The sequence below is a fragment of the Mus musculus genome, chromosome 6 (assembly GCF_000001635.26).
Source record: "Mus musculus strain C57BL/6J chromosome 6, GRCm38.p6 C57BL/6J".
NCBI classification, from domain to species: domain Eukaryota; kingdom Metazoa; phylum Chordata; class Mammalia; order Rodentia; family Muridae; genus Mus; species Mus musculus.
Genome location: NC_000072.6, coordinates 125,424,222 through 125,566,290, shown reverse-complemented (window position 1 = coordinate 125,566,290; position 142,069 = coordinate 125,424,222). Strand labels below are relative to the sequence as shown.

The window sequence follows — 142,069 nt, the reverse complement described above, 5'->3', positions numbered from 1 at the left end:
ACAGCCCACAGGTCTTGTTGAAGTGTCTGTCTGACATCAGGACTTGGAAGTTGCCATTGCCATCGATTCTGGCCGCAAAGCCAAAGGTCTCACTGGAGAGCTTATAGTACCCAGCCTCGCGTTCTAGGTAGAGTCCTTGGGAGGCGTAGGGCATGGAGATGCTGGAGGGCAAAGGGCAAAATCATTCAGCTGCTGGTGCAATTTTCAGATCTCCCCAGCCTCCCGACCCCAAGCCCACATTACAGGCTTCAGACAGTGAAGCACAGTGGTCAAGGTTCTGGACCAGCGCTGCAGAGACCTGGCCTCTGGGGACCCAGTTTCTACGCTTAAATTATGATGGAATGAAAAATGTGAGAGAAAGACTCCAGGGTCCTTTGCCATGGGACACCTGAGCTTCTGACTTACCTTTGGTCACCCTGCGTTACGGTGCCATTGGCAAACAAATGGATGTCAAAAAACTCCCCAAGATACACAGACAGGCTCATTCTCTTGCCATCTTGGAAGTTCCCTAAAAAGAAAAAGAGAAAAAAAAAAAGGTTCCGTCCAAAACTAATACATCTTTTCCCGAGTGTCTGTAATCTCCATGGAAGTCTACTCCTGAAAGACCCAACAGAAAAGCAACCAAGACCCCTGAAAACCCTCGACTCCCTCATCTTACTCTTTGTAAGTACTAAGGGCTGATGCATAGCCCTCAGTGGACTGAGGCACAGGCATGGCCGTGTCCTTCTGGAAGCTTATCATCTTGGTGTAGAAATAAGGCTCATGCTGTCTGAGCACAGATAGAAGTAGAGTGAGCTGTAGGTACCCAGCTTTACCACACAGTGTTGTCACCGTAGGAGAATCCAAGGCAGAATCTATGTGCCGTTTGTTTTTAAAATGGAGACTTGAGTCCCACTGTTTAACTGCACATGGTTTCCCGTGAGAAATTTAAAGGGAACTGTAAATGGAAATCAATAAATTACTGATATCTCTATTAGTGACATTTGTATGGCCAAACACCACACAAACACCTGGGAAAATGCTCTCTGCCAATGGCCTGGCTGTGAGGGCCAAACACAGGCATTTTTCACAGTTCTCTGAAAGTTTAGCAATGCAAAATTAATCTGTAAGAAACACACAGAGTCTGGGCTGTTGGTGTTTAACAGACTGTGTAGGAGATAAAGGAAAGGGAGGGGTCAGCGGAGAAGCTGAGTCTGGAGACCAGGGAACAGAGAAACTGGAGGATGTAAGAAGGGAAGCCAGTGGAGACCACTCAACCGTGGGCCTCAGGGAGCCTGAGAGAACCTGGAGATCAGGTGGAAGAAATGGGTAAATCGACCTTTGTCTTCTCCTAGAGGGCTGGAGGTGTGGCCTGGAGCGCCTCAACAAAACAGTGGCAAGGAAGCGTGTGGTGCCACGCCCACAGAAGACTGGACCATTGGTGTGAGTTGTTACCACCACAGTCAGGACCACGGAGGAAGTGAGCCTCTGTACCCCTGAAGTTGCCACCCTCTGAAGAGCCTCGTAGCAACACAGGCAGGATAAAATAGAGATGCCAAACTGACTAGACAAAACACAAAGGGCCATCAGTTTGGACCGAGCTTCTGCACCAAGCTCAACAGACCAAACCAAACTGTTAGCAAGCAGGTAACGCGGGATGTGCATCCGACCTCCTGAGAAAACAGGAGAGAGCTATTGAGATGGCTCACCAGGTAAAAAGCTTTGTTTGCTGCCAACCAGGACAACCTGAGGTGGAGCCCCAAAACCCATGCACGTGGGGGAAGAAAAAAAACTGACTCCCACAAGTAATCCTCTTACCTCCACATATGCGTGTGGCACACACGTGCACGTGGCACAGCTATGCATGTGGCACGCACAGGCACATGTGAGTAAATAAATAAACACATAAATTAATGAAGCAAGAGATGGAGAAGGAAGAAGGAAAGGAAGGACAGAGGGACAGAGGGAGGGAGGAGAGAAGATATTCCTAAATAGCCAGTAGCTGCTTTAATGTCCACAGGAAATCAACTGAATGCGGCTCATCACTGAGTTCCATGTCTCGGCCGTCTCAGTCTGGGGACCCACCCTCCTCCACGGGGCGCACACAGTTTTACAGAATGATTCTAGAATAGCAAATAACACCAGCCCCAACCTCCCAATTGTCCTTATTCAGCCATGTCCCACAGGTCTGAGCTGCAGGGCTGGTCTGCTCTGCACTTTTACTCAGAATATACTTTTTAAGATTCTTTTCTATAATTACATGTATGTGTTCAAGGCTTAGGGGTGGCAAGTGTTCTGCAAACACAGGAAGGGCAGGATGGGCTCTTGCCTGCTGAGCCACCTCTTCAGCCTGAGACTAGTTCTATAGAGAGTAAGTCTCCAGCCGCAGGCCCGTAGGCGACAGAAAGATACAACAGTCACGTAGCATTTCAGTGTGAGTGCATGGCTATCCTATCACTTAGCTTTTCCACATGCTGGGAAATGGCTGTGTGAAAGTGATTTTTTAAAAGACAACCAGAGCCAGGCTCCAGCGTGCAAACCCTCTCAAGAATTGTCCTGTCCCTAGGCATTTACTGTGGGTCCAGAGCCAAAACCCATCTTAGGTTTGCTTGCCTGAGGCCTGGGCTCCAAACACTGCACACTAACAGGTCCTGCGGTGAGGCCCAGTGAGGACCTGCTCGGCTCCTTCCCTCTCGATGTCCCTGACCTCTATGACCGCCCCCCCCCCCCCAGCTTGTCTCCTCCTCGGTCTGCCCTTCCTTTGCATCCCCAATATTACAGTGAAAGGCAGACAAAGATGCTTTGTTTCTGTTTCCTGGGAAACCTCACCAGGTGCCAAAGGCACCTTCCTCCTGGGAACTTGAAGGGATTCCCTGAAGACCTGCCCTTCTTATAGGCTCCCCCTCCAATGGAGACTTGAGAAAGGGAGCTGGGAACACGAGAGCCAGGGAAACTGTGGCCAGGGGTAGTGCTAAGAGATGCTTAGGCAGCACCCGGGCAGCTAGGGAGGTGCCATTGCCACCCAGATATGGACCAACAAGTCCATTTCTTTCAGAGATGCCATAGAAAGGCCACTGCCACTGCCTAGGAGGCTAGGCTAGCCCAGAATGCAGCAACAACAGAAGAAAATCAAACAAGAAGAACCCCCAAAGCCATGTTGGGAAGCATGAGAGCTTTTGCCCTTCCCAAGAGAAGAATGAAGAATAAGGGAGCACTCCTTGAGGAGGAATGAGGGAACACTCCTTGAGGAGGATTGAGGGAGCACTCCTTGAGGAGAAATGAGGGAGCACTCCTTGAGGAAGAGGACGAGAGGTCAGTTTGATAGACAAAAGAAGCCTGAGGAAAATGGAAACAAAGTCAAGATAAAATGAGGTGTGTGATCCTGAAACTGAGAGAGACTGAAACAGTAAGCTCACAGGTTCTACCCCAGCCTGAGCTGCATAGCATAACTCTGTCTAAAACAAAAGGAAAAGTGGATCAGTTGTTTCAAAGTTACCTTACTTATAGTGTGGCAGGAAAGGAGACAAAGTGACTTTGTATAATAAAAGCTGTGGTAGTGGATCCCCCAGGGGGTGACCCTGAGAGTCACCTGCCCTTCATATTGAATTTTTTTTAATTCTTCTCTCATATATTAGGTCTGACCGCAGTTTCCCCTCCCTCCCTTCCCCCAGTCTCTCCTCAACACCTCTCTTCCTCCCCACCCGAGACCTAGCCCCTGTCCACCTCTCCTGGGAAAAGAGCAGGCCTCCCAGGGACATGAAACAATGTGACATAACAAGCTACACTAAGACCAGGCACATGCTATCATATCAAGGGTGGAAGAGGCAACCCAACAGGAGGAAATGGTCCTAAAAGCAAGCAAAAGAGTCAGGAACAGCCCCTTTCCCACTGTTAGGATTCTCACAGGAATACCAAGCAACTCAGCCCTAACATATATGCAGAGGGCCTAAGTCAGAGCCCTGCAGGCTCTCTGATCTTCGCCCACCCACATCAGTCCCTGGTCTGTTGACTCTGTGGGCCGTGTCTTCATGGTGTCCCTGATCCCTTGGTTGCTCCAATCCTGCCTCCCCCCATCCACAGGACTCCCTGAGATCAGCCAAACACCACAGAACATTTGAAGGACTTGCCTGGGATTCCAGGAAAGACCAGAGTTAAGAAGTCTAGGGGTCAGGTAGCCAAGGAGTGTCAAGGTGGGCCAGATGTAAGAAGGAACAGGTTGGAGCTGGTGGTCCAAGATCTTCACCGACTGTTAGAATTTGGGGTCCTGAAGTGGATAGTTTATGGCAACCAAATCCCATTTCCACTCCAAGACAAGCGGAAATGAACAGTGCAGGGGCCGGGGGAGGCTTAGCATTGTGTCCTTCAGTGAAGGTAGAACTGTGTCGAAGCTGTGAAGCTCCCAATCTCACAAGGTGAGCAGGCTTCAGAGCCATTGGCCACATCGACAGCAGGAGGTGGTTAAAGGACACACTATGAGAGCGAGGAGGGTCTCTGAGACCATCTGAATATGTGGCTCTTAAGTTTAACAGTCAAAACACCCTTTTCTTCATGAGTCAGTACACACACACCCACACACACATACAGAGTTTCTGTTTTCACCCTTACCATATGCCACTCACTCTGAAGTTTTCTGGCATTTGCTGTTCTTTGCAAATGATAGTTACAGCACATGGCTTATAGCTCAGTATGAACAACACTGACCTAAACTGTCTTGTTCCTTCTTCCCTTCCTCCCTCCCTCCCTCCCTCCCTCCCTCCCTCCCTCCCTTCCTTCCTTCCTTCCTTCCTCCCTTCCTTCCTTCCAAGAGACAGCATCTATGTAGCAAAGGCCAGGCTAGAACTAAAGTTCACCTCACTCCTTCAAGCACTTAGATTGTATGCAAACACCACCAGGCCAGGTAAATTGCTATCGTATTACAGTTGAAGAAACTAAGGCTTAAATATATAATCTGATTTCACTATCTGGCCACCATTGTCACTGGAGACTGGACACTTTGCTGTGAGACCCACTACAAACGACAGAATGAGTAACAGCAACTGGGCCCCACCCACTAGATGTCCTAGCCCCACCCACTAGATTCCTGGCCCCACCCACTAGATTCTTGGTCCCACCCATTAGATGTCTGTAGCGCATACCCCAGATATGATCCTCCAAAAGGTACCCAGACACTGCCAGTTATCCTGTGGTGGGGAAACCACTCGGACTAAGGACTATCTGTTTACACTGGTCACTGGGAGCACAGCATGCGGGTTTTCTGATCCCCTAGCTCAAGTGTCTTTTTTGCAACACACAGCTGCCTACCTAGGATCTCTCAGCACAGTGGATTCAACAAACCACTGACACTGAGAGGAACTCTAAAACCCCTCCATTTAACCTGCCTTCTTTCCTTCCTGCAAATACTGTGCAACCATTAGGAAAGCATGCCATTCAAAGTGCCCCCCCAAAAGGGAACCTCGCACGCCTCAAACCTCCAAGGTAGTATAGTATTTCCTAACACTGCTGGGCAAGGAAGGGCTGGGTGTCCACCCAAGAAGGAAAACAGGCCAGTCAATTCTCCCTAGGCTCCCAGCTGGCCTCAAACTCACTGTACAAGATGCTCAGAAAGTAGCGAGCCACCAACCCTCACCCCATTGGTGGGAGCAGGAGGCATCCTGCCCCATCAGAAGCATACAGGGAACTTGAATCAGGATGGGGGGGGGGTCGTTCTCAGACATCTTGTACTGTGGAAATGACTGAGCGGGCTTCTGGTTACTTATGGCTCTCCTTGGACTGATCTGGGAGCCAGATCTTGTGGCCATGACTTAGGAAGAGAAGGACCTACAGAGCAGGAGAAATGGGGACTCCCCAGTCTCTCTGTGGCCCCTGTGCTGACTGTGGAAAGACATGAAACTTTGGCTTGGGCCCCCAGTCACAAGAGGGCTTCCCTTGGCGTTAGGTAGGCTTACGTGCACAGACAGAAACACTTTACCCAGGATATGAGCAAGGCCCACAAACACCCAGACAGGAAGGTTTAGAATCAAGGAAACAGGATGTCTCTGGAGAACAATTGAGTGCAAGGTAATCCTAGGCCTACACACGAAACCCAGGGTCCGAAGCCTAGGGTCCTTCCCCTGACCCAGGGCTCTGGTCCCCTCCCCATCGCCACTCCAGCCTGCCTCCCACACACCACTAATATCAACAGGAAAAATAACCATCAGGTCTGTCTGATGTCACAGTAAGATTGGGATGGAAATGCAATCAATCTATAGCAAGGCACGTATACTCTAGAACTGATTCTGATCAATGGCTTCCAGAAAACTGACTCCTGACAAGAGCAAGTTGTCATGAGAAAAGGACCACAAACCACTGGAGAATCGACAGGGATATCTGGAAACACATGGTCCCTCCTTGGATCCCAAAGTGCCCCCTGGGTACTGAAACCAGGAAGAGTGACCCATGAGGCTGGGTCTCTGCTACAGCCCTGTGTGGTGGCAGAAGGGAGTTACCTTCAGTGAAAGAGAACCTGACCTTGACAGAGCACACTGAGGCCCAGCAGTGTGTGACTCTTTAACGAGCAAATTCAATAACAGGACATCCTAGTGTGACCCGGGTGCTTCTGAGACTTAGTTTGCACAAAGGGTCACGTTTTCAAAGAGCTGACCTCACCTGAGCCTCACATGCCTAAATCATAAAGACCAGGAGGCTAAGGAGGCTGTTGTTTCTCTGGGGACTCTGATGGGATAGGAATGTGAGTGTATGTCTCCTCCTAAGCTTCCATCTCCTCAGAGTGGCATAGCCTCTGAGTCCTTGGAAATATAAGCCCGTTGGGTAACCCAAGTCGATGAGCCCAGTGCTAACCAGAGCCAAGTAGTCAAAGGGGCTGTGATGGTTAATCTCATAGGACACTAGGGATTGGTGTTATAATCTCATCTCAACGTAATGAGCTCTAGATCCACCTAGAGAAGGAGCCTGTGTAAGGAAGTGTATAGGTTAGGTTGTCCTGTGAGCATGTCTTAGAAGAATTGCCTTGCTTAGGTTAACTGAAACGGGAAGCCCCACCCTAAGAGTGATTGGCAGCCCTTCCTGGACTTGGTCCTGAGCAAAAAGGAGAGAAGGTCTTCTTCACGAGCGTTTGTTGGTCTCCGTTTCTTAACTGTAGATGCTACGTGACCAGCCGTCTCGAGCTCCTGCCGCTGTGTCTTCCCTTGTAACCAGTTGAGAGCCAAAATAAACTGGTCCTTAACTTGCCTTCATCAGGGTATCATGTCCCAGCAACAGAAACATAGACAAGGACCTTCCTGGCGGGGTCATATTACATTCCAGAGGCACCAGCACAGCCTAGAGGGAGGCAGTTTGAATTGCCCTTATGTAGGGAGAAAGAGGGCTTTTTTAAATATGCTGGCTGGGTCCCCAGAGCCCAAGATATGAACTCTATGCCTGGCCCTAAGATTCATTGTGTATTGCTTACTAACCTGTCTGGTAGGATCCACAGGAGAACAAAGCTAAAGCTAAGGCAGACAGATCCCCACCACTAGGGCATCAGTGTCGCCCTCCCTAAATCTGATGCCATAGTATAGAGAGGTGACACTGTTAACCTTGTCGAAATCTTGTACCAAGGCTGGAGAGATGGCTCCGCTGGAAGGAGCATGCGCTGCTTCTCCAGGGATCTGAGCTCAGTTCTTAACACGCACATCAGGTGATTCATAAGTGCCTATAACTGCAAGGGATCCACAGGCGCCAGCATACACATGGCATATATTCACAGACACATACACATAAATAGAAAACCATTTTCAAAAAACAGTACAAAACCCTCTTGTCATTCCTACTCCATTCTGACTCAGCAATGCCCTCAGTCACCAGGTAGGGTGTCTCTACCTCTCCTCCATGATGGTGAGGTAGGAAGAGCTCCAGTTAGAATACACACTGTGGTTACCTGAGTGGCAGGCCTGAGTCCCAGCCTCCCTAGTTGGGGCAGGAGGAGATTCTGCTCTTCTAAACCTCGCCCTAACTATTGCCTCTGTGGGAACCCACAGTCCAGTGTTCAGGATGGTTTCCATAGCTTGTCACATCCCAAAAGTGCCTTTGGTCCATTACAGCTCCTGCCTTGTTACTGTGACCCAGGCTACCAATCCTTCTTCCTGTATAACTGCCTGTGGTGGTTTGAATAGGAATGGCCCCTACAGATCATAGATCTGAATGCTTGGTCATTAGGGATTGGTGCTACATGACAGGGATTAGGAGGCGTGGCCTCGTTCTAGTAAGTGTGGCCTTGTTGGAGAAAATGTGTCACTGGGGTTTCAAATGCTCAAGCCATGCCCAGGCGCTCGTGCTCTCTCTCTCTCTCTCTCTCTCTCTCTCTCTCTCTCTCTCTCTCTCTCTCCTCTCTGCAGAACCAGATGTAAAGCTCTCAGCTCCTTCTCCAACACCACACCTGCCTGTGTGCCACCATGGACTAAGCCTCTAAGACTGTAAGCAGGCCCCAATTAAATGCTTTCCTTTATAAGAGTTGCTGTGGTCATGGTGTCTCTTCACAGCAATAGAACACTGACTAAGACACTGCCCCCTCAGCACCCTCTTGCCAGCACTCGAGTTCTTTCTGACCCTTCTTCAACATCAACTAAGAAAATGTCTCCATAAGATCAAGTCATAGGCGGGCCTAAAACATTTTCCTAATTAGAGATTGATGGGGTGGGGTGGGGTGGGGATGGCTAGCAAATTGTGGGTAGTGCCATCCTTGGGCTGGTGGTCCTCAGTTCTATAAAAAAGCATGCTTAGTAAGAGGAGCAAGCCAGGAAGCAGCATTCCCCCTCCATGGCTTCTACATCAGCTCCTGCCTCAAGGTTCCTGTCCTGACTTCCTTTGATGATAAGCAGTTATGTAAAAGTATATGCTAAATAAGCCCTTTCCTCCCCAAGTTGCTTTGGTCATGCTGTTTCACAGCAACAGTAACCCTAAGAAAAACTCCATGCTTCTCAGCATTCGGTCCCCAGTAAACACCCGTATCAGCAGCTGGGAAATTACTAGACATGAGATTCTTGGTCCCATTCCTGAGCTTCTGGAGTCAGAACTCTGGGGTTAGAACCAAGCAATAGCTGTTTAACTCCCCCTGGGTGATCCTCACACCTGCTGAGGTTGGGGACCGTTGCTCAAGCTTGACCATCATTACAGCCTTAGTCATCTGGATCCTGGCTCCCCGCAATGCACCCCCTCCCTCCCGCCTCTTCCCCTGGCTCATGCTGCCCCCAGTGCGTGGAAAACTTCCCTGTGTTCTCCACCTAACCCAAGCCCCTCACTCAAGACTCCTCAAATGTCACTCACATGAATATTTTCCTTTCATATGGTGGCCCACAACCTTCCCAGTGCAGTGACCCTTTACTACAGTCCCTCCTGTTGTGGTGACCCCCCCAACCATAAAGTATTTTCATTGCTACTTCCTAACTGTAATTTTGCTACTGTTATGAATCGTAATATAAATATTTGTGTTTTCTGATGGTCCTAGGTGATTCCTTGAAAGGGTAGCGCCCCACAGGTTGAGAACCCCTGCTTTAATACAGCATAGTTCCAGGTTTCACGGATCCTTTTCCACTCCTTATTGAGAGACCCCACATAAACAACATAAAACAACGAAAAACAAGATACTGTCCTTGCCCTTGTGGGGCTGCCAGAGAACAGGGAAGATGATGGGAAAGCGACTGATTTGCTAACCGAGGCAGGAGAGCTGGTGGGAGAACAGCCTAAGAAAGTGTCTTAGTTAGCGTTTCTATTGCTGCGATAAAGCACGAGGACCAAAAAGCAAGCTGAGGAGAAAGGTGACTATTTGGCTTACATCTCCATCTCACTGTTCATTGTTGAGCTCAAACAAGGAGGTCTCTGGAGAGGTGCTGCTTACTGGCTGGTACCTCATGGCTTGCTCAGTCTGCTTTCTCATAGAACCCAGGGCCACCGGTCCAGAGATAACACCACCCACAATGGGCTGTGCTATCACTAGCACGTCGCTAATTAATCACTAGCACAGTCAATCACTAATTAAGAAAATGTCCAACAGACTTGCCTACAGCCTGATCTTACAGAAGCATTCTCTCAATTGAGGCTCCCTTCTTTCTGATGACTCTAGCTTGTGTTAAGTTGCCAGAACAAAGAGCATTCCAGAAGCGGGAGGAAGCCAGGAGAGTTGGTCATATCTATTACCCCAACACTCAAAAGGCCAAGGCAGAAGAACCTCCATTTTAGAACCAGTGTGGGTCACGCTGAATGTGAGGAGTGGGGAATCTCACAGCCATGGCCACAGGCAGCTTACAAACAGCTTAACACATGCCTGGGCCCACAGCACGACTAAAGACGGCCTTCTCTGGATACAGTTTCTCATTTGTAAACAAGAATGATTGTGCCTGCATCCCACAGCTGCGGTGAGGATGCGAAGACAACACAGGTGGACTATCAGCTCCTGTCGGTAAGTTAGGAGGTATCCAAGCTCTTAATTCTGAATTCCACGTGTCCCAAAGCTCTTCTACGCCATCTTCTTTCTCTATAATATTGAACTCCTGGGATGTTGCCTGGACCCACAGCAATGGACACAATCAGTAACGTAACACAGATGTCCTCACACCAGACTTTGAGAAGGTGTCACAGAAAGGCTGTTGCCCTAAGGGAAGGTGTCATGGGAAGGCCACCATCTTCAAGGGAAGGTGTCATGGGGAGACCACTGCCCTCCACATTCTCAGAAGTGACCTCGAATCTCAGGTCCTGAGCGTTGGAACCGTCCCCCATCTCAGCTGCCCCTGCTCTGGGATCCTGCCTCGGGTACCCAGGACTCACCGAGAATGGAGAAGGAACGTTTCTGGCAGTCCCCAGCCAGGAGATAACTGCAGCCCCCTGCAAAGCTGTACATGGTCTCATCAAACGTGTTGATGAAGTCGTCCCCAAAGAGGCTGCATCGGGCCGTCGACGGCCTGTCACGGGGCTTTTCTGTGCAGAGGGTCCCTGAAGGAAGAAGCCACGGGTGAGCATAATGGGACCATCATCCCAAAGTTCTCTGACCCCACAGAAGCCAGGCTGCAACAGAATGAAAATAGAAGCAAGGAAGAGCTTTCCATTTTAAGTGAGGCCCCTTGCCTCTGAGCATGACCCCAGACTCATGGTAATAATGGAGAAACAATCTTCCAGGACATAGATTCATCTTAGTGACACGTCCTGCCTTATGCGATGATGCCTGGTATAGAAAACTTAGAGAACACAGAAGAATTCAGAGTATAGAGATGGTAGAGTCATCTGTGCCCCCCACCCCATGGGCAGTAACGAGTTGGTGCTCCCACAGTTGCTTTGTTCATTGCTCTGCTTCACCAGTCAAAGGGCATGGCTGGCATTTCAGTGAGAGAGGTTAAGGTGGGACAAGCAGTGAGGTGACAAGGGGGTGGCCTAGAACCCAGAGAACTGTCCTTGGACTTTGGCTCTGTGTGACTCTCGTGCAGTAGTGTCTCTTCTCTGACCAGCAGTCTCCTCATCTACATTGAGAGATTCAGCCAAATGACCACATGAAAACAAGTGCTGTCTCCAAGACTGGGATGCCGTCTGTCCTGCCCTGTGCTCCCATCACATGGTACAATCCTGTGCTACCAAGTTCCTTCAGATATCCAGTTTAGAGGGGATGTAAATCAGAAACAAGGTTCTGCATAGCTGTCACAGGAGTTGACCAGTGACTCCTAAAGTCACAAGTCTAACACAGATGGAGCACAGGTGAGTTCCAGACACATGTACTGAGCCCTGGAAGGAGGTGTTCCCAGTGTCCTGGGAGAAGGTAAGGAAAGAAAATGTTTTGTACCTACCTGGCCAGGTGAGGGCCAGAACAAGCAGGCAGATCTCATACCTGAAAGGGTTCATCTGCAAAATAAAATAAAATAAAAAGGAAATGAGCTGGTTCTCACCGTCCAGAGAGGTGGCAAGGACAAGCTACCATCAATGCATGTGTCCATTGAGGGAACATTTTCTTAAGCCAATAATAATAATAATAATAATAATAGTAATAATAATAATAGAAGGAGGAGGAGAATGAGACTAAGAATAAGGATTCTCACTGCCCCCCATGCCTCCTTTAAACGTGGAGAACTAGTCCCCAAAACCCTCCCACAGCAGAGCCAGGCTTAAGAGTGACAATCCCAGTGAGCCACACTGCCGAGACCTTCTCCAGACAATGGTACCATGGGGTGGGAAAGTTCTGGTTCTATTCTCCTGCCCTTGATGTTAGCCTAGCATCCCATGACCCCACAGTCCTGCAGCATCTGGAACAAAGGTGCCATTCCACCATCACACATAGCAACCAACTAGGAGAAGGGGCTGGCTTTTGTTGTTGCCATCAGAACCCAGACTCAGAGACCAGTCAAGGCCACCACTGAGAACTTGTTAGTCACCTGCCCTGGACCGTGAGTACCTTTAGAGCAGGGACTGTCCTTCTCACCAACATCCCTGGGACCTGCAAGGATACTCAGCACCCAGGAATGCTCTGTAAATGTTTGCTGAATGGCCTTGACAAGGGGACAGGAATTTAACAGCCCTGGACCTGAGAACATTTCTTTACAATGTGCCTCACCCCACTGCCCACTCAATCCTGGCTGGCTAAGCACACTCACCCACCCCGCGACTCTCAAAGCCCCTGCTGCCACCCCTCTCTTCTGGAGAATGTTACAGGACATACAGAAGGTGCCACCTAGGGCATAGTGGGTACAACCCTTCTTACATAATGCCCATTCAGACGAATGAAGAGGGGTAAATCCAGCCTCTTATGAGTGTGAACCGGACATGGCCAAGACTGGGTCACAAAGCAAGTGTCCCTCTCCACTGCCCTCCCAGCACACAGGTATATCAGGGGCTCCAAGCACATACTCAAGAAGGGAAGGAAGGGACCTACCAATCTCATCTGAATACAATTCTGCCAGGCCAGAAAGCCTCTTCAGAAAGAAAAGCAGGACCCAGCAGCAACAGCAGAGGGACCATAGGATCCAGGTAGCTTTGAATCACTCCTCCAGACAAATCCCTTCTGTTATAGGATCCGCAGCCAGATCCTCAGGGGCAGGGATCAGCCCTGTACCTTCCCCCACCCCTCAGCTAAGCCAGATCTCCATCCAAAACCATCATACCTTGCCCATACAAACAGGGGCTGTATCTCCAAGGTCCCTTGAGGAAACCCAGCCGCTACTCAGTGGTGCCACCTCTCACTCCTAAGCCATTTTCCTGCGCAACTGCTGGATGGATCTGCTCAGACTCTGAGCCGACCTGCTGTCAAGTTGTCCAGGGGCTTCAAAGTCCTCAGAGCCAGGGAGAGAAAACCCAAGCTGTGCCCCAGCCCATTCCTCTGCCTGCAATAGCTCCAAGTTGCCACCACAGAGCCCTGGCCTTCTCTTAATTACCAGCGGGAAACAATGGCAGGAAGCAGTAGTCGAGCCCTTCCAGGCTGATAAGGCTTGAAAAGCCAGGAGGGAGAGCTCCTGGAATCTGCTCCCCAAACACCACCACAGCTCAGTTTGGTCCCCGAGACACCCTGAGTGCCCCTTTAGGCAGCCAGGACCAGGGACAGTAGGTTTCCCATGACAGCCTGGTCCAGGCTAGGAGAGAGAACCAGGCTTACATCAACGTGGCTTCTGGTTCCAATTTCCAGAGGTTTTGAAAAACTCTTCTAACCTAGCCAACTTAGCAGCAAGGTGAGAGGAAGAAGTATGTTAGCACTTCCTGCCCCGTCACCCACAGGTATGAACCGTCCAGGCTAGACCTCACAAAAACCTAGCCTGTTTGTATCTTAGCCAGTGTTTTATGTACATGGTAGCACATGCCTGGAGACAGAGGCAGGAAGGTCTCTATGAGGTTTGAGCCAGCCTGGTCTACTTAGCAAGCTCCAGGACAGCAAGGACTAGAGAGAGAGAGAGAGAGCCTCTCTCAAAACAAACAGCAACAAAAATGAAAGCACTGGTCACAGTCTAAGTCTTTGGGAACTGGGGGAGTGGGGGTGGAAATGATGGTTCCATTCTAATACTCCCCCTTCAAAGACTCACACGTACACACCTGCTCTTTGCTAAGGCATAGAACCCAAGACCTGCACGTGATAAACAATCTTCCACTGAGCTACATCCCCGAGTTCCCACCACACCTCCACGCACACTAGCGTAAATCTGCACACACATACTCTCTCTGCCCCTGCCTCCCAACCTCCTATTCCCAAAAGCCCAGGTCTCAGCCAGATGGGACACACTAATTCCTGTTCAAAAAGAAACCAGGTACAATGTAGGAAAGCGAAGTGAGGCAGGACCTTGTCTGTGGGATTGCCGGCACTCAGCTGGGCAGCCCCCGCAGAGTGTCTAGGAGTGGCCTACTTCACTGCTTCTCACTACACCATTCCGCCAAGCCTCTGAAGAACTGCTATGCCCCCTTCACACACACCTCACACTCTCCCGTTCCCGTTTCCACTGTCTTAGTTAAGGTTTCTATTGCTGCAATGAAACACCATCACCGTGACCAACAAGCACGTTGGGGAGGAAAGTGTTTATTTGGCTTCTGTATCACAGTTTATCACCAAAGGAAGTCAGGACAGGAACAAGACAGAAATGTGGAGGCAGGAACTGATGCAGAGGCCATGGAAGGGTTCTGCATACAGGCTTTCTCACAATGCTTTCTTGCAGGACCACCAGTTCAGCACCATTTCCGATGAGCTGGGCCCTCCCCCATCAACCACTAATTAAGAAAATGTCCTACAGGCTGTACACAGACTCAAATTGTGGAAGCATTTTCTTAATTGAGGTCCCCTCCTCTCAGATGTCTTTAGCTTGTATCAAGTTAAAAACAAACAAACAAACAAACAAAAACAAAAAACCTAGCCAGCACAACCAGCCAGGGTAGGAAGGCCAGTGTTGCCAGGAAAGAAAAAGAATGAAAGAGGCAAGATTAGCCCTTAACATTTCTGTTACCAGAGTCCTTAGGGGCAGAGTCTAGAAGCCTAGTAATCTAGCCTTGGCCACCCATCATCAATGGGCCAAATTAAAAGGCACATGGTAACACAATACAGAGGAAGATTTATTCATGCGGCCACAGAGGGAAGAGAACAAGGAGACCCAGTGACCCCCCCCTCCCCCACCTAAACCATACTTGAAGTACTGACATAAAATTAGGCTTAAACAGAGGGCAGGAGGTGTGTGTGTGTGTGTGTGTGTGTGTGTGTGTAGGCAGTACTGGTCAAGGTGTAGTCTCTCCCCTTATTCCTCTACTTTTTCTTGGCTCCACTCTCCTGAAGAGTTGGTCTTACAAGTTGTTGGAACTATGTAAAATCTATTTCAAAATTCCTCCTCCAGCTTCCCACTTTACCTTCTCCAGCATAAGATCCCTGGGCAAACTCCAGTGTCTTTGGAACTGTCTCAATAGCATGACAACCAAAGGGAGGGGCACAGGCATCTCATCAGGATGTCCTTCCTCCTGGGGCCTGGAGAAATGGCTCAGTGGTTAAGAACACTGGCTGACCGTCCAGGGGACCAGGTTTCACTCCCAGCACCCACATGGTCGTTCATAACTGTCTATTAACTCCAGTTCAGAGGGATCTGACATCCTCTTCTGGCCTTTCAAAATGCTGGAAAAACACAGCACATTTTAAAATACACAGCTGGCCCAGAGTCAAATGAGTGGGACATGGTGGTGCATGCCTTTAATTCCATCCCTCAGGAGTCTGAAGTAGGAGGACCGTGAGTTCAAGACCAACCTTTACTACATAGTGAGACTTGGTCACATAAAAAACAAAAGCAAAAGCAAGCAAAAGTCTAGATGTTGGAAAAGAAATCCAAGAAAATGACTCCAAAGAATAAAAAAATGAAGAACGGTAGGAAGTGTTAGGAGAGAGCATGGAATAAAAGGAGCCAAGGAGAGGCATGAGAGTCAACCCAGGAGTCTACAGACCTCGTGGTCTCTGTGTGTTCACAGCCACAGACCCACCCCGAGCATTTTAGCACAGATAATTATGAGGGTGGGCAGGAAGCTGCAGCTGAGACATGCAAATGTGATATGGAGAAAGGAAAGCCACCAGTAAAAGACTCATATTAAGACAAGCATTGAAAGGGAGGGCTGGAGGAAGAGAGGGATGGAGGGGATGGGAAGGAAAATCGGGGAGGGAAAGCACGGTAGTATGGAAAAAGACTCAGTCTCACAGCTGTGTTATTTCTGCACCTAATGCTGTCAGCTGCTAGCCAGGACTGTTTCCTTAGCCACTCAACAGCCTGCACATAGTCACAGAGATCGGTCTCAGATGAGTTAGGTCTGAGTGCTGTGGAAGAGGGCGTAGTAACTAGTTCCCAGAACTAAGTCATCATTCAGAGTTAGGGCCATCTTCTCTTGCCAGAAAAAGATGAGCTTGCCATCCCCTGCCTTGCTGAATGGACTGCTAAAGAAGGTTCTTCAGGAAGAAGGAAGTTAAACCCAGAGAGAAAATGCTAGAAATAAAAAGCAACAGAGAGGCCTGGCAGTGGTGGCGCATGCCTTTAATCCCAGCACTCGGGAGGCAGAGGCAGGCGGATCTCTGAGTTTGAGGCCAGCCTGGTCTACAGAGTGAGTTCCAGGACAGCCAGGGCTACACAGAGAAACCCTGTCTCAAAAAAAAAAAAAAAAAATCAACAGAGAATTTGGTAGTTATGAGGTAAATGTGAACAGGCAGTGACTTCATAAGACAATAACAGTAATAGTGAGAAATTAAAAAGTTAAAGTAATAAATAAACAGGGGGCTGAGGCAGGAAGATGGGCAATGCTTACGGTACGGTTTCAAGAAAAAGACGTAAAAAGGAGAACAAGGTGGAGCCAGAGAACTAGACAGTAGGCACAAAGGGCAGTGACAATCGCAGAGTATTTTAAGGTTCTCGTATTTGTCAGACTTCAGACAAAAGTGCATGGAAGAATGTGAAGAACAGAGATTAATAAAGCCAGAATTCAGGGCTGGGGTGTAGCTCGGCTAGTAGGGTACTTGCCCTGTGCCCAAAGCTCTAGGTTGGTCCCTGGCCCCATGTGAGACTAGTTGTGGTTGGGTCATGGCCAGTAATCCGGGTACTTAATACAGGAGGTCGAAGCAAGATGGGTTCAAGACCATCCTCTGCTACACAGTGAGTTCAAGGCCAGCCTGGGCTACATGAGACCCTGGCTCAAACAAACAAATTACCAGAGGGTAACATTTATATAAAATCAAAGACTCTGTAAAATAAGGGGCTCACAATAATCTGTAATGCTGTCTTCTGGCCTCCAAGGGCACTGCATGAGCATACTACAGACATACCTGCATACTTACAGAAGACATACTTACATAAAATGAAAAAATTTACTCCTCACAAAGAGAAGACTATGTAATAAAATAAAATTTAAAATGCCTGTATATTCTTACTTGTAAATATGACTATCTGTGGAAAGTGACCACTAATTAGAATACTGGTGACCTCTGGGGAAGGAAAGAGGACAGAGGCTGAAGGGCGAGCCATGGGGCTCTGTCTCTGTATCTGCTTTATGTTTTTAACCATTCAACACTGGAGTAAACGGGGCGTTAGGATGGGCGGAGCTGGCTAAAATGCAGGTGTCTGTGCATTAGCCTCCCTGGGTTTCTATATGGTTGCAATTTTCATTTAAGAAGAAAAATCCTGACGCCAGGTGACTCAGAAGTGTGAGCTTTGCTCCTCCCATGGCAGGGTGACATCCTTCACGGCACACAGTCCCTGCTACAGGGCAACTTCCTTCCCATTCCGTTCCCAGAATCGAAAGGAGCTGCAGAGTCAAAAGCCGCCACAAAAGCTGCTAAGACCTTTAGCACACTTCCTTCAGGATCGGGCCAATGGGCGCTCTCATTACTTTCTTATTATTTGATAATGTATCTAGAAAACAGCAGTATAGTTAGTGTTTTAATAGTCAGTTTCTGTTTTTAAGGGAATATTTTCTAGTATTGCTCATCTAGATTTCTGACTTGAATTTCTTGTTTGTATCTTCAGGTCATTTAGTTACATTGATTGATTGATTGATTGATTGATTGATTGGGTTTAAACCTAGAGCCTCATGCAAAGCCAGCATGCTACCACTGAGCTGTGTCTCCGCCCTCTTCTCCCTTTCTCATTCTGACACATGGTCTCACTACATCGCCCAAGATGGGCATTCAGTCTGTAGCCCAAGCTGGCCTTGAATTTGAAGTCCTCCTGCCTCCGTCTTCCTAGTAACTGAGAGCATTTTCACCTGAGATGCTTGTCTTCCTGTAATATGGGAAAGCTCATGAAAGGCCCAAAATTTTATTCTCTTTTTTCCCCCCTCACATTAATACATGGGTCATTTCCCAGTTCGTTATTCACCTTTAATATTGCTCCATGATGAGTTTATTTGCTTGCTTGTTTGTTCTGTGTCTGGGGACCCATTTGATGTTATTGTCTTAGGGGGCTGAGTAGCTGCTTCAAGATGCAGCAAAGCAAAGATTCAACCGGTGAGTCTCCACCTGTTCCCTCCTCTGGGTTAGATATCGAATTGCTGCTTTGCTCTGGACTGAGGGAGTTTCCAGGGCTAAAACTGGGACAGTTCTCAGCAACTTGGACAGTTGGTCACCTTACCAGTCCCCTAGCCTAACCAGTTTCTTAGACTGCCTTCAAAAGATAGTTCAAACATTTTGAACATTCATCGCCAAATCCACTGTAGGAAGCCTTCATTTACACCTTCATTTACAAGTTAATCAAATGCCCTCTTTTTACATCAAGCAACTATCGTGGGTACCAAGGAAGTGGAAGCCAGACAGAAGCAGCTGCAGCACAAAGTGACCACTGAGGGGGCAGCTGAACAAGACAGGCGCCTCCCTGCTCACGGCTCTCCCTGGCAGTGGGCTCTCTTTCTCTCAGCCCCCAACTCCACAACAGTGCGTTAGGGATGTCTTCGATGCTGTGGCAAAGTACCTGACTAAAGCTACTTTTAAAGATAAAAAGGGCTTTCTTGTAGTCCACAGGTTGAGGGTACAGCCCGTCATGGGCGTGGAAGCACAGCAGCAGGATCTGGAGGCAGCTGGTCACATTGCATCTCAGTCAAAAGCAGAGAGAGATGGATGCTGGTCTCAGTTCACTTTCTCCTTCCCATGCAGCCCAGGCCCCTGGCCTGTAGGATGGTACTTACTCCTACAATGAGGGTAGGCATCCTCACCCCTATTAATCCAATCTAGAAACCATCACAGAAGTGCCCAGAGATTATTTCCACAGTAATTGTAGATCTCAGCAGGTTGGCAATCAGGGTTAACCCTTGGGGCTGGAGGGATGGCTCAGCAGTTAAGAACACTTACCACTCTTAAGAAGAACTGGGTTTTGGTTCCCAGAACCGATATCAGGTGGCTCATAACTGTCTAAAACTTCAGTTCCAGGGTATCCAACATCCTCTTCTGGCCTCTTCTGACCTACACACACATTGCACACATAAACTCATGCACGTTACACACATAAAAACGCATACACATAAATAAAAGATGAATTAATTTTTAAAAAACATTACTCACCATCAAGAGCCGCAGGCATAGTAATTACTCATCGCTAAGATAAACTGTGTGAAAGAAAGAAATAAAGGAGGAGATTCCTTGAGCTCAGGGTTTGAAGGGTCCATCCTTTACCGCAGCAAGGCACAGAGCGATGGTGACTCCCAACAGCAGCAGATCTGTGAGTTGGAGACCAGCCTGCTCGACACAGTAAGTTCCAGGCCAGCCAGTGCTATATAGTGAGATCCTGAAAAGGGGGGGGGGGTTAAATGATTAGCCCAGTCTGTGATATTCCATTATAGTCACACAAAAGCAAGAGCTGGGTTTTGTCCCTTTACAGATGAAGAAGGTGCTGACATACAACCAGGCAATGGCACCATCGTAGAGTCCCAGAGTTATGGAAAGGCAGCTGACCTCACCTCCCTCTGACTACAAGCCTCTCTCCTTTTCCACCCTGTCCTGTCTTTGTGCCACCTTTCACCTTTGTATGCTCCAGTAGAGAGAACCCGTCACTGCAGTTGAGAAGTTGCAGACAAGAAGTCTGCCTAGGGAAGAAAAAAAAAGAAGTCTGCCTAGGGTCCTGCTTCATCCAGCATCTACAACTGTAAATGATAGGATATTTTGTATTCTCTTTTTTCCCCTCCTTCTTTCTTTCTTTCTTTCTTGCTTTCTCTCTTTCTTTCTTTCTTTCTTTCTTTCTTTCTTTCTTTCTTTCTTTCTCTCTTTCTCTCTTTCTTCCTTCCTTCCTTTCTTTCTTTCTTTCTTTCTCTCTTTCTCTCTCTTTCTTTCTTTCTTTCTTTCTTTCTTTCTTTCTTTCTTTCTCTCTTTCTTTCTCTCTTCTCAAGTAGGATCTCACTACATAATCCCATCTGACCTAGAAAGCACTATTAGACTAAGCTGACCTCAAACTCACTGAGATCTGCCTGCCTCTATGCTGGGATCAAAAGTGTGGGCCACCATGCCTGGCCACACTGTCTATTTCTAAACTATACTCAAATTTATTTTTTAACACCCTTGGATGGAATATTTCAATTATTTTGAGGTCTGAACATGTTGCTTAGCACACACACAGCCCTGCTTTCTATCTCCAATATGGAGAGGGAGAGAGAGAGAGAGAGAGAGAGAGAGAGAGAGAGAGAGAGAGAGGGAGAGGAAAGGAAGGGAGGAAGTAAAAAAAAGAAAGGGAGAGAGAATGAGAGAAAGAAAAGGAGGGAGGGTGTAAGGAAAGAAATAAAGAGAAAGGAAGGGCCGGGCGTGGTGGCACACGCCTTTAATCCCAGCACTCGGGAGGCAGAGGCAGGTGGATCTCTGAGTTTGAGGCCAGCCTGGTCTACAAAGTGAGTTCCAGGACAGCCAGGGCTATACAGAGAAACCCTGTCTCGAAAAACCAAAAAAAAAAAAAAAAGAGAGAGAGAGAGAGAGAGAAAGGAAGGGAGGAAGGAAAGAAAGGCAGAAAGAGAAAGAAAGAAGGGGAATGAAAGAAAGAGGAAGAAAGAGGAAAGGGAGGGAGAAAAGAGAGAGGAGAAGGAAGGAAGGAAGGGAAGGAGGGAGGGAAGGAAGGAAGGAAAGAAAGAAAGAAAGAAAGAAAGAAAGAAAGAAAGAAAGAAAGAAAGAAAGAAAGGAAGGAAGGAAGGAAGGAAGGAAGGAAGGAAGGAAGAAAGAGAGAGGGGGAAGGGAGGGAGGGAAGGAGGAAGAGAAGGAGGAAGGAAATAGGAAGCAAAGCCAATGTTCTCTCAGTGTGGGAACTGACCTGAGGACAATTGGGCCCTGTCCTTTAAGAACTTCTAGTCTGCCAGGAGCAACCTGACCTGACCAGGGCAGCTGAACAGCCCCTGAGGCTGCATCCACACCACTGAGAGATTGGCTCTGATGCTCAGAGCACTTGGCACACAGAACAATGTTCTCATCCCGTGTACCACTTTCTTAGGGAAACTCAGTGTGAGAGGCCAGGCCACACGTTTAACAGTGGACAGTTTAAGCCTAGGGATTTAAACGGGTATTTCATACATTACACAGCTGATCTGTTAATATATAAGGAAACCATCCAGGGACCTGAGAGTGTTTCCATGGAGATTGTTGGTTTCCCTGGGATCATACCGCTTTCTGTGTATGGAGCACTGCCCAAAACACTCCAAGCACTGTTGAGCCTACGCTGCCTTGACCTCACACCATGATTTGACAAAGACTCACAAAGTGTTTTATAATAACTTCTGTAGTTTTTATAAACATGCTACGTGCTGATGCCTTGTCTCCAAATTGCACTACCGGTTCCTTGAGAATATGAATGGAGTTTTGCAAACATTCCTGCCTACCTTCCCAGACTATACTTTGCATCCAGATCCAGGGGCAGGGCTCTCAGGAAAAGATAGCATTGAGGCTTAGTCAGGCTTCAGGCTAGAAGTCAGGGGACTGCACACAGCTGGCCAGTCTCCCCACCTTACACTCTGGCTCCCCACGGCAAATGGAGCACTCCTGGGAGGGGAGGGGAGGAGAGCCCTGTAACCCTACAACCTATACCTGCGGCTTCAGACCTTAGAAGGTACTGCATCATGATTTCTAATTTGTCTTTCTCTTTCTTTCTTTTTCTAAATGCAATCAAAGCAATGGCTTCCACTATGCCATTTCTATGCACTTCACTCTTGTTTGCCCCTCTGCTCTTTCTTAAATGAGATCAAAGGTGGTTCACAGGGATCTGTGCAAACAGTGCCAGAGAAACAAAGGAGAGGGGTTCAAGTTTGTGCTCAGTGGTTGAGCATTGCCTTGCATGAAGGAGACTGTGGATGCCATCCCCAGGACCACACAAAGAAAAAGAGAAGAGGATCCAGGTCTCCCCTTTCTTTACCCAGGATGTTTCGTGAGGATCCTTTGGTGTAAGGGGAAACATTTGAATACTTGGGAAGAATGGGTAAAAAATTTATGATTGCAATTAATTTTTATGTGACCATTGTAAAACAGACAAACAAAAAGAAGTGTAGGCAAATAAACATTAGAAAACAATGGAGCCATGGTGTGAGCGCTGATGGTTTAGAATTCAAACAGCCTCCAGCTACAATTCAGTAGCTGACAATTCAGTCACCCTCAGTGGGTGACCTAGGGATGCACTGAAGTTTAACACTGGATAGACGAGAAGAGATTGGGTTCTTGGAACACATAGCAAGAGCAAGCCACATCAATGCTGATACGGAGTCCATAACTTTATGGTAGCTAGGCAAAGAGAAGGGGTAACACAGAGAAAGAGGGAGACCAGGGAAGGTGGAATTTGACACAGAAACAGATACCAAACAGAAAGGCAGTCTGAGATAGGCATGGTGGCTCACACCTGTAATCCCAGCGACTCAGAAGGATTGCAACTTTGAGACCAGTCTGGGCTACATAGTAGTCCTAGGCCAGCCTGGGCAAAAGAATGAGACTCTGCCTCAAAACCACACAGCAGAGAGGAGCCTGATAGGAGCTGCTGTAAAGAACTCCTCAGCATTTATCAACTGAAACTGAGGCACTGTGGTGGGCAGCTGTCTTGAGACAGTCATGACCAGGTTTGCTTCTTTGGGAGACTAAGTCCCTCCATTCTTCTTTACCCTGGAAAGCTCACTGACAGATACATATGATGAACTTGGAGTCAGAGGCACAGAACCAAGTGCAGTTTGCAACAGTGGCTGTAGCCGTTAGCCAAAAGGGGATTGAGAGAGGTGGGGGAGCCGTACCAGTGCTGCAGAGACTGGACTTCAAGAATCCATACCCATGAGTGGTAGGAGGTGTGGGCTTCCACGTGGATCCTGTTTGTTGTCCTCCGTGTGGGTCAGCAGAGAGGCTGCTCAGTTCAGTACTAACTTGAACTCCAGGGTCCACCAAGCTAACAGATCCAGAGGAAACCGCAATTGACATAGCCCTGGTTCCAAGCTACCCGCTAGTAAACAGGCAAACAATGCTCTTGTTGCTCTAGTCCCCGACCACCTTTTACTAACCAACTGGAAAACCCAAGGACAGCAGCAGACGTGCTCAGCAGCCACCGCTGCCGGTGACCCACATCTCCAACAGGACTCTTAACAACACAGGAAAATATCCCAAGAATCAACCAACAAGACTACAAGAAATTCAAGTCCTCTGCACCCCAAAGGAAACTCTCAGCACAGCAAGCAGATCCAAGGAGAGATATGTTAGGCAGCCACATCTCCGACAGGGCGGTGATTCCTAAAACATAAAAGGAATTTCAAAAGTTAACACCAAGAACGTGAAACTGATCATCAAGAAATGGACTAATAATAAAACAAAGATACAGTTCTCAAAAGAAGAAACACAAAGATTTAAAAAAAGATTTTTGTTTTGTTTTGTTTTTAAAGTTGGTCGTCAAAGAGATTCAATTGGGGGCTGGTGAGATGGCTCAGTGGTTAAGAGCGCCGATTGCTCTTCCGAAGGTCCAGAGTTCAAATCCCAGCAACCACATGGTGGCCCACAACCATCCGTAACAAAATCTGATGCCCTCTTCTGGAGTGTCTGAAGACAGCTACAGTGTACTTACATATAATAAATAAATCTTAAAAAGAAAAAAGAAAAAAAAAGAGATTCAATTAAAGCCACTTTGAGAGTCTATCTTAGCCCAGTCAGAATGGCTGTCAGCAAGAAAGCAAAGGCTGGTGAGGCTGTGGGGACTCGGGAGAGGAAGGCGTGGAGATTTAAGTTCTAAGCCAGCCTGGAATACGTATGTAGGCCTTAGCTAAAGAGGAACAAACAGAAGACCTCCATATATTTTGACATTGTAAAAATGACTAAATAGCTTATAGCTCAAAAACTATCCATGAGAGAATTTTTCTGATACTGAAAACCAGATACTGTGAGGATGGAGATACTGCACATTAAACAATGTACAGGGTATGTGGGAGTGCCATAGAGGGCGCCCACTGCTGAGATTAGTTATTACTAAATCTCTGAGATCTTACTAAATCTCTCCCCCTCCCCCTCCCCCTTCCCCTTTCCCTTCCCCTCCCCCTCCCTCTTCCCCTCTCTCTCTCACCTTCCCCTCTTCCTCTCTTTCTCCCTCTCCTCTCCCCCTCCTCTCCCTCTCCCTCCCTCCATCTCTCTATCTCTCCTTCCCACTCCAACTGCCCCTCCCCCTCTCCCTCCCTCCCCTCCCTTCCCCCTCCCCCTTCTCCTCCCTCCTCTCTTTGCAGCTATCACTTGCCAATAGCTCCTCAGCTAGGAATGGGCTTCATACCCACCTCCCTCCTCCAAGCTGGGGTTTTGCCCGACCTAAGCACGCCCAGGACTTGTGCATGCTGTCACAACCACTGTGAATTCATACATGCAACTGCCTGCCATGCTATCAATTAAAAACAGTTTCCTCGCGGTCACCCACAACCTCTGGCTCTTCTCATCCCCTCTTTCATGATAATCCCTGACCCTTGGAGGAAAGGCCTGATATAGATATCTCCTTTATGGCTAAGCACGCCACAGTCTCTTAGCCTCTTCGTGATACCCAGTCATAGACCTCTGTGTTAATCACCATCTACTGCAAGAAGTTTCTCTGATGAGGGTTGAGATATGCATTAATCTCTGGGTAGAGCTATAAGTTATTAGGAGTTGTTTCAATACTATGTCCACTCAGAGGAATGATAGTAGCAGGTCCTCCCCTGGGCCTGTGACCTGTCATTATAGGTCCCATCTCCTAGAATGGCCTTAAACCCAATCATAAAGTATTTAGTTATGCCCGTAATGTTAATGCCACGATTGCACTGGAGAGCTTGGCTTTCCAGGACAGTCGTTACTGTAGCGCTCAGGGTCACAGCTGGGTGAGTCACCATTATTTCTCTCCTCTGGTAGTGAGCTCAGTTCTTCAAGCAGAAAGTGTGTTAAAAATAGCACTGTGGCCTGGGAGTGGTAGAGTGGTTAGCATAAGTGAGGTTTTGTGTTCCATTACTAGCATCATAGACAGACAGACAGACAGACGGGTTGGTTTTTGTTTTGTTTCGTGTTTGGTTAGGGGGAGCATATTTTTTGTTTTGTTTCTGGTTTTGTTTTGGTTTTGGTTTTTTGAGACAAGGTTTCTCTGTGTAGCCTTGGTTGTCCTGGAACTCGCTCTGTACACCAGGCTGGCACAAACGTTATGTGAGTAACCAACCACTCTCTGCTTAGATTCAAAGCCCGTTTGTTCCACACTCGTGCTTCTCCCTCTTAACCAGGCCCAAGTACACGGCCGGCTAAGTCCTGGACCCCAGTGAGGAACCTAATACTAATTAATCTGCTAAATGACACAGAATAAACTGACCTCTAAGTTCTTTATATAATATCCACAGATTACTGCATCTCTCAACCTTCATTAGAGAAGCCTTAAAATATGCCTGTGAGAACCTGTGTGCGCGTGTTCTCAGAAGCCAGAAGATGGTGTTGGATCCCTTGGAGCTGCGATGGCAGATGACTGTGAGTCACCTGACATGTATGCCGGAACCGAACGTGGGACCTCTCGAAGAGCAGCAAGTGCTCAACTGCTGAGTCATCTCTCCAGCCGAGAGAGGCTTCTCCCTGCTGTTACTGTTAGAGACCCGTAACTGCTCAACATGCAGACAGTAAGCTACGATGGAGGACCTCCCTGCCCCTGTGTGGTCACCAGGAGCAGAGGACCTGCCATATCCTTCTCAGTCTTGGGAGTGGCTGCTGGGACAGTGGGTCCCAGCCCACCTGGCTTGTTTCACCTGGCCTCTGAGACTCCAATTTTCTAAGGACCAAACCCAACAAAACACAAAGAATGGAACAGAAACAAACAAACAAAATTCATTAAAAGAAAGGAAGGAAGAAAGAAAGAAAGAAAGAAAGAAAGAAAGAAAGAAAGAAAGGGGAAGGAAGGAAGAAAATTTTACAAAAAAATATTTTGTAACGTTATAAAAAGTAAAAATTTCCAGAGAATTACTATTTACTTAAAAAAAAAAAAGAAAGAAAGAAAGAAAAGGATGGTGGAGGGCTCAGCCCCGAACCAGATGTCCAGATCATATCCCTTCCCCACAAAGCCCAGAGCAGGCAGAAATACCAGAAGAGCCAAGGCAGCGGACATGTATAGTGAAACAGTTGGACAGATATGGCAAAGCCATTGCATACGAACTCACAGTGGATCTGACTATGCACAAGATCAGTCAAGCCAGGCAAAACCCCAGCATAGATGGAGACGGGCTCATAAAGCCCCACCCAAGTCTGAGGAGCTATTGGTACTCATGGCTGCTGAGTACACACGAGTTCATTTCCTGTAGGGAGGTAGCCCCCGGGAGGCCGGCTGTCCACGCTATAGTAATTGGCCCTGTGCCTGTGCACAGACAGGCAGCCCTCAGCAGATTCAGTGGGTTTAAGAACTGAGGACTTGAAATTGGAAGAAATAGGGGAGGGATTGAAGAGGAGGGGCTGAGTTTACTCGTGTCAGAAACATATGTATGTATGTATGTATGTACGTATGTATGTTTGTATGTATGAAATTCTCAAATGATAAAACAACACAATAAAACCCCCTGAATGATTCACCACACATGGCTCGCTATACATTAGGAGTTTTATATTAGAAAGAAATGGATATTATGGAAAATCCTAACAAGATGGACATCTAGATACGTGCTTACAAGAACTAGAGCATCGTAGGCATAGCTGCGTCTGCTCTTAAGCTCCTCCCCTTCCATGTGGCTGCCTTCTCCAGTGACATGGCCTCTATCCTGAACTTGACATCTATTATTTCTTGGCTTTAAAAATGTAGCTTCTGAGCCTGGCAGTGGTGGCAGTGGTGGCAGTGGTGGCGCACGCCTTTAATCCCAGCACTCGGGAGGCAGAGGCAGGCGGATTTCTGAGTTCGAGGTCTACAGAGTGAGTTCCTGGATAGCCAGGGCTATACAGAAAAACCCTGTCTCGAAAAACCAAAAAAAAAAAAAGTAGCTTTATTACCTGTGTTTACGTCCACAACTTTATTATTTTCTTCACTTGTTTTTGAGCATTGTGGACACAGAGCCCCACTTTGTGCATTTATTTTGCTATAAACAAAGCTGTTGTGTGTACCAGGTGCCAGTCTCCAGTGCCAGTGTTTGTCCCAGGGAGGCATGAAACGCACAAGGTTAGGGCATGTAGACAGCTTCACAGGTTCCAACTGGGCTCAAAGTTACTGCAACAGTTTATAGGTCCCGGGGCAGATCATGTGACCATCCCAGGGCAGATCGTGTGACCATCCCAGGGCAGATCATGTGACCATCCCAGGGCAGATCACGTGGTCATATTGATGTATCTCCTCATGAACACTCAATGGTAGCAGACAAACAGCACCGAGCTCCCTGATGCAATGGACCTACTGTGGCCCCCCTTCATTTCCTCAGCACCCCAGAGGCTCTGCCTCTTTCCAGGTGCTTTTATGGATAAATGAATGTTGATCCCGTTTGGTTTTCTTTTCTCTGAAAAAAAATGTTTTTTATCTTTGCTATCTTCTATAAACCCATTTCTAGTTGGGTTATCTTCTTAATGGTTTGTGGGAGTTGTTTATATAATATGGATGTCAGGTCTCTATAGGTTAAGTATTTAACAAATATCTTCCCCTTGTTGGTGTGATATATTATTGCTCCCTCTCCCTCCCTCTCTCCCCCTCTTCCTCTCTCCTTCCTTTCTTCCTTTATTTCATTTTCTATTTTGAACACAAGCTGGCTTCAAACTTGAGACCCTTTTTGCTTCAGCCTCCTATATGTTGGTATGACATGCTGGACTTGGTGGTGGTGGTGGTGTGGTGGTGGTGGTGGCGTGTGCTCACGTGTGTGTGTGTGTGTGTGTGTGTGTGTGTGCGTGTGCTTTTGCATGCATGCCACAACTTACATATAAAAACTAGAGGACTTCTTTATAGATTTGATTCTCTCTTTCCAGTGTCTGGAGCTGTCAGTCCTGTGCTACCCTGTTGTCTCACATGCCTCTGTGTGTCACATACATCAGCTCATTATTAACAGCGAGGGAGTCGCCACTGTGTACTTGCCAGGAGAGGCAGTCAGCTCTGGGACAGAGAACAACAGCCAGGGTAAAACTGGAGCATCCTAACAAGGGGTGTGGGAGTGACTTCACAGATCCTGTTCTGCCAGGATCGTGGCCCGGGAGACTTGAATTATTAATAAAAATTCTAGGAAGCCCCGTGGGTTTTTCAGGAAACTTCATCCAATTAAGGGGAAATAAATTCCAAGTGTGCTTTTAAGCACCATTAGGACTCTTTTTCACTGTGAGAAACCTTCGTATTGATGCACAATATTCAGACAGAAAGTCCTAAGGTCATCAGCTGGTAGTTCAATATCCATCCTCAAGTTCACTGTCCCCAGCATCCAGGTTAAGAGGCAAGCACTACAGCTCTGCAGAGACTCCCTTCTGGTTCCCAGGTCAGGGTCAGCTCCCCTGACTTCCACCAGCTGAGGTTAAGTCCTGCCAGCGTGGTGCTCTGTATACATGGGCTCTGTATTCCTTGAGTCCTCCCTTCAAAGTTACACCTAGTGAGGTTCACTCTCACGCTCATTTGTGATGACAGACCATTTTCACTGCTGTATAGTAAACCAGTGTCTGGTTGGTATAAAGGTCACACCTTACCCTGAGGAGTACGTTCTGAGACCCCCACGGGATGCTTGGCACCAGGGCAAGCCACCTGGCTTTAGAAACCCTGTGGTTTCAGCCTCTATTGTGCACGCGTATATTCCCAGCAACAGGAAGGCTGAGGCAGGACTGAGTTTTAGAGGCCAGCCTGGGCTGTATAGTGAATACCAGGTCAGCCAGAGTTACACAACAAAACCTCGTTTCAAAGAACTTTGTGAAAAATAAATAGATCCTTAAAATAATAAAATACTACTATTCTCTAGACACACATATCTATGATAAAATTTAAGTTATACATACATAACACAGAGAAAGAAACTAACAATAATAAATAGTAATGAAATAGAGAAATCGCAATAATATAATGAGCTTGTTTAAAGCTTAGGAACTGATATTTCTAGAACTTTCTATTAAAGTCTCAACTCCGGTAGACTGCAGAAAACAAACTGGATAAGGAGAAATGACCGACTATATGGCTGTTTGTCTGTCCTACCTTTGAAGGACACCCAGATGGAGCACGCCTAGGTTTGGTGCTCTTGCCAAGGACCCATGTTCAGTTCCCAGCATCCACACTGAGCAGCTCACAACTGCCTATCCCCATGAAGACACACACACAGACACACACACAATTAAGACTAATAGTCCTTGAAGCTGGGGAGATGGCTCAGCAGTTAAGAACACTTGCTGCTTTTCCGTAGGACCTGAGTTTGATGCCCAGCACGCCCACCACCACCACCACCAGGCAGCTCACGGGCACCTGTGACTCCAGTCTCAGGAGCTCTGAAGCTTCTGGCTTCTGCAGGTACCTGCACACGTGTGCATGTGTCCACGTGCACACACCACCCATACACACAACTAAAAAGATCATATACACATATATATGTGTGTGTGTGTGCGTGCGTGTGTGTATATATATACATACATATATATTTATATTTATATTTATATTTATATTTATATTTATATTTATATTTATATTTATATTTATAATGGGCTATTGGTAGCAAAGTTTCCCTCCAGGGAAGCGAAAGTCAACTAAGGCCAAGAGTGAGCTTGTTCTTGTTCCTTAAGTTCACAGGGAGGTGGCTGGGGGTGTAACATGCAATACAAATAGATAAACCTCTTTTAAAAGCAAACTCAAGCGCGCATGCGTGCGTGCGTGCGTGCGTGCGTGCGTGCGTGTGTGTCTGTGTGTGTCTGTGTCTGTGTGTGTGTGTGTGTCTGTGTGTGGTGCATATGGAGTGCCCTTTGTATCCTTTAAGGCATAGTCTTTTGCTGAGTCTGGAGCTAGACCGGCAGCCAGCAAGCCTCAGGGATCTTCAGGCTCTGTTCCACAGAATGCTGGAGGTGGCAGACATGGCCACGCCCCATTTTTTAGGTGGGTTCTGAGATTTGAACTCAGATCCTTATGCGGGTACAGCAAGTGCTGCTACCCACTGAACCATCCTTCCGGTCTCCCTAAATAAATAATATAAAGGCATCAAATACAACTCCAAGCACATTGTGTCACTCCTTTTTTTTTGAGACTACAAGGAAATGACAGTCACTTACCACCTAGAGGTAGAGAACAGATGCATAGAATGTGTGTTTCCAGCAGCTTCTCTCATTTCAAAATTTATTTTTATTTTGTGTGTGTATATGTGTGTGCATGTATGTGTACATGTGTGCTCATGTGTGCGTATGTGCGTGTGTGCAAGACGTGTGCACATATGGAGCATAGGACAATTCTCTGAAACTGGCTCCAGGGATTGAACTCAGGTAACTATGTTAGTGCAGCAGGCGCTTTGCCTGATAAGCCATCTATCTCGTTGCCTCTTTCCTCTTTATTATTTTTTTTTTAATTTATTTAAGGACCAGTTCGAGCATATACTTACACAGGCGTTAGGGTAGGAGGATGTGGCTCTGGCTTCTCAGGAGGCTGCCTGATGTTTATTTCTGACACAGCTGATTTCTCCCTGTTCGTGGCGCTCCTTCGTGTCCGTTCCATCAGAAGTATTTCCCAGCTTTTTAAGAACTGTTCCATAGCATTGTTTTTCATGGCTATGTGAAACTCCACCCTGACTGGATGCCAGAGGACCTTTAACATCCCCAACCAGGACAATTGGGATGCTTATATTTTCTTTTGACAGCCAGAAACAATACTGGCTGCCTATCTTGAATGTAGATCTCAGCCCTAATTGTAAAGGATTTCCTCAAGATAGGCTCCTAGAAGTTGAACTGACTGGCGAATTACATGTTGTCAAATTGCTTTATACAAAGGAGCCTTTAAACCTGTCTATCAGCTGGGACGTAGTGGCACACGCCTTTAATCCCAGCACTCCAGAAGCAGAGACAGGCACATCTTCAAGTTCAAGGCCAGCCTGGTCTATAGAGTGTGTCCCAAGACAACCAAGGCTACACTGTGAAACCTTGTATGGGAAAAACCAAAACCAAACCAACAAATATATATATATAGTTGATAAGACTGAGTAAGACTGTTGTCCCCTTCCCTCTATCAGTAGCATTCACAGACCCAGTCCTGTGAAAGAGATAAAACCTTCAAGTCAATACCGATTTGATTTGCTGTGTGAAGTAATTCAAGTATGTGGTGTCTTCAGCAATAGGTGTGCCCTTGTCTGAGGAGGTGTGTCAGTGGGGGTGGCCTTTGACATTTCTGAAGCCCACACCAGGCCCAGTCTCCCCTCTCCCTCTCCCTCTCCCTCTTCCCCCCCGACCTGCTGCCATGTTTCCTGCTATGATGCCATGACCTTAATCTGTAAGCAAACCTGCAATTAAACACTTCCTTCTCTAAGTTGCATTGGCCACCGTGTCTCTTCACAGCAACAAAATAATAACTAAGATATCAGAGAGTGGACCACATCTCTGGATGGGTCTCTGAAGGCATCTCAAAAAACAAACAAACAAACAAACAAACAAAAAACAAAAAAACAAAAAAAAAACATTAAGCAGAGAAGATAAGCTCAAGTGTGGGGTATCACACCATCGCATAGGTGGGAGATCCCGGCAGAATAGAAGAGAGAGCCTGTGTCACCTGCTAGTGCTAAGGTACTTCCTCTGCCTCCAGCCACCACAACGTTCAACATCATCTCAGTACCCAAGCAGCCCATAGAATGAAACCCTGAGCCAAAATAAAGCCCCACTCCCTTAAGTTGTCTCTGTCAGGTAGTATGTTGCAGCCAGAAAGCTGGACCAGATTCAGGCAAGAGACGATGGTAACTTGGGCCAGGGGAGAAGGGGAGAGTTGACAATCACGGTTGTAGTTTGATGTGAAATAGATCTGACGAGCTAAGATATGATGAAGATTTTTCTCTTCTTGGGTTTGCTCCTGTCGTTCTGTGCATGAGACTCTTGTGCATGTGTGTTGCCTTTGATGGCCTTAAACTTCCTAGGTTTGAAGCATCTCCCAGCAGCTAGGAGCAGGAAGAGCAAAAGCAAGCAAGAGAAAGAGGACACTATGGAGGAATGACTTAGTAAAAAGGAAAGCTTTTTTATATCAATTTGTGTTGTCAGCAGGACGGGGCTGGTGAGTACCTCACACATATGGAGGTCAGAGGAAAACATTTGGAAGTCACTTCTCTCCAACCACAACGTGCAGACCCCAGGGATCAAACCCAGGTCTCGAGTCTTGGTGGGAAGAGCCTTCATCTGCTGAACTGTCTCATTGGCCCTAAAAGAAAGAATGTTTCTGTTCTAAGGCCCTGCCTCCTCCCAGGAGACCTGAGGACTGACCCACTGAGCTTTGTGGTCTTCTGACTTTCCTTACATTCTCCAGGACATTCTCACACCAATCAGCCTTCTTCATCTCCCAGCCCCGCCTTCCATCCTTGTGCTAGCCATTGGCCAGCTGCGGAGGAGCCGCTCATCCACGCCCCACCTACCTAAGGATTCACTTCTTAAGATCAGTGTTCTCCAGTTCCCACTGACATAGGAAAAGCCTGCCTTCCGCTGGTCCTCCATAAGGAAAAGAGATTATTGAATAGCTCTCAGGTCTGGAAGCTGGAAGTCTGAAGTGCGGTGGGTGCGTACTGTCTCTGCCTCCGGCGATATCCCCCTCAGCTGTGTCTCATCAAGGCATGTTAGAGCACACGCCAGAGAGGTGTCACATGACGAGACAAGAAGCCAGGAGAGCTCTCATGACCCATACATGCCATACCAGCACTTAGGAGAGACAGGATCTGAGGCCAGCCTGAACTAAGATTATTAAGTTCCAGGTTAGCCAATACAAGACTGTCTCAAAAATGAAAAAGAAGCCAGGCAGTGGTGGCACATGCCTTTAATCCCAGCACTTGGGGGGCAGAGGCAGGCAGATTTCTGAGTTCGAGGCCAGCCTGGTCTACAAAGTGAGTTCCAGGACAGCCAGGGCTACACAGAGAAACCCTGTCTCGAAAAACCAAAAGAGAGAGAGAGAGAGAGAGAGAGAGAAGGAAGAAAGGAAGGAAGGAAGGAAGGAAGGAAGGAAGGAAGGAAGGAAGAAAACACACAGGGTTGGGGTAGACAGAGAAACCTGTGTCTCTCTCCCTGGGAACTAACTAGGGTCCCATAAGAACTCCACTAATCCCACCTAAGTGCTGGCCTGCTGTAGACTCACCTCCTCCTGTAGAAAGTTCCATCACTTCTCTTGATCACTGCACAGACATGTCAGCTTCCAACACATGAACCATTAGGGGACAAATGACATTGAAACCTTAGCAGTTAGTGCCAGAAGGGGCACACCCAATAACCATGGTGTCATGAGATAGATCACATGCCTTCCTTGTGTGGTTCTCTCTGCATGAGTCGCCCAGACACCACCATGTACAAAGTAGACACATGGTACTGTCTATCCTATATGGACTGAGATCACACAGTGCTTTGGTTGCCTATAGGAAAAATAGAGAGTCTTAGATTGGATGGACCAGGGGACAGGAAGAAGCCCCTACCCTTAAGGACATGTGCCTGTCATTTCTGATTACTTCCCATTGCCTGTAAGTTGGCTAAGTGGCCACTCCAGCTATAAAGGAGACTGGGAAATTATGACTTGTCATGGGGATCGGGAGCAGGAGATTGCTCTAAGTAGCTCCTTCTACCTTAAATGTCATGTTCCTCTTCCCTGTGGCCTCTCAGGACAGGGCCCAGCTTAACACCTTTATTTATGTACAGTGGCTATAGCATAGTTAATTGTTCTTGACCTTCACAGCACCCATGGCTAAGAGTCTGAGCAGATTTCATCCACATGAGAGCCAGGACTCAGAAAAAATAGAAAATGTGCAGAGGGCCCCAGGCTGCGTCGACACCTGGGATTTGAACCCAGATCACTAGCAAGACACATAATGGATAATTGTTGTGATGTGAGTGACGAGAAGTTTCATCCTGAGTTCCTTTTTGTTTTTTATTTTTTTATGATATTGCTGATGATGGAGACTTTTGCTCTGTCCCTGCTGCCTCCTCATATGTACAGGCATTGGCCATAAATGTGTGCACACAGACAGCCCATACAACCAACAGCATCCCCTGTATTTACACAAAAGATTCCGTTCCCAATGTTTCTCAACTCTGAGGTGTCTTGGGAACAAGATGTTTCCCAGATTCCTGCCTGGGACAGAGACTTCTCCATGATCTTCCCACAGTCTCCACAGCTTCTCCCACTCTGCCTCAGTACCCCCTTGCTACCCCTACAGGGCCATCCAGGCAGCCAGGCATGATGAGCTCCTGGGGTGACCTCTCAGCTCCTTCCAGTGCTCACTGAGATGTTCCCTGTGGTCCTGGATTATCCCACCCAGGCGTCCGGGAGAAAGGAAGAAAAGCAGGAGACAAGAACTGAAGGAGCCGGAGCCTCAGGAGGCCTCACATGGGGAAGCTGGTCAACAGAGAGGTACTGTGGGGAACAGAACAATGAAGAGAGTGTGTGTGGTGCCCACATCCCACAAAACTGCCAGTAAAATCTTCATGCCCCTGGGCCACACCGCTAACCTTGCCATCTGCCAAGCCTGGGTTCCTAGAGTAGAGTCAAGCTCCGCTCTGGAATCTGGAGACTTGCAAGGTATGCCATGCAATTTACATCTGGTTCATCTATTAGTAAGGATCTATAATCCATAGCCTGTAGACCACCTTCAGCAAGCAGCCATGACTTCTGGGCAGTATCCCCAAAAGCCACCAGCTTCTTCTAGTCAGATACAAATGTGTTTCTAATGCCAGGATACCTGCCACCACCCTACTCTGCCTTGACTCCCCGGTCGCTGCTTCAAGAGAATTTTCAACACATCTCTTAATGTTCAAAAACAATTCTTGAGTACAGTATGGACAAGGGACTGGCTTTGTTTTTGTTCTTCCCAGACAGGGTTTCTCTGTGTAACCTTGGCTGTCCTAGAACTTGCTGTGTAGACCAAGCTGGTCTCGAACTCACAGAGATCCGCTTGCCTCTGCCTCCAGAGTTCTAGGATTTAAGGCATGCATCACCATACCCAGATGCCAAGTGACTTTATAATGAAGAGAGACCTGACAAGCATCACCTCAGCCAGGCAATCAAGGTCAACATCAAGAGTCACGAGTGCTGTTGGCCCTATGTGCCTTCAACGGGACGAGAGCAGCGTGGTCTCGTGGCTGTGCCTTTTTTCAATCATGTGCTGACAGAAGACCCTGAAGCATGAATTTCTTGCCAGTATTCTTCAACACTGCCAAGGAATGTCTAGGAAACTGTCACAAGCAAAGGCAGTCTAAGGGGGCATGGTGACCAAATATGATGGAGAACCTAGAGTGGAAAGGGGACATTAAAAAGAAAGAGAGAGGAGTGGGGGTGGGACAGGGAGATTGAGGAGGGAAAGGAGCTGGGATAAAAGCGTGTGTCAGTTGATGAGATGGCTGCTTGTTCACTAGCGCTGTTGTGTAGTATGCGGATGAAGACGATGAACAGCTGGAGACAGGCAGATATACAGAACAGAGGGAACTTTTGTAGTCTCTCTGTTTTAAGACTCCCTCCGTGAATCCAGTTTTTCTCCTAAAATAAGTATTTGTTTTTGAAAACAATCAAATGCATAGCTATGTCATCCTTTCCCACCTGGAAGGCACAGCCCTCCCCACCCCGCCCCGCCCCCAGCCTGGAAGGCACAACCCTCCCCGCCCCATCCCACCCCCAGCTTCTTTAAGAGGATTGTGGACCAGCCTCCAGCTTCCAATTAGGCAGGGTGAGGTCTGGCTCTACTATGGCCCCCTGAAATGCCCAGGGTGAGTTGTTGATGTCCTCTGGGTATCTGTTTCCTGTATATTAATGAGGTGCAGGTAATGGGAAGGGAATCTGCATCAGGGAACTATTAAGAAAATATATGTAGCTCATGGTCGAGCTGTGGCCAAGGCCTTCCAGGCCCACTTCAGGCTTGGAGAGCCATCCCTTCCTGCAGCAGATAGACATGAGGAGTTGGAACGTGGGTGTCTGGGAGACTCCTGGCTACACTGCTACTCATGAGCTTCCTCAGAATGCAGAAGGAAGTACAGGGTGTTATTGTGTTACTTCAAAGGAATTCTGGTCTCTGTGTTCATGACCAGGGCATGCTGGGAACACAATACCCGGAAGGCTACTCATGGGCTATCAAAACAGACAAAGTATCTATTGCCTTCCCTTGCTTCCCAGGAGAGTTGGCCATGAAATCTTGATGAAACACCCCACCTCTGCCTGGAACACCCAATGCACCGCCTCCAAAGAAAGTTCTGGAAAACCTAGGTCTCCGGCGCCCCCAGCAGTTGGACTACCACAAGGCTGTCTCAAGATGGTCTGCCAGAAAACCATAGGACAGCCAGCCACTCAGCACTGATAGGACATCCTTAGTGGTGGGTCTCTCACAAAGACCCTGATGGGGTGGGCTGGGACCAGTGACAGGCCTGAACTAGATGTCACTAAATTTGGGAATAAGATCGTCCCCAGACTCTGCTTAGCTAGATGACCTTAAGCCAGTGATTCAACTTCAACCTCTGTCACCAGAAGAGCACCTGCCTGAAATACCTCACAGCCTGTGAGAACTTCCGAGTAAATCCTGTGGATAAAGATAAGTAGTGACTCCCCTCCCCCACCCCCCTACTCCCCCCCACCCCCACCCACCCCCACCCCCGACATCAGGGACCTACTGGTACTCTAGAGAACTGACCTCATGTAAGTCACAGGAAACTGTAGCCTGAGTCTCAGAGGGCTGGGATGACTTGCCCAAAGATACCCAGATTCGCCAAATAGACCTAAAGCTGGCCCTAGGACTTGACATCCCTCCATCTCAGAGGGGCGGAGCTTGACTGCTGAGTTCAGCCTGAGGCTCTGGGCTTCGGGGCGGAGCTTTCCCCTCTCTGGACTCCATTTTCCTCACCTGTGATATGTACAAAATGAACAGGAAAAAGCGCCTTCAGCCTGGTTCCAGTTCTAGCCTGGGTGTGTCAGAGCGCACCTGGCTTCATCAAGGCCATTTAGCAGTCTCTGAGGTGGCTACCAACAAATACAGTCTCTGCCCTCCAGGAGCATGGAACTTAAGAACCATGGGTGGAACTTGGGGGACTGACTTCCTGGTTGGCCGCTGTCCATGCTTTGTCTTAGAAGTGACAGGTGGTGTTTACTGTCCCACACCAGTTTACAAGCACGATCTCTCAAGGGGGAAGAAGCCAGCCCAAGTGGAAGAACTGTGAGATTCTGGCTAAACTATTGATGTCTCTACCTTGAGTCTGTTCTTTAAAAAAAAAAGGGGGGGGGGGCCTGGTGAGATGGCTCAGTGGGTAAGCGCACCCGACGGCTCTTCCGAAGGTCCGGAGTTCAACCATCTGTAACAAGATCTGACGCCCTCTTCTGGAGTGTCTGAAGACAGCTACAGTGTACTTACATATAATAAATAAATAAATCTTTAAAAAAAAAATGGAGGAGCGCTGATGAGAAGCCCCGCCCCTAGCCCAGATGATGAGAAGTCCCGCCCCTAGCCCAGCTGAGTCTCTATTGGCATTTGATTGCTGTCCCCTGGTGAGGGGAAAACAGACTTAACACCTCAGCTAATTGACTACAGTCCAGGGCAGGCCTCACACCTAACCTGAGTAGTCGCCCAACACAAACTGGACTCCAAGGTTTGGTTTGGCTTTTTATTTTTAAAGAAAGAGAATGAAGATGGGGAAAACAGGAAATAACGTCATTGAGTGGGTAGGGAGGGAGAGGGAAATATCTAGGAGGAGGAATATAATCAAAACATAGTGCATGGAAGTCTCAAAAAACTAGAATATAAGATAAATGTAGTCGTGAGTATTGCTTCACTTACAACTCCCTTAGCTGGGTCTAGCGGGGAACATCCAGATTTCTAGCTCTCAGGGACTGAAGCAGAAATGAGAGCTTCCTTAAAGCTACCTTGGACAACCAGTGAGACCATGTCTCAAACAAACAAACAGCTGCAAGTGACTGAAAATAGAAACCAAATATTAGGTCATCTGAGTGAGTGGGCGTAGGGAGAGGCTGCCTTCCAGTGCAGGCAGACAAGTTCATGTACCCAAAGACGGGGGCTTTCCATGCTCAGCTCAGCTTTGACCTGTGTGTGCTGGAGTCTGGGGGTCACCTGCGAGCCCCTGCCTTTCTGTCAGAACACTACTCTCCATCTTGGCTGCTGTTGAGGCTCAAGGTCCATCCTGAACTCATGACCCCAAAAACTATGACTCTGACCAGTTGGGTAACAACTCACAAGGCTGTCTCATCCCACCCAAACCATGAGGGCTGAACATGGAGCCGGGTAGGTCCTTAAAGGGAATTTGGGGTACTGCTTTGCCAAATGGGATGCCGGGCAGTGCCATACATACATTGATGACAACTTTAATCTTGAATACTAAGAGATTAGTTTTCACTCACTGGTTAATTTACCAAATTAACTTAAATTAAGCAATCGAGGCAAAAGGAACAGTGGGTTTAAAGGAACCTGCCCCTGTAAACTGCCTCAGTTGGACTTAATGGCTTTGTCCCTGAACCTCATGTCATTGGACTCGCATCAGAACCTGTTCCACTTTCACCCTGTTCGTGTCTTAACCACAACCTCAGAGGCAGCTACTTGGATGGCTTTGGGAGAGAGGCTAACACTGGAGCTGTTCCCACACCACACAGCAGGATAGATTCTAAATGGATTATGAATGGACCTACTCATTTAAACATGAAATACATAAGTACTCAGAGAAAGCAGGGGCAGAGGTCAGGCAAGGTGGCACAGGGCTTTAATCCTAGCACTCAGGATCTCAGTGTTCAAGGCCAGCCTGGTGAGTTCAGTATAACCTGAGGTACATTGTGAGACTCTGTCTCAAAAAGACTGAGACAGGAAGGGAGGGAAGGAGGGAGGGAGAGAGGGAGGAAGGAAGAACAAGTTTTTCTGTGACCTTGAAAAAAAGATAGATAAATTTAACTATACACATACATTCCACATATAATCTTAAGACATAAAGGAAAAAGATAGAAATAACAGGGAAAATATTTGTAGCCAATATAAAGACAGAGTTGTTTATTTTCCCAACACTAAAGGATTTCTAAAAGTAAAAAAAAAAAAAAAAAAAAAAAACCAATAGCCCTAAAAAGGAGAAGTTGATGAATTTACATAAAACCAATATAAATGCTCGAAATTTTATGAAAGACAAAATGCAGTGCTTGACCTGGCGCTTATTAGGAGAAATACAAATTGGAACTGCATGCGGGAAGGTACCTTTTAGATTGTCAAAAGCGCAAACATTTGACCTGTGCTCTTCCTTCTACAGGGCAAGGGCCCCTTTCATCCACTGCTGGAGAGAGAACAACAAGGTATGAGCCTTACAGACATTTAGCAATGTTTAGCAAAATAGCATATGCACCTAAACTTCAGCCCACAATTTATCTAGGGATTCATTCTACCCGTTTTCAAAGAAAACAGAAGACCACACACAATGCAGAAACCTCTGTAGTAGCAAATTCAGGGAAAAAAACCCAAGTACTCATTGGTGCCAGACTAACTCTATTTGTTAAGCAACGTGTTACTGTGTAACTGAATGAAGCAATGGAGAAATGAGGCTGTCTTCATACCCACGGCTCTCCAGGAGATACTACTAAGGAGGAAGAACAAGATGGAGTCCAGCAATATGGCTCAGTAGGCAAAGACATCTGAAACCAAGCTTAGTGGCTGGGTTCAATCCAAAGAACCCACATGCTGGAAGGAGAGGAGTGAGTCCCACAGATTGTCCTCTGACCTCTATGTGTGTGCCCTGGCACCCCTCCACCCCTTCACACATACACACACACACACACAAACAGGAACACAAAATAAGTATTTTTTTAATTAAAGGAAGAACAAGATAGACAGGATGCTCCCACTTCTCCAAGAAGAAGGATAAAAAGAATACATATATCTTCTATTTAGTAAAACAATAAAAAAAATAATAACCACAAAACTTAACAGTTACCTATTAAGGATAAGTTTTAAAGCCTGGGACAAATGACTGAGGTGCCTATTTAACATATCAAAGCAGACTTGGCCGACAGGTTCTCCCAGCATCCCTCAGTTCCTACCTCTTACAGGCTATGATTGACACCCCACCACTACCTACTCTCTCTCTCTCTCTCTCTCTCTCTCTCTCTGTGTCTCTCTCTCCCTCCTTCTCTCTCTCTCCCTCCCTCCTTCTCTCTCTCCTTTCTCTCCCTCCCCCTCTCTCCTTCCTTCCCTCCTCCTCCCTCCTCTCTTTCTCTTCCCCTGACCTCTCCAGCCCAGGGGCTTCCGACAGAGGCTCTTTCCTGTATAGCCCAGACATTTTGGATACCCGCCCTCTTTTACCTTTTGCTCTCCTGGTTGCTCCACACAATTCTTCTCTCTCCCCTTTTCCTTCCCATCCCACTCTCCTCACATGGCTCAAAGTTGTCTACTCTGGTCTCTCCGAGTGGTCTCTGCCTTTGGCTATGCGCTCTTTTTATCTACAGTAAACTTTTTTCTCCACCGTACCTAGGAGCAGCCATGTCCTTCCTTTAAGGGACTCAGCCTCTCCTAGCTGAATCAATCTTCCAGTGTCGCCCTCCTTTGTGTGGATCACTTGCCCATGCTGGCTTCTGACACCCAACACATTTGGCTCCAGATTTTACATCCCGGCTGCTCCACCTGCTCTATCCATTCCTCTCTACTCAACTACTTGGTAAGTGTCCTCACTCTGGCTCTTGGAGCCTGCTAAAATGTCCTTTGAAGCGCCACTAAGTAGGCATTGCCTTCCTGCCTTCAGGGACCCCACCACGTGGGCAATTCTACTTACTAAGACCTTGCTCCTTCCCCTCTGCTGGAACCCTCCCTTTTCCAAGTCTCTCTCTGTGCACCTCTTAGCTGCTTTCTTCTCTGTCTGCTCTAACCACTTGTCTCTCCCCTTCTACTGGGTAAGCGCCACTGGCCACTATGGGGCTCCCTGCGTTGTGTACTTTACTATGAAATCCACACCAATGTGCCAGAAAGCCTTCTCTTGCCCTTCTGGGTAGGCATATGTAGGCATGGGTAGGCATGGGCAGGCATGGGTAGGCATGAGCAGGCATAGGCAGATATGGGTAGGCATGGGTAGGCATATATAGGCGTGGGTAGGCATGGGTATGCATAGGCAGGCATGGGTAGGCATAGGTAGGCATATATAGGCATGGGTAGGTATATGTAGGCATGGGTAGGCATGGGTAGGCATGAGCAGGCATGGGTAGGCATGGGTAGGCATGGGCAGGCATGGGTAGGCATGGGCAGGCATGGGCAGGCATGGGTGGGCATGGGTAGGCATGGGCAGGCATGGGCAGGCATGGGCAGGCATGGGTAGGCATGGGTAGGCATGGGCAGGCATGGGCAGGCATGGGTAGGCATGGGTAGGCATGGGTAGGCATGGGCAGGCATGGGTAGGCCAAAGGCTCACACCAGTGTCCTCCTCAATCATCTTCTACTTTATGCTTTTATCAAAGCCCAGCTTGCTGAGATCAATGAGTTTGTGGTATTTGTTTACACAGCAGAGGTGAGAGACCATTTACAGGAAATGTAGCTGTGACACCACAAGGTCCCACCCCATTGTATGGCAAGCCCACGGACACCCCATCACGGAGTACCACTTCCTACTTGGCTTCCCCTTCCTGTGCAGTCTAGCATCTCCGGAGATCCTTCGCAGCTGGGGCTCATGCAGACAGCTGGGATCTCAGGTGCAGATCTTGTGACCCCTCTTCCCTCGTTCTGGAAGGTCCACAGCTCCACTGTTATCCCAGGCCTGGTGACTACCGTGGTCCTTCTCTGCTTAGCAAACCCATGCCTGTTCTAAGATGGCATTGTGTTACGTGCAGAAGGGGAATTGCTTGGCAACACTCTACCCCTTCCCCTGCGCATTCTTTCTACCACCATCACCCTGCTCCTCAGTGCTCCCTAAATCTCAGAAGGAATGATTTGCCCATGATCCTTTGCCAATCATCGGGGAGCCATGCTATCTCAACTGTCACTAGTTCTTGGTGGCGGTTTAACCACTTAATGAGTCTATTCATCAGCAATCACCATCCACTGTAAGAAGTCCTCCTCCAGAGGCCCTTGGGCCTGAGGGTGTTCAATGCCCCAGTATAAGAGAATGCCAGAGCAGGAGGACGGGAGTGGGTAGAAAGGGGAGCACCCTCATAGAGGCAGGGGAAGGAGGGATGAGATATGGGGCTTCTGTGGAGACCCGGAAAGGGGAAGACATTTGAAATGTAAATAAAGTAAATATCCAATCAAAAATGAAATAGTTATAAAGGATTAAAAGAAGAGGATGAGGGGGAGAAATGGGGAGAGGGGGGGAGGAGAAGGAGGAGGAGGAAGAAGAAGAAAAAGAAGAAGAAGAAGAAGAAGAAGAAGAAGAAGAAGAAGAAGAAGAAGAGGAGGAGGAGGAGGAGGAGGAGGAGGAGGAGGAGGAGGAAGAGGAAGAGGAAGAGGAAGAGGAAGAGGAAGAAGAAGTCCTCTTCCACAGCCAAGGCAGATAGTGCAGTCCTAGGCACACGGGTGACATCAGAATAACTGTGTCACCTCTAAGACCCACCCATTGCAGAGAACAGTCTCCTGGAATCTGTGTCATGGAGTTTCCTCCGCCTTTGTTTTTTGAGGCAGAATCTCTCACTGAACCAGGAGCTCAAAGACCCGTTAGACCAGCTGGACAGTAAGCCCCAGAGATCCCTTGTCCCTGTCTCCTCAATGAAGGGATGCATACGCTGCAGCACCCAGCTTTTTTACATGGGTGCTGAGAACTTACGGTCCCATGCTTTCACAACTTTCTCTCCCAGGCCCCTGTAAAATATAATTCGACTGCCCATCCTTGGTCAAGAACCATTAGAAAAGGAAGGAGAGACAGCAAGATGGCTCCATAGGTAAAATCAGTCACTGTGCAAGCTTCTTGACTGGAGTTTCATTCTGGGGACTCGTGAAAGGAGAGATCCAACTCCCAAAGCTGTCCTCTGACCTATACACACAAATGCACATTCACACATGTTTAAAAGAAAAGAAATCATGTAAAGTGTTTTCAGGGGTCCCGTCATTGGGGATAATGCTACACTGTCACTCTGGGGCTGCAGTGTGGGACAAAACAAATGCGGACAGGTGCTTCTTGAGACTCCCAATGCGGTTGCCTCTTGGTAAACCCTGCCTAAACTGAAACTGCCTTAATTCATGTTGCCATACTCTGCCACATGGTCTCCGGGTTCATCCTCATCCTCTCTGCCCACCCTCCATCTGGAGAGAGTTGTGCCACGTGCCTGTGCTCCAGGAAAGAAACAAAACTCCGAAACATAGTTTCAAACGTAGATGAGTATTGCTTTCACACCATCACATTGTTGAAAAGTCCTCAAAAGCCATGGACAGACTGTGCGCATGTAATTCTATCACCCTGTGTCTTTCTTTTTCTTTTTGGAGACAGAATCTCCTTCTGTAGCCCAGGCTTGCCTCAAACTCACTGTATCCTCAGGCCCCAATTTTAAATTTAATATAGAAGACATCATAGTCTGTTAGCAGCTGCAGACAGGTGCCTTGTCCTCTAGCCAGGAGGCTGGTGTGCAAGGTATGAGGGCGGGGAGGTGTTCTCTCTACCCACCCGCCCACAGATCACAAGTTGAACAACTCTATGTCAGGTATGCCTCTCAGCTCTGGCCCCTTCTCTGTCAGCCTTTTGTCACCTGGATTTTCAGCAGGTCTTCACTGGTATCCCCTGCCTGTACCACTGTATCCACTATTCGCTAAGCCACACCCCTACAGCACCTAGCAGTGAGCTAGAAAGAAACAGAGGGCCAGGGATTCTAGGAGATGGCTGGAGCGACTGATACAAGGACAAATCCCAGCTGGTGGCAAAGTGCCAGGAATGTGGCACAGCCTAAAGAGTTACTATAGGCCAAGGAGGTTGGACAAGGGTGAGGGAGAGTCAGAGCAAGAGCCACAAGAGCCAAGGCCACGGAGGGATCCAGCTGCCATCATAAAATTGAAAAAAAAAAAAACATTAAGGAAAAAATGTATCTTAATTTCCTTCCTACAGCCCCACCCACTGGACAAGAGGGCCTGGCAGAAGCAGTCTACAGAGAAGGTGTGTCAGTGTCCCTCTGTAATAAAACACTGGAGTAAAACTATTTAAAGAACAAACACTATTTAAAGTATATATACATCAAAGATAGAGTTCTTGCCTAGCAGGTACAAAGCCCAAATGCTGCAGGACAGTATGGAATGCAGAAGCTACATCGAGGTTAACATGAAAGCAGCCAGTCACGGGAGAAACACTAGAAACCCTTGCTCTCTGTAACTGACTGCAAATGCAGCAGGCCTGGGAAAAGTGCACACATTAACAGCAGCTCCGAGCCCAGACTTTAGATGAGAAGGCAATGTTGGTAATGGACTGCATTTAGTCTACATGTGTGCACTTCCCTGGTAGTAAATTCTCACTAAGCACCAACCATAGGCAGAGACAAGATGGGAACCCTCCACATGCGCCCGTGGTTATTTACAGTTCTCGACACCGCTGGGCCCTTAGAGCATCAGCATACTCAGACCTTCCTAACCTGTCAGCAATTGATCATACACCCAGATCTTCATTCTGCCTGCCTGGAGGAGGGGGCAGACTCACCAGCACTGTGATGCCACATAACTAACAAGCTGACTCCACCACACACACACACACACACACACACACACACACACACACACACACTTTGCTACCACAATTCATGAAGCTTCTGCTTCCTTACATTCTAACTGTCCTCCTCTCCTCCCTGTCCATTTACAGCAGACAGCCCCATCCATCCCCAAGGATACAGAGACAATTCCCCAGATAAAGGGACACTCCCATGAGCTTTAGTTTACCCCCCTTACACTTTTAACCTAAATGGATTTTTTTTTTAAAGCCAGAGCCATTTGTGCAAACATGCTGGCTCTCTGAGCCGCACAGTCTGATAGCTCAGGAGTTGCTCTCATTCATTTTTAAAGAGTCTCTTAGGAGACGCGACCTCGCCGAGCTGAAATAAAAAAACACTCAGAAATGTTCATAATAGAATAAGATTCAGTTATTTTGCTAATGATCCTGGAATGCGAGCAAATAAGCAATTGATTTAAACTGCAGCAGGAGAAAGGTGAGTGCAGGAGAGTTGGGAAGTCAAGCTAGGGTCTCTGATTCTCCTGTGCCTATGCTCAGACTCACCCAGGGATGCTCCAGTAGGATGTAAAGGAGCTCTCCAAGTCTGAAGGACCCTGAGAATACAAGAAGCACATGATCTTCCCACTGCAGCGACCCCCTTGGACCACACACTATAATACATCCGCAAGAATTAAGGTATAACCCAAGAATGCCCAAACAGTGAGGTCAATATGGCATGGTAGTACTGTCTGACCTCAGTACAAACTGGGTGGGAAAACGTTGGCCAAAGAATAAATGTGTAAACAATACTGTCCTACGGCTGAAGCTTTTTTGTAAGAGACAAGAGAATGGTCTGCTGTGAAAGGCTAAGATGGCTCTCCTAGAGCAAAGATAAGTATGGCCTCCTCATTCCCACCCCTTCTGGGATCACTCATTGGCATAATCAAGTTATTCTTGCTTAAACCTTGTATTTCTATTCTGGCAACAACTGTGTCTTCTGGGATATGTAAGAATTTCAAACTAAACTCCTTATAATTCAGGTATCCCAACCAACTCCTCCTATACAAAAGCCAAGGTCTCCCTTCTCCATCCAGTAGGTAGAGAATCTTGTGGCCCCCTCTTAAGCAGAGACTGTATCCTCACCAACATGAAAGTAGTTACAGAAAACTGATTGATCATTACCTTTCTGCTCCTCCAAAAGATTTTTTTAGAGCCATGGCTCTCAGAATAAGAACTGAAGAAAGCTACCTCAAGACTACCATGAAAGAAATCAGAATAGCTATTTTTATACATGGATAGTGGGTCATATAAAGAAAATAACAAAAGGAGGGAATGAAGTCCTGTGGGACACTGTGATGGTTTGTATATGCTTGGACCAGGGTGTGACACTATTAGGTGTGGCCCTGTTGGAGTAGGTGTGTCACTGTGTGTGTGGGTGTTAAGACCCTATCACTAATTGTCTGGAAGTTAGTATTCTGCTAGCAGCCTTCAGATGAAGATGTAGAACTCTCAGTTCCTCCTGTACCATGCCTGCCTGGACACTACACTGCATGTTCCATCCAACCTTGATGATACTGGACTGAACCTTTGAACCTGTAAGCCAACCCCAATTAAATGTTGTCCTTATAAGAGTTGTCTTGGTCATGGTGTCTGCTCACAGCAGTAAAACCCTAACTAAGACAGACACATGAGGTCCAGCTTCCAGTCACCCATTCCCCCCTTCCCCTCAGCACTCCCCCTCAGAAAAATGTCTGTAACCTCGGGCACTTTTAGCATCCTTGTGTCTTTTTCAAACCTAGAGTCTCGGCAATTCAAGTAAACACTAAGAAACTCCTCCGAAGACCCCAGAGCACCGCTGGGCAGCTAGCACACCTCTTGCATCCAAATCTGTCTCTGGTCTTGATTTTCGCTTCTCTTATGGGGACTCCCAAAAACCTCAAATTCCACATCACTCAGCCCCCACATCACAATAGGCTCTAACCTTCCTACCACCTTCCCAATGGGTACAACTTTCAACTCACCAAGATACTCCTGCCTTTGCTTTTTACTATCCAACGAGTATTCCTCACCTTAATGACACAAATAATTATGTTAGCCCAAAAACTTTCAAAAAAAACAGGGAAGTTGGACCTCAAAGAGTCATCTGCTGAAACAGTGCCTTCTAGATGGTGAGTAAGAGAGACCTGAAGCAAGAGCCAATTGCTGACCTAGTCTCATCACTGGACTGAACATTCCCAACAAAACAGATGGAAAGAAAAACAAAAGACAGCTTTCCATTGCCCAAGATAGGATCCACACCACATTGTTCAGCAATACTGTTAATTCCTGTCATAACTTAAATGAAAAGTCACAATGTCTGGAGTCTTTGATGTCCTGAAGATGAAGGAAAAGGATGTTCTCTCATCCCTTGCAGCAGAAATCTACAGAGGCAACACCAACCTTGATTTCCAGATAGAGTCTCTACAGGAGGCAAAGTGACGTCATCTTCATCATAAATCCTAAAAGACCCTGAGAGAGACTGCCATCGGCAGCTCAAACCACTGCTGTTATTGAGACTCCTGCTGACGTCAGAGCTGCCAAATCATCCTGCACGCTGACCAGCTAGCTGAGCTGGAATTCCAGTGTTACTGGCCACTTCACTCCTGAACCTTCACTAACCAGATCCAAGCAGCCTTCAGGAGAGCCATACCTTTGGGTGGTGAATGATCCCAGGGCTGACCACCAGGTTTCATCTCAACCTGCCTCGGGGTTAGAGGGATATCTGATTATTGTACGTAGAAAACCTAATTGTTAGCAAAATATAGAAGCTTAAATAGATGTCAAATGCAATTAGGTGTGTCCTGAAGAGACTGCAGTTTGGGTGTGCCTCTCAAAGCCTCATAGGTAAGAATGCTAAAGAGTGGAAAGTCCCTGCCTATTTTAGCACACGAGGCTTGGGAGAGGTCTTGTGGTCTTTGCTCTATAACCCGAGGCAAAGCCAGCTGGATGGCCTTGAGCCGCCTCACCTTAAAGGTGAAACAATTAGGCTCCTACTGACTTAGCTTGGAGCCCCTCCAGCCCACCCCATATACACACATGCATACATACACACCATGACTCCTGTAACATGCTTCAGCCTACTAGGGGGATAGGGGAGACGCTAGAAACTTTAAAAAAAAATAGCAATTAGACTTTGACAGCTCTCTCCGTTTGATGTGGAAGAATCATCATGGAAGGAACTCTGGGTATGAGACAAAATTTTCTCTCTGGGCTGGCAGGACACAGGTAAAACGCTATTCTAGGAACAAGAGCCAAGGAGCCCTCTTGGGTTTGGAAGCACACAAGAGAACTGTAGACTAGTTTGGACCAGGCTGGCCTCAAACTCAGAAATCCACCTGCCTCTGCCTCCCAAGTGCTGGGATTAAAGGTGTGTACCACCACTGCCTGGCTGACACAATCTTAATCTATAACCACCTTTTGTTTTGTTTTGTTTGTTTTAAGATTTATCTTTATATTTTTAAATTATGTGTATATGTGTGTTGAGGAGGTCCTCTGCAAGTGTGAATGCAAATGCCCATGAGAGTCAGAAGAGGGAGCTGGGAATTTGAGTCACGGGCAGTTTCGAGCTGTGTAATGTGAGTGCTGAGAACCGAACTCGAGTCCTTTGCAAGAGCAGTATGCATTCTTAATGACTGGGCCATCTCTCCACTGGCCTTATGTTTAACAATCTGTCTTAGGGTTTTACTGCTGCGAACAGACACTATGACCAAGGCAACTCTTTATAAGGACAGCATTTAATTGGCACTGGCTTACAGGTTCAGAGGTTCAGTCCATTATCATCAAGACAGGAACACGGCAGCATCCAGACAGGCATGGTTGCAGGAGGAGCTGAGAGTCCTACATCTTCATCTGAAGGCTGCTAGTGGAAGACAGACTTCCAGATCAGGGTCTTATAGCCCACACCCATAGTGGCACACCTACTCCAATAGGACCACACCTTCTAATCGTGCCACTCCCTGTGTCGAGCATATACAAACCATCACACAATCTAAAGGTTCACACCCACAACAGCCACAGAGGATGGCTCTTCTAAAACAAGCACAAGCATGGCTTCCTGGTTCTCAGACCTTCTATGCTCACCCATTGGTGTAATCTTTACTCTTGCTTCCATCTTATAGTCCCGATTTTGTAACATTTGTGTCTTCTAAGCTATGTAACAACTTGAAACAAAACACCCTACAATGCAGGAATTCCAATCAACTCCTACCACTGAAAGCCAACGCTTCTCTTTAGCAGTAAATAGATGATCTTGTGGTTCCTCTTAAGCAGCCACTACACCCTCATCAACATGAACGTAGCTATAGAAGGTTAATTCATCATCACCCTCTTTGTCCACCACCACCCCAATTTTTAGGCCCAAGTCTCTCAGAGGATTGGGGACTGGTGAAAGTTACATCAAGATTAACATATGAAAGAAGCCAGTTGTCAGACAAACCCTGGAAGTCCTTACTCACTGGGCTCCAAACAGCAAACAGAGCATCCCTGAGAAAGCAGCCTTATTCGAACTGGGACAGATAGGAGCTATGTAGATGGCCTAAACATGGTCACTGATTTCCTGACCCAGTGCTTCTAAGAACAAGCTTTTCCCTCAGTTCACAGACCCAGCCCCATTCTCAGAAGTGCTTTCTTTTTCTTAACAAACTGTCTCTATTTCTATCTCTAACCAGGTGTCCCCTGCTGACCAAATGTTTTGCCCTCAGACACAGAGATCTGGTAACTTGAGTGGGTGGCCACAGACTCGACTCCTCACCTATAACACTAGGTTCAATTCCCAGGGCCAAAAAGAAAATCAAGAAGAATTTATTTCCTATACTTATATCTCAGAGTCTCCAGTCTGTGACACGGTGAGTGATTCAGTTGTTTCTGGGCCTCTGCTCTCTGAGGCAGAGCATTATGACAAATGTGGCGTGCTGGGTCAGAACTGCTCACCTCATGGTGGCCGGGGAGCAAAGAGGAAAGGGCAGAGGGCAAGATAAACACTACAAAGGCACACACACACACCACATGCTAGTGACCTACTTCCTCTGACCAGGCCCTACCCCCTAATAGTCCAGTTGGCTATTTATTAACCCATTGTCTTAGCTAGGGTTGCTGTGACGAAAACCCCATGACCAAAGAGCAAGTTGGAGAGGAAAGGGTTTATTTGGCATTCACTTCGAAATAACTGGAAGTTACTACATAACTGGAAGGAGTCGGGACAGGAACTCAAGGAGGGATTGACCTGGAGCAGGAGCTGATGCAGAGGCCATGGAGGAGTGCTGCTTACTGGCCTACTTGCTCATGGCTTGCTCAGCCTGCTTTCTTATATAACCCAGACCCACCAGGCCAGGGATGGCACCATCCACAATGGGTTGTCCCACCCCCACTGACCACTAACTGAGAAAATGGCTTACAGCTGGATCTCAAGGAGGCATTTCCTCAACGGAGGCTCCTCCTTTCTCTCTGATGACTCTAGCGTGTGTCCAGTTGACACGCCAAACCAACAAGTACAGCCATCAATCCACTTAGAAAGTTGGGTGCTCGTGACTCGGTCACCTCTCAAAAGCTGGCAGGCAGCCAAGCCTTGGAGAGACAAGTTTAGAATCAACCCTGATGAGAGTGCAAGCTGATGTCTGGTGTTGTACGGCTACTTCCTCTGCACTTCCTTCCTGGAGTCAAATCTTAGGACCCCAGGTCTTAAATATATATATATATATATATATATATAAATCAGGAAGCTCAGAAATTTGTGATTCGCAAGCTCAGAAGACTCACTGGTCTCTTCCCTCTGCCCCCTGCCCCGTCCCCCCACCTCCACCCCGCCCTGAGAGATGAACATGGAATGGTTTCTTTGGTCATTGTTGGTGCCCTATTTGAGGTGAACAGATGTTTGTTCAAACCTCCCTTAGGAGGGTAACCCAACAGTTGGGACAGGGAATTGTACCAGTGCCTCCCTCATTAGCCAAGCACAGGGACCCTCACTGGTCATCTTCCCATGGCCCTTTCACAACCCACCACCCTGGTACTCTCTGCTTCCACCGTATGCCTCCCATTCTCCACCCCTCCCTCCCTCTGCCAAGGTTTTCTCAGCTGGCACCTCCTCCATGCAGCCTTCTGCAAACCCTGCTGTCAGACTATCTCCTCTGCTCCCACAGCTGCCTCTGCAGGCCCCGGGAGAGCAGCCCAGGCCTTGTTCTCAGGCTCTCAGGCCTTTGCCTCCCTGTGCAGACTGTGAGCTCCCGGGGTCTGGAAATGAGCCTATCACTGACCCTAGTGTCTATTCTGCCTTTCCTGTCCCCATCCTCTTGCGGGTTCTGCCTCAGATGACACGGAAGCCTTTTTCCTTTATTACTAGAACCAGGGCCATGTTTGTGTTCAGTGGCCCTAAGGGAAAGGCTTTACCTCTGTCTCTTGTAGCTCCTGCCCTACAAAGGCAGACCCAGCCAGACTTTCTGTTTTCACCTCAGTCTAGAGAGGCCACAGGCTCTGTATTGCCTAGCTGTCACCATGACTATCCCTGCTTATTCTAAGCAACAAGCATTCTGTCAAAGCAACTCTGATAGAGATCAGAGGAAAGTGCCTCACTCCTCACTCCCTCCTATACATATGCATTTTTACAAATTCATATCAAGGTGGGGCTGGGGGAGCACCCAGGCCCGAGGATAGGGCATTGAACAAGCTTTGAAGATCCCTGGCTTTCAAGTCATCTCCACTCTGACAGCAGGGAAGAGAGAAAGCAAGGAGGCAGGACTGGCTAAGAACCGGGAAGGGTGGAACAGCCTCGGAGAGCCCTTAGAAGCCAGCTTGTCCTCGATTCTCCAGAAACCAGGGGGCTGGAGAGGGGTGCCAGCCAGCCACAGAGAGGCATTGTGTCTTTCTGGGGCTATGGTAACAAAGCACCACAGACTAGGTTGTTTAAAGAGAATTGTACTGTCTCCAGACTCTGGAGCCAAAGTCAGAGATCAAAGTGTGGGCAGGTAGGTATGGGCAGAGTGGTGTGGGCCGAATTGAACCCTCCTGTGGGCTCTGAGCGAGATGGGCCAGGCTCTTCTTTCCTAGCTGCTGATTCTTTCTTTGCTGGCAATCTCTGTGGTCCAGTCGATGAAAAGTCTCCAAACTCGTGAACCATCTCCGCGTATCTTTGTTGCCTCCTTATTTCCACTTTAGTAGGTTTATTAGCATTGTCGAACATACATAGCAGACTCAGGGTGTGGTGGAAACTCAGGCAAGAAGATCCTGCGTTTAGGCCTAGCTAGGGCTACATTTTGATACCATCTCAATAACAAAGTAAAGTAAAATACAAGGGAGATGGTGTCTGAGCAGCAGCATCTAGCACTCTGCTTCTGGTGTGTAGATACAATGTAACAGTCCATCACTTCTGCCACTAGTACTCTCCCTCCCATCCCTCTGCCCCAACCCCCCCCCCCATGAAGGACTGCAACCTTAAAAGAGAAAAGAAAAATTAAATTGACTCTTAGAAACCATTTTAACCATTTTTAACTCTACAGCAAAGCAACATTAAGGTTCACTACCGGGCTCCAGAATTTTTAGTCTGTCCCACCCTGAAACTCCATATCTGTGCATGAAACCTTGGCTTCTTGTTCTCCCATGTAATCTCCAGTCTCTAGTAACCACTGTTATTGCCTATCATTTGACTCTCTTCTAGGTCCCACTTAACTGGAATTGTCCAGTGCGTGTTCTTCTGTGGCGGGCTGGCACTCTTTTCTAGGCAAGTTCAATGTTTGTATAGGACAATAATCACATGAGACTAAAGCCCCACCCACTCCAGTGTGACCTCGCCTTAACAACCGGCTGCATCTGCACCAACATGATTTCCAACTGAGCCGGGCTTAGGTCCCTAATTATGAATACAGGGGACACAGCTCAACTTCCTAACAGCCTCACTTGTAGACAACATAAGGAAGGCTATATGAGTATGTTTTGTGTTGTTGACCATTAACACTACTACCTCCAAACTGACCCCTCTAGCAGGGGTTATTTCCTGACATTTTTTTCCAGCCCAGCTAACTCACTGCTCAGGAAGGGAAGGAGAGGAATTACTGGCAGATGGCCCAGAGCATTCTCTAAGTGAGCTCCGAGTCCCAGCCCTGAGACTTCAGTATGACCTGCCTGACTAACAGGCAGCCACTCTGTCCTCTAAGGGACACCAAGTACCAATCCACCCACCTACCAGGGCATAAGCTGCCTGGACCAGGAGGCTTCCTCTGCCCACTAAATACCATTTCCTATGTTCCACAAATAAAAATGAACACTGTGGTATTGGCCTGCTTCTAGCTAGGCCCTGGAGAAAAGGTCCAGCCTTTGCCCTGGGAAGTTTTGATGGAGGTAAAAGGAAAAATAAAATAAAAATGAAATCTACTCTGTAGATGGCAGTTGTGGGATCAAATCAGAAGGAAATGCATTGGAAGCTCTGGGCTGAGCAGAAAACCACAGAAAGGAAGGAACCAGCCATGCAGATACTGGGAGAGAAAGATCCTAACTGGGGCCATAGCACTCACTGTGGAAATAGAGTTCAGAGTGTGTTGGGGAAGGGGGACAGTGTACCAAACAAATAAATGATAACACCACAGACCCTAAGGAGGCTGGGTATCACCCTGAGAAATGGAGACCCAAGGAAGAATGAAGGGCCTGCCTAGCATGCTTCACGCCCTGGGCTCAGACGAATGAGAATGGAAAGCCTCTTGCCTCGAGAAAGCTTAATCCAGGACCAGTCCCCAGGAAGCAGTCTGCTGACTGACCGTGAAATCCAAGCTAACCAACCATACCTGGGCAAAGAAAGCGCTTTGCTGCCCAAGAGTGAGGATCTGAGTTCTGGTCTCAAGAACCCGCCTGAAGGATGGTAGCAAGCATCTCTGATCCCAGAACCCCTACAGTGAGCGGGACATAGAGAAGGTGATGCTCTGAAGGTTTGCAGGAGAGCCAGCCTGGCTTACAAGTCACCAGACAACAGAGGACCCTGTCTCAAGTATGGTAGATAAAAGGACCTATGAGGCCGTTCTCCGATGTCTCCGTGTCCACCATGGTATAAGCACCTGCTCACTCTCTTGTTCTCGCTCTCTCATTAAAAAAAAGAGAACAGAGTTGGCTTAGAGAAAGGTTAAGTGTGAAGAAATACATAGCTCTCGGCTTTCAGAACCATTTTCTCTACCAGGATTAGATTTAACATTTTCTATCCAAAGTGGGGCAAAGTTCATTGTTTGACTTTTCCTCTTTAATTTTAAGTTGAAAAGGAAACTGCAGTTATCTTTGGGTGAACCGCTTTGCCTCAGAAAACTGGCTATCTTGGGTTAACTCCATGCCATACATAGACAAGACAGAAGGCATGTTGTGTGTATGTGGGGGGAGTCTGAGCTCACATCTCCAAGGAACTGGACTCAAAGACCAAGAGTAAGCATGTCTCCCTCTTTCTACCTCTCCTTGTACCCTTTGGGCTGGTATTCCTGGGGCAGTTCCTCTGCCAGAAGGATGGTCAAGGGATAGGGACAGGGACAGAAAACACTAGAGTTTCGCTCTGTGTGTGTGTGTGTGTGTGTGTGTGTGTGTGTGTGTGTGTATGTGTGTGTGTGTGTGTGTGTGTGTGTGTGCTTGCGTGCGCGTGTGATGTAGGAGGGAAGAAATATGTACATACTAGTCATGCAAGTCACAGAGGCAAAATGGTGGCAGGAGAGATGTGGGCAGAGCCATATAAATATTGTGGGGTGAGCACATTCCTGTGGCTCAAGGACTGGGGACAACAACTTGAAGATCTGGCCAAGTTTATGCCAAGAGGGGTGCTCGTGGGATGGAGCAGGGCCAGCGCTAAAAATACAATGATATTTCTGTGCCCAGCAAGAGTATTAGCATCTGTGGGGTTTGTGTGGTGGGAAGAAGTGGGTTTGAGGAGGGAGGAAGAGAAAGCAACCCCAGGGAGGGGCTAAAAGCGAAGGCTGGCCTGCAGCAGGAGATTCCAGACAATTAAGGCAGGCCCAACCCGAGAGGTTGGGTTCAGTTCTGTGTCCTGCACAGGGAGCAACAGAGAGGGTAGGGTAGCCCCCTCCCCAAGGAACAGGTAAGGAACCTAGAAGGCGTGGCTGGAGGGGATCGGAGGGAGGGATGCGTTAGTCATAAGACATTGGCTAGGCCTGAAGCTAGGATGTTTTCACACCAACCCTTATAGGTGTTTCATGTCTTTTCAAACAGAAAACAAATTTCATAAAAAAACAAGAGTTCAAAAAAAAAAAAAAAAAAAAAAAACCTCACAATCCCAGGGCCACCCAACAAGGAAGTGGGCAGGGCTAGAACAGGGCCCCCACCTCTGCCTCCCAGAAGCAGGCTTACTGGATGAGTCCCCAGAGGGTAAGTCATGGTGGGCTCCCAGGCTGGGAGGGAAAGTTTCTGCTCAGCAGATGTACCCAGCAGTAAACACCTCCTACCTAACTCAAAGAGCAGGGAACTCACAAATGCTGCCTTGTGCAGACTTCAGAGGAACCTTGAAGGACTCCAGTGCTCTGGGAGTCTACACTTTCAGGAAGGAACATAGGCCTGCCAGGGTCCAACTGTGCCCTTAAAATGCCCCTTTGGGGAGGAGTAGAGAGTCTCACTCGGAGAAAGTGCACACCAGCCCCTTGCAGACGCTGCCTACTCCCAGAGCATACTGTGCTGGGCAGTCATTGAGAACATCACCCCCAAGACACAGGACAGAGTCCCAGCTCTTACACTGCCAGCCAGAGTGCCCATCACAAAGAGACTCCGGCACACCAGACAAGGAGGAGGGCTGTGTAAAACCCAAGGGCTGACTCACTGGTAACTTCCTAGACCCCTAAGGAGTCAGAAGAGAGGACAGTGAGAGCCATAGAAATCAGAGGAAACTGTGTGGCTGTCACTGTAGCTGTACAATTAAAAGTGTCAATAACCATCCTTTCTTGGGCATTTCGTATGCACCTATACACTCGGCTAAACACTTGCACCTATACACTCGGCTAAACACTTGCACCTATACACTCAGCTAAACACTTGCACCTATACACTCAGCTAAACACTTGCACCTATACACTTGGCTAAACACTTGATAAAAATGTTATCTGATTTAATCTTCAGAGCACCTTCGTGAGTCAAGTATTCTTCTTACTTCCCCTGTGCATCTACAACAGACACTCATGGGTGACATAAGTTGTCCCAAATTGCACAAGTGGTCTGTGGCTAGGTCTGGATCCCGGCCCAGAGCCACCAGACTCCAGACCCCATGCATAAGCAGGAGGAACTAAACACTTCTGCAGTCTCCCTAGTGATAGGGTTAGATCTCCAGCATAAACTGTATAGGTTTCATTGTTGCCATGATGGATCTCCACCAATCTAGCCCACATATTTTTGAGCATTGCTCTTGAGGTCGTATCTGACACATGGATCTCACTGGGCGAGACTCATCTGATTGGTTAGGGCTACCTGCTTTTTAGTGTCTACAAGAAAGAGTTCATGACCATACATTTACTGCTTCTGTAAGCTGCCAATTCCTTGACTTGTAGTCTCTCTCTCTCTCTCTTTTTTTACCTGAGAAGCCATCACAGTCATGTTTCTCCGACTCTTTATCAGAGTTCTCTCTGAACATATTCTTCTTTCACCTATGGAGTTAGACAGAGACCCTCTGAATAACTGGAAGTGATTGCTCCCATTACAAGTGTTTAATCTAAATTGATCATCAAAATCCCACTTGCCACACTAAATAATACTTCTCAGGTATATAAGGTGTGTACATATCGGAGAGACTTTAGTGTGTGTGTGTGTGTGTGTGTGCATATGAACATGCAGGCATTTGCTTGTGTGTTTGCACACATGCATACACAGGCACATGCATGTGTATGCATGTGTATAGATATGGGTTTCCATGTTTATATGTCATGAGTGAGGGAGAGAATGCATACAGGTATGTACATGTACGTGTAGAAGCCAGAAGTCAACACCAAGTTGTTTTATGATTTTTTCCTAGGGACATATGAAAAAATGTCTTATCAGCCCAGATAGGGCACTGACAACAAACCCAAGAAATTATTTTTCCCACCCTGGTACAGCTTAGTGAACCAGAGAGTTTATTATTGTTGATTACAGGACTTTAAGTGAGGGGTTTCTTTCAGGACCATGGAAGACTCAAAGGCAACCACATCTCCAAAAGGCCCACCAGAGGATGAGCAATTGTTGGTCCAGCCTCGACACAGGACCTGGATTGTCAACTGAAAGCAGGGATATCTGGAAGGCACATAATAAATACACATAGGAAACTCTCTCTCTGTCTCTCTCTGTCTCTCTCTCTCTCTCTCTCTCTGCCTCTCTCTCTGTCTGTCTCTCCCTCTCTCTCTTCTTTGCTTGCTCTGCAGCTTGAGTCTGCATGCATGCTCCCTCCTTGGGCTGGGGGTTGTGCCCTCTGCATATTCTCACACGCCTACATACTTCTCACACACACCTCACATACACCTTACACACGCACCTCACATGTACCTCATATGCACCTCACACAGAGCTCTGTGTGCTCTCCTTTCACTCACTTAAAAGCTGTCACACACACACACACACAAAGATAAATAAATAAATAAATAAATAAACCCCCCCCAAAAAAAAGCCGGGCTTGGTGGCACATGCCTTTAATCCCAGCACTCGGGAGGCAGAGGCAGGAAGATTTCTGAGTTCAAGGCCAGCCTGGTCTACAAAGTGAGTTCTAGGACAGCCTGGGCTATACAGAGAAACCCTGGCTCGAAAACAAAAAACAAACAAACAAAAAAGTTGTCACACACAAATAAAATCTATACAGCTGGTGTCCATGTCTAAGGCTAGGAAAAATGGAAACAACTTTTTGTTTTGTTTTGTTTTGTTTTTTGTTTTTTGTTTTTCGAGACAGGGTTTCTCTGTATAGCCCTGGCTGTCCAGGAACTCACTCTGTAGACCAGGCTGGCCTTGAACTCAGAAATCCGCCTGCTTCTGCCTCCCAAGTGCTGGGATTAAAGGCGTGCACCATCACTGCCTGGCTTAGAAACAACTTTTCTTTTCTCCCTACCACATATCATAAAACAAACAAACAAGATACAAACCATAGCAACGTGCTTTGGTGTTTAAAATAAGGAGTGAGTAAGTAATCGCACACGTGACTATATTTGCTTGTTTTATATGAAGAGGAAGGCATCAAACCCACTGTGGGTTGTTGGTGGAAGGCTAGACTGAGGAGGGGCAGACAGGATTGGATGGGTGGGTGTCTTTCCTCCTTTTGGGAGAGCTCAAACACACAGAAGCAGAAGGCCTCATGAGGCAAACCCCACATGCCCAGTGAACAGCGCTAACAACGTTGCTCTTCTGAATCCACACCGTCTCTTCACTTTTTAGGAAGTGGGGTGAAAAATCAAACCAACCACCCCCGACCCCCATCTTGTCACTCAACTCACAGACATCTCAGCGTGTGTCTCCGAGGCTCGAGACTTTCTTGAAAATGACAGTGTCGTCTTCATACATGACAAACCCAAATTTCCTTAAGGCTGGAGCAGTGGCACACATCAGGTGGCAAACATCAGAGTTTCAGGCCAGCCTGCTCTATGTAGCAAGTTCTGTGTAGGGTCAGTGAGATGCTGCTTCTAAAAACAATAATAATAATAATGTTTAATAATATCAGTTAATGATTAGTCTTTGTTTAGGGTTCCCTAGCCAGGCCTGTAGTCACAATACTCAAGAGGCCAAGGCAGTAGGATTGCAACTTCAAGATCAGCCTAAGCTACACAGAGACATGACCCCCAAAATTCTTAATTAATGTCTCCCTACATGCCTGAAAAAAAAAAAGTTAACAATTGTTCCGTCTGAACTGGGAGTCTAATGAGAAGCACACATCGCCTACCTGAGTCCCAAGTCTGTCTCACATGTTAAGTTTCCAGAACCCATTTTTCTTTTTACTCCTTTGCATCCTCATTTTTTAATTATGTGAATAAATAAGTTATTTTAAAACTATAATTAGAAGCAGATACAAAGCTAGGGCTAAACAGAGTTAGCCTCTCAATGGGCCCCAAAGGGTAGTGGGTGAAGGACAGCCTCCAGCAGTAGAAATTCCAGGGTGCAGACATCATGGAGTGGAGAATCAGAAAGACATGCATCGAAATCTCGGGTGGAGGGCAAGTCAGGGCACTCAGGGGTCTGGGTCAGGGCACCCAGGGGCCTGGCATTCCGTTTACCTGGCTTGCTCAGCAAAGGTGGATCGAAAGGTGGGTGGGGTGCCAGCAATGACACACCCAGCTTGGAGGACAGCTCTCAAAGCAAAGGATGCTGCAATCCTGCTAAACGGGCAGGAGGGGAAGAAACCACGGGACTCACCCACTGCCAAACAGAGCTGTGAAACCCTTCAGGACACAGGACTGAAGCAAAGTGCCTGGGGCTAGAAAACAGAAAAAAAAAAACAAACAAACAAAAAATGCTGCAGATAGACACAACCCAAGACAACAAAGTAGACCGAAGCTAGCTTATAGCCCCGTCTCTAGCTCAATGCTGACCTCATGGAAACCACTGTTAACAAGGTCCCATGGGTGACATGGCTGGAGAGAGACAGAGAAGTAAGAATATATTAGTCTTTGCTCTAGTTAGGATGTTCTGCAGGTTCATGTGTTTCGAGCTTGGTCTCCAGGGATGGAGGTTTCATAGGTGGGGCCCACCGATAGGCCCTTAGGTCAATGGGGAGTGTGCCCTTAAGAAGGCTGAATGAAACCTGGTGGTGGTGATGGTGGATAACTTTAATCCCAGCAGAAGCAGGCAGATCTCTGTGAGTTCTAGGCCAGCCTGATCTACAGAGTGAATTCCAGGACAGAGAAACCATGTCTCAAAAAGCGGGGAGGGGTTAAGAAGAAGAAGGAAGGAAGGAAGGAAGGAAGGAAGGAAGGAAGGAAGGAAGGAAGGAAAAGGTTGAGTGAATCTCTTGAAGCACCTTACTTAGTAACAGAGATAATTACATCAGCTGAGCCCAGCCCTGGCTTCTCTCAGCTTTCTATCAGTCATGCATCCTTCCCTCCTCCCATCATGAAATCGTCCAATGCAGAGTCAGGACCAGCACCAGTGCTGTACTGAGCCCAGCTGTGCTGGACAACCGGCACCTGCTGTGGGGCTACGTCCCGCTAAGTAGAGCAGGGAAGCCCCTAAGACCCTGAACACAGCAGAAACTTACAGAGCTCCTAAAGTTACACATTTCACAAGACTTCGCCCCATGGTTGCACCGGCTCTGTCTGGAGGGAAGGAGACTTCCGCATGGAGCCACCTGCAAGCTTGGCGGGCAGCTCTGGTAGCTTCTAGAGAGTCATCACCCGCACTGTGGGGTCTATTTGCTCATACTTGCTCCCGTAAGGAACCCCAGTGAACTCACGGGCTCACCAAGTGCAACTTAGGTAGGATGTTTCTCTAGTCTATTGCCAGTGCCTGGACTAGTCACACAGCAGGATCCCAAACTGTGTGCTAAGGAAAAATGGTTTCTTCATGAGCTATCCTGGTTGGGTTCTTGTCAACGTGACACAAGCTAGAAGAAGACCTGGGAGAAGAACCTCAATTGAAAAACAATGCCCCCAGAGGGAGGAAAAGGAAGGGGAAAACATTGTTTATTTATATTATAATCTCAAAAAATAAAAATAAAAAAGCCTTCAATCCATTGCAAACCTGTAGAGCATTTTATTGATTACTGATGGATGTGGGCAGTGCCCTCCTGGGCAGGTGACCCTGAGTGGCATAGCAAAGCCGACTGAGCAAGTCATGGGGAACAAGCCAGTTGGTGTGCCTCCGTGGCCTCTGCTTCAGTTCCTGCCCTGATATCCCTTCAGCATGGGCTGTAAGCTACAAGCTGAGATAACCTCTCCTCCCTGAGTTGATTTTGGTCATGGTGTTTTATCACAGCAAAAGACACCTAGCTAAACACAAAAATAAATGCCTTGGAGAAATGGCTCAGTGCTTAGAGCATTGGCTGTTCTAAAACCTGTGTTTGGGTTCAGCACCAACATGGTGGCTAACAACCTTCTGTAACTCCAAGTCCAGATGTAAATGCCCTCTTGCGGCCTCCTCAGGCACTGAGGCAAAACACACGTACAGTTAAATAAAATCTAAAAAGAAAGAAGAAAAGAAAAAAGAAAGTAAAACAAACAAGTACTTCATCATGTTGAAAGAAGAGGAAAAAGAAGAGGAAGAGGAGGAGGAGGAGGAGGAGGAGGAGGAAGAAGAAGAAGAAGAAGAAGAAGAAGAAGAAGAAGAAGAAGAAGAAGAAGAAGAAGAAGAAGAAGAAGCAGCAGCAGCAGCTGACAACTCAACCTGTGCACATATTTACATTAGAAAGGCAGATGCTGAGTAGCTATTGCTGGCAGCCAGCTCCCCAGACACCCTGCTAACCAAGCTCCCAGCATGGGCCCTGCCCTCTGAGAGGCAGGCTACTGCAAGAACAGGGGTTTCCTGGAAACAGAAAAGTCCTCACAGACCACAAGGCCAAAAAGGTCATGAGACAGGAACAGACCCCAGCCAGTCCAGAAGAGTCTAGGAAGGCAGAACGCTGAGCTCCCTGCAGGAGCTTGGACTGGACTCTGGAACACTAAGACATTAGTGGAAATAAATTAGTGAAATCTGATCAACACCTACAGCCTAGTTACAGCACCGAAACAATGTTAGGCTAGTGGTTTGTTGTTGTTGTTTTAGGGGGAGGGCTTGTGTGAGGTTGTTGGTTTTTGTGGGGTTTGGGGGGGTGTTCTTGTTTGTTGTTGTTATTGTTGCTTGATTTGTTTTGTTTTGTTTTGGTTTTTCAAGACAGGGTTTCTCTGTGTAACCCTGGCTGTCCTAGAACTCACTCTGTAGACCAGGCTGGCCTTGAACTCAGATCTGCCTGCCTCTGCCTCCTGAGTGCTAGGTTTAAAGACGTGAGCCACTAACACACTGCAACTGAGTAAGATGTTAACATTAGGAGACACTGTAACCACTGCAGCATTTCTGTAAGCCTGAAATTACTGTAAAACCAAAATTTAGTGGGAGAGAGGGAGGGAGGAGAAGGGACCAGGAGATTCTATAAGGCACCAGAAGTGGGTAACTGGCAGAAGCCAGGTCAGGGGTCCCCACATGATAAGACAGAGTTCAGACTTGAGAGTCTTCAGGCAGTGGCTTCATGACAATCATATACAGGTCCATGTGGACATCCAGACAGCTCCTTTCCTTTATGTTCATCCTGTATGCATTCTACCTTCCTATATCTGCCTACTCAAACTCTAATGTCCACACCAACATCATATACATACAAGACAGACACATGTTCACACACATACACACATACCCACACACCACCCCAGACACAGTTGGGGAACACAAAGTACTACTATAAGGAACTTTCAGTGCCACAGTGCCAGACCTATGGCTCCTGAAGCACAAAATTATTGCCAGCAACATGGTGGCTTGACTTGCCCTTTGGTAGAACCTTCTCCAGGCAGGCTCTGCTGAGCTGGGTGGAAATGGGTGGTGCCCCCCCATGCTGTTTCCAGCATGCCCTATGTCTCCTGGCTCTGGCTTCACACTACTCAAGGTCAGTCCACTGTGTGGCCCTACATCCCGGCCGCCCTTCACCCCACTAATCCTTCCCTCACTGTTTCACATTCCAGTTGGGTGGTGACTCCTTCTAAGCAGGATGTGGATCCTGCCTGTGCCTGCAGCCCCACAGGGCCTGGCACTCGCCTTACATGTGAGGTAGATCTGGGTGAACAGGCGTCAACACGCTGGGTAGAGATGCTCAGGAGACAGACCTCACTCTTCAAAGAGTAACAGAGTTCCTCTTGCCAATAGTCCAGGACTCCAAGGCTCAAGGCCATTTATCATGTTCTAACACCACCGCACCTAAGCCCGAGATGCAGAATCACAATTAAGTTCGGGCCTGGAGAGACAGCTCAAGAGTTACAAGCCATTGCGGCTCTTCTAGGATGAGTTCGAATCCCAGCACCTGTGTTAGGTGGCTCTCAAGCACCTGTATCGCTAGCTCCAGAGAATCCAATGCTGTCTTCTGGTGCCTGTGAGCACTCACACACATTTCAGACAACACAACTGTGCATAAATAAAATTTTTTAAAAAAGCTTAAAAAGTCTTTTGTGAGGATGTCTCCAGTTTACTGAGCATTTCCACATCCAAGGGCTCATTTGGTTCTCAGTGATTACTCAGGAATATGAGCCCACTTACCAGACACGGAAATGGAGTCTCTGAAAGGGAAAACAATTTGCCTGGGTTGTCATAGCAACCAGGTAAATGCTCTGGAGTTTGGACCCCTGACTGCTAATATTTTCCTTTTCTGCCTCCCTATGAAAGAAAGATCTTTCTCAATCTCTCTCCCCCACTCTCTCTCTCTCTTTCTCTCTCACACACACACACACACACACACACACACACACTCTCGAGAGGGCAGTGAGGGTCGGGGGAGGGGGTGGGGAGGGGGAGCCTCTTCTGCTGAATCCAGAAGTACTGCCCAGAACACACAAGCTGCTATGGACTCAAGAGAAGCAGATGATGGTATGTGGGTGCCGGTGCCTACCACTGAGGAAGGGCAGGTTCTAGCAGGGTTCCCACCCACCTCGCATTGTACAGAAAGAGCAGTAATCTCTCTGATGCTGTGGAAGGAGAGGCTAGGCTTAGGAAGGACCAACAAAAGGCAAATCCAATATGCACATTCACAGGAGAATCGGCTGGTTTGCAGGCGACTTCAGGATAGCATAATCCCAGGTCACCAGAGAAGAGAGCCAGCAGGTCCTGGTAAACCCAGATATTCCAGAGACGGAGCTAGCAAATTGCCTGAGCTCAGGAGTTCTTGACCAGCATGAGCAACATAGTGAAACTTTGTTTCAATCGATAAGAATAAAGGACACCAAAGGGGTGCTAATAGTAATATATCCACTCACGCCCCAGGAGTCAGCCTTTTAGCTAGAGGCTCTGGGGTTGGGCCATCTGAGTTCATTCAAGCTGGCTGCTTCCGCAATTCTTAATTTGTTTTCTTTGCTTATGTGTGAGGGCAAGTTCTCAACCTCTGAGAGTATTTACATATTAAATGGGCTTCTCACCATCAGCGCCTGCCTGAAGTGTAATAGACACCCACCCATGAGTTTGCCCTAGAGGCTTGCTTTCAGTATTCAGAAACTACCTACAAACAGGAGCTGGGAATCAAGGTTACTTGCGATTGTTTGTTTTAAAAATGCACAAGGCATGACATCACAGGCCAGGTTGACTTTTTTAAGAGTCTAGTTGATAATTAAAAAGTAACAAGTAACTGGGCATGAAGGTTCATCCCTGTAAATCCAATATGTGTAGCACCAAGGCAGAACAATGGCCTGTGGATTCTGGACTAGCCTGGACTACACACTAAATTCCAGGTCAATGTAAGTTAAAGAGTAAGATCTGTCCTAAAAAATTAATCAAGGGCTGGTCATGGTGGCACACCCCTTTAATCCTAGCACTTGGGAGGCAAAGGCAGGAAGAACTCCATGAGTTTGAGGCCAGCCTGGTCTACAAAATGGGTTTCAGAACAGTCAAGATTATATACTAAGACCCTGCCTTAAAAAAAAAAAAGAGTTAAAATAAATACATAACAAGTAAACAAAACAGAAATCACTGCAGGGGCATGAGAGAGGTCATGAGCAGCCTTTGGTGGCTGACGACGCTGGAATGATAGGGGCTAAACTAGCCTTAAAGACAGCTAGGTGAAAGGCAGAAGGACCAGGAACTGGGGCTGGGGAAGGAAGTGAGGAACCCAGACATGAGGATTCATGTGACATCCTGAAAGAGGAGCAGAAGAGAGAGCAAGGGGCCTCTTGGCCAATCTCAGATCCAGGAGGTCAGGGTCTTGTACAGTCAACATTTACTATGCAACTACTTTTGTGTCTGACCTATGCAAAGCAGGTAATATACACCAAGCATGGTCAAGTCTTCCCACACCTGTGGAGTTTGCCTTTTAGCTACAATAGTTGGATCAATAATAATACACACTCTCCATCTCTCCATCGTAGGAGAAAGTCGTAGTGTTACAGAAGAGTCGCAGTATACTGGGGAAGGGAACTGGGAAGTCTTCAAACAGGAAAAATGAGCAAGAAGAGGTTAAGGGACATAATGAATCAGCAGTATTAAACGTTGGTTTCTTCCAAACACCATCTTACCATCACACACACACATACACACACACACCTTCTGAAGAGGATGACTTAAGAAAGATGGGCAAGAGGAAGGAGGAGAGAGAGAGAGAGAGAGAGAGAGAGAGAGAGAGAGAGAGAGAGAGAGAGAGAAAGAAATTGGAATGCCCGGCTAGAGCTAAACTACTCTACATAAACATGTACAAAGGACATTCATAGGTAATGAGGATCAGAGGTTGACAGAGGCTGGATATGGAGGCAGGAGACAAGGTTATCCGCCATGAAATGGGATTTTTAAAGAGAGAGCTATTCAAAGGGGATTTTTGTAAGGTGTGCTCGCGCGCGCGTGTGTGTGTGTGTGTGTGTGTGTGTGTGTGTGTCTGTGTGTGTGTGTGTGTGTGTGTGTGTGTGTTTACATATGGCCACACGTTTGAGGTGAGTGCACATGTGTGGAAGCGCACGCGAAATGTGACCATGTATATGGAGACCAGATGTCAACTGTCTTGCTTGTCAATCATCCTCCACCTGTTATACTGACCTAGAGTTTCCTGTTTGAACCCAGAGCTCAGGAAATTGTCTAGTCTGGTCAGCCAACCTATTCTGGGGATCTCTTATTTTTGCCTCCATATATTCTTTGGTTGGTTTTGGTTTCAATATTTTGGGAGATTGTCTGGTTGGCTGAGAGGAGGACTCACTATGTGGCCATGACTACCCAGGAATTCACTTTGTAGACAGGGTGGCCTTGAACTCACAGATGGCCACCTACCTTTGCCTCCCAAGTGCTGGAATTGAAGGTGTGCTCCATCACATGAGACATATTAGGAAACAGGGCCCCTATTCGCTCAGCAGGTAAGAGGAAGAAGAAGGGAGAGCCTCGGGCAAGGCAGGGCTTGAAGGCTGACGGAAGAAAGAAGGATTGAAAAAGACCAAGTTCATTTTGCATGTAGGATCCCAAAGAGATTTTGTGCCCTGGTCCCAATGTTTATTTTAATAACTGTGTTCATCTCCTTCTGCTACTGTAATAAATTATGACAAGTGTAGTGGCTTAAAATAACACATTCAATTATTTTACCACTCCAGAGATCAAAGGTCAGTAAGTGGGCAGTGGTGGGTTTGTTCCTGCTGACAGTTGAAGGGGGGAATTCATTTCTTCATCTGGTCCAGCTTCCAGAGGCACCTGGGTTCCTTGGCACAAGGCCACACATCGCCCTAACCTGGGCTTCTGTCCTCACATCTCATCCTCTGGCTAGGGAACTGTGACCTCTCTTTCATAGGAACTCTTTGGAGGAATGGAGAGATGGTACAGCAGTTCAGAGCACTGGCTCTTAACTAAGTTCTAGAGGACTGTTTTAGTCGGGGTTTCTATTCCTGCACAAACATCAGTACCAAGAAGCAAGTTGGGGAGGAAAGGGTTTATTCAGCTTACAATTCCACACTGCTGTTTATCACCAAAGGAAGTCAGGACTGGAACTCAAGCAGGTTAGGAAGTAGGAGCTGATGCGGAAGGAAGGAAGGAAGGAAGGAAATCCAATTCTCAAAAGGATAAGGCAAGAGGATCTAGAATCAAAGACTCTGGGCTCCTTAATGAGATCTGTCAAAAGAGGAAAAAAAATGAAAGCAAACAACACAAATCTCTTTGATTACAAAGTCCCACCAAAAATATCTCCATTTCAAGCTCCTTTAACTCTATCTACAGCCCCTCACTCCAAGCACAGAGGAGTGGCACACCCACGAGTTCTGGGGGTTAAGAAAGGACATGTTTGGATGACTGCTGAACAAACATGATGACTTCAATTGACAAAGAGGTAACTAGACAAAGGAAATGGTGGGAACTCGAAAGCCAAGAGCAAAGCAGACCCCTGAGGACCAACCCTTGAGTGAGGTTTGTCTCCATGAACTTATGCCAGAGATATTTACAGAAAGCCAGCAAGGGATGGAAATTAATCCAGGCAAATGGTCTTTTAGATTTTTTTTTAATCTGAATTTGTATTATGTTGGTATGGCTGTTTTGTTAGCTTGAATGCCTGGGCACCACCTGCATGTCTGGTGCCCACAGAGGCCAGGAGATGGTGTCAGATCCTCTGGAACTGGAGTTACAGGTGTGCTGGGAATGAAACCCAAGGCCTCTGGAAAAGAAGTCAGTGCTGTTAACTGCTGAGCCATCTCTCCAGCCCCCTACCCCAAACTGAGATTATTTGAAGGTGCTCACCACCCACGTGTGTATCAATACAGGAATACGCTGACGCCCAGAGTCACACCAAGCAATCCACACGGACAAGACTAGATAGAGCAATGGCCCAAGGCTCACACCGCTGGCTTTCAAGAAGCGTGCTGTTCTCAACCTGTGAATCGCGACCCCTTTGGGAGTCCCCTATCAGGTAGTTACATTATGATTCATAATGGTAGCAAAATGACAGTTATAAGGTAGCAACAAAATCCTTTGGGGGTCACAACATGAGGAACTGCATTAAAGGGTCTTGGCGTTAGGAAGGTTGAAAACCATTGCTTCAGAGTTAAGGAAGTCGTGGAACCTTCTCGTAGTGAAAGCAGCAAACCCAATGGTCACTGCTACAGTAGCCAGGAGGCTCTTGTTTCGAAAAAGGATCCTGTTGGGGGCTGCATATGCTGGTACCCACATGGGGATGAGACAAACGACCACACTAAAGCCAACTTGGCCGTATGCGTTTAAATCTTACCACCAGGGGGAGCACAAGAGCCAACTGGGACCCCTTGAGTTGAACTGGGGTTTTTTCCAGAAACAGGATCCCACCCACACCCTACCCCCACCCCACCCCCAGGGAAGGCAGAATAAGTTTTCCCAGTCCCAACTCTATAAAAGCCTGGAAGGTCTGGCTGCCGCCATGTGATCGCTGACTCAAGGGCTTACCCACATTTTCCTCTTCTAGTTAAAGCAAACCACATTTTTTCCATTCCTCCCTTTTCCTGGTTGCCTGCAGCATGAAGCTTTTGTAACAAACACACTTTGGCCCAGAACATCACTACACCATAGAAGACCAGAGTCCCAAGACAGGAGGTAACCCTTCCAAATAAACCACAGAGTAGGGACCAAGACCCTCAACTCCAGGTTCAGGGCTTTTGTCGTATAAGGGAACATCTTTGTGTGGGCCTGGGATCTCCGGCAGGAGGATTTCCACTTTAAGACAACACTGAGACTCTTTTAAAATAAGCAAACAAGTGAAAAATAATTTTTTTAAAAGAAAGGAATCCAGCCAGGCAGTGGTGGCGCACGCCTTTAATCCCAGCACTTGGGAGGCAGAGGCAGGCAGATTTCTGAGTTCGAGGTCAGCCTGGTCTACAGAGTGAGTTCCAGGACAGCCAGGACTACACAGAGAAACCCTGTCTCAAAAACAAAAACAAAAACAAAAATGGGGGGTGGGACCCATGAGGGGGCTGGAAAGATGGGTCAGAGGTTAAGAGCACCAACTGCTCTTCCCAAGGTCCTGAGTTTAATCCCCAGCAACCACATGGTGGCTCACAACCATCCATAATGAGATCTGACGCCCTTTTCTGGAGTGTCTGAAGACAGCTATAGTGTATTTACATATAATGAATAAATAAATCTTTTTAAAAAAAGGAATCCATGATTCTATGTAATGGGGTCTTAGGCTGTTTCTTGGAGATCAACCATAATAGTGATGGCAGTGGGCTGGGGGAGAGTCTCTTCAGCAGTCACCGCTATCCAGAGCAGGTTCTGATGTGGACACAAATGTTTACTGAACCCCACTCTCCCATGGTGGGGGAGGGAGTACAAGGAGATAAAACCTTTTCTTTAGAACTGTTCTCTTGCCAGGCGTGGTGGCACATGCCTTTAGTCCCAGCACTAGGGAGGCAGAGGCAGGCGGATTTCTGAGTTCGAGGCCAGCCTGGTCTACAGAGTGAGTTCCAGGACAGCCAGGGCTACACAGAGAAACCCTGTCTCGAAAAAACAAACAAACAAACAAAAATAGAACTGTTCTCTTAAGATGGATGGACTCCCACCAGAACAGTACAAGGAGACCTTATTTTCTCCCTATCCCAGCTCTGCCTCCTTCCTTGTCCTCTGCCCTCGCTCCCCCACAGCCAGTAGCTTCCCTGGCACAGACAGTTGCCATGTCTTTGTGTTTCTAGGCCCTCACACACAGCTCCTCCTGGATGGCCACTCTCTGCTCCGCTGATGCCTCCTGACTTCCAAAGTCATAGATAGCGCCTGCGTGGGGCCTAGCTCAGATTGACTCGGGGATGTCCACAGAATTGCCTGTTAGGGTCTCTCGAACCCCTATCCGTGGATAAAGGTGCCTTCATGGCACTACACTCAACAAGAATAACGTGGTAAAACTAAGAAAATTTAGAAGAAGCGAAAGAAGCTCTTAGAGATTCGGCTTCTGCTCAGACTCTCCCTCTGGCTCCCACATGACTCCTCGGCAGACTTTTAGGTCCCATTGCCGCTCCTACCTTCCCATAGGTCCCAAACTGGTCACACCCCCTAACGGAGCTCCATTTTTCATTTTACCTAACCGCACCTCCTCAAATGCATTCGGATTTTCTGTCCAGTGCCCCAAGGTTTTACACCAGGGAGTGGAGATACAAACAAGGGTCCCTAACCGCACAGCACTTGCAGGCTGCCCTCTTGTCCCGTGCCCACACACAGTCAAGGGGTTCACCTGACACTCCCGGGGTTCACCTTCACTCTCAGAGGACAAGGTCCTCACCAGCTCTCTCCAGAAGACCACGGGAGCCCCAGCTCTGCCAGGCTTCCCTGATTGTAACACTTACTTTGTGAGAGCTCTCAAGAGACCCCTAAGTTGACCACACACACCCTCCAAGTCTCCTGCCTGCGTCCTTCTTCCAACTCCTAAGCTGCTTCAGGGAAGACAGAATGTGTTGCTTTCGACTCCTGTTCCCCAGTGAAGAACCTTTCTAAACTAAACTGTGGGAAAAAAAAAAAAAAGGTTTTTAACTGGGTCTATTAATGAATCAGTCTACTTACTGATAAATAGTGAAGCCAGTCTACTGATAAACAGTAAAACAAGAGCTGTGCTATGCTAACAGAGCTGGGTTTGCTATGTGAAAAAGTTTCTTGTTTTTATTTTTTGTTTTTGGGGACCGGGTCTCCTGTGGCGTTGGCCTCCAACGTACTTTAACCCAGGAAAAAAAATTTTAACTCACATTCTTTTTGCTTTCTGATATTTTCTGATGTTTCTGTAATAAGTACGGTTTGCTTTTGCAATGAAGAATGCTAAGGAAACTTCCTGCAGGGGTGAGGAAGAGAAAACTGTAAAGGATATTGAGAAGGGCCTCTTCACCCTGTTGAAAAAATCAAGAAAGAATTTAGAGAGTCACAGAGCAGGACGTGGTGGCCTGAACCGCTCTGGCAGGAGGACTGGAGTTGAAGATAGCCTGAGCTACATAAGCAAATTCCGGGTCAGTAGGTCTACAAACGGCTAAATCCTACTTCAAAAGAAATGAAATCGCTGGGCGTATTGGCACATCCCAGCAGAGGCAGACAGATCTTTATGAGTTCAAGGCCAGCCTGGTTTACACAGGGCGTTCCAAGCCAGATAGGACAGCATAGTAAGACTCTGTCTCAAAATAATAATAGATTTAAATAAAAAAAATAATAAAGCACAATAGAATTTTCACAAGGAGGCAGGGCGGCCAGCATACACCCCTGCAGGCATGGAGGCGCAGCAGAGTAGGGGTGTGGCATCAGGTGTGGCAGGGAATGAACGGAGTAAATACAGGATGAAGAAGGGTTTCAACTCAAGTCTCTGAACGTAGAAAGTTTCTGAGCAAAGTAGAACTGCTCAGATTAGCACCTAGAACATTCTAGCGGCCACCGTGCTCAACTAAGTGCGTTCAGTCCAGAAAGGTTTACAAGGAGGTGTCAGAGAGAACGCAAGCCAGGCAAATAGGGGCTCGCAGACTTGCCTCGGGAATCTGAAAAGGTTCTTAAGATTACATGGCCCTTGGGGGTCTTCCAACGTGAGCTCTTATGCAGAGCCCAGGATGAACTAGGATGAACGGGAAAGGCGAGGCCGGCACTTAACTCCCCGTAAAAGAAGTCGGGTACGGAGGTCCGGAAAGACCCCGAGACGGTGGGAAGAAGGAAGATGGAGGGAAAGAGGATCTTAGAAACCAGACGGCAAAAGTTAGGTGCAGAGAGAGCTCTGCACTGAGGGTGAAACCGAAGTCCCAGAACCTGGGTCTGGGGAGGGGATTAGAGCATGGGCGGGGCAGGTGGGCCGGGGGGCGGGGTCGGCATCCCTCCGCACATGCGCATAGCAGCTGGCCGAGCGCCGTAAGGAGTGGCACTTTTTAAAAGTGGAGCCTCAGGCCAGCCCCTAGCCGCAGCGTGTCTCAGTCGGTTGTCGAGTCCCTTCTGTCCCAGTCGTTCGTGCCTCTTGTCCCACGCAACTCCAGCTTGTACCATGCCGGTCAAAGGAGGTAGCAAGTGCATCAAATACCTGCTCTTCGGATTTAACTTCATCTTCTGGGTGAGTGAGAGGCGACTGTCGGCGCGCTCCTCTCCGAGGCCACCTGTTCTCAGGCCCGAGACGGCGTCCGGGGCGGAGAGTGTCCCGGCGGCCGAGAGCGCCGGGAGCCGCTGGTACTGCGCGCGCCAGGCGGACTCCGGGCGAGTAGAGAAAGGCGCAGCGGCTGCCAGCTGGCCAGGCGGGACTGGCAGGTGGGCGGGAGGAGCAAGTGGGTGGGAGAGCCGAGGGTCCTGGTGGCTCCGGCTGTGCACTTCGCTCCCGGGTCCTTCTACCGCCGAGTATTTGAGATGGGCTCTGTGCCTGCTCCCACCCGGAGCACCCCCGAGTGTGAGAGAGGAGTGAGGGAGGAGCGGAGCAACCTTTTCGAGTAACTCGATGCCCTCCCCGGCCCGCAAGGCTCCTTGCCAGCAGGGCAGTCGAGCGTCTCCCACTTCGGTGGTCCCACAAGTGACAAGGGGTGCTACGGAGGGAGAGGAAGTGGGTGTGGGGAGTCTTCCCTGCACCTGGAGGTCGGACATTCCTTGTTTAGGACCTGAACTCTCAACTGAAAACGTCCATGCCTCTCTCTAAGCTACCTGAAAGACTAGATTGTCTTGATTCTTTTTCAAGAGCGATAACTATCTTGGCTGTAGAGAACTCTGGGAGAGTTAAGAGAAAAGAAGGCGGGGAAGGTGCCTATTGGCGCCTCTAGATGGGATAAATCCGGTGTTTCTGCATTTCCCAGGTAATCAGGTACTGCGGGCTTGAAGCCTCGCTCTAAAAATGTCCAGGTGGGGCCAAGGGGAATGGCCGTTCACCTGCAGAGGGTCCAGAGGCAGGTGCTAGTAGACTCTACAGATGGGCCTCTGGGTAGGGCAACAAGAGAGTGTCCACTCTCCCAAAACTCAGGGACAGAAGCAAGGAAATACACGGAAGACCCTTTTGTCCTGATTCTGAGAGGGCACACTCCCAAACACAAATGGACGGAATTTGCTCCCAGGCAATCAGGAAAGAGCTTAACTAGGCAACTCCTGTGCCACCAGAGACTTTGAACAACAACAACTAAAAAGTCCACTATTCCCTTTGGAGCTGGCCACCGGGATGCTCACCATCTTCCAGCAACTGTAAGGTTTAATACTCTCCAGGGTTGCTTGGAAGTGTTGCACAACCTGCAGAGACTGCCCTGGGTTTCTAGGAGCCACCACACCCATACAACTTAAGAGGATGTCAGAGGACATTCCCTGCTTGTGTTTCCCCAGTTCTGCAGACAGGCAGCCAGCTCCCAGGCTTGGCTTGGTCCACTCATCAGCTTGAGCGCTTTGTTACAAAACAAAGTCTGAAGGCAGCTGGCCCCACCCAACCCCGCCCTGTCCTTTGGGGAGTTTTCCTCCCTCTACCTTTTAGTCTCTTCCCTGCTAGTCTGTCGGTCAGTCCCCAGACGCCTGCATAGATGGTGTGAAAGTTTGGTGCTAAGGGGAAACCACATAGTTGCCTACATCTCCCATCTGCCCCCCATGGCATATGTATGTAAGGGGCTGAGAGGAGGTGCCCATGGCCACCCTATGTCTTCTCATTCTGTTGCCTGCTGGCCTACAGTCTGCCCATCTTGTCTCCTGCTGCCACTTCCGCTCCTATCCAGAACCCTGACAAGTTGCTGCTGGCTGACTCTGCCTCCTGAAGCAGGACAGTCTCACTCTAGAAGGGTTTGACTTTGGGGTTGGGAACTGCATTGGAGATTATGCACCAGCTGGAGGTGCTAGCTCTCGTGTCCACCGTGAGGAACCAGGGTGCCCAAGATCGCAAGCCGAGTTAGTACTGTAACCTCTGGGCCCCTTGTTTGCTCTCTTTACTCTCCTGTCTCTTACCATTAGGGAGGTGGGCGGTTTACTATGTTAATTATTGTTACCTGCCCTACCCTGGGCTCTAATAGGGACAGTCCTGTTACAATCTCTGTGCTAAGTATTTTACAGTCTCCAAAGGCCTCCCCAAGCTCCATGATATAACCAGAGAAAGAAACATTATTCCCATTTTGACCAGAAATCTTGCCCATGATAGGTTAAGTGCTAAAGGCAGGGTCAAGTGATAGGGTATTATCAAGTGAGGTAGTTAGTATTGGGCAGGAGCAAAGGAAGGCTGAGAGGAAACTCCTCAAAATATCTTTTACTACAGGCGGTGATCTCTCTCGGGGGAACCCTTGGGATCATTATGATGTCACCTCTTCAATCTCTTGAGACCAGTGATTTATGAACTTGACATTTGGTGCCTGGTGTGGGCTTTGGAAAGCAGAGGCCACCTTTGTCTGTAGAGGATACTGAGCGGCTGGATGGCAGGAATCCAAAGAGAAGCCAGCCTCTCGTAGTCGCCCTGGGACAGTGGAAGAGAGGGAGGACCGGCAAAGGGGAATCTGTCTTTCTCCTAGGCCCGAGCATGTCCCCTGTGGGACATGCTCTGTGACAGCTGAGCCTGCCCAGCCTGCCTTTCTGAAGTTGGGTGTCTCCTGCCCACAACCAAGCCAGCAATCGGTCTGTTTTCCGACAACCTCAGAGCCAGACCTCACAAGCCTATTTTGGTGGTTCCCAAATTTCTCTCAGATCTCCATGTCTATCCCTCCACTCCCTCCAAAAGAGAAAGAAAAGAATTGAGAAAGAAAACATCTTCCTAATGTCTGAATGGCAGGTGATTAGAAGTGTTTCAGGCTATAATGTGGTGGCCAGCCTTGAGCCGGGCCTGGAATGTGCCTCTCCCATTCGTTGTTTGTTTGTTTGTTTGTTGAAGGCTTTGTTATACAGCCAACTGGCCTTGATCCTGTTGCCTCTGTCTGGCCTTTCCCCATCCCGCACACCCATTCCCCCAGATCCCACATAGCGAAGTCTTTTATGGTTTTTAGCCTCGGCAAAGGAAAGCCCAGATTGAGAGAGCCAGCCAGATCCTGCTTCCATGCACTCTGACCCTCTGTTTCTGCTCCTTCCCCATCCGGAAGGATGGAAGTAACAGAGGGATCTCCTCCACCTCCAGAGATGACATCACCTTCACGGAAGCAGCTTGGAAATGTAGGCAGAGAGCTGACCCAGGCTTCAGAGCCTGGCGGAGGGCGGATTACTTGGGAACCACAGGCAGCTCACTTTCCTGATCCGCACCGAAGTTTCCTCATCACAAAACCCATGACTTGACGCAAAAGGTCTCAAAGGTCCATTCAAGATCAGCCTATAGAACGAGCCCCGGCCACCACACACCATTGCCCCACCTCTCCTCTGGTTAATAAGACTTCCCGGCAAGCCACGTAACAGAGGTGTAGGAGTCTGGAAATCACGGTGGATAGTGAGACTTGTTCCCTGGCTTTTACCTGCGAGTATAAACCTGTTTCTTGGATCTTCCCTGTTCCTTTTACCTTCCCTCACTCTTGGCGGGGGGGGGGGGGGGGGTCTCCTTTTCTTCTGGTTCTTTGGTAAGTGCTCCATTGCCTTGGCCTTTTTTTTTTTTAATATTTATTTATTATATGTAAGTACACTGTAGCTGTCTTCAGACACTCCAGAAGAGGGCGTCAGATCTCCTTAAGGATGGTTGTGAGCCACCATGTGGTTGCTGGGATTTGAACTCAGGACCTTTGGAAGAGCAGTTGGTGGTGCTCTTAACCACTGAGCCATCTCTCCAGCCCCGCCTTGGCCTTTTATGGTCATAGATTGTAATGGTCAGTGTACAGCCCTGGATTCAGCATCTTCAGCCCCTGGGCAGGTTAGCTGCATCTCCCTGTAGCTCTATTGCTTCACTAGTAGAAAGTGATTTGAGGTCTTTGGAGAGGGTGGGAGCAATTCCCAGGTAAGTATGGATGCTTAAACCACAGATTAGGCCACACTCCTCCTACTCAGTGTGGCCGGACTATGTGGCTGTGTGTGCCGTGTAGCCTTACGGCTTTTCCACATCTCCCTGCCATACGAGCCGACGTAGGAGAGCTGGCCTCACTCTTCAAAGCAGAACCACTGCCTCCATTTTGTACACATCTGACTCAGGGAGGAAGGTACACCTACTCCTGAGAAATGAAGCTGAAGAGACTCTAGAGTGTTCCAAGGCATCCGGGTTCGAGTCGGGGCAGGTTGTGGAGGGGTAGGTGGCTGGAACAGGAGCCCCTCCCCACCCAGATTGCTCCTTGCAGAAGTTGTTTGACTTGGATGTTGGGTTGAACTGTGGCATAAAATGGCTTCCCACAGAGCCGCCTGTGCTGGAGCGACACTGCCCTGCTTGTACTGGAGCTGGCTGGCAGGTTGGGGAGAGGGTGAGCCGAGGCCAAGTGTCTGCCCAGCTATGGAAAATAGGAACTGGCCCCTGCCTAGAGCTTTGGTTTCTCCCCCACCCCCAGCCATAGTTACCAGTAACCAAGATCTGGAATCCCAATCTCTGGGTGGTGGTGAGAACTGGGTTCATGTGAGCACACTCACACTCTCTTACACACCACACACACACACTCTTCACAGACACTGCCCCTGTTTTCAGATTGCCGGTGGCAACATTCCAGACCTTGCTATTGCTCCCAAGACGCCTTTGCTGCCCGCTGCTGGTTGCTGGTTACTGGTTACTTCCCAAATTTGGACAGGCTTTGATAAGCAGCCGTAGAGGAGTGGATCTGGGGTGGCCGGTCAGTGCTCTCTTTCCTAAGTGAGCCTTTCCTGGCTCCTGCCTGCCCTTCTTTGGGTGGTGTTTTGGGCATGAACCTTTCATCTTAACACATAGGCCTGTGTGTTCTGGGGTGGTTCCGCCTAGTTTTGGGTTCAGTTCAGTTTTTATAAGGAGCTGTGGCCTCTGAAATGGGTCACACAGTTTGGGACCTAAAAATACCTTGGGTTTACAAGAAACATGTTTTCTTTGGTAGCACGCACAGAGGTAGATGGATTTGCCTGGGTGTTTTCTTATTTCTGGCTTGGGACAGACAGGAGTGGAGGCTCCGATCTCAGGGTTCTGGTGGCTTTGCAGTGCTGGTGCCGTCTTGTGTGTTCTGGGTAAACCCTTGTGGCATTGAGAAAAGAGATCACACTGTGATTTCTGAGTTCCTCCCTGTTCTGGTTGGGTGAGAGGGACTTTAATAGGACCTGTCAACTTTTTTATTCTTTTGGTTTTTGGAGCTGGGGATTGAAGCCAAATCCTTGTGCATGGAAGGCAAGCATTCTGCCCTTGAGCTGTACCCCCATCCCACCCCCTGCCCCAGCCCTCAAAGGGTTGGGTTTTGCTTTCCAGTCAAAGTCTTGCAGAAATGGGTTTTACTTCTTAAATACAGAAGAGGGGGAGGGGGGGAAACCTCCTCATTTCAGAGGCTGTAAATCTCCCTGACACCGAACTGTCAGGTGAAGTATATTTCAACTAAAGAAGTTTTGGTTTTTAAGTTAGCCTTAGTAACTTTTTGTATGTTGTGTTTTCGAAGTCTGACTGCATGACACCCGGCTGCTCCATTCTGTAAAAGAGTCAGGCTGGTCCAGGGACATTTTTATTTTCCACCAAGTGGTGGCATGCAGCTGTGGAAAGCAATATCCTGTCCCCAGATGAGACAATTTTATAAAAATTATATCCATCCGGGTAATTTTCTACCCCATCCACCCAAGAAAATACTTAGTTATAGATTCATGTGGGGAGGGGTGCTTGTCTGTTGGGGTTTTTTGTTGTTGTTATTGTTTTGGGTTTTGTGGAGTTTTTTCTATTATTATTATTTGTTTGGTTTGTTTTTTGAGACAGGGTTTCTCTATGTAGTCCAGTCTGGCCTCAGAGATAGACCCTCCTGCTTCTGCCTCTGCCTCGGCCTCCCAAATGCTGGGATTTAAAAAGGCATGGGCCCCCAACATGCCCAGCTAAGTTTTAAGTATTGTGGGTATATTGTTACCTTGTTAGGGAAGCCCATGAAATTAGTAGGACTTCGTTTCGGGGGTGGGGGGGTGGGGGATGGTGGGGAACGTTATACATGATTTGGTTTTGTTGTTGTTCTGGGGCCCGTGAACTTCAGGAACGGCCCCATATTGATTTGTTTCCCTTGGTTTCCAGGTAACCTCTGGTTTGTCCTGAATCCCATGTTTCTGACATGAGTGATTTCCTGGAATTGAATGGGGGAATAATAGAAGGTTTTAAAAAGTACTGTTAGAAATCCTAAATTGCCAGGCGTGATGGTGCACGCCTTTAATCCCAGCACTGTGGAGGCAGAGGCAGGCAGATTTCTGAGTTCAAGGCCAGCCCGGTCTACAAAGTGAGTTCCAGGACAGCCAAGGTTACACAGAGAAACCCTGTCTCGAGAAAAAAAAAAAAAAAAAGAAAGAAAGAAATCCTAAGTTTAGCTGGGTATAGGGACGTGTGACTTTAATCCTAGCATTCCAGAGGCAGAGGCAGGTGGATCTCATGGTCTATAGAGTGAGTTTCAAGGACAGCCAAGGTTACTTATGGATACCCTGTCTCAAAAACAGAGATAATTTAAGAAAGAAAATTACTGAAATAACCAAGGTAATGCCATCTGACACACACACACACACACACACACACACACACACACACACACTCTAGTCACATCTATCTTAGCAAAACATTTGAAATTTCCATGACCTTGACAATGGTCCATATGTCTAAAATAACCATTGTGTTCTGCCAAGAATGACCATTTCAAGGTTACTCTGACCATTCTCTATTATCTGTGTGGGTTTTACCTTTAAAAACATTGTACCCCTGAGCTTGGGCACCGAGAGATTCTTTAGAGGCTCAAGCCCGCTCTTGGTCTGGTCATCAATAGAAAAAACTAAAAACTTTTAATTGGCTTAATCAGCATTGACATTAGTCTATGTCTCGCAGGTTATTACAAAAAGAAAACAACACAAAAGAAACTAGCCTAGATTCAAGACTGGTGCTGTGGGAACTGGAGAGATGGCTCCGTGACTAAGAGCACTTGCTGCTCTTACAGGGGACTCAAGTTAGGTTTCCGGCAACCACGCGGTGTCTCATAACCACCTATAACTCAAGTTCCCAGGGATCCCATGCCTCCTTCTGATCTCCAAAGGCATCATGTTGTAGGCAAAACAGTCTTACACATAAAATAAATCTTAAAGACTGGGGTTGTTGCCAGGCGTGGTGGCGCACGCCTTTAATCCCAGCACTCCGGAGGCAGAAGCAGGCGGATTTCTGAGTTTGAGGCCAGCCTGGTCTACAAAGTGATTTCCAGGATAGCCAGGGCTATACAGAGAAACCCTGTCTCCCTCCCCAAAAAAAGACTGGGGTTGTAGATGCAGGAGGCCCTGGCTCCAGTCCCCAATCTCAGAAAGAAGAGGGGAGCAGCGGAACCCTGAGCTCCCATGATGACTTGGGGCAGCCCACGCTGCAGAGCCACCTCCCCACCCACCCTCACTGACTCTGCAGTTAATCCTTGCTGAAAGAGTTTCTAGACACTGGCTTAATTTAACTGGTGCTCTGTACTTCTAGACCACACGAGGAACCCAGCATCATAAGCTTCCAATTGGTGATTCCTCTTCCCACCCCACAAGTGTAGAAGGCCCAGCTCAGCCTTATCTCTTCTCTCCTTTGGGGGTCTTTGAGAAGGGGCAGGGGTAGGGTTTGGGTCTCCAGAGAGGTAAAGAGCCACCTGGTTAAGTGACAGAAACAGCCAGAATAGTCTAACTTGGAAATGGCCCATGTTAATTGCATTCCAAAGAAGGTTCTGTGGGTTTGGGAACTGTTCACTAGAAGTATCACCAACTCTGGCTGTTAAGTCCTTGCCCAGTGAGTACAAGGGGCACTGTGTAGATGGACAGTGGTGGCCTTCACATCTGACCCAACGCCCATCGGGGGTCCTGTGAACACACCTCACATGGGCAGGTCAGTGGCTGGCTCCCACTGACTTCCCACCTCCTCTTAGCATCAGAAGACAGCCCCTGTTCACTCACACCTTGCCTCCGTTTGAGCTGCCAGTACATGGGGATCAGAAACAACACAGCCCCTGTGTGGCTCACTGGAGCTCTCCTAGGCTTAGGCTAAAAATACCAGAAAGTCAATTGAACCATTCTCTTAAAGTCAGACGGATTCCTGCAGTATTCTAATCTTTATCCCTTTTCCACGTACCGTGAGTCTATAGTATATTTAGTATATGTATAGTATATATGTAGTATGTATGTATGTGTATGTATACACACACACACACACACACATATATACATATACACATACACACACACAAACACACCTTTCCAGTGGATTTATTAAAACTAAATGAAGATAGGCAAAGCCGCGAATAGTTGTGAGCTCACCATGGCTTTTCCCGTGGGTGGAAATTTAGGTATCGGGGTGCATGTCCCAAGGGTGAGAGCATTGGCAGAGTGCCAGTTTGCACATACATCACATGTTCACACCCCAGTTCTGATGGGTGTTTTCAGGCTGGGGAACCCCCACTGCCTAACCCTAAAGAGGAATGTCCACCCCAGAAATGGCCCCTCCCCACTAAGGCGGCCCCTTCAAGGTATGAATACCTTTCTGAAACCTCAGGTGTCAGTCTATGACCAGCAATGCCCTCAAATGTGTGGTGTTGGGTTGGGTTTGAGACAAGGTTGAACTGTATGGCCCAGGCTGACTCAGAATGCTCTGTGTAGACCACACTGGGCCTCACACTCTTAATAATCCTCCTGCCTCCCAAGTGCTGGGATTGTGGATATCTCCTCACCTGTCAGCACTCAAATGTTAAACCTCCTTTTACCAGCCCGGGACAGGCTTCCACACAGCACTCCGCTAATCAAATCATTACCCTGGGTCTAAGGCACATAACCTTTTAGTGACCCAGAAAACTCGTTGCCAAGTAGAAATTAGATTAATGTCCAGTGCTGGGCTTGGAGAGCCCTCAGTCCTTTGTAACAGGAAGCTGACCTCAAGTTCATGCCACAGTGACCTCTAGGATCCCATGGAGTGTCGCTGCAGGGCAGGAGCAGAGGCTCCAGGTTGTGTCTCAGAACCCAGTTTTCCAAGAGATAAGAAGAATAGCAGCCCTGACCAGTGGTGGAGGACAACTGCGGCTAAGGGAGAGCTAAGCAGAGAGGAGGCGTGGAGTCACTCAGGACTCTGGAAAGCAGAGCTTGCGTGGAGTGGAACAAGGTTGTGGGCAAAGTTTAGAGGACCAGCAGCTAGAGGAAGGAAGCCTAGACACCCACCCCCCCACCCCCCACCCCCCCCATCCCTGCTCAGGCTGTCGCCCGTTGACTGCTCATTTGAGAAAGGCCAGGTTCAACAGCACCTCAAGCCAAACTTAACAGTTCTGGGACCGGGATGTGTCTTCTGTGTCCCTGTATCCATTTCCCAGCATGGGGGTGGGAGAGACACGGCTGGACAAAATGATTTTGAATTCCCACTTTGCCATCAGAATCAGGTTCAATACTTTATTTGTGGTATTACCTCAGAGGAGCAATTTAACTTCTAGGCCCAGTGTTCTCATATAAAAAGATGGGAGATGAAGTTTGAGGGATACAGCTCATTTGATAACACACTTGCCTACCCTGATAACCCAGGGTTCAGTTCCCAAGCCCATATAAAGGAATCATGGTGGCACTAGCCTGGGATCTCAGTGGTGGGGGCAGGAGAAGCAATAGTTCAAGGTCTTTCTTGATGTGAGGCAAGCTTGGGCTGTGTGACACTGGGCTTCTCACACACCCATAGAAAGGAAGTTGGTGTTATCTAGTAGAAGGTCCATTGTGAAAATAGCTCAAGTGAATTCATTGCGTAAGGTAGGGTATAGGTCAGAGGACAGATGTGTGAATGCTTGTCCTCAAACTAAGAGACCTAAAACATGAAGGAAGAGATTGTGTGATGGGTCGGGATGCATGATAGGTAAGACACAGCACTTTGGTTTTTTGTTTGTTTTTTTGTTTTTTGTTTTTTGTTTTTTTTTGTTTTTTTTTGTTTTTTGTTTTTTTTTTTGAGACAGGGTTTCTCTGTGTAGCCCTGGCTGTCCTGGAGCTCACTTTGTAGACCAGGCTGGCCTCGAACTCAGAAATCCGCCTGCCTCTGCTTCCCAAGTACTGGGATTAAAGGCGTGCGCCACCACGCCCGGCTGACACAGCACTTTGGAAACCTTGTCTGCTGTATAGCGCTCAAAACATGTCGTGATGGGTGAGGAGATTCAGCCAAGTGGCTCTGTAAGTGCCACTGGCCAACACTGCTCATGCGCATGCCCCTGTTTGAAAGCTGAACAAGAAGGGTCACCTCCCGCCTCTGGGACCATCTTCACTTCTGTGGGTGGGATGAGAGCTTCAGGGCCACACAGGATATGTAGGCCAGCAGGAGTGTGCACATCTAATCCCTGGACACCTTAGCGAGGTGTGCGCTGTGGGAGAAAAGACAGTATGTGGATCAGAGCAGGCTCAAAAGCAAAACAGGCCCTGCATCGCCACATGATCAGAACGCCCACTTTCAGCAGAAAGGGTGTTGCCCGGGAGGGGAGTGGGGGATGTTGTGTGTCTGGCAAGCAGGCAGTGGAAACTGCAGCTGGGATGTCTCCTTTTTGAGAGAGGTTAGCCTGGGCCTCAAGCACACCAGACCTGCTCTGCAACTGAGCAGCCCAAAGGCCCTGCTTTTTAAATGATGCTAATTCTGTCTACAGGAGAGAGGACTTCTTAACTCCTGAACTTGTCCAGACCTGGTTGCTATCTCATTACTAGGAGGATACCCTGAGAAAAAGTTGATGTGGTCCCAGTTCTCAAGATGCTGCGACTCTTTAATACAGTTCCTCATGTTATGGTGGCCCTCAACCATAAAGTTATTTTCACTGCTACTTCATAACCGCAATGTTGCTACCGTTATGAATCATAATGTAAATATCTCAGATTAGATATCTGATATGTAAAAGGGGTTAGTGCAGCCCCAAAGGGGCCACCCCGCAGAGAAATAAATCCGATAGAAATCATTTCTACCAAGAGTGAGACTAGATTTGAGAAATAGACTTCTCTCTCATGGTCTGTGTCATGCAGGTGACAAAGAGCGCCCACAGCTGAGTCACTCTGAGCATGCTATGACGTGGGCAAGTTACCTCACCTCTCTGGGCCTGTTTCCTCTTCTCTGACTGACCATGACTATGGAAGCCATCTGAGACAGAGCTCTGGTCAGGTCAAGGTCACCACGCAGGTCGGCTGTGTTCTCAGGCGGCCAGACACACAGAAAAGCCTAGAAAGAGGCCGGACCCCTTCTTTAACTTGGGTATTGAGTATCAATTTTCTCAAAATTTAAATAGAAAATAGAAGGGACTGGCTTCTTATGGGTGGTTGGGATGTTAAAGTTGTTGTGCTTGCACACGCAGCCCGTGATGCTACAAAAGAGTCTTAGGGACCTGGGCCAGGTGTCACATACCTGTAGGAAGATCAAGATGAAGGTTCTTGTCAGCTACATAGTGAGTTTAAGCCCAGGGATGAATACACACACACACACACAAATGCAAAAGATAGAGCAAAGGTCATTTGTGAACCAGAGTAACTTGAGGGAGTGAGTTGGTCTGTTAAAAACAGACTCCTGAGAGATGGCAAGTTACTGGCTTAAGCCTCAGTTTCCTTATCTGTGTAATGGAGGAGTAGCACAGCATTTAATGCAAGGCTAATCGACTTTTCCCTGGCTCACAGTAAGAGAGAGCCCAATGGTTAGGTTAGCTAACTTGAGTGTCTACAGCCATCCCTGGAATTAGAGCACAGCTAGCTTTCTATGCTTGTCTGGAGCTTAGAGCTGGTCCCAACATTTCTATCCACCCAGATCTCTCTCCTCCAGCTCTGTGGAATCACAGCGCAGGGTGGCTCAGAGCTGAAATTGGCCTCCAGCACATGTGCCACAGGGCTTACCCCTCCATCCACAGAATGCTTGGCTGTCTCCCCAGTTTGGGAAGGGTGGTGAAATTAGCCCTTGGTCAAGGCTCACCTCACGAAGCTTAGCTTGGGTGTTAACTCCCAGTAGTTCTTGAGCTGCAGTACTCCGCTGCATGGAGGCAACCTCAGCACTTGAGGTCAGAGGCAGAAGATCCAGGGCATCCTCCTCTGTGTAGCTCTTAGAGACCATCCTGCCTCCAAACGACAACAAAGAATGAAAGGAAATGTGGGGGAAGGGCGGGGACAGGGAGAAAGTGAAAGAAACAATCTTATTTACCCTAAACCAAGAGTGAGACCTTAACACCCCCGCCACCTTTCCCCTCCAATTCACCCCATATACTTCCCAAAAGAGAACTGAATTTTTTTTATTTAGAACTTTCTTGGACAACAAGGACACCCCCCCCCCATACACACCCGCCCAGGAAACCAGATCCTAGAGGGTGTCTCAAGCCAAAGTCATCATAGCTTCTGTACAGATGGAAGAGGAAGGGCACTTGGGTGGAACGCCCTGAAGCACATTTTCCAGGGACCACATCCTGCCCTGCCTCAGCAGGGAGAAAAGGAGGATGAGCCCAAGGGAAGAGCTGGCTTCTGCCCTCCCTCCCTCCCAGGAGGCTGGCACTTCATCCTCAAGCCTGGACAAGACAGGAAATCCTTGCCTCAAAGTTCAAGCTAGAGTATTTTTCCAAGTCTGACCTGTCCAGAACCTGGGGATTCCCAGTCGTACATGGGTGGGTTTTCTGAAGTAAGAGTTTTCATCTCTGTGACTTTGGTTCCATTTGAGCCCTTCCTGTTCTGGCTGTGTCATTCTGAGTGAATTGCTTAACACCTCTGATATCCCTAGTTACAAGTAAAAGAAGGAACCTTACGTGATAAACCACATCCCACCATGGGAGGCACCATGGGAGGCGCAAGCGCCCAGTGCGTGGGTCCTCACAGATAATAGCTGCTGCTGTTATTGGCAGCCTCTGTTGGAAACATTGTGTATTTCCCCTCACCTGCCTCTGGAAGAAAAACCTGCCAAAAGTTCAGTCCCCACTAAAGCTGGCTAACCTACAGCCTGACTGCAGTCTCTGTGTTTTCTTGTTTAAAAATAAAAAGGAAAATCTCTTACAAGAGTCTGGGGTAGTATGAAGCCAGAGTCTGCGGCTCATGCATAAAAGCAGCTTGGCCTTGGGAAATAGGGGTATAGTTTTCAGGAAAGCAACCCTGGCTGGCCATGGGCGCCTCTTCCAACTGCCCTGAGTCACTGGAGAACTAGGGGAAAGAGGTAAACGCACCTTTGGGAGCCAGATGCAGGTTCCAACTTGAGCGCTTTGCTCTTCCTACCCTTGATCATTCAATGTGGAGCTGCCCAGCCAGGGAGGGGGCCTGCCTCTCGGTCTTCCCCCGCCCCCCAACCCCCCACCCCCACCCCCACCCAGCCGGCCTCTACTGGCTCTGGCCAGCAGTCCAGGAGGACTTCCTGTGGCTTTGTGGTTGAGTTGGTTAGAGTGCCAGGGCCCCACTCCCTGTGTCTGAGACCGGTGGGGGAAACAGCCTTGCTCCTTTCAGAGACACAAAGTCACCTCCCACAAACACAGACCGTCAGCCCAGGAAGTCCCACGCCTACCTCCCTCGATGTTTTTCAGAAAGGGGAGAGGGAGCTCTCCCTGCCATCCTTCTTGTGTAGTATTTAAACAAAAGTAACCCCCACCCTGGCTGTTTCCAGCAGGTCTAGGAGGGAGGCAGGCTCTAGGGACTACCCTTTGCGAACTGCTGGCTGGTGAGGGGGTTCACTGTAGCTGTGAATGCTGCCCACTTGATAGAAGCTGACAGATTAGAATCTGAGAGTTGCCCCGGACCTGCTGGCCAGTCCTTCTGTTACTCTCAAATCCATCCCCTTGCTCTTTAAACAAAGCTAACACTTTCGATCCTCAAGGAAAGGCAGGCATGAACTCTCTTCCGTTGGAGTGGACCTGAGTATTGGTCATAACTGAGAGGTGGGACCTCCTGTGTGTAAGAGGGCCCCTTCCTTCAGCACTGGCTATGTCTTCCCACAGCCAACAGTTCCAGGCTCAGGTGGGGGAGGGGAGACAGAAGAGAAGGCTGCCACTTGGGATCCTGTGTGTTCTTGCTGGCATTGCATGGCCCAGCCATCTCAGGCTTGGCATTTGCCAGTGAGAGGAGGTTGCTATGGGGATGGGTGAGGCCCAGAGCCCATGGGTCTGGGTGGCCTGACTTGCTTTTGAATGTTGAAGCCTGTGGACACAAGAGGGCCTTATCTTCGCCTCGGTGGCTTTCTTCAAGCTTGGCTGATATTTTAGGGCCTGGGAAACAGCTGATGGCGAAATTGCATCCTGGCTATTTGGTCTTCCTGGGCAGAGTGAACAGTGGCTGCAGGTACCCAAGTGCACTGTGTTCAAACAAAAGCATCAAGGAGATTGAGGAACATCTGCTGAGGGGGGACAGTTAGTTACAGAGCTGGTGTCCTGTCCTGTGCCAGCCTAGGACTGTGTCTCCCTCCCTCCTACCCCAGGAGAAGTAGATTTACCTATTTGCTTCCCACCCAAGACACACAGCCTCATATAATAGAAACCCAATGTCCTAAGTTTTGCAGCTTCTGCCAGCCACCTCCTTAGATCGGGAGTGGGGTATGGGTTGGGGGACGACATATAACATCCAGGGAGTGCCTGCCAGCCCACCCACTCATCCCTCATCTTTCTCAAGGTTTGTTATTATTGTTGTTACTTCTATTTTTCCCACTAGACCAGAGTGTTTTATGTGTGTACTTCTCAGCCTATGCTGAAAGTGAAACAGTATTTCAGTGTTGTGTACACATGCATGGTACGTCCATGTGTGCGTGCATGCAACAAAACAAATAACAAACGAAACCCATTGTGTGGCGCATGCCTGTAACCCCAGCAGCGTTCAGGAGGCTGAGGCAGGAGGATCACCACAAGTTTCAGGCCAGCCTAAATATGTGTCACTAAGCTACAGTCAGCCTGTCTCACAGAGAGAAAGCAAGCCGAGGAAATGACTGAAGACTGTCAATGGTGGACGAGAGTGCTTGGTGTTGAGCTCCTGAGGGCAGTGGCAGAATTGCGTGGAGTCCTTCTCCACAGAGATGTGCAGTCACATCACCGGGCATCCTTGGAAGAGCCAGGTCAAGCGCCTGCCTAGAATTCCCCAGGTGATTCTGGCGCCACCCCATGTGCAGCCAGGAACTGGTGACTCGGTCAGGCAGGTGGCAGGTGGCAGCTCTAGGACTTCCTGCTTCTTGCTTGCTACATTTCTATTATGCCACCATCCTTCCCTGAAATAGCCGTTGTTTTTCCAGAACAACAGAAAGTAGGAAAGAAAGACCTCGCCCCTTTCCCAGACCTCCTCCACTCCCCAGCACCCACCTCAGTCCCTCTGGGTTTGGCAATTGAGGCTACTTCAAGTCCATACTCTTCAAGTTCCAAAACCGGGCTTGGTGGCACATGCCTGTTTGAGTTTGTTACTGTTCGAGGTGCAAACAGGAAGCACTGACGCTCAGGGTCATCCTTAGCTACATAGAAAGTCTATACCCTAGGCTTCATGAAAGCCTCTTTTCGATTCCCACCCCCACCCATTCCCTCCCTCCCCCATCCCACCTCCTCATCCCCACCCTTGCCAAGTACAAAGAAAGCCCTACCTGGCTGAGTTCACCTGCTTGCTACGTGAAAAGCATTTTGTCCTTCAGAAAAAAAAAAAAAACACAGTATAAGACATGGCCCCTCCCAGAACACCCAGTACACCCTAGTGTGTTTTAATTGGGATAGGTCTCTCCTGGTCACATTGCCACCTCCCAGCTGAAGGACCCAGTACAGTTATGGCTCAGTTGCTAATCCCATCCTAGTCCGTCTGCCCACAGACTTGAGTTTCTGTCAGTTCCCCCCTTCCCCCATGGGTGTACACCTCCACGGGTTCTGGCTGGATCCAGTTTAGCAAGCTTGGCCAGGTACCCCTAAGTTTCATTATTACTATTTAGCTTTCTTTTTTTTTTTTTTTTAAATTGACCTTTGGAATTGGAAGTATTTCCATTGCCTGTAGGTCGTGTTTCAGGGTGAGACCGTCCCTCCAGTGAGATTTTCCATGTGACTCACTAAAACCCTGCTCTGCACTTTCTGTGGATCAGGGAAAGTAGCCGTGAGCTGGAATGTGGTGCGATGGTGGAGGCTCCTGGGCTGGCCTCACAAGTCCAAGGCCTGGGTTCCCGGGTTAACACCAGAAGGCAGAAAGAGAAGAAGGGTTTGTGCCTCTGAAATTGGCTTAAGCCTTACATGACCAGGTTACCTGTGTGTTCACCCCGAAATCGGAGTATGTGGCTGGATTTCTCGAAGGGCGGAGTTACAGAGAGGATTGCAAAGCAAGCACTTTGCAGAAACTTGGCTTCTCAAAAGGCTTTACAAGAGTCGGGTGTGGTGATGCACGCCTGTAATCCCAGCCCTTGAAAAAAGGAGGACGGAGAATTTGAGACCAGCCCAGCTGTGCACAGAGAGATCCCTTGGGAAGGGAGTACAGACTTCCTGAGGATTCGCCCACATCTCATCCAGGGCCTTACTCCTGGGAGGCAAGTGCCCTACCATTGAGCTACTCTGGTTTGGTTTTAAGTCAGGGTTTCCTACATAGCCCAGGCTGGCTTTGAGTCCAGTATGTAACCCATGCTGGCCTCAAAGATCCTCCTGCCTCAGTCTCCCAAGTGCTAGGATTATGGGTGTGACCTCCCTGCACTGCACCTTTTGTTGTTGTTGTTGTTGTTGTTGTTGGCAGGGCGTTGGAAGATGCAGGGAAGGAAACAGGATCTCGCTGTGTATCCTTGACTAGCCCAGAATTCACTATATTGACCAGACTAGCCTCAAACTGAGACATCTGCCTGCCTCTGCCTCCTGAGTGCTGGGATTAAAGCCCCCAGGAGCTGCTGTGCACAGCTTCACCTGTCGTGAAATATTAGGAAAGGGCTCCAGTGTCTCTTTGGAGCTGTGGTTAGGATGTTGTTTGAAGCTGGGTTAAAATGGGTGGGGGTGGGGTGAATAAGAAAAGGAATCAAGAAGTTGATCTGACCTTAAGGTGCGTCACAGAGCACACTCTGAGGTGCTAGAGCAGTCTAGGTGGCCAGGGTGGCAGAGGAGGGACATGGTGGGCAGAGGCAGGAATTCTAGGGTTGAAAAACCGAGATTCCAAACAAATGGGGAGGAGCCTGGGGTTCCTTGGCATCAGCTGCAGTTTGGGACAGTTCTGTGAGGATTCGGGAGGGAGTCTGGCTTTCTGTTTTGCTCTTTTTTAGAGGGGCAGGGGTTGACCTGCCAGTGTAGTGCTGGCAGAGACAGAATCACAGAGAAGCTAATGATCTGAGCAGCCCTGGAAGGAGACTGAAGCTTTATGGGGAAGAGACAGGCAGGCGGCATCGACTGCCGCTTTTTAGACCTACAGAGGCAGTGTGCCAAGCTAGCTAGTGGAGCCTTCACTGGATTCTAATGCACACCACACTTTTCCATGTTTGTTTAGGGTTTATTTGAGTTTGGGGGAGGTTTTGTGAAGTACGGTTTCATAATAGAACCCAGGGTATCCTGGAACTCACTGTCTTCCTGCCCCAGCCTGGAGTACAGGCTTGCCCCACCACACCTCACTCTGCCACACTATTGTTAACCTTGCCACACTCACTTCCTTTTGCCCATTCTGTTCCTGGGTCTCACCCAAGATCCCACATAACAGCAGTTGTTGTCCTAAATCTCTGGTCTGTGACAGCCTCTGACTTTCCTTGTTCCTCACGATCCTGACAGTTTTATAGCTGCTACTGGTCGGTCACCTGGCACTGGGGAAGCTGAAGGAGATGGCAAAAGAGGGTTCAAGGGTAGGCTGGGCTCCTTAACGAAACTTTGTGTCAAAACCAGTAATACAGAAATCTGTGGGATTTGGGGAGGGGGCTCAGTGGGTTAAGTGCTTTCCCAATATGCCTGAGGACCTGAGTTCTTGTTCCCAGAACCCCTGTAAAGCACTAGAGTTTGTAGGGAGGTGGAGGTAGAGCAGGGAAACCCGGAAGCTATCAGGTGCTATGCTTACAAAGCCGCAAATAAGACACCCTGTCAGAACGTGAATGCAGGCCGTCCTCTGACCTCCACACGTGTGCCATAGCACACACATATAACACACACATAGACACACGTATAACATACACACACACAACACATACTGGCTTTTTGTTTTGTTTAGGAAAAAAGGAAAAGAGAGAGAAAGAAGTTCTGGGCTGAGTTCTTTGTAGACTCTATGCAGTTTAGGTTTTTCTCAGTTTTTCTTATGGTCTGTCTTACACTAATTAAAAAAAAAAATCCATATGAGCCTCGAAACAAAGCAAACCCCAGTGAAACAATGAGGGAAACTCCTTGTTTCCTTTACAGTCACGGGACTGGGCCTTTTGGGGCCAGATGGCAAAGGAGCTTTTCGCAGCAAAACCAGACTTTCCATTTGGCTTTTGTTATCAACAAAAAAGGTAGCTAGGCCAACTGCAGGCGGGGCCTCCCGGCTGGGAGAACCGCCTCTGGACCTACATCTCCATCCACTGCTGCTTGCAATCCAGTGTTGTCTAAGGGCGGGGCTGAGCATCTGCATCAAGCTTGCCCATGTCTGATGTGACAGACGAGGACTTGGCAGTTTTGTGGCTGATGTGACTACTTATTGTTCTTGTTCTTGTGATAAGTTATCTACAAAAAAAAAAAAAAAAAAAAAGATCAAGACACAAAAGTTCATTCTGGCTCCAATTGGAAGATACAGAGCATCAAGAAAGGGAAATCCTGGGGCCGGAGCTTGGGGGTGGGAGTGGGGTCAGCCTCTCTGCCTCACCGATGCATATGCAGTCCTCCCCTGCTGTCTCCAAGGTGGACATTCCAGAACCTCCTGATCCTACCCTTACCCAAGAGCCCTTGCCCCCACCCCACCCCACCCCACCCCAACGTCTTCAGATGCCAAGATCCAAGGATGCCTTAAGTACAATATTACGTTTACTTATAACCCACACATATCCTCATTCAAGTTTACCCACCTTCAGCATACATAGCCGGCGCGAGAGGCAGAACTACCCATTGCACAGGAACCTGCAGAAGCAGCCCCTTCACCTTGGAGGGAGTCCCTTGGGAAATGATTGACACAATGCTTTTTTTAAAGGCTAAAGCTGCCTGGTTCTTACTACTGGTCTCTTAGTTTCTCCTGTGATTGAAGTGGCTGGAGTGAGAGCCAGGAATGGCAACTGAAGTCCCCCACACACACACACCACCTCCCATCCCTGCCACCAAAAGCATGCTTCCCTGGGAAGTGTTCAGAGCTCAAATGTTGCCTAAGGAACTAGCAAGGTATTCAGGTTTCACAGCCCCACCACCTCCAGCTGACCTAGCCAACTGTAGCTGTCTTCCCATTACAGGAGGCTGCTAATGACTTCCACAGCATCCTCTCCAGCCACTTAAGCACCAGAGGGTTTTTTAAAAACAAAACAAAACCCGGCAGTAAGTACCAGCCTGCAACCCCAGCACTTGGAAGGCAGGAGGAGGTTGCAAGACCAGCCTGGTCCACACAGCAAGTTCCTCACAAGCCATGCTGCAAATGTGAAAAATGGCTCACAACTGAGCAAGAGCAGAGCCTGCTCGTGCACACTCTTAGTCCCTAGCCACGGAGGCAGGTGACAGCCTGGGCTACAAAGTAAAATCCAAAGTAGCCAGAGCTACCTAGTGAGACCTTGTCTCAAAAAATCAAAAACAAGAAAACTAATTGGACAAAGCCGGCAGCTGGCTCACACCTGATAAGTGTTCACATACTGTTTTGTCTTCCCTCGCCCTTCCTGTTGTCTGCTTTTCTGGAGCCTTCGTCCTCCCTGGTGGGCTTTAGTGTCCTTTTGCACACTTCTGCAGCCCTCTGCATTTGCTTCTTCACTCTTAGGCAGCATTGTGGTGTGGGCAGCCCAGAATTGTGACACTAAGCTTTCGGTGACGCCCACACATAGGACCAGCTTCTGACCTCATTGTGGCCCAGGTGAGCCCTGAGATTTTTTCCTAGCTGCCAGGTTTCTGGTTTCTAACCCAGATTTATTTTTTATTTTTTATTTTTTTGGTTCTCACAGACTAGAAGGGACTTCCAAAGCTGTAAACCAGGGCTTCTCCATTTTTCTCTTTTCACCAGAGAAAAAAATTGCATGTCCCAAGGTAGACAGGTATACCAGGTATATATGCAAATCACTTCCTGATCGTAAACCAGAGTCTAGCCCAGGGCCCAGCTGAGCATGGTCTTCCCCAGCCTTGATGCTGGTGTTCCCTGTCTGTAGTCAGGAGCATTCTGTTGGAGGAGATCAGTCTGGCCCAGCATGAGAGCACTCACCCTTCTACCCCCGTGAAGGCGTGCTCTGCACTATTTGGCCTAAAGAGGCTCTCCCCTGTGTCTTGCTAAGGAAGACAACCCTGACTCCTGTCTCTGGATTCACAGTTCTCAGGTTCATGGTAACACTGTGATGCCTGCACCATCAAGCCCAGCATTCATGAACTCTTCCAGTGTCCAGCCAGGGACACTTGGTCTGGGACCTTCTTAGTGGCACTTGGCAGTGTCCTTATCTAAGAGGGGTACTGAGAGCACTGTGGGAAGATGGCACAGAACGGAGGGTGCTGCGTCATGTGGCCAGGCTGCTTTCCTAAAGCCCATTAGGCGCCTCCTCCTAATGTAGTTCTGATGTAAGCCCCCTTAGTCCCCGGCCAAACTGGCCAGGCACAGGCAGGCCACATCCACCCTTCCCGTTTACAGATGGAAAGGCTAAAGCAGTAGGGCTCTAAGCCAGGAAACACAGCGCACACTGTGACAGGAACTCAGTTTGTGTGCAGTGGGATGGAAGCAGCCTATACCTGGGTACAGGCAAGGTGGTTTCTATAGGCTGACATTCTTCCTGCGTGGCCCTTCCTGGTGTCACCACGCACACTTGACGCTCAATGTGCCCAATCCTATTGCCACAGGTCGGGGAGAAAGAACGGAAAAGGGCACGGGTGGCGGGAGGCAGGGTGGTTGTCCATACCACAGACTGTTACACAGCTCCTCGGGCAGAGAATTAAGATTCCCCAAAAGCAAGATGGTGCTTCTGATAGGGTGGGTAGACCAGCAAAACCAGGTCTGTCTCCCACATCCAGCCAGCCACTACACTGGAGGGCTGTGAGTCACTCCTCCAGCAAGCCCTGGTACCAGTGATAAGAGGTCAGCTGGAACTGGGCGGGTGGGGGATGGGAAGGCTTGGCAGAGGCCTCCCCAACAACATCTGCATCTCCGAGGCCACTCCGAGGCCAGGGCAGGGGTTGACTGGCGAATAAGAGGCTGATATGGGCAAGCGAGGAACACCTCTAATACGTCATGTCACGTGCTGGGCGTATCACATGCTGTCCCCAATCCCCATGTCACTCAAGTAAAAACAAAATCAACAGCCGGGCGTGGTGGCACACGCCTTTGATCCCAGCACTCGGGAGGCAGAGGCAGGCAGATTTCTGAGTTTAAGGCCAGCCTGGTCTACAAAGTGAGTTCCAGGACAGCCAGGCCTATACAGAGAAACCCTGTCTCGAAAAACCAAAAAACCAACCAAACAAAAAAACAAAATCAACAAAATTAGTAGTATATACCTGGTTTTTCAGGAGGCTGAGGCAGGGGGATAGCTAAAACCCAGACGTTCGAGACCTGCCATGACAAGAGAAGAATAAAGTATCATTTGGCATCCTATTCAACACCCCATATGCTCACCCACCCTGCTCATTCTCCCCCTACCTGGAGCACATCACTCACTTGGTGATCACTGGTTATGTTTGTTTTGTTTTCCGTTATTTCTTCTATGACGTATATTTTATATTCGTGCAGCTTAAACAGCATCCTGGCATTTAACTATACAGAGTCCTGGGATGTGAGTTCAGTGGTGCGTGCTCTTGCTGAACATGGTAAAGCAGACTTGCAGTGCCGGTAGCCCTTGTGATTTATCTTCACTGCTCTGTAGCATTCTATGCCTGCCAACTGCAGCACTTCCGGCAGGGAACTGTGTGTGAATCCCAGTTTTCTGGTGATTTTACCGCAATGGTTGATCACACCATTCAGAGTGCCTTCTGCCTCCAGATGCGCTTGGAGGGTAGAAAGAAAGATGGTGCTGAAGTCCTTTGCAGGTCTCCTCAGCATTTGTTGAGTGTGCTATCCCAGGTGGTCAGAACTAATGGCAGCCAACGCGTTGTGTGTCTTGCAGCTCGCTGGCATTGCAGTGCTTGCTATTGGACTATGGCTCCGATTCGACTCTCAGACCAAGAGCATCTTCGAGCAAGAGAATAACCATTCCAGTTTCTACACAGGTGAGAGGGAGGGGTTGGCACTTCAACTCTGGGAACTCCATGCTGACCTCGGGCCTAGGGACTGGGGGAGAGAAGCTGGCCACATAAGCCAGCCCTGTCCCTTTCAAGTTAGGTAGCTCAGTGAGTGTGCATAGCTGTGTCTGTGCGTTTGCATCTGACTCTTTGTGGTTTCTGGTCTTGCCTGCCGAGTTTGGCATCTTGACCATTCTCTGATGTGAAGTTGTCTGGCAAGGATGCCACCACTCCTGAGGGTTTAAGAGCCTCTCTGCACATGCTTTGTGTCTCCAAACTAAATTGTAATCTTCTTACGTCAGAAACCATTGTCCTGTGTGCATCTGCAGAGCCAGGAAGAGAAGGGGCTCCCCTTCCAGTCTCCCTCCAGACCGGCTTCCTGAATAGACAATCAAAATTGAGATTAATGGGGATGGAGATGGAGGAGTTCACAGGAGGCTCTGGGAGGGATGTCAAAAGAGAAGCTAAGCAAGAGAGCCAAGAGACAGAAAGAGAACAGGGAAGAGAGAAGAAAGAAAAAGAAAGTCTGGGCTGGAGAGCTGGCTCAGCAGTTAAGAGCACTGAAAGAAAGTATGTCAGTCAGTGGACCTGAGAGACCATCTGATCCTTTGAGGAAAACTGCTTTTGCCTTGGGGAAGGGTTTCCACGTTCAGTAAGGTGGGGATCACCCAAGCAAGCTACAGCCAGCCAGTCGCTTTCTCTACACAGGTTCCTTGGTCCTTCCTGACTCCCTTCGGCCCCTTTCTCTTCCTCTGTGAGGGGAGATGCCTCAAGGACCGTCTCATGGCTGCTTGTCTGCCTGACTAAGCTCAGCCTCTGGTTCCAGTCCGCCTGATTTAGAAGTAGGAAGCCCCCTATTTTTAGGGTGATCCTGTCATGCCATCAGACCCAGCGTGAGTTGTCACTTCCTTTCCACCCACCAAAGTTATTTTTACAAAAGACAAGAAAGCATTCTGACAAGGTTATCATCCCGCAGGCTGCAGGGACCAAGGGCCACGGGGCCTCCAGCCTGTCAGCCTTCCCTTTCCTCTCCTCCCTGGGGCCAGACTGGGCCAGGTAGACTAGGAGGAGTCTCTGGGGGGTGGGGGGGAAAGCACCTGAGCTCTCAGTCTAGAGCTCCCGTTTTCCTGTCCTTAGTTACTGTCCATTGGCAGTGGAGTGGGGAAGGCCAGGGTACGTTGCCCTATTGTTAAAAAGAAAGTGGGGCCGGGTATGGTGTCGCACGCCTTTAATCCCAGCACTTGGGAGGCAGAGGCAGGCAGATTTCTGAGTCTAAGGCCAGCCTGGTCTACAGAGTGAGTTCCAGGACAGCCAGGGCTACACAGAGAAACCCTGTCTGGGGGGGAGAAAGTGGGGAAAGAACAGGCTCGTGGTTTATAGTTGGCAAGCCTTTGGGTTTTTGTTTTTTGGGTTTTGTTTTTTTTTTTTTTTAAACTACAAGCAGAGTTTTTAGGGAACATGTTTCCATAGTGCCCTGACTTGTTTTAGCAACAAAGCTTTGATTCTAAGCAGGAATGCCAGGAGAGCAGGAGAGGGTGGGGTGGGGTGTGCTTCCCTGAGTAGCTGTAGCAGGAGCAAGGTGATGAGGGGAGCCCGGCACACTCCGTGCCCCAGCACACGGGAGCTGTGAGCTCACTCCCTAAGGACCACAGGCAGATCTACGGGCAGGAACGGGTACCTTCTCAAGCTGATCTCCTGACCAAGGGCCCAATAGTCCCTGTGTCTTCCAAAAGAGTTCTGACTCCCTAGGCAGGCCTCCTTCCTGTTGACTGCTCCTGATCACCTGGTAGTTGTTCCCAGCATTCAGGACTCAGGCTAGCCTGGCAGTGGTGGTGGTGCACGCCTTTAATCCCAGCACTTGGGAGGCAGAGGCAGGTGGATTTCTGAGTTCGAGGCCAGCCTGGTCTACAAAGTGAGTTCCAGGACAGCCAGGGCTATACAGAGAAACCCTGTCTCGAAAAACCAAAAAAAAAAAAAAAACAGTACTCAGGCTAATTCTGTATATTTTTAGATTAGGAAAGAAAGATTTTCACTGGTGACCCTGGTGAACTGGGAAGAAACCACTCCCACGCCTGAGCCCCACCCTGGTGTAGTTCACTGGCTCCATCCCTGAAACCCCACAAGGTGCAGGGAATAGCTCCCATCTCACAGCCCAAGCTCTCGTCCCTAGAACATAAACCCTAGCTCCTTCTGGAATTCTCTGTACTCCATGGCAAGGAGGGCTCCCCTTGTAAGAAGTGACCTTTTGAGTCATATTAAGTTAAGGCTCAGAATGGCCCTGGTGAGCTGTTGGTAGGTAAGGAAACCGTGCAAGGAGACGGAGAGCCGTTACCACCTGAGTGGAGGAAGAGGAGCCAATTCCGGGAGCCTCCTGGGGTTCTAATTCTCCCGACTGTTACAGTGTCAAAGTGGTCTTCAGTGGTCCTCCCTACAGAGACCGAAGGATGATTGACAGCAGAGTCCAAGCCAGCAGGCATCCTCAACTTTGTCAGTACTAAGTCCCTTTGCTCTGGGCCCTGTTAGCATTTTAGGGTAGTGATTGTTGTTGTTGTTGATGATGATGATGATGATGATGATGATGATGATGATTTGGGGGAGGGAGGCTCCTGGAGACTGAATGCAGGCCCTGCAGCAGTCTAGGTACCCGCTCTGTCATTGAGCTGTATCCCGAGCCCTCTTTTTCCCTTAAGACTTTGAGACAGGCTCTCACTAAGCTGTTCAAGCTTGCCCTTGAATTTAGGTTGGCCTTGAACTTGTAGTCTCTCCTGCCTCAGCCTCTTGAGTGGTTAGTATTAAAGGCCTGTGCCATCAAGCTTTCTAAGGGTTCTGCTTCCAGGGCCAAGGGGCTACTGCCAAAGACTCTGAAACGTCAGGGAACTGGGTGGTACCTAGGTTTAGACCCTGCCTGGACAACCATTATATTTTGGGAAACTGTGAAGTTGTTGTCCCTGGGCAAAGGGCCAAGAAGGCTTTGCCCTCTGGGTCCTCTTTCCCATTGGACCGTGAGACCAGCCCTTTGTGAGAACCACAGTCCTCCCGACACATGTGCTAGAAGGACTGGTTATACCCACCCAGGCTGATTTCTCTGGCATGATAGGGTGGCCAACCTCAGACCTGCCAAAGTGTGTAGCTGACTTTTCAGGCAACCTTTTTTTTGTTCAGGTTTCCTGACGTGAGACCACAGCTCGTACAGTCAAGAAAGGGTGTGTAGTGAGGCAGAAATGCAAGACTTAGCAGAACAGCTGATACCTTCCTTACCCATAGAAGGGCTTTCTCTCCAGGTCAGCCCTGGTACATTCATCCTGTCAGCAGGACACAGTCCCAGGCTTACCAACATGTCAGACATGTCACAGAACTACATTTCCCAGCCCCGGGGCCCACAGCTCTTAACTTGGTGTCCTTCTAGAACCATGGCCAGAGTGAAGGAATTTAGGGGGTGTGGCCACAGGCCATGAGTGTCCATCCCAAGTGCTTGGGACATTCTGGGTATATGTCCTCAGTAAGGTGGCCTCCCTGCACTGGGTACGTCTGCCATGGAGGATTGTCCATTTCCCACCTGAATCCGGCACGGCAGACGTGGGACCCACACTTCTCTGAGGGTGCCATGCTCAGCATATACCAGTGACTCTTCTGAATGAGAGTAACCGGCCGTGGGAGGGAGAGAAGGCAGGAATGAGCTGGGGTGGGGGAGGGAGTAGAGTGGGGGCCAGGTGTTTGGGGATAATGAACCAAATGGTCGGCGGGAAATGCTTATGACTTAGATAGAGCTGGGCCTCCAGGGAAGGCTTTTGTGTCCTCGCTAGTCGGGGCTCAGAGCCCAATACACAGGTGGGACAGAGCACCCCACTTCCTGTGCAAAGGGCACCCTGACATATGCTACGCCACCCCATTTAAATAGACCTATAATGTCAGCCCAAGAGAAAAAAAAAAACTGTATAATAAACAGCCCTTAAGCAATTTAGCGTGGAGATCCTGATGAAGGCCCTCTGACGAATATATTTTTCCATGAGTCAGACAGAAAGCTAACATTCACTCCTTTTATAAAAGGGAACGCTTTGTCGTTTAACACTGCCAGCCCTTGCTAACAAGGGCCGGGTGTGGGGCTGTGAGCTGCCGCTTTCCCAAAAGGAAGCAAGAGACGGTTCTTTTCTAAAGCAGGCCAAGAGGTGGGGCGGAGCTCCGAGCTGGAGCTCAGAAGTGAAGACCAGCCTCACCGTCAGGAAGCCCTGGGTTTGAGCTCTATCTAGCCCTTCTTTACACATCTGTAAAGATACAATAGGAGGCTCGCATTGAGTCCATGACTCACTAGGGTTGGGAGACCAGCTTCCAGATGAGCCATTTCTATAGCTTACCTGCCAGGGTTGCTGTCTTCTTGCTCCTGACTAGAGAAGGCTAAACAGAGACACTTCCAGAGCTGCAGCTATCTGAACAAGAGTTAAAGCCAACAGACATTTAGTTTAAAATCTTTCTGGGGTTGATCTGTCATATGAACCAAGAGGCCCACTAGGGAAACATTCTCTCTCTGTGAGAACTGCCCCCTCCTTCAAGGCTCTTGGTTCCCAGGCTGCCCTGGCCTTACCAGGGTGTCCAAGCTCCCATACCGGGGTGTGGACTATATTTGTTTGCATTTGACTCTATCTCATGTTTTTATGTCTTGCCCTGATCCGACAGTCAGAAACCACGGCTGTACTTCTGCCACAGTCAGTGGTGTCCCCTTGGCAGCTGGCGTTCCTCCCCAGGGGCCGTGCACGGAACTGCACTGCCTCCCATGTTCAGGCCCCACTACGTTGGCTGGCCAGGGAGATGACTTGAGGACAAGCTGCGTTTGTCCCCTTGCCCAGTCTAGGCCAGGCATGCACAGAAACAATACCCATATTCATGCACTGTGGGGTTTTCCAGTAACCCCACGTGACTTCACGTCACAACGGCGATAGGAGGAGGCGAGAGAGGCACAAATGCCCACTGTGTGTGCTCTGCTCTGGGCTGCCTATGAGCATCAGCTGCAGGCCAATCTCACGGTCTCTGCCTGCAGAGTCCCGCCCTACGCTGGATGCTGCAGATGGGGGACGACGGTGAGGTCACTGTGGCACCTGCCAAAAGTCCTTGTCACGTAATGTGCTGTGTTCTGTGAGGAGGCATATCTCCCACTCTTGTTTTTTTCACCTATCTGAAGAAGTCTCTCTGACCCTAGTGGGAGAATAGGGAGAGAGTGTCAAGTACATAAAAATCACATGGGTTTTTGCAGTGGTTACCTAGGCCTTATAGTGTTGGGATTAATAACAGTTGCCGTGTGTGTGTGTGTGTGTGTGTGTGTGTGTGTGTGTGTGTGTGTGTTTGTGAATGTGTGTACTACCTCATTACACACGTCACAACAGTTCCAGGAGACTGCACTGTTGTCATCCCTCTTTCTGTGGTACTAAAGATTGAACCCGGTGCCTCTATGTGTGCCTCAAGCCCCCAGTCATTTAAATCTATGTATGCACATGTGGGAGCCAGAAGGAATGCTGGGTGTCTCTTGTGCTCTCCAGATCATTGAGGCCCAGTCTCTCACTGAACCTGAAGTTCTTTTTTTTCAGCTAAGCTGACCAGCCAGCCAGCTATCTCCTGGGATCTGACTGGCTCCACTTCCCAGGGCTGGCACACACGTATAACCTGGCTTTTTTTTTATGTGGGTGTGGGTTCTGGGATCTCAGACTTGGGTCATCATGGATGGGTGCATAGCAAACATTCTTAGTGAGCCATCTCTCAACCCCAATCACCCTGTGTTTTATTTTAAAAAACAAACAAGTTGCCATTTCTTCTTTTCTTTTTCTAAGACAGGGTTACTACGTACCCTGGCTGCCTTGGAACTCACTATGTAAAACAAGCTGACCAAGAACTCACAGAGATCCATCTGCCTCTGTGTATTGGGATTAAAGTTGTGTTAGCTGGCCATAGTGACTCACACATTTAATCTTAGCATTTGGGAGGCAGAGAGAGGCAGGTGGATCTCTGTGAGCTCTAGGACAGTCAGAGCCATATAGTGATACCCTTTCTATCTTGGAGGGAAAAAGAGGAAGGAAGGAAAAGAGAAAGTAAAGGGTATACTACCACACCTGGGAGAGGTGCACATCTTTTTTGGTTTTTCGAGACAGGGTTTCTCCATATCGCCCTGGCTGTCCTGGAACTCACTCTGTAGACCTGGCTTGGCCTCGAACTCAGGAATCTGCCTGCCTTTGCCTCCCGAGTGCTGGGATTAAAGGCATGTGCCACCACTGCCCAGCTGAGGTGTACATTTTTAAGCCCAGCACTTGGGAGGCAGAAGCAGGCAGCTCTGAGCTTCTGGCCAGGCCATTACACATGGTGTTTCAGGCCAGCCAGAGCTTACTTGAAGAGACAGTGTCTCACTATCTATCCACCCTAAAGCAATTTTTTTCATAAATACGTTTCTCTGGGATTACAGAACTGGCTTTCAAAGCTAAGCTTTCTGGGCTTTAAAGCTGGGGCTCCTGCCATGTCACTGTGCCCTTCCCAAGGTTGGCTAGAGCATGGTAGCAAGACGGGAGGTACTGGGGCTGAAGAAGTGGCCAGGGGCGAGAGTGTGTAGTGCTCATGCAGAGGACCCACGTTCAAGTCCCAGCACCGATGGGTTGGGTGCTCACAACTGCCTGTAACTCTAGCTCCAGGGGCTGTAACGCCCTCTTCTAGTCTCCAAGGGCAACTGCATTCATAAGCACCTACGTCAACAGAGACATACACATAATATAAAAAATACATTTTTTATTATTATGGGAGGCACTACAACCTCTCTCAGGACAGAAGGGGGCTTCACAAAGGTAGTCTCTGCTCAGCAGCTGTGGCTTCTCAAGAGTGTCACCGTAGGGTGGACTCTGGGCATAGCCTGGTGAGCTGGAATAAATGTAGCCAGGGCTATCCACTCTGGTTCCAGATCCAGGGATTTGCATTGTTTGGGTGTGGATAAGATTTTAAGAGTCTTTGCCCTCCCCTGCCTCCTCCCCAGTAACCACTCACATTGAAGACTTAGGCATGACGTCATCCGTTGTCACCTCAGCGTGATGAGTCCTTTCACCCTTAGTCTAGAGTAACTTCATTCCAACCATGAGATTTCCTAGGTGGGCTTAAGGGATTTCATGGCACTTAAAGAGAGAGTGTGTGTGTGTGTGTGTGTGTGTGTGTGTGTGTATGTGTGTGTGTGTGTGTGTGTGTAAGCAATGAGAGGCCTGCAAAGGCCAAGAGAGAGCATCAATCAGACCCTGGGAGCTGAAGTTACAGGCATTTGTGAGGTGCCTAGTCTAGGTATTGGGATCTCTGGTCCCCATGATTAAGCAACAAGTAGCAAGGACTCTTAACCACTGAGCCATCTCTCCAGCCCCACATTCACAGTCTAAATAAAAGACACTCAGCAGTTAGCAGCAGACAAGGCTCTTCTGATTTGATGCCCACTTCTGCGTCCTTTGCACTAGAACAAGGAACTTTGCCACTGTGGGCACTGGGTGCTAGGTAACTGGTGGCATGCAGAAAGAATTTCTGGGGGGATCGCATTCTCAAGCCCCAAACTGTAGTTTGAGAGGTCTCAGTAAGTTAGCTCAAGTGAGTTGTCCTGCTGGGAAGAAACATACAGACTGAGCCAGGGGTTGTCCCCTAAGCATCAAGGGTCTCTGTCCTTGGGTGCCTTCTAGGAAAGGGTCCGAGGATGAGGTAGAGTGTTGATGTGGTAGAGCAGAGTTGGGGGGCGGGGGGAGAGGGAGGGAGAGGAACCTGGAGCCAAGGTGAGGATGCTATTTTGTTAAGAAAATGTCTCTGTCCCTAGAATCGAGGCAGTCAACAAGGAGACAGGAGGCTCAGAGGAAGCCTGGGCCTGCACACTAATGTTTGCAACCTTGTGTCCTTTGCCTCTGTCCTCCCTCAGGAGTGTACATTCTGATTGGAGCCGGGGCCCTCATGATGCTGGTTGGTTTCCTGGGCTGCTGTGGAGCTGTACAAGAGTCCCAGTGCATGCTGGGATTGGTAAGTATTCCTTCTATAGAGTAGCTAGCCAGCCTTACCTTAATCCTTTCCCAAAATGTCACCAGGCATTTGCACAGAACAGGTAGAACCGGTGGAGTCAGGAAGGCTCCTGGGCCACTGGCTGTGTTCAGCCTCTCACCATCCTTACTTCAGGCCCAGTCCCGTCTGCCTGGCTCCCACCACCATCTTGCCATGGCCGGCCCTGTATTCCTAATCACTTCCTTTATGCACCTAAATGCCAGGACTGTATTTCCGCCTTTCTCAAAGGCCATGTTTGCTTTCTCCCGAGTCCCTAGGTCCTTTTGCCTTCTCTCCTTATTTTAAAAATTCTTTCCGTCTTGCCCAGACGCCACGGAGTGAATGCGCTGCCTTTGTTTCCCCGATCTCGGTGGTATTTGTGTGTGGGCAGTGGTGGTTTATTGCTGCCCGACTCTAAACTAACATCCCCAAGTACCAGTGTAGGGGCAGCAGATCACATTTTCCCCCCAGAATTCATGGCTTCTCTGCTTTTTGCTTAACCTCTTCCTGCCTGTCCATCTGTGCCACCCGCACGCTAACTGTTCTGCAAGCCTTTGGTATTGCTGACTGGCTTGCTGGAGTCTCTCTCACCACGTCCTTTGTGTCTTCTAGTTCTTCGGGTTCCTCTTGGTGATATTCGCCATTGAGATAGCCGCCGCCGTCTGGGGCTATACCCACAAGGATGAGGTAGGTGTTTCCATAAGTACACTTGGGTCCTACAGTGATTTGAGTTTCTGAGCTGGGAAGACGGAGAACAAAGGGTCCAGGCTAGTCACTTGCTGGGTTTTCCACTGATCACACCTCCTTATCCAGTATGTTTCCATGTAAAAGCAAGACAAACAGTCCTTGGGAGTGGGAACGTGGAGCTTAGCCTGCCCTGTGTGGCTAGCACCATAGTTACCATTCAGAACGTTTTTGGAAACCGTTTGTGTGTGTGCCTGTCTGTGGGCCTGACAATCACAGCTAGACAGCCCTTCCCCACTGCTCCTAGAAAGGTTGCTCAGAACAACATGGCTTTCTGTAATCAGCAAAGACTCGCTTTCTCTAATCTGTAAATACATACAAGTACCACACCAGACACTATGCAAGGTCCATCCCCAAGTATCCAGGTTCCGGGTCTCACACTTTGAGGAACTTTGCCATCTAGTGTGGAAGAAGGATGTTAGACAAATGTCACACAAGTCATTTATAACCAAAAATACGTTGAGATTTAAAGAAGGTGAGGGTGGGCCAGAGCGTCTCTTCCAGTTTATAAGGAAGTAAGTGTGGATCTAGACCTTGAATGAGATAGGGCGTCTGGAGGGGGAGAGGGGGGCAGGAGTGGGGAACTTCTGGGCCAAGGAAGGGTGCTGACCATGTGAGTTTGAGTTTCTCTGGTGAACTCTTTAAGGAGTTGTAGGCCAGGCTGGAACACAGTGCAACATTTAAAAAAGCAGGGGGGCTGGAGAGATGGCTCAGTGGTTAAGAACACTGATTGCTCTTCCAAAGATCCTGAGTTCAAATCCCAGCAACCACATGGTGGCTCACAACCATCTGTAATGAGATCTGACGCCCTCTTCTGGTGTGTCTGAAGACAGCTACAGTGTACTTACATATAATAAATAAATCTTTAAAAAAAAAAAAAAAAAGCAGGGCCGCTTATATTCTTCAGTGGGAGAAGAAGGAAAGGAATTGATGTGGGATCTACATTTTCAAAAAACTACCCAACTGATAAGAGAATTTACGAAGGGATAGAGGCTGGGGATTCCCAGTGTCACTCCATCACCTCAAAAGAAACTTAGCCAGGCAAGATGGCAGACTCCTGTAACCTGGGCACTTTGGAGGTCGAAGCAGGAACAGTGGTGAGACAGATGGTACTGGTGGCAGTTAGCCAAGCGCTTGAAGGGTATCCGTGAAGCAGTTTTTGAGAAACCCATCTCTGCTCCTGATTTGTCTGTCCCTCATAGGTGATTAAAGAACTCCAGGAGTTTTACAAGGACACCTACCAAAAGTTACGGAGCAAGGATGAACCCCAGCGGGAAACACTCAAAGCCATCCATATGGCGGTAGGTCACCTCTGTACAGAAATCACTCGCCCCTCCAGTACATCCCCGCGGGGTATCCGCGATCATACCTCTTTTAACTATCTCTTTGTTTTTCTCATCCTCATCCCTGCCTTCTCTCTAAAGTTGGACTGCTGTGGCATAGCTGGTCCTTTGGAGCAGTTTATCTCGGACACCTGCCCCAAGAAACAGCTTTTGGAAAGTTTCCAGGTTAAGGTAAACTGAGAAGCAACCCTCTGGCATGCTGCCCTGCCGCTTAGACAAATCCCTGCAAGGGCTTGGGTGAATTTAGCAACATTCTTCCCAGGCGGTGAGAAACAAAGGCCAGATCAGAGACAGAACAAAATCCCCTAGCTCCTGCAGCTACAGACACCTGGGGCCGTGCACACTGCCCAAGTCCCAAGCCTTAAAGAGCAAGCAGATCCCAATCCCGTGGAGGGTATGTCTGCTCCTACGGCTTTAGAAACAGTTCCCGGTCAGTCCGTTCTCCTTCATCCAGAAGGAGAATTATAAAGTGACTCTCTACAGCCACATGGGACTGGACCCAGAGGGGCCTCTTTGAGTGGCAGAATGCTTGCCTGGTGGATGAGGCACCAGGTTCCAGCCCCAGAACTGCCAAAAAGAGAAAAAAAGGGTGGTTGTGGGGCTGCTATCACAAGTTGACTCGGTGGTGAGAGCCCTTGCTCTTCCAGAGGACCCAGCATCGCATCTGCGAATCACCTGTAACTGCAGTCCCAGGGGATCGAATGCCCTCTTCTGAGCTCCACAGACACCAGGCACAGATGTGCTCATACACACATGCAGACAACACTCAGTGTAAAAGTATATAGAAAGAAAAAGAGAGACCTGAAACCTCCCGCTTCTCTGTTCTCAAGTTTAGGGTACCCCCTATATCTCTCAGTTCCCCCTCTGGCCGTGAGGCCTCCCAGAATGATACAGGAATCAGCAAATCACCAAAGAAGAGGTGCACAGCTAACGTGAGAACTGTTGCTTACTGTGTGTCTCGTTTGCCTCCCTAAGCCCTGCCCTGAAGCCATCAGTGAGGTCTTCAACAACAAGTTCCACATCATTGGAGCAGTGGGTATCGGCATCGCCGTGGTGATGGTAAGTGCCGGGTAGTCCGGGGAAGAAAGCCATGCCTGGGCACTGTTAGAAGTGCTGTAGCGTCAGAAGCAACCCTGGCTATCCTGGGCAGGTGGATACCGTCAGTATTTCTTTCTTACTATTAGGAAGTGGGAGCTCTTGGGCTGTGGCTCAGAGGCAGGGCACTTAGCTGGAATGGGCAAGGCCCTGGGTTTCAGTCCCAGCCCAGCAAAGAAAAGAGGATGGAGAGAGTCCTAATTTGCATGCTGTGTTGGAAACACTGAAGTTAAGACTTAAAGCTGCATTTTTAGGGTCTCACCCTGAATATTCTCTAAGGAAATATCTCGGCAGCTGACTGCCGGAATCCGAGTCCCTGCCATCCTTCCTGTTATCTGGCCTTCATATCTCCTACACCAGTATCCTTCCTAGACCTTGCTGTTGCCTTGGGCATTTGTCTTGGCCTGGGTGATGGTCCTTCCCCTCAGGTCAGGCAGACCACGCCCCCTTCCTGTCTTTACAGATCTTCGGCATGATCTTCAGCATGATCCTGTGCTGCGCCATCCGCAGGAGCCGAGAAATGGTCTAGAGTCTGCCCAACCCCGAGCAGGAACAACGGCCCTGAAGACTGTCCGGGCCATTTGGGTTTTTTTTGCCACTAATATTAGTATTCATTATGCATTTCTAAATAACAGTCATTCTGTTTGTCTTTTTAATGCTTTATTCATTATTGACATTTGTAGTTGAGGGATCCGGGGGTTCAATTTATTTTGATTTTTTTTTTTGGTTGTTTATTTTTGCTTGTTATGTTAAGCAAAAATCCTGCAATGAAAGGTACTATATTTGCCAGACTCTAGACATAAGATATTGTACATAAAGAGAATTTTTTTTGCCTTTAAATAGATAAAAGTATCTATCAGATAAAAATCAGGTTGTAAGTTATATTGAAGACAATTTGATACATAATAAAAGATTATAACAGTGTCTCGGGCTGATTGCTGGTATTGCTTTCTAAATTAGTTTTTAGAACTGCTTGGGTCAAAGGTATTTTTCAGGTTTTTTTTTTTTTTTTAAATCTGTTATCCTGTCTAGCCAGGCATCATTCTCTCTGTAGATCAGGCTGCCCTCAAGTTCCAGGCAGCCTTCCAATCTCCCAAGTGCTGATATCACCCCTGTGCACCAGCCCGCCCACCTCTTTCAGCTGTCTTGTGTTCTTTGGGCAGTAGATGAGAAGTAGACTGGAAGGTAAGTCTCCTCATCTACTAGTAAGGGACCCGAGGCGTGATAGATTGGGAAATTCTGATGACCTACCCGAGGTCACAGTTTTAGTCCACACTAGGATGAGTCCCCAGCTCAGCAGTGTGTGGTGTCTTGGGCTCTGCTGAGTCTTTGCTATACTCATCGTTGTACCTCTAGCACCAAGACCTTGGTAACCAGGCATAGCCAGTGCTCAGTATGGCTCTCCATGAAGAGTCCTTGGTTGAACAGCTGGGTATCATGAAGAGTCCTTGGTTGAACAGCTGGGTATATATCCATCGGGATTTAATGAAGGAGACGGAACCACTCTAAGATACGTGCACGCAGAGCTTCATCTCAGGGATCTGCCCCTACACAGACCCTGGGACTAGTTGAGTGGGTAGAGGAGAACAAGAACCAGCTGGCAGTGTCAGGCAGCCCTGTGCCAGTTCTTGTCTCTGACACTGGCAGAGTCTTGCCTAAGCTGGACCGTCCGCAGCAGAGCTGAGCTGAAAAACAGCTTCATTTCTTATCCTTAATTCACGTTAACGTTAAAAAACAGTGTGGTGGCTGGAGAGATGACTCCGTGATTAAGAGCACTGGCCACTCTTCAAGAGGACCCAACTTAAAATCCTAGCCTCCACAAAGCTCCCCACAACCATCTTCCCAGGGGATTTGATGCGCCTCTTCTGGGCACAAGGCATGCATGCGGTACACAAACATACTGTCAAACAAAACAATCATACACTTTTTTTTTTAATTATTAAAATGTGTGGTATGCGGTACATACCTGTAGTCAGGAGGCTGAGGCACAGTTATCAGGTCCAGGCCAGCACTGGCCACAGAGCAAGGTCCTGAATCAAAACAAGAGACCCAAAATATTCCTGAATGTAGTGCTATGACGTGTTCATAGCAATGGATGACCAAAGTAGAATATCATCTGGCAGAGGGTGGTGACCTTTGACCACAGTGCTTCAGAGGCAGGGACTGGTGGTTCTCTTGTGAGTTTGAGGCAGATGAGCCCTGATGACACTGTGACAAATAAAATAAGCCAGACACAAGAGGACCAGTATCCATAATTGCACAGAGTGCCTGGAATAGGTATAGTCAGAGACAGGAAGTAGATCTGAGTGGACTCAGCTAGAGAGACAGAAACAGAAAATCACCAGAGTTGTTGGTTTGAATTACTTTTTTATTACATAGGTCTGTTTAGCTAAGGAGGGGGGCTCACACCTCAACTCACATGTGGACATCAAAAGACAGCTTGTTAAAGTTAGTTTTCTTCCACCGTGTGGGTTCCAGGGGTTGGGCTGGCATCCTCAGGCTCTGTAGCAGGCACCTTTACCCACCAAGCCATCCATCTTGCTGGCCCAGGCACTGGTACTGTTTAATGAGTCCAGAGATTCTGTGTGGAATAAATGAAGTTTGGGGAATACAGAGAGGACTCGTGTGTTGGGCAGTTTCAAATGGTGCAAACGGTGTGTTGTTTGTTGGGTATCATGGTAGACAAGCACAGATGGATGAACTAAGTTAGCTTTCTCATCCCACTGTTCTACTGAGGCCCAGGATCCTTCTCCATTCAAGCATTTGAAGACAGCTACAATGGTTCTGGTTGTGGAATACGTCAGCCATTACTTTTATGTAAGTTACAGAGCAGGGCTGAGGGAAAGGAAAAGAAAAAAAAAAAAAAAAAAGCCAGATGACAGAAGTGTCCCTGCCATGACTTCTCAAGGACCTTTTCCTTCCCTTAATCTATCCAGGCCTAAGTGACCCAGGGTATCCACCCCACCCACCCCGAGCCTTCATGCTGGCTTGGTGAACCCTGAGCAGATAATGCAATTGTCCCCATTCAAGTCTTGGCCATCAGACCCCTGGAGAGCTAATTCGATTTCTGTCCTTTTAAATTGGATTTTCCCAAACCATCTGCTTCCCTTGTGGAAATGCAGGCAGGGTGAGACCTTCTGACATAAAACCTCCACTCTGCCAACCCCTAAGCCAGACCTGCCTCTCTGGCCAGGCAAGACCTTAAGGACTCCTCCCACTCCGGAGGCTGGGTGTGCTGTTCTAACCAACTCTACCTGGACAGTCACCAGCACCCACAGGTCTCGAGTTGACTTGAGTTGGAGTTGGGGAGACCCATGGACTCTCCATCATTGGTTAACACATGAGGAAACAGGACCAGGGCACTCAGGCGAGCCTGGAAAAGCACACGCCCTGGGAGTTGATCCTTGATCGCTACGTTATCTCTTGACATCTCACCTGCCAGGAGGCTTCAGGACACTCGTGAGAATAAGCATTCACAGGGCCGCGATGTGACTCGGAGGTAGAGGGTTTGAGCATCATGAATGAGGGCGTGGATTTGGTCCCTAGTATGGAAGAGAACCAAAAGCAGCTCTGTGTACACCATAGCTGTGTGTGTGAACTGTGTGTGACAGCTGGCAGCATGGCAGCCTCAGCACATCAAGGCCCAAAGGGTGTGGTCTAACGGGGCTCATTTGATGACCAGGTTACACCACCCTTAAGATATCCTGGAAGTATGGAAGGCACTAGTTTGCCTGAATTCCCATAAGGATGAAATTTAGGATGAAGCAGAAGTCCTGTGTGAAGCCAGAGCTTGTTCCTGGTTGACTCGATGGTTGTTTTGTTTTGGTAAGGGAGTGTTTTTAGTTTTTTAAAAAAACAGGACCAGGTAGTAGTGGCACACGCCTTTAATCCCAGCACTTGGGAGGCAGAGGCAGGTGGATTTCTGAGTTCCAGGACAGCCAGGCCTACACAGAGAAACCTGTCTCGAAAAACCAAAAAGAGAGAGAAGGGGATGAGTGTGTGTGTTGGGGGTGGGGTGGGGGGGGCGGACAGAGGAAAGAAAGAAAGAAGGAAGAAAGGAGAGAAAGAAGTAAACTGAAGCCGTTTCAAAGGAAGGAGAAAGAGCATTCAGTGGCATACTGTGATACTGTGGTGACCACATGGAACAGCCTTTAACTAGGCAATGTATCTAAGAGAATGAAGAGAAAGGAGATGAAATACACATGGTATTCAAAAAGCTAGGAATCCCCTGACTGTCTGGGAAACAGGCAGAATCTCCCTGGCATCAAAAGAGACAGCACGGGGCTGGCAGCTGGCTTGGGTTAAGAGCACTTGCTGCTCTTTCAGAGGCTCCTCCTTCAGTTCCCAGACTCCCAATCACCTGCAAGTGTGTCTCCAGCTCCCTCACACAGGGCATACACACATACATATGGATACAAATAAGTCTTTTTTTTTTTAAAGATTTATTTATTATATGTAAGTAAGTACACTGTAGCTGTCTTCAGACACACCAGAAGAGGGCGTCAGTTCTCGTTACAGATGGTTGTGAGCCACCATGTGGTTGCTGGGAATTGAACTCAGGACCTTTGGAAGAGCAGTCAGTGCTCTTAACCGCTGAGCCATCTCTCCAGCCCCCAAATAAGTCTTTTTAAAATAGTTTTAAGGCAGGAAAAATTCTAGCTCTTCCCCACAAAGGCCCAGTCCCAGCTAGACCAGGAGAACCCAGCCCGAGGTCAGCAACCACACCCTCCTGCAGGCTTCCCTCCGTTTCCTCCTGGCCCAGCCTGGAATCCCCACCCCACCAATCACAGCACCCCACATCCCCCTGGCAATGTCCAAGTATGAGAAGGCGCAGTAATAGGTTAGACCTTGAGTGATTCGGGCCACCTGCTGGGTTTGGGTCTCCTCTCCTGGGAGCCCTGGCTAATGAAAGCAAAGATTAATCATTTTCCCCTTAAGCAGTTCAGCCGTTGTATGTTGTATAATTTATATCTCCTTTCAATTGTAGTTGATTGGAAATTGTTAAATGACCAGTGGAGAACCATGGTCTAGCCGGGGAAAACAAAATGTAAAATAGGTCATTCATCAGAGAAAATTTAATCTAGGAAATTGGCCCGGTCCTGGCTGGCTGAGGGATCTCTCAGAGAACAAGGCAGTAAAGTGTATGAGAACACAGCTGCCAGCACTGCGGCTGGGGCCCCCCACAGAGCACTGCCTGGAGAAAGGACACATTCCACTGCTGTGGGTTCCTTTAGGGGGGCAAGGAGAGGCTAAGTCTCAGACTGCTGGATTCCACGTGCGAGAATACTCAATACTTGTCACACCGCAGGCTAACCCTGGCTGGTGTAGACTCTTCCCTGATGGCTCACATAACCAACAAGCATACGGGAAAATGTTCAGTAGCATCAGCCATGAGGAACTACAAATCAAACTTTCGATGAAGCACCATCTCGTTCCGTTAGATTGAGGAGGTTGAGGGGACTCCTAACACACTGCTAGTTAGAATGTAAGTTCGTCCAGGCCCTTTGGACATCAGTTCCCTTCCTCAAAACACCTAAGAGTACCACTATATGATCCAGCCATACCACTTCTGGAGATATACCTGAAGGGGTGTGGTCTGCTTACTACAGAGACACTTGTGCATCTGTGATTATCACGTCATTCATCAAAACTGTCAGCAAATGGAGTCGGCCTAGGTGTCCATCAACTAGGGAGGAGATAGGGAAACTGCGGTACGCGTGCTCATCAGAGTGTTATTTGGCCATAAAGAAGAAAAAGATCTGCCATCTACCACACAGCAGAACTGGAGGACACGATGTTAAATGACATAAGCCAGATCCAGAAAAACAAGTCTCCTGTGTTCTGTATCGTGTGTGCAGACTAAAGGTTATCCTGAAGATAGAACTGTGATTACAAGGGACAGGGAAAAGTTGGAAATGGCATATTGAAAAGAATCTGATTTGATCAGTACACGCTTTGTCCACATATAGATACCTCACACTGAACCACATTAATATGTTCAGTTAACACACGTATAAATATATGTTAATTTAAAAAAAAAAAAACAATAAATCCAGTTAGGCGAGCAGAAATGAGCAAGCCAGAAAAGGACTGCTGTCCCCAACTCCTTTTCCCCAAGGCAGTCCCTGCCCCGCACAGGGACAGCAGCCTTGCTTTAACTATAATCAGAGGTTTTGACGGCAACTGTGGCAAAGTTAATTTGAAGCAAGGAAATTCTGGATTCAATATATTGTGCAACCCAAAATTGCCACAAGACTTCACCAGGAAGTGACTGGAGAAATCCTAGACTGTCGCGTGTGTGGGTCCTGGCAACCATGAGCCCAGCTGATTTGGCCTACTGTGTGCAAATGAGACACGCCCAGCGCAGACCCACAATAACGAGGCTTCGATGGAAGCCCTGGTTCTTTGCTTCATTATGGGTTTGTGGGGGCATGTTGGTTTCTAAGACTATTTTTAAGTTGTTTGTGTGTGTGTGGGTGTCTGTCTATCTGTCTGTCTGTCTGTCTGTCTGTATATGGGTAAATATACCAGAGTACAGATGCTCAAAGACAGTGGATCCCCGGGGAGCTGGCTCCAGGCAGTTGTAATCTGTCCAGTGTGGCTGCTGGGAGCCAAACTCAGGCTCTCTGGAGGAAGAGTTGGTGCTCTTAACTGCTGAACCGTCTTTCCAACCCTTTGTATTCTGTTTGGTTCTTGCTGTGCAGCCCTAGCTGGTCTGGACCGCCGTCAAGCTGACAAAGAGCCTCCTGCCTCTAGTGACCCCCTCCTGCGATGCCTGCTTGGCTATAATATAAATTGTTGCTCAGCATGTATGAAACCCTAGATTCAGTCCCCAGAACTGAAAAAACAAAAAGCTGTACACTCACTTCTCTGAAAGATTACAAAGTCCTCAGGTTCTAGGGAGCTAAAAGCAGGGTTGTCTGTAAGTCACTGGGAGCTCATTGAGAGTTACCCTGACCAAGCACAGGTAGGGCCTGGAATTCCCCACTCCAGTTCAGCTTCCCAGTCAGTAGCACTGATCTGCAGATGCTGGGCCATTCGACACAGTTGTCTGAGCTAACACACCTAAACCCAGAGGCTAAAAGCAGTCTAAGGGTCCTTTCGTTAACAAGATATCTTTGATATTTCCTGCAATGAACCAACACTGTCTTGCTGATGGGGTTTGTGAATCTTCCTTCCTCTAATCTGAACCCACAAAGGGATAATCCTTATGTACCCAGGGTGTGGGAGATGGAGGATTCCTCCCGAGTCCCAGATGTGTAACCGATGAGCAGGAGCCTGGCTCATACCACAGCTCTCAAGTATCAGGAGCTTAGGGCAGAGGTAAGTCAACCTCAGTTCCAGGTTCTCTCATTTTCTCATTCTGTTTAACTGTATTTATATACCTCTGCCCCTTGTGTGCAGACCCAACTCAATAAGTTCTCCTCTGCATCAACGTCTAGCCTTAACACCCACGGTGCCCGGCACCTCAAAGCCCCTTTCCGGAGAGATGCCCTGGTCAGTAAACTGCCGGCTGCTCAAGTGTGAGAACATGCTCTTTATTTAGCATCCACATAAAAAGCCAGACACAGCAGCACACGTCTGTATATTAGTGCTGGGAGTATGAAGACAGGGGGACCCCTTAGAGCTCGTTGGCCGGCCAGTCTAGCCAATCAGTGAGCTCCAGGTTCAGTAAAAAACCCTGTGTCAGAAGGCAAGATGGAGAGAGATTAAGGAAGGCAACAGAAGTCAGCCTCCAGCCTCCTAAGTGCATGTACACATACATCCCCGCAACACACACACACACACACACACACACACACACACACACACGTCCTTCCTTCCTTCCCCTCAAGGCTACAATTTCTTTAAAGACCCAGCTTAGACCCTCATAACAGAGCTGATGACACAATCACCTTCCCCCAACTGATGGCTCTAGGTCTCTACCCTCTCTTGGGTGGGCACCCATCATACAGGAGGTATGTGTGAGGGAGCGTGTGAGGGAGCGTGTAACTGCCTCGGGACAGTGGAGTAAAAGTGGAAATGATGAGTGATTGGCAGCACAGAGGACTGAGGAAGCCCCATGCCTTCCCTACGGGCTCAGCAGAGACAGCTCATGGCTGCAGAAGGCAGGCCAGTGTATCCTGGGCCTAGAATGACGACACCAATCACCATGCTGCCGATGCTGTGTAGACAATGTTGCAGCATGGAATATTTCACTTCATATTGGTCGTGCACGAAGCTTTCTGTATCTTTGTTCCACCAGCCAACCTGCTGCGCCTCTGGCTCTAGCTCTGTTGCTTTGTCCACCTTCCCCTGCAGTACCTACTAACTGAGAAGCTCAGAGACATGCATGCTCCTCTGTGTGTGTGCGCACATGTGTGCATGTGGGCTTACAGATGTGTGTACATGTATCCTCACATAGGTAGCAGTCATAAGTCAACCTTGGGTGTTTTTCTTCAGAAGCCATCTCTCTGAGTGGACCAGACTGGCAAGCAAGACCCAGGGGCCTGTTTGTCGCTGCTTTGCCAGCTCTGGGATTACAAGCACACAGCACCAAGCCCAGCTTTTTAACTTGGGTCAAATTCAGGCCCTCAGATGAAGTGAAGTCAAAGTTGTTGGGTTTTTTTGTTTTTGTTTTTGTTTTTTATTTTTTTCGAGACAGGGTTTCTCTGTGTAGCCTTGGCTGTCCTGGAACTCACTCTGTAGACCAGGCTGGCCTCGAATTTAGAAATCTGCCTGCCTCTGCCTCCCAAGTGCTGGGATTAAAGGCATGCGCCACCAAGGTCAAAGATTTTTATGTAATGAGGAAATTGTACCACAGACAGGAAGTTCAAAGTCAGGGTGTTCAATAGCTGAGTGTTAGTAGATTGGTTTTGTTTGTTTGTTTGTTGTGGTGGTGTTTTTTGTTTGTTTGTTTGTTTGTTTGTTTTTTCCCCCAGAGAGGGTTTCTCTGTATAGGCCTGGCTGTCCTGGAACTCACTTTGTAGACCAGGCTGGCCTCGAACTCAGAAATCCGCCTGCTCCTGCCTCTGGAGTGCTGGGACTAAAGGCATGCGCCACCATGCCTGGCAGTAGATTGGTTTTGTCCTTGAATTTGTTCCATTGTGATCACTTGGTAGCTGCAGCAATTCAGGGCTTCATCTGTCCCACAATGTCTGTATTTAAAGACTGGAGAGGGCCGGGCAGTGGTGGCACACACCTTTAATCCCAGCACTCCAGAGGCAGAGGCAAGTGGATTTCTGAGTCCAAGGCCAGCCTGATCTACAGAGTGAGTTCCAGGACAGCCAGAGCTATACAGACAGAGAAACCCTGTCTGGAAAAAAGAAAAACAACAAATTTTTAAAAAGAAATTAAAGACTAGGAGAGCGAAATTTCCCTACACTGTTGCTTCTCTCTCTCTCTCTCTCTCTCTCTCTCTCTCTCTTTCTCTCTCTCTCTCTCTCTCTCTCTGTGTGTGTTTTGAGTTTTATGATTTGTGGGTGTGATGGTTTATATATATGCTTAGCCCAGGGAGTGGCACTATTAGACGGTGCAGCCCTACTGGAGTAGGTGTGTCACTGTGGGCATGGACTTTAAAACCCTCATCCTAACTGCCTGGAAGCCAGTATCTGCTAGCACCCTTCAGATGAAGATGTAGAACTCTCAGCTCCTCTGCACCATACCTGCCTGGATGTTGCCACGTTCCCACCTTGATGATAATAGACTGAACCTCTGAACCTGAAGCCAGCCCCAATTAAATGTTGTTCTTAGAAGAGTTGCCTTGGAGCCAGGCAGTGGTGCACAGACCTTTAATCCCTGCACTTGTGAGGCAGAGGCAGGCAGATTTCTGAGTTCGAGGCCAGCCTGGTCTACAGAGTGAGTTCCAGGACAGCCAGGGCTATACAGAGAAACCCTGTCTCGAAAAACAAAACAAAAAAAGAGTTGCTTTGGTCATGGTGTCTGTACACAGCAGTACCACCCTAACTAAGACGGTAGGTTTGGTTTAAGGGAGGTGTTATTGAGGCACGGTCTCACTATGCAGCACAAGTTGACTTCAACCTCATAACTCTATTGCCTTGACCTCCCCAAGTGCAGAGATTACAGGTATAGCTCACCATTTGTAGCTCTTTAAAAATAGGAAAATCACTCCCAGAATTCCTTCAGAAGCCATCCTGTCACATCTCCTAGGTCAGAGCTGCCTACATGGCTGTCTTTATGATCAAACTGAGTGGAATTAAAGTAACTGGATTGAGAGACTAAACAGGCCCAGACCTGGAGAAGATCTGCCTTTAGCTGAGGTCCATGGCCTGTGGACACTTAGAGCCAGATATCACACAGCAACTAGTCAGGATCTTGCCTTGTAGCCTCAGAACAAGCACGAAGGGCCACCTTGACGAATTCTCTCCCAGCTCCTGTGACATTTGTTATGGATCATTTCTGTTTTCTTTTGTTTCTCTCTCTGTGTGTATTATGCTTATGTGTCTATACATATTCTATACTTCTATATATATTCTATACTCATGAGTGTGGACTCCAAAGGCCAAGAGTGGACGCCTTCCTAAGTTACTCCCCACCTTATTTTTTCTTACTTAGTTCTCTCACTAAATCTGGAGCTCAGCAGAAACAGCCCGACTGACTGTCCGTGAGCTTCATGACCACTGTGTTTAATCCCCCAGTTCTGGGATTAGACATGTTACCACACCTAGCTTTCCATGTGGTGCTGGGGACCTGAATTCATGCTTGCACAAAAAGCACTTTATTGACTGAGCCACCTTCTCTACCCGTTGCTTTTCATGTTTTTTTGAGACAGGGTAGATGTGCAGTGATCCTCCTACCCCTGCCTCCAAAGTCCTAAGACCACAGACACGTTCCATCATGCCCAACTCTTGGAGATTTTTTGACCCTGAAAAAAATATTTTTCTCTCCAGCACTATACCTTATCTAGTCTTGGTGAGTTCAGGGTTCACAATAAAATCCTGCCGGGGGGTGGGGGGGTGGGGGGGAGGGAGGGTAGCCTACAGTGGAGAATGGCCTTAGCACATACAAAGCCCTGGGAAAACCACCAGACCTGACCCTTCTCAAAAAAATATCTTTCCAGTGATGTGAACATTGCACCCGTGGCCTCCCACCTGCTCTCTATGTAGCCAGTAGCATTCAAACATCTTATGAGCCAAGAATGCATGCGACTCAGGACACACAAACAGGCCACATATAGACACCCTATCTACATACACATAAATGACCTGAAACAGCCATGATAATATTTACCCTTGCTTCCTGTGTCACACTCTGTTTTCCATTTACGGATGTGACTGAATGAGTCACTTGTGTCTCTGTCTCTCAGTTTGTAAGCCCTTGTCCTGACCCTTCTTTATTTCACTCTGGAATTAGATACGAAGTTGAAGTGAAACTGGCAATTGAGAGGGAAATAAAATAGCCAGAAAGGCAGAAGGACAGACCTCTAAGCACCAATCTCTAATCTCTTTTTTGTCATGTAAACTCAGTCCCTCACACCCTGTCACCTCTCTGTCCATCTCCTCACAGTAAGACCCTACCTTGGAATGGGGTTCAGGGAGCTTAAGTTCTTAGTCAAGAGGTAGAGTATGTCTGTCTAGCACGCACAAGACCTTGGGCTACATTCCTTGCACTGAGAAAGCCAGAAAAGATGGAAGAAAGGAAGGAGAGGAGAGGAGAGGAGAGGAGAGGAGAGGAGAGGAGAGGAGAGGAGAGGAGAGGAGAAGAGAGAGGAGGCGAGGCGAGGCAAGGCGAGGCGAGGAGGTAGGGTGTTTTGCCCTTTCAGGAAGGATTCTGTAGCCGATTCCGATGCAGGTGCTCTAGCGTCTTTATTGAAGCTCACACTTGGGCTCGCCTCCATCACTGACCACAGCAGGACCTTGACTAACACAGAAAATCCAGACACGTGATGCACACCTGTAACACCAGCACTAGAGAGGCTGAGGCAAGAGGATCCTGCCTTGAAGGGCAGCCTGGGCTACGTAGCAAGACTCTGTCTTGAAAACCAAGCAAAAATAAACTAAGGCATTGGCCACGCAAACTTGGTACCCTGAGCTCAAGTCCCCAATCCATAGAAAGGTAGGAAGAGAGAACTGACCCCACAGTGCCACAATGTTGCTCTGTGACCACCTCCCCCCCAAACACACACACACATGCCACTGAGGGTTCACCCCTCTTGCAGCATATTTGATCACACTGTGAACCCCGAGATTGTGCTGTTTACTGGAAAAACCTGCTTCTAGTTGTGTGTCTCAGTTTTAGCACACACATTTAATCCCTCTTCCCAGAATACAGACTTGCCCTTAGTACACACATTTAATTAAGCCTTAACAATGAAGGCAAGGTGAGTTTGTAGAAAGACGCACCGTGTTTGAAAGTGATGTCTAATTGACTGGCAGACCAAGTGATGAATCAGAGAAAGATCTGACAGAAAAGACTAATGCCTAACTCTCACAGGAAGAGAGAAGAAAAGGAAGCTACTTGAGGGGCCGAGCAGGGAGGAAGAGGAAGCAGTTTTACAGGGACAGGTGAAGAGAGAACAAGCTAGACACAGGTGAGACAGAACGAGCCAGAGAATGAGAAGGGCCAGAAGATTAGAACAGATTGTCAGAGGTAGTTTGAGGCCAAGCAGAGCAAAAAGTCAGAAGCCAAGAGAGAAACCAGATGGAATTAGTCAGTAGAAAGGAGTTTGAGCCAGAACAGCTGAGTTGAATCCCCCAGGCAGAGTTCAGAAAGACCAAGGAGGGGCAAGCTTATTAGGTAGCAAGTCTCAAAGACTGAAAACATCCTAGGCCTAGATTAGACTGTATGGAGACTAGAGGCTTCCAGGACAGTTAGCAGTTAGCAGACAGAGACAGTAAGCTCTAAGATGACAATTACTTCAGGTGAGTAAAAGTTACTTTAACATACCCCCACAAGCAGCAACACACACACACCATATACACACAATAATAATTAAAAATAAAGGAATGAGCCAGAGGAAGTGGCTCACGCCTTTAATCCCAGCAGTCTCAAGGCAGAGGCAGGTGGATCTCTGTGAGTTTCAGGGCACCCTGATTTACAGAGTGAGTTCTAGGCCAGCCTGGTCTACACAGAGAATTCCTGTCTCAAATAAATAAATAAATAAATAAATAAAATAGGTAACCCCATAGGAAGACCAACATTGTCAACTAATGTGGACCCCAGGGAGCTCTGAGAGACTAAGCCACCAACCAAAGAGCATACAAGGGCTGGTACAAGGGCCACAAGACATATGTAGCAGAGGACTGACTGCCTTGTCTGGCCCCAGTGGGAGAGGATGTGCCTAATCCTGTAGAGACTTGATGCCTCAGAGAAAGGGGATGTGGGGGGCGGGGGACACACCCTCTCAAAGGCGAAGGGGAGGGGGATTGAATGAAGAACTCTGAGCAGAGGGACCAGGAGAGGGGCAAGCAACACTTGGGATGAAAATAAAATAAAATAAAATAAAGGAACACAGTGTCCCAAACAAATGACAATAAATATAAAGATCTTAAATTGGCTTTATTTGAGATTTTAGAATCAGACAACACTCAGATTGTCAAATAAAGTAATTCGTTTGGAGAGCCTGAGTAACGGGAAGGGAGGAGAAAAGGCCATTTCAAAGTGACTTTTCTTGCCTGGCAGGGACAGGGAGACAGAGTGACAGGAAATAACTGGTTGCAGTCAGGTTACTTTGGGTGAGGTTTTTGTAAAGAGGGAAGCAGAAGGACTTCATTACCATAGCCACTGAATACAGTCAGCTCTGACCAGCCTTGATTCTTGGAAGGTCAGATTACAACTGAGTCTCTGTAGGTCACTGTGCAGCTTTGTAGTAAGGAATTCCGGTTTTACCGTAGTCTGGTGCACTGGGGCTTATGCCAGGACTTCAGTCTGTGGGATACAGCCAGGATTTCAGGCCTGTCTGTGTACCCAGTTAGCCCCAGCATCACACTCAACGCCTCTCAGTGATGCAGAGGCATGAGAGCTTGGGAATCTGAACTCCCGGATACAGAGTCTGGCTTTCAATGCCACTAACAAGAAGCAGATAGCTCAATGGTGCAGAAGACCAGAAGACAAGAGGCCATCTATCCCAGCAGAAAAAAAGACTATGACTTCCTAATGGCCATCAGAGACATAAAATGCAACCTCCAGAGAAGTCTCTCCTGCCCCCTGCCCCGTGGCCAGAGCGTCCTCTCCCTGTAGATGAACCACATGGGTAAGTATATCATTAAGTTGTTTGAAGTCAAGCCTGGTGTCTGAAGCCCAAGTAACCAGACATCTATCCTCACAAAACTGAGTCACCTGCCACAAGCTAAACTAGTGAAGGTGACCTCACCTGGCCAGCATTGGGATGGCCAGTTTTCAAGGTGGCCTTAAATGTTATCCACTCCCAGCTGCTGTGGGAGCTGCTCTGGCCTCATATTCCCAAAGGCCTCAAGACTACCATGAAAGAAATCAGAATAGCTTTTTTTTTTTTTTTTTTTTTTTTTTTTTTTTTGGTTTTTCAAGACAGAATTTCTCTGTGTAGCCCTGGCTGTCCTGGAACTCACTTTGTAGACCAGGCTGGCCTTGAACTCAGAAATCTGCCTGCCTCTGCCTCCCGAGTGCTGGGATTAAAGGCATGCGCCACCACGCCTGGCATCAGAATAGCTATTTTTATATATGGATAGTGGGCCATATAAAGAAAATGACAAAAGGAGGTGATGGAATCTTGTGGGACACGGTGATGGTTTGTATATGCTTGGCCCAGGGAGTGGCACTATTTGGAGGGGTTGCCTTGTTTGAGTAGGTGTGTCACTCTGGGTATGTGTGTCACTCTGGGTATGGGCTTTAAGACCCTACCTCTAGCTGCCTGGAAGTCAGTATTCTGCTAGCAGCCTTCAGATGGAGAGGTGGAACTCTCAGCTTAGCCTGCACCATGACTGCCTGGACACTGCCATGCTCCAACCTTGATGATACAGGACTGTACCTCTGAACCTGTAAGCCAGCCCCAGTGAAACGTTGTCCTTAAAGAGTTGCCTTGGGCCAGGCGTGGTGGTACACGCCTTTAATCCCAGCACTCGGGAGGCAGAGACAGGCAGATTTCTGAGTTCAAGGACAGCCTGGTCTACAAAGTGAGTTCCAAGACAGCCAGGGCTACATAGAGAAACCCTGTCTCGAAAAACAAACAAACAAACAAGAGTTGCCTTGGTCACAGCAGTAAGTCCCTAACTAAGACAGCATCCAAGGAAGAAGACATCTGATGCCTGGAATAGAGCAGCTTTCTGCTGCAAGCACCTAAAGGGAGGAAGGAGACTGGCAATGAGAGAGTGGGACATCACTATCCAAGAAAAGGAGGAATGTGCTTGTCATCTGAGAGACCTCTAAGAAAGAAGGAAAAGGAACAGAAGAGATGGACACGGAGCACCAGGAGCCAGAGCTGTGGATCTACCTCAGTGCCACGTGACCACATATGATCAAATACTCTCTTTCAAGTTATGGTCACTGCAGCATCTTGCCAGATCACTGGAAAGTTTCACACCACACACACACACACACACACACACACACACACCATGCATGTGTCTGGGTGAGGTCATGAGGGGGTGGATTTTGAAATAGAGGAAGAAGGTGACTGGGTTGACAAACAGGAATGATGAAAGTGTAAAGACGGTTGCCCAGATAGAAATAGAAATCAAGAACCAGACTGACCGAGAGAATCCAGCCCACTGCCCATTCACATGCTCTCTGAAACCTAGGGGAAGTTCTCAGATTTTCCACGAAGTGGGGCTCAAGGATGAGCCAATCTTACCCAGATGCTGAACGGCGTGAACCCCAGGCTGGTGCCTGCTGGGAGGGTCATTTTGTTCTGTTTTTTAATTGACATGCTTGGGCTGCAGAGATGGCTCAGCAGTTAAGAGCACTGATTGCTCTTCCAGAGACCCTGAGTTCAATTCCCACCAACCACTTGGTGGCTCTCAACTGTCTGTAATGGGATCTGATGCCCACTCCTGGTGTGTCTGAAGACAGCTACAGTGTATTCACATACATAAAATAAATAAATCTTTAAAAAAAATGACATGCTGGTGATCGAACCAAGAACCTTGCACATGCTAGGCAAATGCTCTGCCACTGGATACATTCCTAGGCTTTGGTTAGTTTGCTGTTGTCTGTTTGTTTTGTTGGGTTGTTGTTATTTCTAAGACAGAGTCTCTCTTTTAGCCTTGGCTGGTCTAGAACTCACTATGTAGACCAGACTAGTCTCAAACTTATAAAAATCTGCCTATCTCTGCCTCCCAAGGGCTAAAATTAAAGGTGTGTGCCACATTATTTTAAAGACAGAGTTTCACTGTGTAGCCCTGGCTAGCCTCAAACTCTCCAGCCTCCTGAGTACTGGGTTCGTTTCACATGTCATCTGGGCTGGACAACAACACTCAACTGGTCCAACATCTGATTAGATGCTTTTGTGGTGCTGTTTGGATGAGACTGGCATCCTCTGCAGAAAGCAGGTTGAAGGACTGACTAGAACTGGGACACACTTGAACTGCAGCATGGGCTCCTCCCTGGGTCTCTGTCCTGATAGTCCCCTGCAGTTTGGACCTGTTAAAACTCATAATTACCTCGAAAAAACAAAACAAAACAAAGAAACCCTCATAATTGCAAGATTTGTTTCCTTAAGAATCATTCTCCCTGGCTCGGCAGTTAAGAGGACACGATGCTCTTCCTGGAGACCCAAGTTCAGTTCTCAGTCCCCACACCAGATAACTTAAAACTGCTTCAGTAACTCTAGCTCCAGGGACCCTGGCACCTTCCCCCCCCCCCCCACCACCACCACCACAGCACTCATGAGCACATATCACGCCGAGACATAATTAAAAAGAACTTTGAAAAGCTCTCCCTCTCACCTATGCCCGCACCCATACTTCCTCTTATGTATCCTCTGTAGAACCCTGACGACTACAGCCCCTGTAAGCAGCACTCACTTGCTGTTGTATCTAGAATGCTTCTGGATGACGTCAGCCGTACACCCTACACAAAACCTTGCTAAGTCTGTCTTGTTTCTGACTTCAGTGTGGCTCTCAAGTAGCTTTCTTTGGTGAGACCCCGTGGCTTCACCCACGCCAGGCAAGTTCCCTATCACTGAGTCACATCTCAGCCCTCAAGCAGCGTTGGAGGTGACATGGTGGTCAGGGCTTTCCCAGTAGGAACAACAGGGACACAGCTTCTCTAACCACTCTTCCAATGGCTAGGCATACTGACTCGTGGACACGCCTGTATTTATACTAAGGGGAATATATTCCTGTCATGTTCACATGCTTCGAATGGCAAATTATCAAATTATAAGGCAAGTCTAACCGACAGAAGTGATTAAAACACAGAGGTGCCCTGAGAGATGGCTCACTGCAAAAGTGACAAACAGAGGCCACTGGTGGCCAGGGTAGGAGCCAGGCCCACCACACTTGAAAACCTAGATTTTTCTGCCCACCCAAAGGACTGGAAGACATAGACACATGCCCCACCATGTTTCTCCATCCCTAGGTATCTGTCTGTTCTCATCTTTGGCTTCTTTCCAGCGAAACCGCCACCTTCCCAGTCTCTCCCTCCTATCTCGTCAGACAGATCTCATCATTAAAATCTCACACCATGCACCATTTTGTTGCTACAGTTGTTGTTTCAGATCTCATACTGTAACTCCGGCTGGTCTACAACTCACTGTGTAGCTATGTTGTCCTCAAACTCAAGGCAATTCTCCTGCCTCGGCCTCCTGAGTTGTTGGAAGCTGGGAAATGCTGGAAGCAGAGGGCAGGCACATCCTCTAGGCTGTGAGTGCCTATGGCCTGAGAACTCACAAAACAGGTCTTCAACGTGTCCTCAGCCTATCCTCTCGACGCCTCCAGAGAAGATTATTATTCCTCATCATGAGGCAGAAACTAAAACAAGGGTTAGGCTTGAGGCTTGTTAGTGAGACCTCGGCCCTAGAACTGGCCCTTCGAGTGAGCATTACAGACCTGAGATGCCACTCAAGGGCATATGGACTGAAGGCTTGGTCTCCAACATCAGGAGCTAGAATGGGATCTTTAGAAGGTAGAACCCAGTGGGAGGGAGTTAGGTCTTTCAGGATGGACCCTTAAGGATGATATTGGGAGCACAACCAATATCTTCTTCCTCTCTCTTTGCTTTTTGACTATTACAACGTGAACACCCTTGCTCTAATGCACCACTACAGACCCCAAACAGCAGGACCATATAAGAAACCTACAAAAACATGAGCCAACATAAATGTTTCCTTACGTCGATTATTCCAGGTGTTATTCCACAATGATGGAGAGCTGACTAACAAAGGCATCCACAGCCGAGCTCTCCGGCAGCCCCTCCTGGAGATGCACAGGTGCATGCAGGCATGAATACAAACGCACAACTTCCCCAAGGCTCCAGGCCTCAGCTGCTGCCCCCGCCCTCTCCCGGAATGTGAACGAGGAAAGCAGTCTTGCCACACCAAGAGAGCATCACAAGTCTCTGCCCTCACTGAGAGCAAAAGTTAATTAAGCCTTCACAACTACAAAGGAAAAAAAAATGCCACAGAGCAACGAGAATATGTGTGCAAGATGGGAAGAACGGGACAGAATGCAAATAGGATTATGTCTGCTTAGATGGAAAGATGCCCCCAAAATCTGGGAAGATAGTTGCCGTTGTGGAGAGAGCCTGCCAGAAGGGAAGGGAGGAGACATTCCAGAATGCTCCCTTCTGGGCCTCTTGTAAACAGTTGAAGAAGTAAACATGGGTGCTTTGGCATACAGCTCAATGGTGGGCATTTGCCTAGCTGGCCCTGGGTTCTGTCCTCAGTTTTAGAGAAAGACAGAATCGTAAATATAAAATGTACTCTAGTGCTTGATGCTACAAGCAGCAGACTACTTAAGACACCCCTCAGCTGAGGTCTAAAGTGAGCAGACACTTTTGTGTGCATGTACGTGTTGCTGGTAATTAAACACAGGGCCTCATGAATGCCAGACAAGTGCTCCATCCCTAAGCTACATCAAGAGGGGACTTTTTCAAGGGATTCACAAAATAAAGGCCTGGTGGCTAGGGGTTGACTCTGGGAGCTGCCAAATCGTAGACTTCATATTCAGGATCCCAGAACTCCTTGAGATGGTTAGCTTTTTGCTCCTTTTTCTCCCTTTACCAAGAGGTCCAGCTGACTGCTACGCTCCTGTCTGGTCACATCCGTGGCCACCAACCTGAATCACAGTTCTGTCAGTCTGTGATAAGATTGTCTTTGGGCCAGTACCCAGTCCTGTAAAAGCAGCCAGCTGTGGGTCAGGGTAGGAATAAGGAGGCTTTAGAGACAGTTGCCTGCGAAGCTTCTCTCAAAAGAGATTGTAGACACAGAGATTACACAGTACACAAACAGCCCCAGGATACCATGGATTCGGGGCTCTGCATTCATCTCTCCCAGCTGGCCTGGCCTCACCTGACCTGGAGCACTGCATCTCCTGCATATGTTCTATGAACAGAGGTGAGGGTATGATGGGCTGTGACCTTTGTTCTAAAGAGGAAAGTTCACAGAGAGAAACACCTGACTGCAGAGGGTCCTTGTCCCTCTCCTCATCCCTGCTCTGGCCCCTTTGCCAGAACTCTAGCAGTGATGAAAATATTAGAAGTTCAGGGAAGTCCACACCCACAAAACCAGAGACAGATAAATCACAGTTGACACATGGGATTTCAAATCAGAAGTCTTGGGTTTCCTACCCATGCCTCTTAGTAGCAATATGACTTTAGGCAAGACGTTGAACTTCATAGAAAGTCAGGTTTTATTTTTTTGTTTGTTTGTTTTGTTTTGTTTTGTTATTGTTAAACATCTTTACCATGATACCTAATTCCTAAAACTGCAGATTAAAAACAACAATGATAATTCTGGTGTGCCTATCAACAGGACAGGGCAAAGCACTGCAAAGTTTCCTCCATCTTATATTCTTTCTGGGGCCATTTTAGGTTTAGCTAGAATTTGATCTCTTTGACAAAAAGTCTCATGGAAAATTAACTCTTTTCTAGGAACTTGAGGTCAAAGTGCCCCAGCTAACTTATCTTAGCTTCTGTTAAATGCCCTGTTTATGGAATACCTCCCCTCCAACTAAATGCTTATCTTAGTTTCTGTTAAACTACTCACTTGCACAAAACCTTCCTCCTGCAGCTGCTGAGTAAGATGCCTGGACATGGTTTTTGCCTTTAAAAAACCCTTACTCTAAACAATTAACACTACACTTGGGTCCTGAATACTTGAGTGTAACCATCCAAGCTGGCTGGAACAAAGACTTCTGTAGGCTGTGTCTGAGTGGTCATCCCTGGTGGGCTCCCCATAACAACAAAGCTAGCCTATTAGTTGCATATAGCAGGAACTCTAATCTATCTCCCCCAAGCAAATCTACCACAGAGCCATACCCCTCCCCAACCTCCCCATCTTTCTCCCTCTGTGGTCCCATTTTCTCTCTTCTCTCTACATCACAGTCATATGATAACTCTCAGCATCCCCACCTGCTACTCTGAATTCTTTGGTCATAAGTCACAGTACACCCTATTCTGATTGACCCTTGTGTGAATTGAAATATTTTGGCTTTATTTTTGTAAATGTATGTCATGTGTATGTGTGTATGTGCCTATGCGTGTGTGTGGATGGACTTGTATGTGTGCATGAGCATACAGGTATGTGCACACATAAGCAAGCATGCCTGTAAAGACCAGAAGACAATCTTGGGTGTCATCCTTAAAAGTGGCATCTAAGTCCTTTAAGAAAACATTGTTCACTGTCTTGGAGCTCACTGGCTGGTCATGGAGCCCTAGAATTCCTCTTGTCTCTTCTCCCTCCAGTGCAGAGTGGCTGGCCTTGGATAATTATCAGCTCTGATGGCCTCAGTGTCAGGTGTATTTTGAGTTGTATTGTTTTCCCCTTCCTTTAGTCACCAGATACCTCTTAAGTACCTACTATCTGTCCAGTCACATGTTGGGCATGCAGAAACCTTAGTGAACAGAATGGACCAGCCCCTAGTTCTTCCACATCTTGCAGCCTAATAGTGGAGGAAGATGATAAGCCTAATTATACTAATAATACAGGGCTTGGGTGTGGCTCGGTAGAGCACATCACTAGCACGTGTGAGGCCTCAGGCTTCATCCTCATTAACACACAAAAAAAATAATAACAAGTGCATCATAGTAAGTGAGGGGGCAAGAAATGGTATGACCAATAAAGTAGAGCAGATTAAAGGTGGTCCAGAGTGCTTGGGTGGTAACAGAGCATGCTCCAAGCAGAACAGTCCAAGATGGCCTCAGGGAAAGGCACTGAAGCAAGACAGGGATGCTCATGGAAGAGAGCAAAGTTCTAGTGCATTCAGGAAACTAGATATTCATCTGGGTGGACAGGGAGAATGAGAGAAAGACAAGAAACAGAGTGGTGGGTGCCACAGCCTACCCTGGGTACTCGGGAGGCAGAGGCAGAGAGGCAGAGAGGCAGAGAGGCAGAGAGGCAGAGAGGCAGAGAGGCAGAGAGGCAGAGAGGCAGAGAGGCAGAGAGGCAGAGAGGCAGAGAGGCAGAGAGGCAGAGAGGCAGAGGCAGAGGCAGAGAGGCAGAGGCAGAGGCAGAGGCAGAGGCAGAGGCAGAGGCAGAGGCAGAGGCAGAGGCAGAGGCAGAGGCAGAGGCAGAGGCAGAGGCAGAGGCAGAGGCAGAGGCAGAGGCAGAGGCAGAGGCAGAGGCAGAGGCCAGTCTGGGCTCCTTCTCTAGGACTAGGCCTGCCTGTACCTGATGATGATAATGGACTAAACCTTGAACCTGTAAGCTAGCCGCAATTAAATGCTTTCCTTTATAAGAGTTGCTATGGTCATGGTGTCTCTTCACAGCAATAGAACCCCTAACTAAGAACACCCCCGCACCCCCCCACCATGTTGTTTGCAAAGAACACCCTACAAAGGAATAGATGATGTTCCACAGGGGTGGTTCTGGCCTTTGCTGCCCCCTCAGACAAGGGGCCATGTAGCCTTCCAGGTAGTTTCTCTACTCCTGGAGGTTCCCTGGAAATCACATATCCTAAAAGAAATTCCTTTTCTGACCAAGCTAGGAAAGAACAGTACCTGCCTCTCCTAAGTCGGGATCACAGGAGTTTCTCAGAGCTTCTCAAGCTTCCCGGCTTAAATGAAGTTCAGGTAGATCGATCAAAGGCTGCGTCTCTTCCTACACATCCTTGGTTAATTTCTGACCCTCCTCCACCACTGATCCTGATCCCTGGTGTCTTGCCTTACTTCCTCATACCACCCTCCAGAAACCTCCAGTGTTCATCTCTCCAGAAACTCCAGAGCCCTGCCCTCTGAGTGTCATGAGCACACCGGGTCACCTACACAGATGGATAGATTGTGTCTTTCCATAACACCTGAGGTTTTGAATAGTGACAAATCTAACCCAGCCTCTGTCTTTCAGGTGATCAGCACCCACCCTACCTCAGAGCTACCATTAGATAGCTCATACAAAAGGGTGCTACCATTTCAGAGGGTCTAAGAATTTAGGGGCTAGATGCCAGAAAACTGAGGTGAAGACCAAACATATATATATATCGCAAAATCATATTCATTGACATGTGGGTTACCATTCTCTAAAAATATTAAGTCTAAAAATCCTCTCTAATGATTCTACTGACAGAAACTAGCTAGAAGAGTACTGAATGTGACAAGAAGAAATTGAAGATGGAGACATAGAAACACTCAGGATGAGACACCCCTCCCAAAAGACTCCTGGGAGCTTTGGCCAAGGCAACGGGTTAGTCCCTTGATGGATTCATATTATGGTAGTGTTGATACAAGAACACAACTCTTACCTCAAAAGAGATAGGAGATAGTTTATTCTGGAGCAAAATATGAGAGTGGTCACAGCCAGGAAATACAGATTCAAGTTCCCCAAATTCCACATTCCAACATGGAAGTAGTTTCATGAAGGTTCTATAGTAAGAGAACAAAGAAAGTCATAAATCAGGATACACTGGTGGGAATATCAGAGACAGGTTACAGCAAGGCAGAGACAGCTGGGCTATAGACCTTAGATGCTAACTGACAAAATTCTTAGACCCTTCAACTAACAGAAACTAGAGGCTTGTTGATCTTTCAAAGGATTTTTTAATCTTTTAATCATAGGGAGTTAGATTTGAAACATAGGTGGGCAAGGAACGGCTATTTAGAGAGTAAAGATAACCGGAGATAAATTGCAAGTAGGCGCTGGGCCTGCGACATTCCAACTTCATTATATCAGTGGAGTGATAATCAGCCAATTATCCTCTGCAGATGCAGCTTCCTTCCAGGAACTGCTCACAATGGCACTTTGGGGGAGTGACAGAACATTTAGAAAGTGGGACCCAGGAGGTTGGGGACAGGCCTTTAAAGGTCTGCCTTGAAAACTTCTTTGGAGAGTCTGCCAGAGAAATACCACTACACAAATTACCTCTCTCCTGGGGAAGACTGTCTTTCTTGGCTAACTGCAGTTTTGGCTGTGCAGAATAGACAGAGTAGGAAGGGAGGTAGGGAGTACTCAGACAGGTGAGAAGCCAAGCCAACCTTTACAACCTGTGTCCCAGGTGTCACAGTCAGGGGATCTTCCCATGATGGAGGGTGTACCTCGCAGTGGACAGGTCTTGTCTTTCTGTCCCCCCAGGAGGTGAGCCACTGTGCCCTGCCCGACACCGGCTTCACAATGCCCCACCTCATGATGTAGACTCAGAAGCAATGGAGCCCAATCAAATATTTCCCCTTTTGAGTAGTTTCCTCTCAAGTGTTCTGTTGTGTGATAGAAAACCCTTTAATATCCCACCTTTCCTTTCTTTTTAAAGATTTATTACTTATTTTATGCAAATGAATACCCTGTAGCACGCACCTGTCTACAGACACACCAGAAGAGGGCATCAGATTCCATTGTAGATAGGTGGAAGGTTTATTTGGCTTACAGTTCTACAAGGATGAGTCCATGGTGGCAGGGGAAGGGGCTATGGGGGGGGGGGTAAGAGGGGGGAGCACAGCAGCAGCAGCAGATGTGGTGGCTGGAGCAGAAGCTGAGAACTCACAAAACAAAGGCATGGGATTTCAGATAAATGCAAGGCATTTGAAACCTCAAAGTTCTCTTCCAGGGACAGACATCCTTCCTCCAGGAGGCCACAACTACTAAACCTACCCAAAAAGGACCAGCAACTGAGGACCATCTGAGCCTTGGGAGGGAGCACTCACATTCAAATCACCACGCCCACTTACCCAGGTTCCCACCAACAGGTCTGCAACTCCAGTACTGACTTAAGGTGACCTTTCATTGTTTAACTACCAGAGCTCGCATAACTTCTTCTACAATAGAGCATGTGATTCAGGGTAACATGAATCCATATTCACAGGTCATAGGAGTTCATATAATAAGAAATAGTATGCTGGGCAGTGGTGGTGCACGCCTTTAATCCCAGCACTTGGGAGGCAGAGGCAGGCAGATTTCTGAGTTCGAGGCCAGCCTGGTCTACAGAGTGAGTTTCAGGACAGCCAGGGCTACACAGAGAATCTCCGTCTCAGGGAGGGAGGGAGGGAGGGAGGGAGAGAGAGAGAGAGAGAGAGAGAAAGAGAGAGAAAGAGAAAGAGAAAGAAAGAAAGAAAGAAAGAAAGAAAGAAAGAAAGAAAGAAAGAAAGAAAGAAAGAAAGAAAGAAAGAAAAGAGTATAAGGAAATAAGTATTTTCTGGCTTCCTTTAAAGTATCATTATTGTTCTTTGTCAGCACACAGTACCACCAGCTTCACCTCCTCCTCTTCCTCCTCCTCTTCCTCCCCCACTTCCCCCTCCTCTTCTTTTCTTTTCAACAGAGTCTCTACACAGACTATCCTGGAACTCACTATGTTGGCTAGTAGACCAGGCTGGCCTTGAACACACAGAGGTCAGCCTGTCTCTGGCTTCCAAGTGCTGGAATTAAAGGCTTGTGCCACCATACCTGGCCCCCCAAAAATTTTAAGTGTTTTTAATTTTAACTAACAACAGCAAAATAAAAACAACATAACAAAACAATACAAGACTCACTTGGAAAAATCCCAAGGAGTCACATTCATGCCCATAGGATGTTGTCAGAGCCTTTGGCTTCCTGGTCAATGACTCTCAGACAGGCTACACTCAGAAAACAAAGAGGATTCAGCGGCTAAGAGCAAGGACGATGGCAGACGCAGCCTCTGTTCCATAGTCTGGAGAAAGTGGCGGGCCTTGCAGCCCTGGAGGCTGAAGCAAGAGACCCAGAAAGTGCAAGAAAATGAAGCAAGAAGATATAGCAAACCACTTCCCTTTGGCTCCTTGGTTCCAAACACTTTTTGGAACTTTTTCCTCTTTCTCCTTGCTCCCAGGAGGGGCTCCAGCCTCAGGGCCTTTGCCTTGAACGTCTCCTCCGACAGCATCAAGCCCCTTCTAGAGCAGAGCACACTCTTCATCTCTTGCAGGTGGCTCAAATGTTGCTTTTCACTTTACCCCTCACCCATCCCGACCTTTCTGGGGTTTTTTCCACCTTCTTGGGCCAAGACAGAACACTTTCCATGTTGCATCCATTCCCAAACAGTGTTTCTGTGAGAACAAGGGATGGAGGCTCTGGGTGGGAAATTTGGGTAGCCACAGCCGTGGTCATTCTAAGCAGGAAGGTGAAGTAGGGAGGAAATGACAGTAAATTGGCGCAGGAAATGCTGAAAGGGACTCAAAGGGAAGGAGAGAGGATGGTGGCGGAAGGGAGGCAGCATCTATGAGGAGTGGCTTGGCATCTAGCTACCAGCAAACAGCCTCCACTGATGCTGAGAAACACAGGCTTAGTACATTGTCATTCCAGTCTCTGTCCCAAAGCACAGGCCCAAATGGAAGGGGGTTTCCATCCCTTCTCCTCGGGTGATCTCATTAGGACCAGGGGCCTGCACGCCTGGGGCACTGTTGGTGAGCTGAGCCATCATCCTGCCTCCCTCCTCCCTCTCAGCTGGCCTCAGCTGTACAGCTCTCCCTCCAGAGCCCTTTCCCCACAGATCCAGCCCGCTCTGAGTTTGTGTCATTCTCATGGCTGCTCAGCATGAGTTGCTCCTGAGCCTTTATTCTTGGTTTCCACTCTGCAAGGCTGAAGCAGTCTCCACTTCCAGCAGTCAGCTTTCACCCCGTGTTCCTTTTTAATTGTATATTATTATTATTATTATTTTAGGTATTGCTTTTTTGGCTGTCCTGGAACTCTCTGTGTAGGGCAGGCTGGCCTCACACTTACAGAGACCCACCTGCCTCTGCCTATCACAGGCTGAGATCACCACTGATTCCCCTGCCCCATGCTCTCCTTTTAATGCTGTTGCTGAGCTGTCTCAGAAGCCTCCTCCTCCTCCTCCTCCTCCTCCTCCTCCTCCTCCTCCTCCTCCTCCTCCTCCCCTACTCTGTGGATTGCCTGCCTCACTAACTGGCAGGCTGGAATCCCCTTGGCCCTGACTGGACACATACAGTGGGCATCTGATGAGTATATCCCCATTCAGTGAGAAACAGACACACAGTTCTAGGGTCTACCACTGTCTTGGACTTTAACATTAACTTCTGACTCCTCGGGGACCAAGATAAAAGTAGTGATGGGGCTGTCACTCAGTTAAGCGCTTGGCTAGGATGCATGAAACCCTGCATCTGCACCCTCAGTCCTCTGCCAGCCGGATGTGGTGAATCCGAAGCTCAAGGTACCCTCAACTGCTTGCTAATCTCAGACTAGCCCGGAATATATGAGATTATAATCAAAGGGAGTAAATAAAAAAAATTTAAAAAAAGAGCCGGGCAGTGGTGGCACACACCTTTAATCCCAGCACTTGGGAGGCAGGTGGATTTCTGAGTTCGAGGCCAGCCTGGTCTACAAAGTGTCTCGAAAAACCAAAAAAAAAAAAAAAAAAAAAAAAAAAAAAAGGAAAGGTAAAATTATACAATGTTGCCTCTCCTCTCCTCTCCCTCCTCCTCCTCTCCTTCCTCCTCCTCCTCATCTTCTCCCAGACAGTTGTACTCAGTCCCCACCTCCTGGGACTAGTGTCTGTCTGTTTGTAGATATTTAAGGTTTTCATTCTGTTTTGTGGTACAAAGTCTCCTCATGTTGCCCAGCTGGGATTGGAACTCTCTCCTCTGTCCTCAGTCTCCAGAGTGCTAGGGACGCAGGTCTGTGTCACCAAGCCCCACCCAGTAGTGGTAGGGCTTTACAAAGACTCAGTACTTTTCCACAGTTAAACTTCTCAGCAATCTGGGACCTTTGTGTTTGCTGAGGCACTGAGCTAAAGAACTAGGAAGAGCATTACGCATACTCACGCTATCTAAAGGTCACCAGTTGTTTTAAGTTCTGTAAATTTCAAGTGTTTAGATATAGGTGTGGCCTCCAAAATTAGAATAGCAGGCACAGGGAGGGGCTGTCCCTTACAAAGGACTACTCACAAAGGAGTGGCCTTTGCTTTGTCATGATCTGCCTTCACCTAAGCACTGCAGATTCTTTTAAGAGCCTCACCTTAATGTGTAATCCTGCTCATTTGACCGGCCAAAGTGGTGCATACCTTTAATTCTAGCACTTAGGAGGCAAAGGCAGGTAGTTCTTTGGGGGTTCAAGGCCAGCTTGGTCTAAAGCCAAAGCAAAAGTTAGCAAAAAGGAATTTAAGAAAGAAAGCAAGATTTATCTTGGCTCATAGTCTAAGAGTATGGTCCACCATGGCAGAGAAAGTATGATGATGGGGGTGGTCTCACTGTGTGCAAAGGCATGGTGATGGGGGTGGCCTCACTGTGTGCAGAGGCATGGTGATGGGGGTGGCCTCACTGTGTGCAGAGGCATGGTGATTGGGGTGGCCTCGCTGTGTGCAGAGGCATGGGGAAACATTACATTTGCTCTCAGAGAACACAGAACAATGTGATCCTTTGTCCCCTTTTATACAGCCCCAGCCCACGAGACGGGGTTACCACATCCAGGGTGGAAATGCCTTCATTCACTTACCCAAAGATCTATCTTTTAGGTGCTTCTCAATCCAGTTATATTGGCCAGGAAGACTCAGAGTGCGATACTTAGTATATAGAATAGTAGCCTAGTAGCCAAAAAGGAGTGAAGGAGGCAACTAAATCCTGTGATGTTGGGCAGAACTTGACTCCAGGATGGAAGGCAACCTCAATGAAAGGCAGAATGGGTTCTCCTGGAGATCTGGGAAACAGACAAAAACGAGGGTTTACAGAGCACCATGGGCTGCCTGCCAACAGAGCTATCTGACCCCAACCTTTAAAAGATCCTGGCCTCAAGTAGAGAACCCCTGAGAAATGAACTCCACTGAACAAGGGAGGATAGTTGTGTCTGGTAAAAATAAATCTCGTACGCCGATGCTAGGGTGAGAGGGGCTAAATAGAAGATTCCTTCAGAGGCAAATCTTACCTGCCACCCCGGTGCTCCATGGAAGAATACGATAGTCAGAAGACAGGCACTTCTAGACACAAGTGCAAATGACAGTCTCCAGAGCTCGTGTTTCAGCCTACAGAGTGGCAGACCCACCTCAGTCTTCAGAGCAGAGCCTATGCAAAGCAACTTGTTCAGATCCTAAGCCCTAGATCGACTTCTCAGAATGGGTGGGAAAATCTGTGTTAATCACCATTTACTAAAGAATTAAGTTGTTTTTTTTTTTTTTTTTTTTTTTTTTTTTTTGTGTGTGTGCCACCACCTCACTGTGGCCTGGCTACATTTATTTCTTTTAAAGCAGGTTTTTTTTTTTGGTTTTGTTTTGGTTTTTTCGAGACAGGGTTTCTCTGTATGGCCCTGGCTATCCTGGAACTCACTTTGTAGACCAGGCTGGCCTCGAACTCAGAAATCCACCTGCCTCTGCCTCCCGAGTGCTGGGATTAAAGGCGTGCGCCACCACGCCCGGCTAAGTTTTTCTTTCTTTTCTTTCTTTCTTTTTTTTTTAAACATTTATTTATTTATTTATTTATTTATTTATTTTATGTAAGTACACTGTAGCTGTCTTCAGACACATCAGTAGAGGGCATCAGATCCCATTACAGATGGTTGTGAGCCACCATGTGGTTGCGGGGAATTGAACTCAGGACCTCTGAAAGAGCAGTCAGTGCTCTTAACCACTGAGCCATCTCTCCAGCACCTGGAATAAAGCTTTTCTAATGAGGGTTGAGAGGTGCACAAATCTATGGGGTGTAACTATTAGTCACTAGGATATCAGTTTAATACTGACCATTTGGCAGAATGGTAGCAGACTCTCCCCTGTACCTAGGACCTTACTAGCCACGGGTTCTTGGCCCCAACAACAGTGCCAGGTGTGGCTTCATCCTAAGGGCGGGCCTTAAGTCCAGTCAAAACATGGTTAGTTGCTTCCATGACATTTGCCACTTTTGCACTGCTGGCCATGTCTTGCCAGACCAGTCTCATTAATAAAGCTCTCAGAGTTTACAGTTGGGTAAGGTGCCGATCTCTTCCTTTCTAGAGCCTGTCACACCTTCTGACACTAGGAAGGCAAGAGGGACGAGATGAAACTTCCAGGCGCGTTCCAGCTCTATTTACCCATGCTCTAGGACTTACTTGTGTTTGTCCTCAGTGATAGGATCTTGTCATCAAGTTCTGAAGAGTCCCGAGAGGGATGGCGATACTCTGTAACGGTCATGTCCAGTACTCTATGGGACCTCACTGATCCATGACTCCAAAAGAGGAAACTGATTCTTGGCACTGAGACTTTTGTTTGTTAGTCTGCGGTGTCTAGTAGGGGCTTTGTGCTTTGTTATAGGGTAACTACCTAACTTGCTTTATTAAAATAGGTGAATGTATATGAGTTTCTACAATAGTCAAGGTGCAGAGATTGGGGAAAGCTCGGGCCTTAAGGGGCTATCTCTATATTACAACTCCTCCTCCCAAGGCTCAGGGATCATTGAGGAAGAAGGAGCAGAAGAAAGTCTGTAAAAGGCAGAAGCGGTGGATGACTGTGGCACCAGGGTACCGTGGAACTGGGAGGAGCCAGTCTGGAGCAGGACTGAGGTCAAGTTGTGTCCAATCCCAGAAATCTCATCTAGAGAGCAATAGGAGTGAGGGCCACTCCCTTCCCTGTCCTGGGTCTGCATGTCCTGGCCCACAAAGTCCTGGGCCCCCACCTTTGTCTCCACCACAGTAGGTCAGTCACAGATGGTCAGTCCCTGCCAGGTTAGGCTTACTTTCTTATAAGGTCATGTCCAGCAAACACCTGGAATTCCCCTTTATGCAAATAAGGCATTCCCAGCACCTCGGCCCTAGCCAATGATGTACACTCACCCCAAAAGCCTCTACTGAGTCCCCAAAGATTTGAAGTCTTTGATTCCCTGCCCCGCCCCCGCCCCTAATTAAAGGAGCTGTTCAACGAAGCCTGCCTCCACAGGAGCCTGTTTCTCCCTGCACTCGCCCCGTATCTGCCGTCTCCATCATCCCGCCCCCATCCCTCTCCCCAGGCCATTCCTGCGTCCTGCCTCCTCCCCTCAGGATCCCCTGCCCGAGCTTCAGGCTGACTGAGCCAGGAACACAGGGGAAGTGGAGGCCTAACCACCGAGGGCTACAAGGAAACAGTATTGTTCAAACCCAGCAGGCAGTTGCACATACGGATCCATAGTGGTCCTGGCAGCTTGCACAAGACCCACAAAAGCTCAAAAAATTAGACAAGATCTCAGCGTGGCTAGAGGAGGTGCTAGGGACGTTCCACCCCTAACTGAAGAAATATTGGCAACTGGTAGCTTCTGAGAGAGGAGAGTCTGTTTACAGTTATGCCCCTGGTAAGTAGCTCTGCCCTGGGTAGGTCAACTGCCACCCAGAGGAGGGTCACACAGCACAAACTGAACAGAACGGGGCAGGGCAGGCACAAAACTGGGTGGGTAAAGATGGGATTGATTCTGAGAGGAGCTGGGGGTGGGAGGGAAGGTGAACATGCTCAAATACATCTTGAGAAATTCTTAGATAACTACTTCTTTATTTATTTATTTGGTTTTTCAAGACAGGGTTTCTCTGTGTAGCCCTGGCTGTCCTGGAACTCACTTTGTAGACCAGGCTGGCTTTAAACTCAGAAATCTGCCTGCCTCTGCCTCCCGAGTGCTGGGACTAAAGGCGTGCACCACCACACCAGGCTTTCTTTCTTTTTTTTTTTTTTATTGTTAAGAATATTTATTTTGATAGTCTATCATAAGTCAGTCCAGGCTCCACTCTGCCACAGGCGTGTTGAAATGATGTCTCCCTCCGGCTACTTTCTTCTCCAGCGGGACTATGCACCTCCCATGTTGGATTGCATCCAAATCCAGATGACCAAACAGTCCTGTATTCCCAAAGTAGGCTTAGCCACTTACCAGGGGCATATCTGTAAACAGACTCTCCTCTCTCAGAAGCTACCAGTTGCCAAGATCAGGCACTCCAGGATCTTCACCCCTCCGAAGTCTCAGATAAATCAAGAGAGGACTCAAGCCCCAGCAGAGGCAAACTGGCTGCCCTGGAAGACCTGCTGCAGCCTCTGGCTTCTTCAGCTCAGCTTCACCATGGCGATGACCAGAGGAATGAGGATCCCCCACCTTCATAACTACTTCTAATATTGCAGAAAGGAGGGCTGGCGAGAGAGCTCAGCAGATAAGAGGATCCATTGCTCTTCCAGACGACCTGGGTTTGATAACCACCACATGCATGCATGACAACTCACTACTGTAACTACATTTCCAGAGGGTCCAATGCCCTCCTCTAGCCTCTGTGGGCACATGACATGCATGTGGTGCACAGGCAAAGCACCCATATGCATGAAATAAAATAAATACATCTTTAAAAATTCTAACTGCAGAAAAATAAATTTAAAGAAATGATGATGATGGTGATGATGGTGGTGATGGTGATGATGGTGATGGTGGTGATGATGGTGATGATGGTGATGGTGGTGATGGTGGTGATGATGGTGATGATGGTGATGATGGAAGGGCAGCTGTGCCACCACTGATTGTAGCAACAACATTGAGATGCACTCGTGTCAAATGGGCTGCTTAATCTGTGTTAAGCATGACCCCCAAGAGATTCAGGCCCACTCTGCTGACAGATAATCGGGGCACCTTATCAAAAGCATCTAACCCTACACTGCAGGTGTGGTGCTTGACGCCTGCAGAAGGGGATATTGGTAGCCAGAGACCAGGGTGATGGAGACGGCCAACAAGGAGAAAGAGAAGCACTCCAGAAGTCTCTTCAGGCACCCAGGGACAGCAGGCAGGGACAGAGGGGGAAAGTTTCTGACTGGAAAAATCAATCGTTCCTCCTTCCAGGGTCAAATTTAACTGTGTTTCTCATACACCCTAAAGGGGAAAACACTTAGAGTACATTTCTAGACCACTACCACACCCCAGACCCCTTACATCCCACCCTGAAATATTTGAGGTCTCAATGCTAAAGGCAGGGGTCTAAGGAAAAAGCCTCTAGTCTCAGTCTTTCTCAACCTTTCCTTCTCTTTTCTTCTTTTTCCTCCTTCCCCCTCCTCCTCTTCTACCCTTCCTCCTCCACCCCTCCTCATCTTGTCCTCCTCCTCCACCCCTCCTCATCTCCTCCTCCTCCTCCACCCCTCCTCATCTCCTCCTCCTCCTCCTCCACCCCTCCTCATCTCCTCCTCCTCCACCCCTCATCTCCTCCTCCACCCCTTCTCATCTCCTCCTCCTCCTCCACCCCTCCTCATCTCCTCCTCCTCCTCCACCCCTCCTCATCTCCTCCTCCTCCTCCTCCACCCCTCCTCATCTCCTCCTCCTCCTCCACCCCTCCTCATCTCCTCCTCCTCCACCCCTCCTCATCTCCTCCTCCACCCCTCCTCATCTCCTCCTCCACCCCTCCTCATCTCCTCCTCCTCCACCCCTCCTCATCTCCTCCTCCTCCACCCCTCTTCATCTCCTCCTCCTCCACCCCTCCTCATCTCCTCCTCCTCCACCCCTCCTCATCTCCTCCTCCTCCTCCACCCCTCCTCATCTCCTCCTCCTCCACCCCTCCTCATCTCCTCCTCCTCCACCCCTCCTCATCTCCTCCTCCTCCTCCACCCCTCCTCATCTCCTCCTCCTCCACCCCTCCTCATCTCCTCCTCCTCCACCCCTCCTCATCTCCTCCTCCTCCTCCACCCCTCCTCATCTCCTCCTCCTCCTCCTCCCCTTCCCCTCCCCCCTTCCCCCCCTCCAAACAAAGTCTCATGTATCCTGGGTGGACTTTCAGCTCAGCACATAGCTGAGAAGAGTCCTGAACTCCTGATGTTGTGGGGTATCCACCAGAGAAGACTGCCTGGGCATGGGTTTAAGCCAATAGAATCTTCATTAGCTGGCACATGGCTACACAGGCATTCAGGATCCCATAGTGTAGCCCCAAGTCTCTGTCGGGGTGAGCTTTTAAGCACACACACACACACACACACACACACACACACACACACACACACACTTGTCCTGGGTTGACACACTTCAGTTAGCAAGAACAGTTAGCCAGAAGCAGAACTACAGCCACCCAAAAGCCGGGTGAGCACATTTAGAGACGTTCCCATGACTATGGACTTTGATGGATTAGGTCTTTGTTTACGGTTTTGGCAGGTGATGCTGTCTACGTGCTGAGTGAATGGCTCTTCCAATATGGAGTCAGTTATGCTACAGTCTGGAGCCTGTTACACTGGCCCTCCTGATTCTACCACCCAATTGCTTGGTTTACAGACAGACATCACACCCACTCAAAAGTTACTCTCTGAGCTCAGACTTCCTCAGCTACCATATGGGAACAATAATAGTACGTATGCCCCAGTGTCCTGTGAAAACTGTCTGAGATAATTAATTCCTGTAGAGCCACTGGGACAACAGCTAGTTTACAGGAGGTGCCCTGTAAAGTACATGTGTATACATGCACAGAGATCTATATGATTCATGTATTTTAATTATAACTTTCTATCTAAAAGTATACATATATAATAATATGGACATTACTATATATATACAATGTTAGGTGTTCTGTGCTAGACATTACTTCCAAGTTCCTCTTGAGTGGGAGGCCGATAGCTCCTGGGCATCTGGGAGTTACCTCTTCCCAGGGATGGTGACTCATTGGGAGGCCCTCCCAGAATCAACCAAATCTTCCAATTTACCATCCACACTGGCTGAGCTAGTCTCAAGCCCTGTTCTAAATCTGTAGCTAGAAGCCAAGGGAAAGGGCTAGGGGCATGGGAGCGCGGGGGTGGGGGTGGGGGGGTGGGGGTGGGGGTGGGGTGTCTGTTCTTTCTGACTTTAAGCAGAGGGAGAACACTCTTGGGGATCCAGAGGAACTGGCCAGGCTCCATGGCTCCCCAAGTGGAGAATAGTGGCAAATTTTCCTCCGTGATGTCCCTCCTGCTGCCCAGTCCTAGCACATCCCATGCCAGCCCCGGGGCCCTGAAGCCCTGGAACTTGGGCAGGGAAGCAATCCCTGGCCCTGTGGAGAGAGGGGTCACACGCCCGCGGGAAGCCCACCACTCCAGAGGGCTGGCCATATTGCCCCCAGGCAGCAAGGAAGGCCTGAGCTCCTGCAGAGCTGCAGGTCCATACCAGAGGGTGACTCGGGCGGGAGCCCGCGGGCAGGGCGCGGCCGAGCGGGCAGCAGGACCCAATGGACGCCGGAAGCCTCGGAGGCTGACTCATCCTCCTGCCTCCGACAGTCACCGCAGCTTCCACGGCCACACAGAGCGCCCCAAAGGGGATGCGCCCCCTGGAGGCCACATCAGAAAGCGCAACCTGGGACCCTGGTTCCAAGTTAGATCTCTATTTAGATAAATTTGAGGTTCAAAGGAAGGAGGCAAGCACAAACACTTCCTTATCAGTTGGTTTTCATCTCTTTCGAGCCCTCTGTGGAGGCGTGACACCAAATATGAGCATGTGAGCACCTAGTAGGCTCACAATTCGGGCGCAAGTGGATTGCTGGCCTGGTCCCAACCTAATGCAGCCTAATTGTCACCCCTCAGACTCATTTCTCCTTTTGGTCTTAAGACAGCAGAGAATTCATTGACAAACCAGTGACACCCCCCCCCCCCAGCTGATGAAAATGGACAACGTTTACCCAATACCATTGTGCAGAGAGTTTGCATACGTTATTTAATGCCCTTAATCTCTAAAGGAAGTAGATATTATTACCCTGCCTGTTTTCAGGAACTAAATGAAGATTTAAGCGATGGCACTACCGCTATTTGTAGTTTGTTTCTTGGTTTATGGTGGATTTTTTTATGTTATTGTTGTTGTTATTTTTGAGACAGGGTTTCTCTGTGTGACAGCCCTGCTGAAATGGAACTTGCTTTGTAGACCAGGCTGGCCTTGAACTCACAGAGATCACAGTGCTGGGTAAAGGAGTGAGTCACCATGCCCAGTACACACTCAGTTGTGTAAGCAACACTTTCATTTAATTCCACAATAATGTGGAGTGTAGGGATCATTTCCCACGGACAGGTCAGCTAACAGGAAATGAAGGTTCGTTTCTCAAGGTCTTACAGCTCCAATTCTCAGATATAAATCCCTCATTTCTTTCCAACTCCGTGGTCCCCTCCATTCCATCCCACCTCGGCCCTCCCTTGAGGAATAAAAGTGACTCACTCAACCCCACCTGTAGGCTCCAGCAGCTATGAGTCACTAACCCACCCTTTGGGTAGCAGTGACATCCATAACAAACCTAAGCACCTCCCACTTCCCTAGCCCCACCCCCTCCACCCACCCCACTGGCCCCTAGGAAGCGAGAGGCTGGTGAGTGGTTTCTGGTTTCCCACACACTGTCTTTTCAGTGCCCAGGAGGGTGACTGTCTTGAGATTCAATGACCGGTTTGAGCTCCTGTACACGCAAGGAGCCCAGATGTCCTAAACAACCGTCGTAGGCATAGCGGGGAAACCTATGATCGCACCACCACAGAGTAGCCTGAGGCAGGATTGCAGATGCTAAAGCAGCATAAACTACACAGCAAAGAGCCTGGATTACTGAGCTTGCCTGCAGGAGAAAAGAGCTTCAAACCTGATGCGACCGCCCCATGCCGCATCTCTGGGGCGAGAGAGGACTTCAGGAAGGGGTCTGTTAGCGTTCTGTCTAAGCTCCGCCCCACAGTTACCTGTCAATAGCCAGGTAGGCCTGACCCACTGCTTGCCCCTTTCTCCCTCCTTGTTCCTCTCTTGCTACCTTGTTCTTCCCTTCCCCATCTCTCCATGTGCTCATGGCCAGCCTCTACTCTTCTATTCTCCCTCTCTCTGCCTTTCTCTGCCTCTACTACCCTCTTAACTCCCCTCCCCATACCCTGAATAAACTCTATTCTATACTATACCTTTGTGTGGCTGGTCCCTCGGGGAAGGGGATGCCTCAGCATGGGCCCGCGGAGGAACCTCCTTCCCCCCCCCATACCTCACCACGCCCCCATAGAATATATACCCCCTCTTTTTTGTTTTGTTTTGTTTTTCGAGACAGGGTTTCTCTGTATAGCCCTGGCTGCCCTGGAACTCACTCTGTAGACCAGGCTGGCCTCGAACTCAGAAATCCGCCTGCCTCTGCCTCCCGAGTGCTAGGATTAAAGGCGTGCGCCACCACGCCCGGCATACCCCTCTTTTTATGTTTTTATAAACACACCAGGGTTGGTGGGTGCCTTGCCTGCATTACTCCAAGAATGTCAAAATCTTAAAGAATGAAAATAAGAAAAATCAAATGGAGGATGTCTGGATCCTTGAGAAGCCGACCTGGGAAGATTTTTAGTGCCATGGAAAAAGCAGAATGGCTTAGTTTACAAGGAAAAGGGGAGCCGGTCATGTGAGTGAAACCTGCAGGAGGCTGCCTTCAGAACAAGCTGGAAAAAGCCAGCTCTGGATCAACACCATCAAATTTCAATGGCTGTGAGTCACAGAGCTCAGACCTCAGAGGCAGTGGGGAGCACTTCCCCCTTGGCAGGCAAATCCCAGATGCCTGCCTTCTCCTGAAGGCCACAGAGGGAGATTGTCCCCCAGAAGAGGAGCCTTGAGGTTGATCTCCT

The 142,069-nt window shown here is 48.3% G+C and overlaps 2 protein-coding genes and 4 long non-coding RNA genes across 17 annotated transcripts in view; 1 reads left to right on the top strand and 5 right to left on the bottom strand.

Annotated features, from left to right (window-relative positions):
* Positions 1-13,343, bottom strand: part of Vwf (Von Willebrand factor) — a 133,732-nt gene extending 120,389 nt beyond the window's left edge. The window contains exons 1-5 of one of the 2 annotated variants that reach the window (NM_011708.4): positions 13,092-13,343; positions 11,784-11,838; positions 10,777-10,941; positions 406-508; positions 1-161 (exon numbers count right to left, since the gene is read on the bottom strand). The exon at positions 1-161 is cut by the window's left edge and continues 48 nt beyond it. In NM_011708.4, the coding sequence (NP_035838.3) occupies positions 1-161; positions 406-508; positions 10,777-10,941; positions 11,784-11,838 (484 nt within the window). In that variant the 5' untranslated portion in view covers positions 13,092-13,343. Of the gene's footprint in view, positions 162-405; positions 509-658; positions 886-10,776; positions 10,942-11,783; positions 11,839-13,091 lie in introns of those variants that run through there. The other variant, XM_006505918.4, reaches the window with a different exon arrangement.
* A 6,334-nt stretch (positions 13,344-19,677) lies between these two features.
* On the bottom strand, positions 19,678-23,639 carry Gm33144. The gene is made up of 3 exons (XR_378030.2): positions 23,184-23,639; positions 19,929-19,992; positions 19,678-19,694 (listed from the first exon to the last, which is right to left on the bottom strand). It is a non-coding gene; the product is annotated as a predicted gene, 33144 (long non-coding RNA).
* Positions 23,640-56,460: 32,821 nt separating this feature from the next.
* On the bottom strand, positions 56,461-77,741 carry Gm26728. 4 transcript variants are annotated; one of them, XR_869432.2, is made up of 6 exons: positions 72,806-72,858; positions 70,390-70,527; positions 65,990-66,814; positions 59,293-59,492; positions 58,519-58,704; positions 56,461-56,712 (listed from the first exon to the last, which is right to left on the bottom strand). It is a non-coding gene; the product is annotated as a predicted gene, 26728 (long non-coding RNA). The 4 variants fall into 4 exon arrangements; XR_003956511.1 differs by lacking the exons at positions 56,461-56,712; positions 58,519-58,704 and having other exon boundaries at positions 58,711-59,492; XR_869430.3 differs by lacking the exons at positions 56,461-56,712; positions 58,519-58,704; positions 59,293-59,492 and having other exon boundaries at positions 66,682-67,349; positions 72,806-77,741.
* Cd9 (CD9 antigen) lies at positions 71,531-106,025 on the top strand. The gene is made up of 8 exons (NM_007657.4): positions 71,531-71,717; positions 93,780-93,882; positions 101,804-101,901; positions 102,532-102,606; positions 103,866-103,964; positions 104,088-104,177; positions 104,982-105,065; positions 105,565-106,025. Exons 1-8 carry the CDS (start codon positions 71,652-71,654, stop codon positions 105,628-105,630), a joined length of 681 nt encoding a protein of 226 aa, NP_031683.1. The 5' UTR covers positions 71,531-71,651; the 3' UTR covers positions 105,631-106,025.
* Gm28809 lies at positions 81,057-91,434 on the bottom strand. 8 transcript variants are annotated; one of them, XR_003956503.1, is made up of 10 exons: positions 91,345-91,434; positions 90,579-90,665; positions 90,088-90,240; positions 87,836-87,988; positions 87,195-87,236; positions 86,923-87,020; positions 85,149-85,931; positions 83,589-83,727; positions 82,722-82,850; positions 81,057-82,014 (listed from the first exon to the last, which is right to left on the bottom strand). It is a non-coding gene; the product is annotated as a predicted gene 28809 (long non-coding RNA). The 8 variants fall into 8 exon arrangements; XR_003956504.1 differs by lacking the exons at positions 85,149-85,931; positions 87,836-87,988; positions 90,088-90,240; positions 90,579-90,665; positions 91,345-91,434 and having other exon boundaries at positions 87,195-87,242; XR_003956508.1 differs by lacking the exons at positions 85,149-85,931; positions 86,923-87,020; positions 87,836-87,988; ... (1 more) ...; positions 90,579-90,665; positions 91,345-91,434 and having other exon boundaries at positions 87,195-87,220.
* Positions 106,026-106,567: 542 nt separating the features above from the next.
* On the bottom strand, positions 106,568-135,361 carry Gm32673. The gene is made up of 5 exons (XR_378025.4): positions 134,632-135,361; positions 133,480-133,616; positions 133,054-133,254; positions 127,910-128,030; positions 106,568-107,682 (listed from the first exon to the last, which is right to left on the bottom strand). It is a non-coding gene; the product is annotated as a predicted gene, 32673 (long non-coding RNA).
* Positions 135,362-142,069: the final 6,708 nt, after the last annotated feature.

Coding starts and splice junctions, on each gene's coding strand:
- Cd9 (NM_007657.4), top strand. CDS start 71,652: ATGCCGGTCAAAGGAGGTAGCAAGTGCATCAAATACCTGCTCTTCGGA. Junction 101,902..102,531: donor CCCAGTGCATGCTGGGATTG/GTAAGTATTCCT, acceptor TGTGTCTTCTAG/TTCTTCGGGTTCCTCTTGGT. Junction 103,965..104,087: donor TCAAAGCCATCCATATGGCG/GTAGGTCACCTC, acceptor TTCTCTCTAAAG/TTGGACTGCTGTGGCATAGC.